General features: G+C 41.8%; 6 protein-coding genes across 8 annotated transcripts; 3 read left to right on the top strand and 3 right to left on the bottom strand.

Moving 5' to 3' along the window:
- The first annotated feature begins 14,030 nt into the window (after positions 1-14,030).
- Positions 14,031-47,592, top strand: tbl1x (transducin beta like 1 X-linked). The gene is made up of 15 exons (XM_061692215.1): positions 14,031-14,351; positions 36,278-36,383; positions 38,727-38,872; positions 38,967-39,186; positions 39,995-40,127; positions 40,696-40,837; positions 40,931-40,994; positions 41,110-41,207; positions 41,862-41,922; positions 42,016-42,137; positions 42,235-42,309; positions 42,410-42,537; positions 42,879-43,044; positions 43,150-43,251; positions 45,923-47,592. Exons 2-15 carry the CDS (start codon positions 36,326-36,328, stop codon positions 45,947-45,949), a joined length of 1,542 nt encoding a protein of 513 aa, XP_061548199.1. The 5' UTR covers positions 14,031-14,351; positions 36,278-36,325; the 3' UTR covers positions 45,950-47,592.
- An 877-nt stretch (positions 47,593-48,469) lies between these two features.
- On the bottom strand, positions 48,470-56,843 carry gpr143 (G protein-coupled receptor 143). Of its 2 annotated transcripts, none has more exons than XM_061691398.1 (9): positions 56,521-56,843; positions 54,923-55,032; positions 54,742-54,836; positions 53,539-53,631; positions 53,230-53,339; positions 53,021-53,129; positions 52,807-52,924; positions 52,103-52,358; positions 48,470-48,849 (listed from the first exon to the last, which is right to left on the bottom strand). In XM_061691398.1, the coding sequence occupies exons 1-9, from the start codon at positions 56,774-56,776 to the stop codon at positions 48,746-48,748; spliced, it is 1,251 nt and encodes a 416-aa protein (XP_061547382.1). In that variant the 5' UTR covers positions 56,777-56,843; the 3' UTR covers positions 48,470-48,745. The 2 variants fall into 2 exon arrangements, with proteins under 2 accessions (XP_061547382.1, XP_061547383.1); XM_061691399.1 differs by lacking the exon at positions 48,470-48,849 and adding an exon at positions 48,921-50,249.
- On the top strand, positions 56,517-70,064 carry LOC133410348 (ankyrin repeat and SOCS box protein 9-like). The gene is given in 10 exon segments (XM_061691400.1): positions 56,517-57,074; positions 59,182-59,606; positions 59,682-59,761; positions 60,699-60,806; positions 60,993-61,143; positions 61,222-61,271; positions 61,273-61,357; positions 61,821-62,012; positions 68,001-68,087; positions 68,721-70,064. Coding segments are annotated over 9 exon segments (858 nt in total). The 5' UTR covers positions 56,517-57,074; positions 59,182-59,539; the 3' UTR covers positions 68,759-70,064.
- mospd2 (motile sperm domain containing 2) lies at positions 66,428-85,454 on the bottom strand. Of its 2 annotated transcripts, XM_061691393.1 has the most exons (16): positions 85,046-85,454; positions 84,891-84,948; positions 84,148-84,303; positions 83,356-83,442; positions 83,093-83,247; positions 82,147-82,207; positions 82,030-82,068; positions 81,823-81,947; positions 79,909-80,082; positions 74,160-74,272; positions 70,193-70,286; positions 69,213-69,309; positions 68,858-68,978; positions 68,691-68,784; positions 67,657-67,698; positions 66,428-66,990 (listed from the first exon to the last, which is right to left on the bottom strand). In XM_061691393.1, the coding sequence occupies exons 1-16, from the start codon at positions 85,076-85,078 to the stop codon at positions 66,838-66,840; spliced, it is 1,602 nt and encodes a 533-aa protein (XP_061547377.1). In that variant the 5' UTR covers positions 85,079-85,454; the 3' UTR covers positions 66,428-66,837. The 2 variants fall into 2 exon arrangements, with proteins under 2 accessions (XP_061547377.1, XP_061547378.1); XM_061691394.1 differs by lacking the exon at positions 67,657-67,698.
- Positions 85,326-93,232, top strand: fancb (FA complementation group B). Its single transcript, XM_061691392.1, has 8 exons — positions 85,326-86,484; positions 86,726-86,881; positions 87,262-87,351; positions 87,461-87,589; positions 89,112-89,284; positions 90,198-90,613; positions 91,032-91,272; positions 92,204-93,232. The coding sequence occupies exons 1-8, from the start codon at positions 85,609-85,611 to the stop codon at positions 92,601-92,603; spliced, it is 2,481 nt and encodes an 826-aa protein (XP_061547376.1). The 5' UTR covers positions 85,326-85,608; the 3' UTR covers positions 92,604-93,232.
- A 4,145-nt stretch (positions 93,233-97,377) lies between these two features.
- glra2 (glycine receptor, alpha 2) lies at positions 97,378-112,891 on the bottom strand. Its single transcript, XM_061691397.1, has 9 exons — positions 112,729-112,891; positions 112,381-112,502; positions 108,520-108,587; positions 105,172-105,395; positions 103,853-103,935; positions 103,109-103,246; positions 102,825-103,039; positions 100,345-100,494; positions 97,378-99,578 (listed from the first exon to the last, which is right to left on the bottom strand). Exons 1-9 carry the CDS (start codon positions 112,806-112,808, stop codon positions 99,297-99,299), a joined length of 1,362 nt encoding a protein of 453 aa, XP_061547381.1. The 5' UTR covers positions 112,809-112,891; the 3' UTR covers positions 97,378-99,296.
- Between the last annotated feature and the right edge of the window lie 6,278 nt (positions 112,892-119,169).

Below are 119,169 nucleotides of genomic sequence, written 5' to 3'. Positions count from 1 at the left end.
ATTATAAAGCTGTAGAATAAAGTTGGACAAAGACAAAAATGTGTATGTCTGGAGAAAGAAAATCGTAATTTTATGATCAACTGTAACCTTGTGAGCACTGATGTGACCGCAGGAATATACGTCAGTTCTCTGAAGCGAAACAGCGACTGCTGCTCTCGGACAGTGATGTGTTCACGTTTTTGGTTTTTCTTTCCTGTGGGACTTTTGACTTTCACTCGTTAAAAATGACAACTTAATTCCCATCGTAGCACAACTTCCTAAGTCCACAACGGACAACAGGTGAGGCCTACTGCCATCGACTGATGACACAACACGCCAAAGGAAGAGCTCACAGTCTTCCCGTATGGCCTCAGCTTTCCCAGCATCCCAGGGAAGCCCTCTCTTCCTCCTCCTCCTGTCTCTTTATGTGTTTTCCAATGGCGCATGGAAAACTATTAAAAACCATCCCTCCTCTCGCGATTAAAATTCCTCAAGATGGACTCCCGACTCCTGGCAGCGTTTCATCGCCTACGGTACGGAGAGAGCGCGTCGGAAAAGATCGGGGGGGGGGGGGGAAATGCCGTCTAATTTATTAGAGCCCAATGGAGGGAGTGTTTATTTAGGAAGTTTACGAGACACGTTTGTCAGTTTGTCAGTCGACGGAGAAGTTTCCCCAGCAAGCTCCCTTATTCCAGTGCCGGCGTAATGAGATTTTATAGGTGGTGCGCACCCCGTCATTAGATGTCGGCATTAATCGCCGTTCCGCGCCTCGACGTGTTGGGGCCGGATAAACAGTTCGGCCCGTGGCTCGGAAAAACCAAGTGGGAAGACGCCACGCAACGCGGATGTGTAGCGGTTTTCTGAAATAACCTGTGCAACGAAATATTGGTTGCGTGATTCACAGGAAAGCAAAATCCATCCATTTCTTACAACCTCATTAGGGTCAAAGGGGAGCTGGAACCTATCCGTGGATGCTTACAACCTGGACTGGTTGCCAGCAAATCGCAAGGCACGTGTACCGTAGATAACCAATCGTTCTTTCCCACCTATGGACAATTTAGAGTTATGAACATACGCTAGCATCGGGAGAACAAGCAAACCGAGTTTGGAACCCTCAGCGATCCACAGGAAAGCAAAATCTTCAAACTTTTTCCAGCTTTGACATTGAATGTAGAATTCTGCTGAGGAATAGCATTTTTCTTCAGGTTTTCATTTGAAATCGAGTGTCGCGTTCCTAGTGGTTAACGCGTCGGCCTCACACTTCTGAGGTTTTGGGTTCGAAACCTATCTCGGGCCTCCCTATGTGGAGTTGACATGTTCTCCCTGTGCATGATTGGCTTTTCTCAGGGTGCTTTGTCTTTCTCCCACATTCTTAAAACATGTAATATTATGGTTTGGGTGCACAGTCTCAATCTGTGGTCTCCAACTTGCGGCCCGGGGCCAATTGAGGCCCACAGGACGATAATTTGCGGCCCCCTACGTGACAGTTTAATGTTTTTTTGCCGTATTTTTCTCTCTTTCTTTCTTTTTTTTTTTTTGTCAGTTATGGGCTACCATCATGACAGCTTTCGACAGTGTTTGTCAACAAGTTAACCAAAGGGAATTAGAAGCATGAGTCACTTGGTTGAAACGTAACACCAAGTGGAAGGAAATTATATGCTGTCACCCAGTTGTATTTGTGTTTCTCAAACCTGCCGCGAAGAGTAAAGCACAACCAGAAAAAAAGTGGGAGACAAGAGTGTTTTTTTTTTTGTTGAGTACAGGGCCAGCCTGATGTGTCTTCCATGCTCAGAGAAAGTTGCGGTGCTCCAGAAGTACACCATCAGACTCAACTACTCAACTAGACATGCTGAGGAGTACATGCAAAATACCAGGGAGATGAGAGGTTTACCTTGTTCATATAATGAAGAACTGTTAATATTGTGAACTGTTAAGATTGTATTAGTTGTACTGTACTTGAATACTTGAAACCTTTTTTTTTGTGGAATACTTGATGCGGCCCAGACTCACCCAGACGCTATGTCTAGCGGCCCTCCAATACGTTGACTTTGAGACCCCTGCTCTGAATTGTCCATAGGTGTGACTGTTTTTTTTTTTTCGTTTGTTTTTTTTATGCCTATATGTGTGACTGCCTTGTGCCCAATGTAGGGTGTAACCCACCGCTCAAGCAAGATCAGCTGGGTTAGGCCTCAGCTCACATGCGACCCGAATGAGGACAAAATTAATGGGTGGATAGAATATGCAAATAAAAAAATAAGGATTTCACTCACTTTTTAAAAAAAAAAAACATCCTGCTGTTGTTCTGAACATAATTGGATGTATCGCAGAAATGCCATCCTGGCACGGTTTCCCAGGTGCTCCCAGACAAACAGTGGAACCTTTTGGAGAGCGAGCGATCCCGCGCTAGTCTTAAAACGATTTAAACACGCATGTCTGTGTACCTTAAAAGCGGCATAATGGCTTAATTTGTTGCCTTATTACAGCCATGTGTGCTCGGGGGAATTTATAGCGCACGCTGAAAGAAACATGCTGTCTGTGTGCGGTCCATGTGGTTCAGACCCTCCACGGGCCGTGATGGTCCTGACCTTAGCAGGGATGAGGTTCCTTCATGTAACAAAGCAAGCAACAACAACAAAAACCACAAATACAATTAGATTGAAAACCTCTAATATCAAACAGTCCATTCTATGAAGCTTCCGTGAAAGTTCCCATAGGAACAGATGTAAAGTGAATGAATTCGTTTCGAGCGCAAACTGTCGCCAGCGTAAAGCCTTGATGAACTGCGCAGGCGATATTTTATGTAACATTTTCAACGTTCTTAACTTAGAAGTATGAGGAGAGTTTAAGCACCATATAACTAAAATACAGTAAAACTACTCACCCTTTGAAGACGCCTGACAGATCGATAGATGATGGGTAACAGATAGATAGATAAGATTTGCGATCACCCCATTTGGATCCATTTTTGGATATCGACTTTAGAAAGTTCAAGAACGACGCCTCAATCAGTCATAGTCCGGCAAACCAAATAGACGCTATTAGCGTCGATGGCCTTCATACAATAATACTGCGGCTGTACGTGAGCATGTGCGACTTGACTACACCCGCGTATCTTATCTCCCATCATGCACTTGCAGCGGGAGAACAGGCCAACACTTGCACGCGAGTTCAAAGACTTCCGCGGCGGTGATGGGCCAACGCGCTTGATAGCATCAAGATTATTACGTCTAAAGAGGCTTTTGGCTTCAAATCTTGTGAGCGATAGCGATTGTGAGGAAGACGCTCGAGGCCGATCAGCCGTCGACACTGAATTCAAAAGATCCATTTGTGACGTCAATGCATCTGCAGAGGCGGAAGATTTCAACTTACGAGCGCGCACTCCCGGCGCTTTCATCGCGGGCCAAGTCGGGAAACGTCACATGCACGTCATATTCATATGTGTTTGTGTTTACCGGTTATTCCCCCTTCTGTCAACTCATAAAATAATTACAGTGCAACCTTAGGGCTTCTCAATTTGTAATTTGGCCAAACGTTTTGAGAAGACAATATCAACTCTTCGGTCACACAAAACGTTTAATCTGTTTAGCGTATGTTCGGCCATGCCATTGCATAACCGCATACAGGTGATCCTCCAAAATCTAACACCTTTTAGCTCATGTGATTTAAAATTTGATGTAACTTCATGAAAAAAAATGCACTTCCAAATTCACATGCGTGTTTTTTTGGGGGGGGGTTTTTTTAGTACTTTTTTGGCCAAGCCACTGCAGTTGCAGTTGAACCTCAAACAAGGCTGATGTTGTACAATTTGAAGGAAAGAAACACCACTCATGTCGCACAAAACTTACAGTTTTTCAGTTGTTCACTTATATGGCACTTAAGAATGTCAAAATGATACTTCAAACATTCCCTGTGCAGTTAATTATTTCAGTTTCTATTATTTCCTCTGGGAGAAATTGCAACGAGCAACAAATCAGAGGCAGACTAGTTTCCCGCAAAAGATTAGGTTCGACCTCAGAGATTTTACTGTATAAATGGTGCGAATGTTGAAGCTATCCTTTTGAGCAGATTTGTTATTTATAAAATGGCTTCCGCTGAGAGAATCACCTCATTGAGAGAGACTTGCGAATCGAGCTCCATTCCAAACACATAACTGCTGATTTAGTCCATTCGTGTTTCTGACGCTGTGCTCTGTTATCCTTTCAGGTGAACCGTGACAGTCGGGATGTGTCCTGGAATTTTCCAAATATTGTGTCTCCTTTTCACGTCTTTAGATAGGCTCTCTGCCCGGACAGCTGCTCTTTTGTCCATTCACCATTTTTATTTTTTTTTTCTTCTGCAATTTCTGCAAAAATACAGTATTTGACTTTCACGCAAGGTTGGAAAAATACACTTGCCATGGATGAACTCCACGAGAGGCCTGTATGGATTTTCTTTCCTTCTTTTTCCATGTAGCATAACAATGCGCCGTTGTGAAACCGTGTGGTCATTAGCTGGTATTCACATATAAAGAAAAACTTCCACACTTTGGGGTTAAAGCTACTTTGCGCCTTCAGTTGACACAGTGACGGTCGACTAGCAATTCACTATCCCGCATTGATTATGGTATACATCATATATGATATGAAATACTATTGGCAGCCTGTAGGGCGAGTGGGTCACACACACATTCACACCTATGGACAATTTAGAGTCTTCAGTGAACCTAACATGCTTCTTTTAGGGATATGGGAGGACAACGCCTCGCCTGAGATTCAAACACCTCCAAATTGTGAGGCAGAACTATTCACCACTGGCACACCGTGCTGCCCACTGAGCATTCCATGCTGAGGCAGATCATGTAGAAAAATGTATTCTTCAATTACAGAAAATGATTTTTTTTTTTTTAAAGTACATTAGCCTTCAAGATGTTGGTTTCTGGCAGGATGCTTGTTCTTCCCGTACGGGTTTTCTGCTCACAGCATTCAAAACAATATGCGCGTAAGGTTCATTGGAGTGTTGTAATTGTCCAATAGGTGTGACTGTGAGTGTGAATAGTTGTTTGTCTATATGCTCCTTGCAATTGACTGGCGACCAGTCCAGTCCAAAAAAATTGAAATATTCCACACATGGTGATGGGGATGCTTAAAAAAAAAAATAGGCACAGTATAGTATTACACCACTAGATGGCACTGTGACCACAGTAAAATAACTGACACCACTTTATCTCTCTCTCTCTCTCTCTCTCTCTCTCTCTCTCTCTCTCTCTCTCTCTATAAACACGTTTTCCAGGGGATGATCCAACAGTGAAACTCAACAATAGAAATGTGTTTTTGTTGTTTTTGTTGGAGACAATGCCTATAGAAATTAGAACACATTTTAATATGGGTACACATCCGCTGCTTTTCATTTCCTGTTTTAACACTTTTTTACCCTTAATCCTTACAGCATTGCCATATTAAAAAAAAATAATAATAATCCATCCATTTTCTATAGCACAATAGGGTCACATTCACAGCTATGGACAATTCAGAGCATGGGTGTCCAACTCAAGGCCCAAGGGCCAGATGTGGCCCACCAGATCATTTTATGTGGCCCACTAAAGCAAATAAAGTGTGTCTACCTCATGTTTCTTTCTTAAATGGATTAATTCTTTAAAAACAAGATTGGCATCCATTTTTGCACAAGCATTTGTTTTCACCAAATCCAATTTTCAGATCAACTGGACAGTAGGCGTATAAAAAATATTTGCCTGCCACTTTTTCCCCCATTGCTTCTGATTTCAAATGAAATTTATTGTTAAAAATAAATCTGATCAGACACAGGGACAGTTGTGTGTATATAATATTTTGAGGTTATTTACATTTATATAGTTTTTTTTGTCATAACAGTCCTTTGAGGGAAAACCTAACTACGATGTGGACCACGATGAAAATGATTGTAACTGACCCCTGATTTAGAGTCTTCAATAAATCTAACGTGCATATTTTTGGAATGTGGGGGGAAGCCGGAGTATCCGTAGGTCACCACCTTCTGGAGTGAGTCATAATGATTCATTATTATGAGACTCATTTTGTGCATGTCGGTGACATTTTTTTTATTTTTTTAAAAATATGCAGTATATACAGCTACGTCTTCTGTGTCTGTTACAGTCGAGTCAAGGAACCGAGAGCGGCGGCCATGCAGGTTGGGTTATTGGCGTAACCTTGAGGTCAGTGTAGGGCGATTGTGTTTGAGCGACGTGTCACAATGCTGCGCTTGTTGTCTGGCTAAGTGGAGGCCCATTACACAGCACTATGGCGCCCTGACAAAGCAAAGAGGCAGAGCTCATGCCCATCCCCCTACTATCACCCCCACCCCACCCCACCCATATATACAGTGTCACCACAGGAGGACTCACAGCTAGAGATCACACAGTGTTCTTTTCTTTTCAAAAAAAAAAGAGGAGAGGGTTGGGCGATTCATGTAACATAAGCTAGTTTCTTTCCAATTGAACTTAGTGCCATTCACGGCGACACAAAGGAATGATTTGCTGTATCAAGATGTCATCGTCGGATTCAATTATTCAACGAATGCACGGTGAAAGCATGGCTGAGCTGGGAACATGTCGAGGTTATGACTCACACAATGGTCTCCGTGGAAACGCGTCTGTGATGATCGGTGTAACATGGGCCCTTGAGGAGATGAATGAGAGGTTCTGGCTGGGAATAAATCCCAAAAACAAATGTGCTGTGAATTAAAACCAGTTTTACAAATTCAAGAGAAGATCACACGGTATTTAAGCAGTTGTCATTGATGATCATTAGTGCGCTTAAAAGGAGACATTTAAGTCTGCGTAGCCTGTGTTCTTACGTTAAGCTATGCCATTGGGCTCCTGTTCTCTATTTACCTTATGTGTGCTAAAGTGACAGTAATCCCCTCTGGAAGACATGAAGCTCAGTGCCCAGTTTCATCACTTACAGGACACTCACACACACATTTTCCCGAAATTATGTATTCATGACTTGCTGGAAAAATGAACGCAGAATTATTCCATTCCGCCCAGGCTCAAATTGTTGTCATCATAACACCTTTAGTGTTACACTATATTGAAAAAAGAAAAGAAAAAAACACGCATCCACATTGAACAGTCACCCGACCGCCCTGTCTTCCGCTGTTCATATTGGGAAATGCTTGTACGCTATTTTTCACCGCCCCAGCTACGTACGAGCTACGGCTAGCTAGCAGACGTGGCTAAACACGATGCAGAGCCACGCAGGTGAAAGTTCACTTCGCGTCCAGTATCAACGCAGCATACGTCACTAATCATTGCCTCCATGGCGGCCAAATAAGTTACTCTTCTGACAAGTATTGTTATCATGAAGGGAGGACGTGGCGTAACGCTTCACAGCCACACAGGACCGGAAACTGGAAATGAATTAGTAGCCTACGTAACTACTATGTCACCCGAGAAAAGGGTGACATAGTAGTTGAAAAGCCCCTGGGAAGTTGAAAAGCACATTAATACAATACATTTTTATAACATAAAATGAACTTTATTCGTCCTATAATGGGGAAATTTGCATAGTTTTAGCAGCAATAGTGGGTATGGGAAATAAGTTGTTTTTACACTGTTAACAGAAATAGTTTTTGTTCTTAGTTCTTTGTACTCCGTGTGGGGCATTGGTCACCACTGAGGTTCCTGCACATTACTCAGTCCTTGGCCATAGACTCCATCTGGTTCCAGGAAATCTTGTTGAACGACCTCCTCCAAGTTGTCTTTGGTCTTCGTCTGCCTCTCTTTTCAGAGCCAGACGGGCTATGTTTGTTGTTGGGTTCTCGTGTGTTTGTGTGTGTCCTATCCAGCCCCACATTTGTCTCCACAGTTCTGAATGTGTTTTACAAAGTTCTGTGTTGGTAATTTTGTCAAACCATCTGTGTTAATGAATTTCGGAAGTTCTTTGGGGGATGTTTTAGTGGTGTGCCGTGTGTGGGTTGAAAATGCATATTTTTGTTTCGAAAGATGCACTCTGTGCATTTCAAATTGATTTGAACTGTATATAGTTTCGTTAAAACATTTAGTTTTGGCGTTAACGCTGAGCTAAACGTAAATAGACACTTAGGATGAAAATAGCAGCTGCCTTGTGGGGGGATGAGGTGGGGGGGGGGGGGGATTCCGACAGCGATTTAAAAGGCACTGTAAGAAGAAAACATTGTAAAGTCATTGACTGCCATTGTAGTGCAGGGGGGTGCATGGAGGCCCTCGTATGGCCAGGTCATCAACCCTTGACCTCTGTCCTCGACCCCTGGAATCTCTGACATCTGTCAGCTTTTTCCCGCCTTCTTCCACGCCACAGTCTTCCCCTCCCCCTCCGCTGTCAAAGGAATTTGATTACGGTGGGGTTAAGGGGTGGGGGGAAAATGTGACTTCCTAAAGTCGCTGAAAAAAAAAAAAAAAGCAGGCGTGGGGTGACTTTTTCAACTCCCCGGAGGGCCATACTACATTTCGTTAGCCTAATAGCAAAATTGCTGTAGTTTTTTTAGTTTTAAGTTTTTTTTGTTTTTTTTTAACTTATTATCAACTAAAAAATACCAATGTACAAGTAATTGCTAATAACATTTTGTTTTCTGAATATGTTTAAATGTTGGGTTAGGTTAACTTATTATGATGGGTAGATGGGATCGGCTGGACGATATGTGGTCCATGTGCCACACACACACACACGCACACACACACACACACACACACACACACACACACGCACACACACACACACAGTGGAGTATATGAAGTGTTTGAAAATGCTTTTAGTTTTGTCTTTCGCAGTCTGTTGTCTGCTCTCTTGAGTAGAAGCTGCTGTAGTAGTAGAAGTCTGGCCCTGGTCGTCATGGTAACAAAAACCGTACTCGCCATTGGCCCAGCAGTATATAAGGTGACGGCGTATACAGTTGCTCACTTGCATGAGATAGGGCCGGACCCTTCAAACAAAATATGTATTAAATATTTGACCACGCAGCAAATGTGCTAACAGAAATAGCACACAGCTGGAAGCAGAATGCCACATCACATGGTAGCAACATCATGTGCTTCCATTTAATCCCTCCGCAGCAGCACACACGCCCACTGGAACCCACTAGCCATTTCAATAGGTACGCTTGCACACTTTAATCAGAACCAATACACAAAACTACTGGCTTTCTATAATTGTGTTCATGGAGGTATTCATTTCACATACAAATATGGGTTATTATTATTAGTGCGCAAGCAGAGTGCTGCACAAGGCCTCTTGAAATGGCTTTGTCACTTTGTCGTTGTTATTCTTAGGTTTTCCCATTCTCAGGTTTTCCACAGGCCTGCAAATTTTGGCGAACATTTGCAGTACGTCTGATAGGCTTTGGTAGCACTCTGTGGAATTTTGTTTTTCAAGTTCCCTGAAGTTCGGGTTTCATGAATAACATGAAACCCGATAGGCATGTCTATCAGGAGTAGACACGTGAAAAAGCCTCAATAATTCATGCCTAAAAAGACACAGGAAGTCTACCATTTTGGTTTGAAGCAGCCATTATCGGCTCAATTTGGCATTTTCTGCGTGTCCTTCAAAAATTCAACTTGTTCTCGACATGGGCGACTGACACGCCGATTTCCTTACAGCAGAGGTTCTTAACCTTCTTAGAGGTACTGAGTTTCATACGTGCATTACCAGAACCCTTTTTAATTGGAAAACTAAAATATGGTTTAATTCAAATTCACAACGGTTATATATTTTTTTTATTGCACAAAATACACCAAGCATCAGTTAAAAACAAAATCGCTGTGCTCAAAGAAGAGAAACAACAAAACACAGAGGGGAAAAAAACCCTACAATTTTACTTTAAACTATGATCCCAAAACAGTTTACTATCATCTTATAGTAATTTTACAACACCACCCTTAAAAATAAAAGGCTTTTCAGATTACTTGATTCTGGAAAAACTCCCGCTCACAACCCATGCTAAACTTAGCTCCTCCCCGTCTCACAAAGAAGTTGTCTCTCAGTCGAGCTGTATTTTTATAACTTTCAGGCCTCTGGCGCCATTTTGTGGCATCTTGGAGCTTTAAAGAAAGCAATCAGCGAATACCTGAGGATAGGTTCTACAGGGGGAAAAAAAAATGTGAAAAGGTGAATTCACAAATAGCAAACTGTGAATTGGCGAGGGTTCACTTTACAGTAAATACTGTACAGCATATGTATGATTAACACTTTTAGGCCATAAATATTAAACCTATGAAATGAAAAACAGTGAATATGGCCAATGTGTCCTTATGCTGCTGCGCAAACTACAGTAGTTCATTGTGCGATGTTCGTAACATTAAAAAAAAACCTATGTCGACTGTTGTAAACTAAGAACCCCCTATTTTCTATTGAGTCCTATTAAGGAGCACCTTTAGCGTGCCTATTGACGGGATGGGCAAGGGCCAGTTTGTTTGAATTTAGAACGGGACTACTCGCCTCAAATGCTCGCTTGGACCATGTGAGGCCCGCCAGCCGTACGTTCCCCACCCATGAACAAAACAATGCACATGAGCTAGCTTCAAAATAGCTGGTTATGTATGTAAGAGGTGCGCTTTTTGCCACAAACCTTTGTTTCCTTTGCTATATTGTAAAATGATCTGGCTATTCCCCCCCCCCCCCCCCCCCGCATTCGGCTTGGCTTTGTGCGGAAAACGAGCGTGCGCGCGCTATGACATAACAGTGCGCCACAGAAACCATGTCTAGCCGCTGGAGATTGGCGCAATTGGGGGGGGGGGGGGTTGCTGCTGTACATTGTGTACACAAAGCTCACTCGCCAATGAATGCCGTACACACACGCACACACACACACACACACAACCACTGAATCTCTAACAGGCCCGCTCTCATTTCACTAGAAATAGAGGCAACTCAATCAAATATGTCAATGGACGCAATGAGGAACAGATCTCCCCACGCTGGATTCCCCCCCACGCCTGGCCCTAATAGCTCCATAACTGTCTAGCACCGCCCTTCCCCCACCCGTACATATCACCATTGCTCCTCAGTGCTGTCTAGAGAGGTCATGTGACCTTCATCAGCTTCCCCTCCGTGGGGGAGGGGAGCCACATTGAACCTGTTCTTTGTTAGGAGGTCAGCCCAGACTGTGGCAGGAAGTGCTCCGACCGTAAGCCACCTAATAGAAGCGCACGCCACATGTTTCTCGGGTGGGGGAGGTGCGTCTCAAGTGGATTCAAGCGCAAAATGTGTGGATTTAGAGCAGTCATGCACGCCAGTTAAGTAATAAAAGTTTGATCCTTTCGAAAAGAGAGTGTCAAAACAAGATGGTGATGATGATGTAAGACGAGGTAGCGGTGGTTGAGTAAATGTCAAGCAAACGCTTCATTTACTTCTGGAAAATTGCCATTTTCCAGAGGTCGTCGCACAGCAGAATGTGAACATTTAAGTAATAATAATAATACAATTGTTGCCATCGTACTGAGTGCACCACTGTGTTAAAATGATGTCTGCTATAGTTTATGTAAGTGCTGAGCAAGAAATTAAAGTAACTTTTACTCATCGATTTGTACCGCCATTTAGGAAAACTGCATTTGGTTTGACAAAATGTAATTGGAATTAAAAAAATGTGTGTCATTTCCAATGAGGGACTTAATAAATACATCTATCAATATAATTACATTTTATTTAATTGCATGAATAAATCATATATTTGTAATTATTATTACTTTAAATATTTTTGTGTATTTTTTTTAATTTAGTTGTTTCCATGTTAAGCAAATAATTCCTTTCTCTGAATTAAAAAATGTAATTATTTTCAATCAAATCAAAATAAATAAATCAAATGATTAAATTTGTTTGTAATTTGTTTTCCCTTGGGGATTAATAAACGTTGAATCAAATGTAGCTGTATAGGAATAATATTGCTCAAAATGAGAGTAATTACATTTTAGATTTATTTTCATTTCTAAAAAATGCAGTCATGTTTATCAATATTCCTATTTTTCCCATGCAAAAGCTTGAATTTCCTCTAGGGCGAATTAATAAATAGTATTTGTTTCATTTATATGGATTCAAATGTAGATGTATTTCATCAATTTACAAAAAACAAATAAAAAGATGCTGTTAAAAAATTTAAAATCCCTTTAAAAAAATATTTTTTCAAGTTGAGGCGTGAGTCATTATTTAGCAACTGTCTGTCAGCCAGTGGTGATTTCAGCATTCATTTACAGTACACAGACGGGACCTCATAAATTAAACTTCCATGGCTGAATTTTTTTTATACAGCTGTTGTATTAGATCTTATCAATGTACCCGATGAAGTGGCTGTTGACTTAATTCTTTTCTAGTCCATTGCTGGTGGCCACCAAGTGTTTACTTGTCAAACTAATCCCTCTATTTATTTAGTGAATATTTTTGCACCCCCCTGAATGGAAAAGTGCTAGCTCTTCAGCAGACATCAGTGAACATGTATGCCAGAAGCAGGAGGTCACAAAGTACTGAGAGTTGGTCTTTTCATGTATAAACAAAGAAAAAAAGTGGCATTTCCGTTCCAAGCGTGTGTGACACAAAAAGGCTCTTTGGTGAATGCCAGGCTCTGTCGTTGCGAGTCTTAGCTCTTGTTGTCGCCATGGTTGCCATCTCATATTTTGTATTGTGCTGTTGGTGCCAGAACTGCCTGTGGCTCAGTGCAAACAATAACTAAGAGTGGTAACGTGTTCCACCCACTCAAGTTGACACAATATTTTTCATTCTTTTTGTCATATGACAAACATTCCAGACTAAAATGACAATTCCAATAGGAATAAGAGGCCAAAGTTGATCTCTGCCTTTTGAAGATAAAGGAATTGGCGTCCTACACAGCACACTGCCAGGCCCCTTACAGTATGGAGACTCGGCGAGAAACACCTTTAATGCCAAAGTAATACAATGAACCCCGGAATCAGGAAAAACAATGTTTTTTGAATTTAATGAACCGCTGGATGTGATTTATCTGCAAAATTTACAAAACACAGTGCGAATGACACCATGAATATAAGCGGAGTGTACCGGATTGGATTGTACTCTCAGGCCATTGTGAAGTGAAATATCCAACGTCGCACACAACGTAGGAGACAGAAATTGAGAAATGGTGGTTAACATATCACATCACATCATCATTTTGATGGTCATTTTCGGGGACATCTTGTCATGTTGCGCCTGTAATATTTGCTTTTCTGGCAAAAAATAGAAATAGTCTAAACCACGGCTCGTAACTGGGGAAAAAAAAAAAAAACACTTGTAGGGGAAATACAGTGTATACATAAAATATCATCGGTATGTAGTTCAACAGCATCATGTGAGGGGAAACCGCACTGGGGCATGATGGGAATTTGTTTTTAAATAAATCGCTCGATACGGTTGTGGTTGCGCCCCTATTGTGGTCATTACGGTAGGCAAAGGAATGTGTCACACTTGTGTGGAGCCGTAATGATGTCAACTTGTTATTTACTTTCCAAATCTGAATGACTGGGCAAGGCGAAAGGAGAATTCATCAAGCGCCGCCTTGACCGGGCAGGCGAAAAAGAGGAGCCGCGCGCGTTGGGGGTGGGGGAGGGGAGGGGCCGGGGGACTTCGCCTCGAGGCCTGCTGCTAACATGCTCCTTCTGTATAGCCCGTCACACTGTAGCATTGACACTCCCGAGACGATATCAACGGCGACATTTGACGCTTCAGTCTATTTTAACGAGCGCCTTTTGTGGTGAAGTAAGTAGTGGCATTTGAAGCATAAGGGGCTTGTTTAATTAAAAAAAAACACACACACACAAAACGACCAAATACAACCCGTTGTGAGACATACGAGGTCTAAAATGGCAGACAGGCTTAATGAGGAGCCTATTCGCTTCGGTTATGTAGCGTTCAATATTCAGGTTTAAGGTCAGTGAGAAGCAACGTCCCGTCCCATCCCCCACCCCTCTCTCTCTCTCTCTCTCTCTCTCTCTTTCTCTCTCTCTCTCTCTCTCTCTCTGTGCTGTCTTCGAATGTCTCTCTACCCCTGGCGTTAAGCGGCTGCTTGCCGCTGTCGCTTCGCGTGCCCCCCACCCCCCCCTCTCTGGTTCTCAGTGAACGGCGAACTCCTCCGTAGTAGCCCGCAGTGGCGACACGCTAACTCGGCTTTTATTATTATTCTTTTTTTCTTTACTCCCCTCCCCCCTTCCCCCACCACCACCTGGGTCGTAGCCGATTTGCCCCCACCCCACCCCCCACCCCGGAAAAAAAAAATACACCAGCGGTCGGAATTTGAAATATGACGCTGAGTAAAATGGGAGGAAAGTCGTTGCTAGCTTGTTGAAGTTGGAGAATCTCCTTGTGGAAGAGGAAGAGGCGGCGGCGGTGGACACCACGAGTTCACTCTCGTAATTTCGAAAGGTACGCTTTCAAGTTGCCTTTTTTTTAAAAAATTGTTAATTTTGTTGTTGTTTTTTAAAAAAAAGTGGAAAACCGCTGGTTCACCTTTATTGTGGTTGTGAGGAAGAAACGAGTGCTTAAGCGCTGAACGTGTGTGTGTGTGTGTGTGTGTGTGTGTGTGTGTGTGAGCGGGGGCTACCGGCTCATATCCCCATTGACTCCACACGTGTGTTGAAATTCCTGCCTGTCCCTTTTTTATTTTTCCACAATTCTCCCCCTTTATAAGCCCCGTTTGCCTTTCGGTTACCAACTGTTTACCCTCAGGATTGTTTACACTCCCTTCATATCTCCTCTTTAATCATTAAAAACAAGTTTCCAAAAACGCTTTTATCTCAATTTGGGCAAAAGACAACAATGCCTACTTCAGCTTATAAACTATGCTGAAACCATTCAGCTCACGTAGTGCAACTTTCTCTTATTTTTCATCACATTTGGAAATATGATAAATATTTATATTGCCATGCAGACTTGGGAAGCAGTTGAGTGGGGGAGGGGAAGGACATCCAACTGTACTATAGGTTGCTCCTCGGTTTTCAAGAAACTGTTCATGTTACTGTACATACATCTAATGTTACCCATCCCAAATGACTGGGTGTAAACACACCAGCAGTGTCAGTTCAAACAAAATAAACACAGCTATGTGGGATTCTACGTGTAAACTCTTAACCGGACCAATACGTCACATTGGAGCTAAACAAATCCTCTTATTTAACGTAAAACTGAATCTTATTGTAATCTGTATTTCATAGTTATGAGATCAAGTATGTGCAGACGCTGTTAGTACCTTCTGAGGGTCAATACTGGGCAGCCAAGCCTACTAATTCGAATATAATAAGTATGATTGGCCCTGCGACTTGTATGTATTAAGCTGTAAGTAAAAGTCACCAACAGTTGAAACACCAAAGGCCTTCTACTACAGACCCAACTCTTAAAAAACACACACACAAAAAAAAACAAGTTAAAACTATCAAATCAATTAAACAGTGGAACTGGTTTGTTTAAACTACTGACCTACTTTACCAGGTTGTTCACCAGAATCCTCACCAAAGTTGAGCATTTGCCATGAACCCTTAATTGCGGTCATTTTAAGAAACAGTTTTAGTGCCAGCCATTAAAAGAACAATAGTGTTTTATGACTGCCCTGCAACTACTCTAATGTTCCCATTCACTAACAATGTTAGTGTGTACATTGAATGTCATTAAATCCTCTCATTGAGAGGTTGATGATTTGGTCACTTTTTTTTTTTTGGCATAGTGTCTTTTACCCTGTGTAATTTCCCAAAAATCACAGGCTTCGAATTGATGTTTAGATTTTTTTTCTCACCCCCCCCCCCCCATCCTTACATTTTGTAGTCATATGAAAGTCCACTATCTCAGCTGTGAGATGACACTATCTTATTTTGATGATATGCTTCAGTCTAGAAACAAACTGAAGACCTCATGTGGTGGATTATAGCCACTCGTCATTTGGCCAAGCCATTCAAATCTGCTGGGGGACTCTGAGCCAATTCACCTAAGAGACGGCAGCGACTCCATTGGCTCATTTTAAAGGACTCCGTGTTCAAAACAGCATTGTATCCTGTGCAGAAGTAGGGCAAGGAAGTCCCCGAGAAAGCCAGCGATGACCCTCTGCTGCTGTAACGCCTATATCAAGCTGTCCAAATATTTTTGTTGCAATATTTACTTATGATAGACCATTGGGGGGAGTTGGCAATTCTCTCTCTCTAAAAGGGACATGCAGTGCACATGGGCCTCCAGCCAACTGGCAGACTCAGCGGTTACTCTAAAATAACGTCCATATAAGTACTGGTCAGTTGAGGTTATAATTATTATTTATTTACGCTTATTTTAGATGTAGTGTGGTTGTTTTTATAGCCTGGGACCTTTCTGTTACCTGGAGTAGATACTGTGTCGATGAAATGTAAATAAAAAGTTGCAGGAGGAAGCGATTGAGGTTGGTGGAAGAGATTGATTCCAGGCTTCGCGATGGCAAATCCAGAGGTTGGAAACTGACTTGTTCCTCAATCACTGCAACTTTAGAAAAAGGAATATTGACATTTCTTTAACAGGTTTTAGTTAGTAATCGTGTAGATATTGTGCTGTTTTGGTGGAAATTTCCAATGTCCAAATATGGTCAATTTCATATTTTTACACAAACCGACACTAGTGCCCAGTCCCCACATAGTCTATTTTGAAAATTTAAATCCTACCACAATATATATATATATTTTTTTACATCATTTGATATATATCGCTATATAGTACAAATCACTAATCTTAAATGGTCGGTGTTACTCTTAACCTTTTATTTAGACGTTTTTTTCAATTTTTTTTTTTTTTTTTTTTTTCAATGGCAAAAATTGGACATAAGGCAGCATTGGCTCAGGTGGTAAGAGTGGTCTTCTCCCGACACAAAAGTTGTGGGTTCAATCCCCGGCCACTGTGACCATGTCCAAGATACTGAATCGCCAGTTCCTCCTGATGCTGCGTCATCAGTAAGGAAATGAGGAGACAGTGTCAAAGCGATTTGAGCACCTTGAAAGTAGCAAATCCCTATACAAGTTGAAACCCATTTAACATGGCATGGAACATTATACAACCATGTAAGGAAAATAAAACGCATAATCTTATTATGCAAAAGCATTTAAGTTTTCCAATTCCAATTTATCCCCAGGGAGTTGGTAATGAGGGTCCATTAGTTTAATCATCCACTTGAATCCCCTACTGTATTTGCTTTGGTAGCATGTCTTTTGCGATACAATTTTGTTGTTGTTTTCAGATGGGGGCTGCACGCTACTGTTTCTTGTCAGACTTCACAAAACCAAAAGAACTCCGCACTACCAAACTTTTCGGGCCTTTCTTGTCAACGATGTCATCTGTTGAGGATGTGGACATCCAGCCTTGGGCTGTCTCGCGTCCTTTCTTCCGAGAGGAACATAATTTTTTTTCTCTCTTCCCTTCCAGCTCTCTCCCACGGCTGCAGCAGTAGGCTACAAAAATTAGCGGCTGTTGCGTGCCGCTACTAAATGTGCTGTGTGCCGACCTCACTTGGCATGGTTGTACTGACGCAACATGATGGGTTCGGCAGGGAAACTCATTATTTATTATTGGCCATTCGTATTGTCCGTTGTTCGTCAACACCGTCAAAACGGACGGACCATCGTAGCCGCTAAACAGTGAGACTGAGACAGCACGCCACTTCAGTGGTGGCCCCTCCAAGGTTAATGCAGAGACGCACATGCTGGCCATGGTTTTTGCTTGCGTCATTACAACATCCTGTTTAGCCCACAAAAGTCTTTCAGCCAAAAATGCACTTTTAGGCCATTTTCGGTTGCAAATTTTGGTGTATCACTCTCTACAATTGTTAATCATATAATTTGATTACAACAAAAGTTTGAAGCAAAATCTCTGCCTCAAAGCTTTACAGGGATAATTTTTCCACATGGTCTAATATTACTACAGTCGCATGTACCACTCCATGTAGAATACATTGTTGCAAAGCCAAGAGGAAAGAGTCCATAAAAGACAATGTCCAAAGTTTGGGATCATTTCACACTTAACAAGAAAGATGAAGTGCAATGTCTACCCCAACAGTCCGTTTACAATCGGCAGCAAGGTAACATATCGTTGTTAGCAAATTTGATATAGCCTACTCTCGCTAGTTAGAATGTATAGTAATACCCCTGCAAGTGGTGAAGGATAGACAGTCACCAGTGCGCTTTAAATCACTTTATTGAATAAACGGTAAGAAAACAAACATGTAATAAGTACATAATTACACAATCTGCTATGGCTACAACTTACACCGAGTCACTCAAAACACACAGCCAGCCAACTCTACACTCTCATTCACTGACGCCCACGTCACCCTCCTTTCAAATCCATACACACTCAAAGTCACAGATACCTCAGTAGACCGTGAGGATGGCGACCCCAAATAGACAAAAATATGACCTGCACCTCACATGCACATTATTCTTTAAAAATGCAAAATATTTTTTTATGCAATTACTTGGTTAATCAAAAGGATATTTGGTAGAATACTCATTTCTAAAAGTATTCGATAGCTGCAGCCAATTTCCGCCATTATTTTATCTGTGACGTACTATTGCATTGTAAGACGGACAAATTACACTCATGCGCTTGACATTTTATTTTCACAGACCACTACTTTAAACCTTTACATGGCAACAGTCACACCACCATTGTCAAAAAACCTTCACTTTGCAACACATTATGAAATGTTTGTATTTTTATTCTCCAAAAACCCTATTGTCATGTAAAAGAACAGCCAAACAGCCAACTGTGTTTATTTGTTTTCAGTTCAGTCGGAGCAGTGGAATGATACAAGGAAGAAATTCGCAAGATATGGAACGTTTGTGGGTTAGGAATGAATTGAGTAATCTGAAGTGTACAGTATCTAGGGCAAAGGCATGGTGTGTTTTTTTCCCCAACATGTAATCAACAGGATCTCGTAGTGTATTCTGAGTCTTGTAGAAAGCCACTGGATATATTTCTGGGACCTGCATTTATAACCAAATCTATATGTAATGCTGGTATTTAGAACTTGGGAATTGCACTGTGTCCAAAAGTCCGACAGCATACATTCATAGTGTTATGTTTACATTGTAACAGCAAGCCAGAATTTCAGACTCTTTTTTTTTTTTTTTTATTGTTTGTGTGAAAGAAATTCACATATCCAATCTTTGCTTGTGGCTTTGCAATCATGGGAGACAAATATGGAATACACTTCTCAAACTGCTTGTGAAAAGACTGCTCTCTCCCCTAACATCATCAAAATACAAAACCAGGCAATTTATGTAAAGTGTGTGTGTGTGTGTGTGTGTTTTAAAAAGCCAAGGCTCATTGAAGCTGTTCTTTGTATCTGCACCTCACACAGTGAAGAAATTTTATGTTATATCACTGGCATAACAGCTGCGTGATGATGACTGAACACAAGTCCCAGAGAGAACTGGCCCAAGGGCAGGGCCCGTGAAGGACTCCACGACAGATAGCTGACTCATGATTACTAAAACAATCACTTAAATATGTATTAGCAAAGTAAGAATTGAACCAGTTATGAGCTGAAACAGAGATGCCAAGACAGTTATCCAAGCTATTAAGTAAATTGGCATGGTTGATGGCTTGAGAGGCAGCAGTTAAATGGAGTGGTAGAATGCAGGGGAGTTGCTGCTAATGGAGAGAAGGCTTGGATGCAAGATGAGAAAATATTTGAGTATTGTGGCAAACATTACGTGGCGTTATGATTAGGTAACAGCATAGTACATATACTGTCAAGCAATGGGTTTTCTGTCATTATGTGTTGTGTTATGCGAATAATGAAGAATGCATGGTTTTTGAAAATCGGAAGGATCTATTTTGATGTCCCGAAAGCAGGAAAGAATTTCAGAAATCATGAGGGTTGCTATATCTGGAGTTGATTATTTTATCATAGTATTTAGTAATTTGTTGTCGTTAAGAACTCGAGAGTTCTATAATGTAATGAAAGTCGAGTCAAAATCGATTAATTGAAGATATTGATATTTTTTTCAGCACAGTACATTGACCCCCAACTTTTTTTGCGCCACAGACCGGTTTCACGTAAATACATACATCGACAGACAAATGATGAAAAATACTATTATGCGGAATATCCACACATCCATCCATTCTCTCAACTGCTTATCCTCACTAGGGTCGCGAGCGTGTTGGAGGCTATCCCAGCTGACTTTGGGTGGGAGGCTTTAACTGTTTGCCAGATAGTCGCAGGGCACATATAGACGAACAACCATTCATATTTACACTCGCGCTACACAATATATCTTTTGAGCATTGTCATCACAATGTACAGTACATGTGCGCAATAGTCATATCGCAAGGTCTTGCGCAATGTTGGTGGATTGATATGCAGTCAATCAACTGTAATACTAATAAGTAACCAGCAGAGGGACCTGATTGGACATGCTAATAAGATTAGCGCTGATTTTAAAGTTATTTATAACGCATCAAATAACACATACTGAGCACCCCAGGGTGTTAGATACTTAGGTTTTGTGTGCTAACTATTCATTAGGACACGGGAAACAATTACACGCCTGCATTTACTGTATCTCTCTTCGGAATGTGACGAACGAATGCGTGTCACAACAGATTATGCTTGGGAGCAGTCATGGCATTATTGAAGGGACAAACCTAAAGTGTGCCCGTTTTGCTTAAATTAATGCACTCAAATATAACTGCTTACTATGTGCGCTAGCTCACAAGCTAACTGGCTAGCAAGCTAACGAGGCATCGAGCACGCCAGTACGGCGTCGGCTCATCCGTCTGACTTGGTTTTGTGTTGCGGGTGCATCCACATAACAGTGACACATTAGGGAAAGTTAACTGTTTAATAGACACAGCGACAGTCAGCTTGTGGCTATGTGAGCCGAGCTACAGACACATGCTTGATTGACAGCTGAAGGGGAGCATTTAGCGGACACGCCCACACTGGCCTGCAGCTCGAGGGTGGGGTTTATTTTGAAGTGGCGATGATCAATGTGTTCTGCAATTCATATTAGTTTTCACTACTACTTTTTTAATATCCGGCAATTAACATATGTCCCTTATGTAACCCAGATACAGCCGGCACAACCGACGTTTTGTAAACATATGAATGCAGCATTTCGGTCACATGGGCCAGTCAGCCAATCATCAGTGTATTTCTTGTGATGTGGTCACATGGGTTACTCGGCCAATCAGGTGCTTAAATACTATAACAAGGAAATAGAGACAGTGCTGCAGTAGCCCGGCTAAGAGACGTGTTTAAGTATAGCCCACCAAAAACTAAATTTTGAGCACAAGGGCTCATTATTTTATACATAGATAAGACCACGACAATATCGAGGCACTTTTAATAGTGTGATATTGTGAATCCTGTGACATCTCGAGTTACGACACATCGTGATATGGATAAAGTTCCCATTATCACATAGCTGTTGACCGCACATTATTGGATTTAACATTTTAGCAATGAAGGTGGAGCTTTAATTTGCACCGCTGTCCTCTTTCCTCACTGCCAGTCGAGTGGTCCCGCTGGGGTGAATATTTTAAGACTAGCAGCAAAAAGTAATATCTGACGCTAGCAAGGCTAATCGCCATTTTAATCAACAACCATGTTATTTTAATTCTCATGGATGCAGATGTATGTAGACTGTCACCGTCTAATGCAATACATTTCGATGCTCCACAGAGCGTTGTAGTTAGCGGTGGCTACAGATGTGCAAGTTGCAAGTCTTCTGTTAATTCACCGATTGGAAGCAGAAATTCCAGAAAAACACGTGATTAGCAGTTAGTTGCCAAGAAACGCTATACGTCGATGCAAAGTCGTAGAGTTAACTCTTCTAACAGCCGACTAATCTGTCCAATTCCGAGTAAAAAGAACTGCCGCTATGACAGCCCGTCTGAGCAGCATTAACCTGCTCAATACAACACTGGCATGGAAACAGGAAAAAAAAGAAAAAGAAAAATCTTCCGGACGAAGATTTTTTCGGATTTTTTTTTTTTTTTTAAATCATCTTATTGTGCAGTTATCATTCTTTGGCTGTCTTGTGGTTCACATACGTAGCTGATTTGATGCATTTAGTAGCGTGGATTGTTGCTCAACGACCCAAGCAACATCGCCTTGTAGTTGCCTGGCAAAAACAATCCAGGGTGTCGTCAGCCGCAATTGGCTTCAGTGCTTATCGAACAGGATAAAGATTGAAAAGGGATGGTCTCAGTTATCAGTTTAAAAATGTGAAACTTGAACTCTTCTGTCTTATTAAAAAAAGTAGAATACTTGAATAATATAATTACTTTACGTGTCTGTTGCAACTGCATAATGTTCATTTTCTGTGTTTGTTTCCTCATAAAATCCCAAATGAGATGTCATTTTGCAAGCCATTTCATTCGTGCATGTGCACCGTATAACTGAGGCAAGAGCACAGATAATTTTAAGCAGATGACTATGAAACCTCTGCATGGGATTTGACACTTGTCAGATCTTGGGTGATCATTACTTGTGCGATATTTGTCACCTGCTGCTCCAGAGGCACTGGAGACAGAGTGTAGCGTTAAAGGTGACATGGAGGATTAATGTTCGCTGATTCCATCTTGGACTGAATTACAGATTGGCCTTTATCATATGCGATAGCACTTTGATAATCTCTTCGTATGAATTGTAACATAAACACATTTTTCAGCAATGTACTTTTGTCACATTCTGTGATTCCCATCTCACAAACTCCCTTTACACTAACTACGAATGTTCCTGGTTGATGGAGATGAGATAGCGCATTACGCTGCTGTTATGTTGGTTACAATGCTGGATCAATGTCTGCCCAGAATAGAATGGGACAGAGCAGTTCATTCACAACCCAGGCAGAGCTCTCAAAGGTCTTTTATGGAATGTTATGGTAATTAACACAGTGGACAACATTATGTAGTCATTGGTAATTTCTGTGTTACAATGGCAGATAATGCATTATTACATCAAAGTCTCTTAGGCTTTTCATCTCCTTGTTTCCTATCATCAAAATTGTTGCCTTTTTTTTTTTTAAAACCCAAAGAATTTATAGACATCAATGTTCCTTTTTGTCCTTGACTGTCCGGAAGCTTAAGACAAGCTCACATCCAAAACACACACATCCAATGATTAATTGAATTCAAATGAATAGACTGAGCATGAGGCTATCTTGGGGTGGGGGGGAACCCTGTCCTTTTCAAATGAAACCATAGTTCATAAGAAATGAAGGTGTATCGGTGTATTTTTTTTGGTACTTTTAGAAGGTTGACAATCATTTTTAGAACAGTTACTTCTGGTCTCTTTTAAAAAACATTTTTTTTTTACAGAATGTACAGTGGCCCTGAAGTGCAAAACACAACAGCAAATAACTAAACACAATGGCAAGTTAAAAAACAAGACAGCAAATAACTAATCACAACAACAAATAACTAAACACAACAGCAAATCAAAAAACAACAAATAACTAATCACAATGACATAACTAAACACAATAGAACACAACTAAAGTAAACACAACTCTTCCTGTAGGTTCGTCTTAGCAGTGATGAGTCTTATCCCCGACCAGTACCTTCCTTTTCCGGTAACTTAATGTTGTTTTGTTTTTTCATTTGTTGTTGTTTTTTCATTTGCTGTTGTGTTTAGTTATTTATTGTTGTGTTTAGCTACAGTATTTGCTGTTGTGATCAATATTTCACTGCTCGTACGGTGAAGGTGTAACCTGAATTTATATGCAAGTCTGAAAGCACCATGATCCATTACTAACTTTTAGCTAATGCAGTATTAAATTCATAATAATTAAAGTAAATATTTGTATGAATAACACTTGTAAGCCATAAACCATTCTAATGGAAAACCAGTATTGTAACTACGAGGCAAACTGAACGTGACTTCTTGTACTGCGTATGACTGTTGCTGATTGTTACACTGTATTTTTAATATTTTGCTCCTCCTCTACTCGGTGCTGTGTCACAACATCGTCAAAAATTTTGCCGATTGTTACTTTGGGCCAGCATCTTCGGCTAATGAGCGTTCTGTTTTGAGCTGACGTGTCAATAATAATAGGTGTCTTTGTGTATGTAATGAAATAAGTAATACAATTTCTTTTTTTTTTTTTTTGGCAGTACTGAGAAAATTATGTTCAGAATCAGAAATCTACGTTGTACTGTACTATTGTACTGTAGTCTCAATGGCTGTCTATATCTGAAGTGGATCATTACAGAATTCTTTCTTTTATAAAATAACAAAGTCACACAAAATATTAGCAGGTTAAGAACACTCATAGAGGTCAGTATAATGAAGCGATATCTTCCTTGATATACACTACAGAGCATTTATTACCACAAAGCTGGTAATCATTAGTGACACTCGGTAGACAAGGCAGATTAGTCTTTGTCAGGATAAAAAAAAATCTGATAAAGCTTACCTACATGTGTAACAAGATTTCAGATGCTACAGAGGTTAAGTTTTAGCATAATGGTGGGATAAGTACAAAGAAGGAAAAGCACATGTTCCAAAGTATACCACAACCGCCGTCAAACAGTATATAAATGCGGTGTTGTGCGATAAGTATGTCGAGCTGCCAATCGGCGGACTTGCTTGTCTTTTATTAATGATGTGATGACCGATAGAAGTAGTGATAGAAATTCTTAAGTGTACTGGGCTTGCTATATGCTCCAGTTAGGCCAAAGGAGGGAATTTGTATGGTGCTTCACTTAACAAGTGAATAATGTCCAGGCAAAGCAGCCCAAGACCTCAAGAAACAATATGGATGGCCTCAACTCAACCCAGTAAAGCCTTCTTTTTTTTAAAACTATAGACAAAAGCCCACTTTTAACTGCAGTGCAGTTTGCAAAGTGCCTTTTTTTCTTTTCTTAGAAATAAAAGATGCCAAAACAACACATCCGTACTGCTGTTTGGCACACATTTTGCTGGAGTACGAACTGTGCTAAATGTGTTATAGACAGAGCAGCAGTCCAATGATTAGTTGATGGAGAATAACCTCTGTGCTACAACAGAAATGGAATAGGAAGAAAACAAGTAACAAAGCTTGCCTTCTTCGTGTTATAAATAGCCACATGCCAAGAGGAAATAACCAAAATGTTGGATGTCTTCCATTGTTGCCCTTTGTTTACTGTGTCTCTGTTGAATTTGCTGGCGAGTTCCACTGTGGTGAGCTGCTGTGATGTCACATTATATCCTTCCATCCATCCATCAATTTTCTGAGCCGCTTCTCCTCACTAGGGTCGCGGGCGTGCAGGAGCCTATCCCAGCGATCATCGGGCAGGAAGCGGGGTACACCCTGAACTGGTTGCCAGCCAATCGTCACATTTTTTATTTGTTTATTTATTTAACCTGTCCCGTGCATTTTTTGGCGAGTTCCACTGTGTTGAGCTGCTGTGATGTCACACTATTTATGCGTCCTACCCACCCCGCTGTGGAAATGCAAGCCATCGTTCTAAACTGCAATGGCTCGCTGAACTATAGCAATAAATGAAATCATGGCTAAAGAAGTCCCATAAATGGACAAATTATTTCCAAAAGTATACAGTGGTACCTCCAATTAGAAGTTTTTCGAGATACGAGCCATCAGTCAGCCAATTTAAGAAAACAAACAAAAAAACTCGCTGAGTTGAGTTACAAGTGCTGCATGGTGGCAGCGAACAACACAAAAGCAGCAGATAGTAAGCAATTCTTCTAAAAAGAGGCCAAGCACTTGTTTCAGTCGGCTTATTGCCACTCCCAGTTGAAGTTTATTATAAAACTAAACACAAAATAAACAATTACGTCTTTTGTATTGAACCAAACCACATAACTTTTTGCTTTGCGTAAGTCCATTAGCTTAATGCTAACATGCAATGCAAAACATCATAGAGGGGCTATTGAAACTAGCATCAGTGTTACTGTCGTTATAACAATTTAAGTGCTGAATATTTGAACACAAATGGTGCAGCAACACATGTAGACAGACAATATAACATTTCTTATAGGTATACTTTATCCGTTGCGAAAAACGACTCTCTGCTCCTTCTTACTGACCTTAGAAGAGACCGCTGTCTTTGTTAATTTATTTTTTAAGTGCAATACTGTAGTTTTTGCCGATTAAAAACGTTCTACTATTTTGTTTTGCTGTTTGTGGAGGGTTGAACCGATTATTTGCATTTCTATTAATTTCCGTAGGGGAAGATGATTTGAGATGAATGTTTTTAGTTATCAACTCTTTTACTTTGTTTTTGCATGGTTGTTCTTTTAAAAGTCTTCTGAAACTGAGGACTTTGTCTCAAAATGTCTTTGATTTGAAACTGTGTGCTATTTTTCTTAAGCCCTCTTGACTTTGAAACGTCTACTCTCTGGTTTTGTAAAACTGTGCCAATACAGATATGACAGTATTCCTGTCTGTAGCTCGTAATAAATAGGCTATATTACAGTGGTAAACTGTAGTGAGTGTGGGCGAAATTAAATACTCAATCCAAGGAACAACTAAAGGTTTTACAAATGCTTTCATATTTTGAAAATGCTTTACAAGTCACAGGTGTGTATATGAAAGTATATATCTGTTCAAATGCCAGGTTTTTGTGATGAGAAAAAAATGAGACCAAGATAAATCATTTCAAAACCACCATTATACTGAGACCTATAACGTGTACAACTCAATTAGAAAATAGATCTTTAAGAGAGGGGAAGTAAAAATAACTGAAGTGTTTACACAAGTGTAACACCCTCTTAAAACTGTTGATGTTGCGGTGTTCAGAAAGAATTAATTACATTAAAACTCATGTTAACTGTGAGTCTGCACACATCATCATTTAATTTAATTCATTTAAAATGCCCCTGATGAATCCCCAATAAAGTTCAGATGTTATAATGGGATTTTCCTGGCATTTTTGTAGTCACATCTAACAGTATAAGGCATTGTTCAGCAGAAAACCTCCTCAGCATCATTGTTCAAAAATATCAGACAGGAGAAGGGTACAAAAGTATTTCCGCGAAATAACAGACACTGTGGATCACAGTGAAGGCAGTCATCAAGTGGACAAAATATGGCACAGGAGTGACATTACCAAGAACCCGACTTTTCTCCAAAATTGATGAACAGACAAGAGAAAACTGGGCAGGGAGGCTAAAAATAGGCCAACAGCAACAGCGGAGCTGCAGGAATTTCTGGGAAGTACTGACTGTTTAATACATGTGACAACAGTCTCCCGTCTTCTTCATACAGTAGCGTGACAAAGTATTGGGCCCCTTGTCTAATTATATTTTTGCATAGTTTCCCCACGTTTAAGATCATCAAACAAATGCAAATATCAGACAAATATAACCCAATTTAACTTAAAATGCATTTTTTAAATGATTTCATTTATAAAGGAAAAAAAACATATTCATAGTTACTTAGTGCAAATGCAACACTTACTCGTGGTGGTGGCAGCGTCATCCTTGGGAGCTGTTTTTCTTCAGATGGAACTGGGGCCTTAGACAATCTGAAGGAAATTATGAACAATTCCGAATACCAGTTAGTATTACCGCAAATCCTTTAGACTTCTGCTAAAATGCACGAAAACAAGACTACTAGAACAGCTGAACTTTATTTGGGGTTAATAAAAGGGGCTTTCAATTTAACAGGTTTTGAAAGTGATTGGTTAATTCTGGAAATACTCACATCCACAGTTGTAAGACTGTGTGTACTTGTGCAACCACTTTATCTAAGTTCTTTTATTTCCGCTCTCAATAAAAGATTGAATCATTTTCCGGTTGAGTTGTACAGGTTGTAGGTCACATTAATAGTGGGAAAATATTTTAAATTATTTGTCTTAGTCTCATTTTTATATTACAAAAGCATAGCATTTGAACAGGGCTGTGTAGGTTTTTTTTATCCACTGTAGATATGTAATTGATCCCTCAGGAAATTCTGTTGACATGAGCATAAATTTGGATAATCCTCATAGCAACAGCCACCATTCCCCTATCATCAGACTGATCTGTAGTGAATATTATTGAACCGAAAATAAGCACAAACAGGGTTTACTTGACGTGTTTGGGAGCCTGGAAATCAGATCACAATCAGTTTTTGCACGTGAGTATGGTAGTTTCTCTACAAAGTGGCATTGCCACTAAAAGGGAGATCATGTAGGTGTAGTAATAGCATTGCACTGTACAAAGTCGAGGAACGGCATGGCTCGGAATGAAGGTGAGTATTTCGGTTTGACCCCAAAGTCGGATGGAAGGGAAGTGCGAGGAGTGTGGGGGCTGCTTCGGGTGGCATGAGCAGCTGTTGACAGAGAAGCGAGATCTACTGGTTGCCATAGCAACATTTGTATTGCCCACAGTGCGTGGCGCCGTGTTTACAGCTTATTTGTGCAGTCCTTGTGATGCCGAAAAAATAATAATTGCCCGGCCCAAGCTTTTGTGTTGACGACTTACCACCTCAAGGACAGTGTTTCTTTATTTTTTGCTTTGCATTTGGGAACATACATGTACTAACGAAAGACGTGGCTGAAATTATTTTCTCATAGTTAAACCGTTCTTGAGATAGACCCATTTATAACATTTCCTTTTGAAAAAGTGATAGTTTCACATCCTGTCAGGAGTGAGGTAGCTCTTTGTATCATCACTGTCACTGTACTCTCACTTCTCTACATACGATTTTCTGTATCGCAGATGCATGCTTGTTCTTTGACACAGCACACAACATAAAGAACCTGTCACACTGTCTCACGGGAGCCTCGATTTTACGCTGTATATGTCCTCTATCATCTTGTACGTTTATAAATGCATAAGGGATTGGTACCATGTTAAACAAGCGTCTGGTTTGTATTAAGAAGAGCCATTAAGGCTGACGATTTTGTGTTGTATGTACATATGCTGCACTGAGGCACTGTCTGTGTCCCGCAATCTCCTCAACACACACCACACACACAATATATTCATTGCCACCCACCCCCACACTGTCATATACACATGCAGGCATCATGATCGTGCTCCCAACAGCATCCATATCAGGCTATTTGACTAATAGATAGGATGAGGTTGAAAACGGGGGACGGTTTCTGGACAGCTCCTACAATAAATTGTTTTGTCTTCGTTTTGTACGGTGGTACCTTGAAGGTCAAACGTCTTAAAGCGTAGAAACTTTGGAATTTGACCACAATTTTCTGGAAAAGTATGTGTTACAAGTAGTACAAATTTTTGACATCAAACTATTATCTTGCGTGAAGCCAACGCAATTTACTCCACTTAATTTCAGCCAGAATCAAAGGATTAAGTGCATGTTTTGAATATTCCTCTTTCAATATGTGTCTCTTTTTCTCTGAAAAAAAAGGACAGTGGTAAGACAAGAAGAAGAATTTTAGAAGAAATCCACTGGAAGTTGTCTTGAAGTAAGCTGACTCATTTCAGGCAGAAAGACTCCGGCGGTGTCAAAGTAATTAAAGATTTTCTTTCAATGCCATGCCAGTCAGAGATGGTTGTCGGTATCCATGTGGATGATCGAGCAAAAGTGTTGGTTCTGTTAAGCACTGTTACCTGTTTCTGGTTGTTGTTTTCTACTTCCTATTTTTTTTCCATTTCCCATTGGACTTTGAATTTGATATTCTGTCGAGTCCCATTTGTTTGAATTTATAAAGGAAAAGGAGCGCTGAGGTTTGTAGACTACAATGTTGGCTTCTCACACAAGCCGTGGATTGGTAAACTGCCATATGCTTGCTGCTTGTGATAAAAAGGTAGCTTGTTATATGTAGGTTTATTTTAACCTTGTATGTTATATTCGTGGTTGATTTCATTGCATACTTGTCTGACAATAAAAGTTAAAAAATGAGATGCATAAGCACCTTATACATCTTTGTTATCCCCCCTCATTTGTCATTAAAATTAATTTGTATAGTGTTTGACCTTTTTGAGTACCTCTGTACCTCAGTTATATTAGCCAGATAATAAATCAGAACACTGACGACTTGCTGCCGATTAGTCCTTTGGGGCCATTTGTTCAATGTCAAAACATTCTAATGCATTATTCCCCAACCACCACCCCCACCCCCTTTTGAGTCCATGTCTGACATAATGGAAATGAGTCCTTATAAGATGGATTTATCTATAATAAGCAACAGAGGTTTGGGTCTGAAATATCACAGGTTTGTTGTCAAAAGAAAATAGCCGTGTTGACGTGAGTCAGATTGAAGGCAATTTAAAGGCAGGCACTCTGCAATACTGCTGTTGAAATGAGCCGACCATAATGGCTCCTTGCTTGATAGCACTGCACCATACAAAAGTTGTCTAGCGCTGTGCTGGTATGTTTTTGTTGTTGTTTGTTTTGTTTTTTTGTGTTAGTGTTCTTTCATTGAGGTCAGCGTTTCCCACAGAATTCGATTCGCCCCGTGGTGACCCCGTAGGCTGTTTTTGTGTGACTAACCATGCTATATCCTCATTTATATGCATATTATTCATCAGAGCAAGCTATCTCATGTTCAAATCTGCCCTATTATCGCTTATTAGCAGGCATGTTTCTGACCAGTCCTATAAGCGAATCACATGATCTTGTGCTTTGATAATCGGGCGCGAGATACTTGGCACGTTTAAAGTAATCTATGTGGTCATTTGGAACACAAACTCCAAGGGGGTGAGAAGAATTAATAGTATTAAAATGATACCTAGCTTTGTCTTTGAACAGTTTAAGGCTCTTGAAGTTGGGTTTCTGCAGTAATTGTAGCGCAATTCCAGTAGGCAAAGTGGGAGTTTGCCAAGATGCTCCCATGTGAATCGAGGCTTCCATGATGAATCCTTTCAGCGATCCTTGTTGTTTGTCACCATCCCCCATTTATTGAGCAGGGAGTACACACTAGATAGTAGATACGCCCATACGCAACAATAGCATATGCGGTTATTTATCGAAAGAGAAAGTGCTTATGTAAGCCTTGTTTTACTGAGAATCTATCGAATAATGGGGTCTTGGATTACCATAGCCAGGGTGACAAGCAGCTCGTTGGAGCTTCTCGTGGTATCGGTGTTACCGCCATGACCCATTTCATTGTGAACCCGCTGAAAGTAGCTGTAGGTTGGGGGCAGCGGGTCGCACGGGTGGGTGGCCTCTTTGTGCCAGGGAGAGATCTGTAGTCTGTAGCTTTGAAACTGATCATCAGCAGGTAATTTCATTATCCGTCGTGGCTTAAAGGAATGTTAACCGCTGGGTAATTTGCTGACCTACATTGCTGGCGCTGAGTGACTGAGAGAGACAGGCACACGCCGGATCAGGAAACGCACCACAGAAATTGGCAATGCGAGCTGTGGCTGAAACCATTTTTTTGTTTTGTTTTTTTCTAATTCACGACTCTGAAATAGTGCAGTGTTTTTACTCCTGTCTTTGGATATAAATCGAGAGGTCTTGAGTGTTATCAGTTCCCACCTGTGTTTTCCTCCTGTATGTGTTTGCGCGTGTGTGTGTGTGTGTGTGTGGTACACACACACACACACACACACACGCGCACACTATGAAGTGCACGAATTGCTGTTGTGATTACCTGTTTTTAGGATCATTATTTATCACCCTGCCCCCATTCCACCATTTCTCTCTCTCTCTGTGTGTGTGTGTGTGTGTGTGTGTCTCTCTCTTCTGCTTCCCCTCCCCCACACACCCTGGCCAAGCCCCCCCCCCCCCCCCCCCCCCCCCTCCCCCGCGCTTCAAGACTGCAGCCCAACCAGAAGCTTCAAAGGCGGGTTTTACTCAGCAGAGCAGTTCAAGAGAAAATGGCTGCTGTGTGCAGGTCTTGTTTGCACATCTGTCAGGAGGTGACTGTTCAGGAGAAAATGGGGTCCCTGGTATGCTGGGTTTCAGCGGCATTCTTTTCACAGACCTGCATGTGCTGGAGATGGCTGCTTTTTGTTTTGTACATTCATTCAAATCAACATCCTGTTTCTTAAAATATTGGCATATATTATACAGTGTTTTTTTTATTTTTAAATGACACTCAGTGCTCTTTTGTTACATTTGTAAAGTTCTATACAAACCCTTATTTTGACATGAGAATATATGGATTGAATGAATGCTTGCCTCCATGTACTGTACAGCAATAGGTAAATTGGGCCCTACAGCTACTTAGTAGCCTATTGTCTATTTTTAGACCGCCATTAATGCAGCACAGTCGAGGCTCAGTGACTTGAGTGTAAAAGATGTCTTTGCATGCAACTCCATTGCCCTAAATGTTAGTGTTGCACCATTTCTTTACGCCTCACCTTTCCACACATAATACATATAAAGGCAAAGGGGAAGTGAAGGATGGGAAGTTACAGTTACTCTTAATATACAAAGGGCTCATCCACAATTTTGTGGTGGGCAGTTCCATCTGTTTATTTTGTGTTGCATATACAGGATAGCTTGACATTTACACTATCAATTGTACATATGTATTGACTATCAGGTGAATTATTGGATCATAAATACTAGGCATGAGCATTTGACAAAATTTCTATAATCTACTATGGGGGTGTTGTATTAAGGAGAATCTACTGCAGATGTCTTAGCCTTGACTTCGTTTTGTTGTTCTTTAGACAGCAGTGCCTCTGCTGGTTGCAGCCAAATAGTGCCACGACATTACTAGTCAACAATCAATTCCACACATCAATGTGCCCATCTCTAATAAACACTTGATTGGAGGTCGACCTATTACAAAATATACATAGCAGTGCTGGGGTTTTTGCCTCAGCAAGAAAGCTGTCAGTCAGACAATTATCACCACTGTTTGGTTGAAAAATTGCTTTTGACGTAATGGTCCTCCCCTCCCTTATAATTACATTAGTGAAGTAATTAACAGTGTGACATAATTTACGAGATTAAGAGCATCTGTCCATTGTTGTTGAACAGGTTGTCTTTAAGAGGTCCCTGTGTTGTTTGGGTATATGCTTGAACTCTGGCTCAAGCTAGTTAGTCTGTTTGTACATTAAAGTAGGGCTGGACGATTATATGATGGCGATTAGTGATCGCGCAAAATTTCTGTCCGATCATGGCGATCAGCTGTGTGCATGATTACTCTTATTAAACATGGTGGGAATGTACATGACAACAGCCAATCAGAGTTGACCTTTTCCTGCTCCACTTTCATTTGCAAGTTGTAGAAGGAAGCATAATGAATAAATGCGCATACGATACACGGAGCCGAGGTTACGAAAAATATGTTGGTAATGGCTTGGAGTTATCGTCTGAAGACGATGCTATTGTTAAGTTACTCAACGTTGGTCTCAAAAACAGCGTGTAGCAAATTAAGGTAGTGATTTTATGAAAAGCATATAAATAAACGCGAGCAGTCAGCACAGTCTGTCACTCACTGCTACCAACACACATAGCATTAGCAGTTTAGCCACTACTAGCGGTGCAAACTGCAGCGACCGGAGCAAAGCAGCAAACAATTGTGTCATCGTCATTATTCAGGTGGTTTGCAATGTGACAAAACTAGCTAATCTGTAGTGTTATTCAAGATGATGCACATTTGAAAGCAGCAATAATGTTGACAGTGTAGCTGGAAAATGATCATGTTTACAATCAACTGTGTCTTCAGTATGCCCGAGGGGGCATTTTGTTTCTTTTGTATCTTGTATACCTCCAATAATACTCAGGACTATGAACTGTTATGTGATATTTTTCTGCGTTCGTTGGAGTGTTGAGTGAAAATTGTTCTTGTAATTTTCCATATTTATATTATTTAACGGTCGACTCGTTGGACGATTGGTGAGCACATCTGCCTCACAGTTCTAGGGACCCGAGTTCAAATCCGGCCTTGCCTGTGTGGAGTTTGCATGTTCTCCCCGTGCCTTACTCCAGTTTCCTCCCACATTCCAAAAACATGCATGGTAGGTAAATTGAAGACTAAATTGCCCATAGGTGTGAATGCGAGTGTGAATGGTTGTTTATATGTGCCCTGCGATTGGCTGGCGACTAGTTCCAGGTGTACCCCGCCTCTCGCCCAGCTGGGATAGGATAAGGGAGGAGGATAAGCAGTACAGAAAATGGATTGATGGATTTTATTTATTTGCTTAGAATGCTAAGATAATGTTGGGTTTACTTTTTTAAATATGGACCATGAGTATTGTGAGCAAAAGACATTAATAACATGTCGAAATACTCTGTAGCTTCATTTGTTTTCAGTACAGATACTTTAAAACTGGCATTTAAAAAAAACATTTAAAAACAGTATAAAGCAAATCGTGATAATCGAGATCGGACAATATGACAATATATATCGTGATAATTTTTTTGCAGTCCTATATTAACGTATTAAAAGTATCCTCCAGAAGTCACATTGTCTTCACTTGCACGCGGACAAAAGTTGGCCAAAAGATGGATGTATGCATGGATGTTTTTTTACATAGTGCCATCAACATGAAACTCTTTCAGTCATTTTTGCTGGTCCTTCTAAAAGGGGCTAGTTTTTTTTTCTCCTTACATCGTTTTCTTCTGTACATGTAGGTTTTTATTAGGGTGTCGTGGTGGAAAGGTACCTGAAGTGCTTTGCAAAGCAAGCTAGAGAGCTACGGTAATGCATTTGCTTTCCGTGCTCACGACAACTGATGGTGTTTGGTGTGCGACAGATATTAGCGTTCCCATGACAACAAGGTTACCCCCTTAAAGGTGTATGTGAGTGAGGAGTCACTTGTATCAAGATAGCATTTGTAGGCGGTGGCTGTTTCACGAACAGTGGTTTGTGTATTTTTTTATTCTTTAACACAAATGAGGTGATGGTTGACTTGTCTACAAGTCACATTTTGTACACATCTGCTAAACTTTACTCTTAGCCCATTTTAAAAATGGCAACAAGAGAGACACACAAAGGACAGTAAAGGTGGTTGATGATAGTTTTATAAGCTGCTATCGCTTGAAAGAATTAACTCTAAAACTGGTGAAAACAGATCTGTATCTCTCTCTTTTTCCCCATAGACTGTTTCCGTTCAAATTCATATGTGATTAGACCTGACAAGCAGAGAGCATTTCATAGTCCACTCATCACTTCAGTGTGGATAAACCTTCAAGCATTTTGTCAGATATGGAGGCCCAGGTAGTAATGTAACGGATCATAGTCAGTCTGATTGATGCTGATGCCCTTCCTCCATCTCTAAGCGGGGCTTGAACCCCTCCAGGCTTCCTGGGAATTAAGTGTGCAGTATGGTTTGTTGTTGCTGCTGTTGTGACTGGGCTTTTGCGAGGCGAGCCCCTCAAGTGTAAGCTAATGGAATCTGTGGTCAAATCAGGACACAGGAGCTAAGGGTTATAAGTGTTGTTGTTTCGATGCAGAGAGAATGGCATAGACATTTTGCCTTTTGAATTAATTTGTCGAAGCAAATGATGAGTCTTTGTGAAGTGAAAGGTGTAGTAATAACGTCTTGCAAATGCTGTTAGTCTCGTCTGCTTTTCTTCATTTGTAATTTGCTGGACATTTTTAATCAGGTGCTTCCTTTTAATAGCTCAGTCTACCTCACTGGGAGACAGGGGAACAAAATGCATTGTGCCTGCTTGAATTAAGAATGTTAGTTTAATTACAGAACCGCTACTGTGGTACATTAAGGTGAACTCCCAGAACAAAGATTATACCAAGGTGAAAGAGTGCGTAATTCCTTTTGTGGAACTTATTCACCCCCTCTGGCTGTGAGCTCTTTGTTAATTGGGACAACACTGTTGTCTGTATTTTGCTCCATCGCTCTTGTTGCTATGTTACCAAAGGGGAATTGGAGCGACCGCAGGCAGTGTTAGCGATTCAAGTTGGACAACCATACATGCCTCATACCTGATGCAACATTGATTCCTCTTTGTGAATCCTCTTTAGACCCTTTGATTTCTCTATTTTGAAGCAGAAAAATAAGCCAGTGTTCCTGACTCATTCTAGGTGCTGTTGACTTTGTCCAACCCCCCACACCCCCTAACACACATACATTTTTTATTTATTTATTTGTATTTTTTTTTTACACTTATCCGTTTGCGGGCTTATAACACTAAGTCCACAGCCACTTGCCTAGCATTGGTATCAGAGAGTTAAAAATCCTGCAGAATTTGTGTGGGTGGCTTTATATGAATATTTTACTTATTCCTTCTATCTTGTGTAAGTCTTATTTAGCGCCTTATCATGAATTTTTCTCCATCAGTCGGTGGTGTGCCATGTGACGAGGGGCACCCCTTGGTTTTGTGTGGAAAACCTAACGTTTATTCTAGCATTGGTTAAGAAAATATGAATCGTGTCTGCATATGGTCATCTGGCAGACTGTTGTTGACATTCTTGGTATTCGTGTGGAAAAGATAGAGATGTGTTGTTGCAATGATGTGAGTCCCGAGATGTAATACTCATCCTGCTTCTATTTCGTATGTCTCTCTCTTCAGGAGTGAGCTGAGCCTTCCAACAGACTTCCACTGTTTCTTTGGGCTAAAATGAGTATTACCAGTGACGAAGTGAACTTCTTGGTCTACAGATACCTCCAAGAATCAGGTTGGTCTCGCAAAGCTGGGATAGATTGATACACTTAAGCAAGTCTGTTTCCAACCGAGCAGAGAAAAAAATTATTGTGGCCACGGAGTTACATGGAAATGGCTTTCAAAATGGTAGTTTTGAACACACCACCATTATTGTGCCCTATTGTGTCCTGCGTGTTAAGTGTCCTGTTTAGACATGCTGAGCATAAACAACAATGGCACTACTACACCGCTACTGTGCCCTGTGGAGTCGTATTACTTAGATATGAGAAATTCTACACGTACGCATGTGCCTATAAAGAGGTATTCAAAAGACAGTTTCAGATAAGACCTGTGAGAACAAGCAGTTGATGCACATGCGTATAGTGTTTATTTCCAAAGTGACATCGCCAACTACTGGCCCGGCATGAAGATTACAGCCTTTTCAGTTGCAATCAATGGCAACACTGCTTTCTATAACTTTTCAAAAATGCAACAAAATGTGGTTGTCATGTAAATGTACAGTGACAAAAGACACAAAAACGTAAACCCCAACAAATCTGTTAGGAAACCTCAAGTGTCCTTTCAGAGTAAATATTTTCTGTACTATAGTACTGCAATGATTAATCAAATAACCTGATTACAATAATCGCAAAATCTCTGCCAAGAAGCTTCACACGGATAATTTTTCCATACAGACTCATGTTACTGCAGTCACACGTATAGAAAAAAAGTTGGCGTGATGGCAGCAAGACAGGCGAAGAGAGTCCGTTAAAGATAGAGAATGTCCAAAGTTTTGAATCATTTCACATTCAAGAAAGAAGAGTAAGTGCAATGTGTACCACATTATGATGATGACAGCTAATTCAATATAGCCTACCATCCCTAGTTAGAACGTATTGCAACGCCGCCACAAGTGGTCACGTAGAGAAGAATAGTCACAGATGTCACTTGATTGAACAAAGTGTAAGAAAACAACACATAATAAGCACATTAATACATTAGCTACCTATGGCCATAACTCACGCAGTGTCGCTCAACAAGCAGACTGTTGACAGACAGCCAACTCTACACTCTTATTCGCTGACGCCAATGTTACTCAACAGGTCAGGCCCCGCCTTTTAAAGCCATATGCACGCAGTCACGGATAATATAGTTCAAATGTGAGTGAGGATGGCTACACCAAGTGGACAAAAATATTACCTGCACATTCACATGCATGTTATTGTTTTTAATAATGCAAATAAAATTTACATCTGATTACTTGATTAATCAACGGGGTAATCGGTAGAATACTTGATTCTAAAAATATTCGATGGCTGCAGCCCAACATACTTTGCCACAAAATAATGTGCAAATGCGGCGAATTCATTGCAAATGGGAATTGTTAATACGCACAGATAAAAATATTATTTTCATGCGAGGTTGCATTGTTACAAAAATGAGTACACCAATATAATTCCATGTTGCAAACTTTACCCCAATATACTGTAGCTTCAGGCTATATGACGTGTGTTGGGTTACATAATGACTTTGGAGTGGATTTTATTGAATCGTCCTTTTGAAATATAGTCTATAGTATAATCAGTATATGATTCGATCCTTCGTAGAATGTAGGCATATTATTTGTTTTTAAATATCAATTTACAGTTCAGTCCTAGATAGAATCTGGGCAAATGATTGAAATCTACGGTGTTGTGTTGTATTATGATCTTTTTCCACAGATTTTGTGGGTAAGGTTGGTTTAGTTTGGCACATCAGTCCAATGTGGCTGACATTTGCAGTAAAAAAGGTGTGTCTTTAAACTGTTGACTAGGTTATGTGGAGAGCGCATTGGGCTGATCTGCAGCTGTCACAACCAGAGGAGTGGTAAAGCACCGCATAAAGTACAATTTCCAATAAACTTTAGAATAAAATCCTCCGTTAGTCTGTTATGTAAACAGTTTTATAAAGAAAGCACAGAACTGGATCTATATAAAATGAGCGACCGTAAAATCAGTGAGGACGTGAGCGTGTCACTGAGATTTAGTTAGTTGAGTGGGTAGTCCTCAGAGGTTGGCCTCTTTTCAGCAGGACATCACTGCAGTGCACTTTGGCACCGCTCCAAATAAAGTCCATCTTGGGTGTGACTTGTTGTGGGAGGCGCCTTTTATAACATTCATTCCACATGACACAAATCTGTGCGTTTTGGTGGAGCCAAACACAATTGTGGGCAAAAAACCTTTGTAGCCTTAATTATGGAAGCCCAAAAGAGGTCTATTAGATGCTCTAAATAGGTCTAGAGATATTTTCACCCTCAATGACTCGCAGATGTCATACATGTTATGTAATTGGGGCTGAGGAAGGAATGGGACTGACAAATATATGATTTTGTTTTCAGGTTTCTCCCACTCAGCATTCACCTTTGGCATCGAGAGCCACATCAGCCAGTCCAACATCAATGGAACACTAGTGCCCCCTGCAGCCCTTATCTCCATCCTGCAGAAGGGGCTCCAGTATGTGGAGGCAGAGATAAGCATCAATGAGGTGAGATGATATTTGCTGTAGCTTCCATCTGTATGATTACAGCAGATTTATGCAATGAAGCGCACTCATAATGTATTGGATATGTCCCCGACAGGACGGAACGGTCTTCGACGGCCGGCCGATCGAGTCGCTGTCGCTCATTGACGCCGTGATGCCCGACGTGGTGCAGACGCGGCAGCAGGCGTTCCGTGACAAGCTGGCCCAGCAGCAGGCTGCCTGCACCATGGCGGCATCCACCTCTGGCAACCAGTCCAACGCGCCAAAGAATGGTGACGCCACTGTCAACGGGGAGGAGAATGGCACACACAACATGAGTACGTTAAAGGCACTGGAAAGGGATCCAGAATCTGTTTGAAATAGAATAGCCATGTCTGTATTTAAATTAAACTCATAAAAGATATCTTGACTTACAGAGAGGAGCGCACCACCGTTTGTGTTGCATGTGGACGGATAATGTTGTGTCTTAAATTATTGGCAAGCGGCATGCAGTCATGCTATTTATGTAACTGACGCAAGCTATCAGCCATCGTGCTTACACAATAGAAATACGAGCCTTATCAGGTGTACCGTCCAAACTGAACCGCCTGGTGGATAAATGGCTTTACTGGCCTTTTGATTGTGCTCTCGTCCTTATTTTGATGCACAACACACAAACCCTCCATTCAACTGTGGACTGAGACAATAGGAGATGGAGGTTACTAATCTATGTTTTTGGATGGATGCAGCGTTATCTACCGGCTCACCAGTTCCTCTACTTCAGATGAACAAGAGTGGCGAATAATACGATCCTCACAGAATGTGCTGTAGTTGGCGCTTTGCAGCTTGATGTGTTAGTGAAACCTGAGATGTGTGGAGCAGGTGGATTGCAAGGGGGAGAGAGAGAATGTTTGTGTCAACATGGAATAGGGGGATTTAATTTCAAGGTGTCAGCAGCATAGGAAGTTTTGATGTTAGTGAGGCTTTACTGTCTTTGTGTAAAAGCTGTTAGTTTCAAGACTAAAATGACAATAAAGTGACAATACCGTGTTGACATAAAATGGAAACATAAAAGCATGGACACTCTCCTGTAAAAACACCCTATTTTCACATATTTCACGAGTTGATGCGTGCCGTTGCTCTCAGATAACCATTGCGAGTCGATGGAGATGGATGTCGACGTGGAGATACCCGCCAGCAAAGCCACAGTCCTGCGAGGTCACGAGTCGGAAGTGTTCATCTGTGCCTGGAACCCCGTCAGTGATCTGCTGGCCTCAGGGTAAGCTGTAAAGCCCATGTGTGACAGTGCGTGTGTGTGAAAGGGTGTGTGCGTGTGATGAAGCTGACTTGAATAGAAAAAAGCAGATGAGTAACGCCTCCTTGCATGCAGGCTCTGGCTCTGTTTCCTAACACGTATTCATTGCTCAGACTGTTTACACCAACAGTGTGTGTGGTGTGGAACTTACAGTCCGTGGGGCGCGAGAACATGTGATCCAAGCAATTTTGGAAAAAACGACACAATACAACCTCAGAGGAGCTGTTGTATAAAACTTGAATACTTTTAAACCACAACTACGCACACCATACACAGGGTTCCAACACGCTAACCTAAATTTGTATGCAAACGCTAATGCATTATTATTATTACACTAAATGTTTGTATGAAAAACACTTCCAGGCCATAAATATAAAATAATCAAATGAAAATGGGTAAGTATGGTGGTGACTGAGTGTATTCTCACACCGCTACACAAACTAGTTAAATACATTTTGGAGGGCGGAAATGCCCCTTGAAGGAAATGGCTGGCGTACACGATGAACCCTAACAGTCTTTGTATTCCGTTCAGTTCGGGGGACTCCACCGCCAGAATCTGGAATCTCAACGAGAACAACAACTCCAACTCCACCCAGCTGGTGCTGCGCCACTGTATCCGAGAAGGTGGGCAGGACGTCCCCAGCAACAAAGACGTAACCTCACTAGACTGGAATGTAGGTTCCAGCTCCTCTGCGGACACGTTTTTCTTACTCCTCTTCTTTCGAAACAGACTTTTGTATTAACCACTGCGTCTTTCCACCCGACAGAGCGACGGAACGCTCCTGGCGACAGGCTCGTATGACGGCTTCGCCAGGATATGGACGAAGGACGGTATGTTCTCCCGTTTGTGCAGTACTGCTGCACCATTAACCCTGGTATTAATTTGGCGCTGTTGTTATTGGGAATGTTGTCTCTGAAATAACACAACATTGCTCTCAACCATTAGGAAATCTGGCGAGCACCTTGGGACAGCACAAGGGGCCAATATTTGCACTCAAGTGGAACAAGAAGGGGAACTCCATTCTCAGTGCTGGCGTAGATAAGGTATTTTATGACGCCGTTTGTCTGTCAGTAGTTGTGAAATGTTAACTTTTAATTTTTATTTTATTTTTATTTTGAGATGCATAAAACTCACTTCTTTTTTCAGACCGAGAATGAGTACAGTCACTTATATTTGAGTACTCGCCATTACCAAGTACCGAAACTCAATAATACAATTACATCTTGTAATTGTGATGAAAATGTATTTTATTTTAATAATATATTGTTCAGAAACATAACACACGAACATTTCCTGAAAATAACACTTTTTAGAGTAACAACTTATTACTGACAACTCGCGGGGCTGCCCCTTGAGCGAAGTTCATCATCCGTTTTGCAAAGCATAAAATTTGGACTTGGCTAAACGCATGTGGCATCTGGGTTTACCTCAAACTATATCCACATGGTTTACATGGCTCCTACTGCACTTGTCCGGAATATATATGTCATCCCGGTCAAGTGGTATAGGTGTCGTAGTATCGGAGCATTTTTTCAAGCACGAGTACAGTACAGACCTACAGTACTGGCACTGCTGCATCCTGATTTTTTTCCCCCCATACTCTATCATGCAAATTATGCTTGTGAAATATCAACTTGGGGTATTTACACAGTGATTTGTGTTGCATTGTTTTGATCTGCTAAACTTGATTTTCCCAGACGACAATCATTTGGGACGCGCACACAGGAGAAGCCAAACAGCAGTTCCCCTTCCACTCAGGTAAAGTGTGTTCAATCATGTATGCGGGACAATACAAAAAGACCTCGGAAAACACTTTTTAAGGAGCATGTTGTTCATCCCATTGTCCCACAGCTCCGGCTCTGGACGTCGACTGGCAGAACAACACCACCTTTGCCTCGTGCAGCACGGACATGTGCATCCACGTGTGTCGCCTCGGCAGCGACAGGCCACTCAAGACCTTCCAGGGTCACACGGTAAGACGATTCGTTCCATAGAACTCCTCATATAACATCCTAGGGGAGCCATGATCATGAATGCTGTGGGTTTTCTTTTTTTTGTTTTTTGTGGTAGAACGAAGTTAACGCCATTAAGTGGGATCCATCGGGAATGCTGCTCGCCTCCTGTTCAGATGACATGACCTTAAAGGTGAAAGTGGCGCTCGGCCTCGGGATTTCAAGACAAACGGCACACCAGAGGGGGGAAGGGCACTTTGTACTCATGTCCCCTTCCTTTGTCTCTGTTCTAGATCTGGAGTATGAAACAGGAATCATGTGTGCACGACCTCCAAGCTCACAGTAAAGAGATCTACACTATCAAGTGGAGTCCGACCGGGCCCGGCACCGGCAACCCCAACTCCAACATCATGCTCGCCAGGTGGGGAAGAGCTCGCGCTCGGTTCGTACTCACAGCAGACCGTGGCAGTGCGAGTAACTGTCAGTGACACGCGGTGGTGCACCCTGACCCACATGTGCGTGTCGCATACGTTCTACTTCACACACCAAAGGGATGTAATGACAAGATTATGATTCTCGCAGGAAATAAAACTGTCATTGTCAGCACCACTCTGATGCAACTTCCTCATCTTAAGTAAACCAGCAGCGGTGTTAAATGCACCATTTAGTTTATAGTCTCTTTCAGTTTTGCTCTGCCTGGGATAAGAAAAAAGGCAGTTGTGGTATAATCCTTCTTCTGCGCTTCCTCCCTCACGCCCGCAGCGCGTCATTTGACTCGACAGTGCGGCTGTGGGACGTCGAGCGGGGGGTCTGCATCCACACGCTGACCAAGCACCAAGAGCCCGTCTACAGCGTGGCCTTCAGCCCCGACGGCAAGCACCTCGCCAGCGGCTCCTTTGACAAGTGTGTGCACATTTGGAACACCACGGTAAGTCTCGGCCACGGCCGTATCTCTTCATGAGTGACCAAAAAGCACAATACTCTTCATTTTTTTCATATTCTTTTTGTTTTCTCCCTCGGTATGTTCTTTCAGTCTGGCGCCTTGGTGCACAGCTACAGAGGTACTGGTGGGATCTTTGAAGTGTGCTGGAATAGCACTGGCGACAAAGTTGGTGCCAGTGCGTCAGATGGCTCAGTAAGTGCCCACACATTCTAAATTTCTACTATACTTGTTGGGAAGTGATACAGTTAGGCCTATCACCATAAAAAAAAAATTAAGACTCAATATTTCCCCGAAACTGTCACGATAGACGGTATTATCGTCGTATTTGTTTTATGCCTCTGAAATCATGAAAAATAAATCCCGCCATCAAGCTGCAAGTCTGCGTTTGGTCCGCTGAAGACGAGCCCCTCACCTAAAAATCAAATACGTTGACGTTTGCTGTAGTCAACGGGGCTTATGCCACACACGTCCGGTTTGAAGGACTGATCTCGCCTCACCGCTTCCTGTCCGTTGACCTCTTTCCTGAATGACTGCATTATTTTACAATTCACTCAAGGCAGACCAAAAATTGCGCCGAATGAGTTAATTTGTATGATCAAAGCATATTCATCCACGTCAAGACCTGTTTTGAAGACGGACTGATCGTCTAATGTGTAGCTAGCATAGCTATTAATGTTAGCTCACTAGAGCCCACTCATTCTTTGGTCAACACTACAAGAGATGACACAATCATTGACATTTTACTAACGTCTTTAAGCAAAGCAAACTACATCATCACATTATCTTGTTTTTTCCCTCCTTTTGTGGGGATTTCAAGTAGCGAGCCGTTGTTTTTTATCTGTGAGGGCGGCCACTTGATTAGGGACAGCGAGCAAGACGGCAGCCGGCCGGGCTTGTCGTCGCCGTGCTTTTAAAAGCTTGTATCTCGTATTTAAAAGAGGAGTTTGCACTTTGTTTGTAAAAGGCTAACAATAGAATACTGAGGAATGTAAAATAAAACGAAGACTGATCATATAGGCAAAGCCAGCAACCGCACAAGATTCATTGTTTTGTTTAACTCACCCTGAGAGCGTAGCAATTGCATGTGCCCATCCTGTGTAACATTGTGTTAAAACTTGAGCCGCTACATACACCCGGAAAAGCACGGAGATGCAGAGTTGAAAGGAGTCATGTCATGGTCAGGGTTTCATTCAAAGTAGGGTTTCAAAACAGGGTTCAGGTTTCAAATTCGGGTTTGAGTTTCAAAGTAGTGTTTCAAAACAGGGGAGCACAAAAGTCGTCTTGTCATCCGGGTTTGCTCTTTATCTACATGAGGTACTAAACCTAGATATAATCTTTTGGAAATATATATTGCACATCATGGCATATAATCAGAATGATACACATTTACTCAAATTATATATTTACCGTCGAAACTCTAAAGTTGAACGTTGAGCACGAGTTACGGAACGCTGGTATGACCTTTTTCTAATTTTGATAACAATCACGGGTGATAATGGAAAATAACCAAATAATAACTAATCTGTTACCATTTTAACCCTTAAACTGCACTGGCAATGTTTCAAATAACATTGAAACATTCATACAAGTGTAACCAAATTACCGGGTAACCACTGCCAGTAGTATAACGAAAATCAATAAAAACGTTAATTGAATGATGAGTGACAAAGGCATAATGCCCCGCTCTCATCTCACTTTGTAAGTCTTAGTCGTCACAAAAGTGTTAAAAAAACAAAAACAAAAGAGAGTGGAAACAATCCAACACTGACTCAAATCTGATCTTGTTTTTTTGAGTGCGTCGTCATCCATGACGGTGCGCAAGAACAAAAAAAAAAGCACAAAATTAATTGTTAGATTTCTTTGGGGGAGGGGGGCAACGCGCATGACGACTGCTGAAGTGTTTGATTGTAGAGGCGTGTCCCAATACTTTTGTCACACTGTGTGACAAAAATGCCGTATGTCGGCGGTTCCGACATACGGCATTCCGAGGTTCTGAACATTTCGCGGTACACAACTTCTATGATATGTTTAGATTATTTACTGCCGTCCTTAGTGTTTTTCATTACTTACTGCTTCACTGATGGTTTCAGATTTATGGTGTTTTTCACGAAAACAATATTTACTACAATTATGACATTACTGCTGGACGTTCGTGATAGACTACGGCGTGTTCCGACGTGTACATTTGTCAAATTTGGGTTTACGTCATCACCGAAAGAACATAAATCCATCGTAAACCGAAGACTGCCCCGTAATTCATTGTGTGCTATTGAACAGCAAAAGCAACCCACATTCTCTTGCCTTGCCAATACCATTTGATGTCATCGACATTACTGTTGTTGATCAGTATAACTGCATAATTGTACTTTTGTTTATGTCTGTAAAAAATGTATAATTGTTTTTACGCATGCATGTAATTTATGGGGCAACCTATCTTTCCAGTCTTTGAAAAACTCACCTATTCACCGGTTTGATGCTTTGGCCAAACAAACAGTGTTGCTTTGGCACCGTCTGGTGGCATCTTGTTGTCAAGGACGTATGTTGAAGTTCACTTTGAGGAGTTTTACTTAGACATTAGTGCTTTGCCACCATCTGGTGGCATCTATAGGCAATCACAAACCTTTTGGGGCATCAATTACTTGAGTATTTTCGCTATTTGAGGCATTTTACTGAAACTTACTTTTTAGGTTGGCGATAGACAACGGTGCTTTTCTGATTCGCGTACACACTGGGGTTACGTCAAGGCCGTCGGAACAGATGGACCCCCCCCCAATGCTTAGTTAATTTAAGCTTGCATGTAAAACATGTTAAGTTGATGGGGAAACTTTCTTAACACAAGTCAACAATCCTTTCCCCGCTGCAGGTATGCGTTCTCGACCTGCGGAAATAGCGGCGTTGGACGGCGAGTCGTTGGAATGTGCAGCAGACTGCCTTCTTTAGATCTCAGCAAATGCTCTCGTTGCTTCTGGAGGAGGGGCTTGGCGGGTAGACGGAGTTAAATTGAAAGAACAAAACTCAGAGGAGCAACAACAACAACAAAGAAAGAGACACGGAAGGAGTGAACCACCACCTGCGGGGGAGTCGGCGCACCTTAAAGCTGACAGACTTGGCGCATGTTGGAGACAAGTCCCGTTTGCGCCCGAGCGGAGGCCAGCGAAGACAACATTGGAGCTACTCCCGACTCCTTGTGTTTTACGAGGTATCTCATGAGGAAGCGCCGCCATTGCTCCCCACTCCTCCCGCTGTGGTGGGCCGCTGCGGTCCAGCTGCTTGGCAGGAAGGATGACTTAACTGAGACGCAGGCCAATAGGCGGCCATCCACAGAAAGAAGGCTTGTAGAAATCCTCCCGGCAACTCGGCGGAGACACAATGAGGGTCACCAACCATAGCGAAGCCTCGCTTTTAAAGGAGGACGGCTCGTTTGAAGACCCTCCCCATCCCCCGCGGCCCTTACAACCCTCGCTCCACAGATGGACTCGTTGCAAGTGCGGAAAGATGGAGCGTGCTGTTCCTGAATACCAGTCCACCGAAAAAAGAACCTCCCAAACCGGCCCAATTCGCTCACCAACTGCAAACGTGGACAAAAAAAAATGCGTGTAAAAGTGTGGTTTACAAAGAGAATTTTTGCCCTTTTTTTTTTTGGATGTACATGTAAAGAATGTAAAGATATGTAAATTAGATTAATACACAGACTTATATACTGTGTATATATGTTTATATACAGTACACCTTATTGACGTCACGTTAGGGGCTCACTTAATGGCTAGAGCTGTCTTTGCTGATGGGCCACAACGAGGACGCTTTTTAATTCAAAACAACTTTTTTCCAGTCAAGGCACAAACGGCGAAATTTACGGAATCATCATCTTCGGTCACTGTGTTGCGTCTTCGTATTGTGTGTTGATTGGGCTAAACAAGCCACACCCACTAAATCAGAACGCACGGCTAAGGCGGGTTAACATTACCACATTTTTCTTTTTTGGACACTTTTTTTTTTTTCTGCGCTCATTCTACTGAGACATCCAAAACTGAATCCAATCAGCAATGTTTTTTTTTTTTTTTTTTTTGAGTGGTCTGAGCAGCAAATGAAACATTTTCAACTTGTCCCACCCCACCCTTTTGTTCCACTTCTTTTCCCTTTCCGTCAACTTGCGCACAAACAATGTTAAGCGCAAATTTTTGTTTTCTCATGGTAGCTTCGACAATTTTTATTTTTAAAAAAAAATTTTTTTTGCTGGACGTAAAGGGCAGACATTTCCCCCCCCCCCCCCCCCCCTTTCATCTCTTTTTGGGTCAGGTATCACAATAGGATTTCAACGGGTGGTCCATTGTTTTTCTGACTTTTTCAGAGCCATTATTGTCTGTGTCAGACTGAGAAATTGGGCTGTGGGTTTGGTGGCCGATGTGGATGAAACGCTGTGACAGCTACTATTATTATTATGTCTCTGGAGCACCCTGGTCCAGGGTGTGGTCACCTGTTTCAAGACAAAACATTCAAGTCGTTCAGTGTCTGAAATAAATCACTCTATTTTGATATCAGAACACCTGTGCACTTAATTGTGTCATTTCTTTGTTTTTTCATCTATTTTCCAATGGAAGGTTAATGTGTCCAATGAGGGGATGTCATGCTAAAGGCAACCTACACACACTTGGGTCACAAAAAAACCCAAAAACTTTTATTTGTCTTGCAAAGCTCCAGATATATATTTATTGTCTTCCATAACTACTTAAAACCCCTGTAAAGTGAATTTGAATGTGTTACAAAATACATTATACATGCTTCTGGATAATTGCGGAAAACGTGCGTAGACTGAAAACTATGTCGTACTGAATTGTAGAGATAACAGTTTTTAACCTTTTTAGTTTTCCAATTTTCTTTGTGTGGCTACAACTGTGCCTTGTGACGCACTTTGGTGGCTGGCATTAATCGCCCCTCCTGCGATTAAAAAAAACCTGAGTGCCTTCGTTTTTATCATTATTTGGCACAATTGTGACATGTAATTAGCTGGCTAGCTCACTATGCTTACTCCCCGAAAATACATCTTCCCTTCGGATACTCCGCTGGCGCAAGTTTATTTCTTGTGATTGAACTACTCTTGTGAATTTTTTTCTTGGAACGTGACTAATGTAAAAAAATGTAAGATTTTATTCTTGTTTTTGTTCTTGTAAAAGTACTTTATACTCACCAACTTTATTCACATAAAACATTTCTTTCATTTTTGTAGTATAGAATTTATTCAGTTTAATTTATTTGAAATATATTTTATCCATTTATATATTTATGACTTTGCAACATTGTATTCTCGTAACAAATCTAATATTAGTTATAATATATTTTTCTCACATTACAACATGTCCTGGCTCAAGACACCGCAATCACCAACCACTACAAATGTAATAAATAGGTTTGATATTTAATAAGAATAAAAGTGCAAAAAGACAAGATTGTCAGAAGGGATTACAGTCATGTCACTAAAAAAAAAAAAAAAAAAAAAACTAAGCGGAAGACGCCAACTCTTAGGTGTGAGTCACCAAGGAGAACGTTTGTCATGTTCTCAAGGTTTCTGTTAGTGGCCGCACAAGAGAATTAAAAAAACAAGTCGTACCACAGATACTAAAGAAATGTATTCTCTTTTTTTCTTTTCTTCTTTTACCAGCAACAGTAGTTTAGAGCGACGTAATGTTGGCTACTGCCTCCCTGACGTCCCCAAGGATTCCTCATCAGCGTCTATATCGCCATAGTCTGGTGGCTCGCTGGATATGTGGATTTCAACTGTGCTAGATTCTGAACCTAGCGAGACAAAACAGGGAAGGGGAGGGGGCACTGTATTACTCAATTGTTTTAAATGGATTCCTCTATTGTAAATGCATCCTGGGAAATGCCTTGAGTAAAAGAAAAATACTGGGGCGGGAAATAGGGTGAGGTCAAGACATTTTCTTTGAATGCATCATAAATGCATCTGGCTCCAAAAATGTCAAAATATTTCCCATCTGTGCTAAGAATATTGAAGAAAAACTGAAGTAGAAACTGAAATGCACACAAATGTTATATAAAATAGTGAAAATGGTCAAACTCATCCCACTCGTGAAGTCATGACAATAAAACAGACAACGTGAGACATTCGTCATAATGAAGTGTCAACAAGCGTTTTAAAATGTGTATGATAAGCCTTTATTTCTGGCACGTCATACAGAAGAATTAGAAATGAAAACATCAAAAAGTGCGGGCAATTGGAAATGACAGACATTAGTGAAGAAGACAGTGGAACATGTCAGTAAAAGAAGTACGAGGGAAAGCTTTGCCAGTGGTGAGTTGACTACACTACAGTTACATACTGTATAAACACGTTAAGAAACAACAGTAAGCAATGCAAAGTACAGCATTCAAGTCCAATAACAATTCCGTTAGAAATTGCATATGAATGCATTGAGATGCTCTCAACGGAACAAATAAAGAAAGGGAATCAAGACCATAATAATGTTTAATACGGCATAACTTAGCGCAGAAATCCCCAAATACTGTTGAAATGCGTCCACTAGTGGCTGCACGGGGGTGAAATTACAGCAGTCAGTTTTTGGCAATGTCAGGGCATCGTCTTATTTAACTGACCCAATGCGGTTGCACAATTGACATTTTTCTAAAGCGGCTAGGGCACAAATAGACCAACAGTCATTCACACTTGCATTCACTCCTACGGACAATTTAGAGTCTTCAATGAGCCTAACAGGCATGTTTTTGAAATGTGGGAGGGAGCCGGCGCAAACTCCCGCAAACACAGGGAGAGCATATAAACTCCACACAAGATGGCCGCAGCTGCGATTCGAATCGCGAACGTTTCGACTGTGAGGCTGATGTGCGAAGCGCTGCTCCGAGAAGCTGCCTTCCATCATTTCTCATGGGGGGAAAAAAAAATTGCTTGGAAATAGAAACAAATCAATCAAATGTATGAATTGAACACGTGCCAGTGTTATCGGTGGTGTGATGAAGTTAGGCCTGTTTAATTGCTTCAACATGTTTTCCTCCGGAACAAAAGGACATCACGTTGGCGGTCCTAGTGACGACTTTAACAACAAGGCAAACAAGTGACCTCAAGATGAATGGGGGGTGATCTGGAGAAGATTCCACAGTGTCAGACTTAACATCCACTTTGCATGCGGTTCACAGGCTTGTGACATTCTTGGATGCTTTCGCTGGACCGGAACGGAATGGAAACATCTGGGTTTTATTATTAATAATGATCATGAGCTACGGGGATAACCATCACATGTCTCTGCCAAACAGGAAATGAGAAGCTTGGGACAAAGATCCAAAGTGTGATGCAACAGCAATTTTTTTTTTTTTTTTTTTTTTTTATATAATCACACATTTTCTTTTCTTTGCTACCTATGAGGTGTGTCCGAAAAGTTCCAGGCCTGGTGTCACAAAAGGTATATTTTAAATCCAAACTAGTTTACCATTTCAAAGTAATCCCTAAAAAGTCCAACAGACTTTAGATCGGGGGTCACCAACATGGCGCCCGTTGTTGAGTTCCTCAGAATGTTGTAGAAGTGATCATTTGAAAATATAAACACTTTGTGAGGAACTGGATGTCATTTATTATTAAGAATAACATTTAAATAAAGGTCATTTTGAACAAATGTGTTATTTCGGAAGTGTGCATCAATCTGGTAGCGTTTTGCATGAATCCGAACCCAACAAGTAGCTCTGAGTTTCAAAACGCTTGGTGACCCCTGATGTAGATGGAACAGGCGTGTTGTCGTGGTGATCGTCTGGCCTACACTGAAGGGGAAAACTTGTAGTTTGGGTTAGAAATATATCTTTTGTGACATTAGTCCTGGAACGTTTCGGACACACCTTGTATTTTCGCAGCATTACGCAAAAAAGCACATTTGCGATTTTCGGGAAACTGGCGCATCGGCATGTGCCGAAGAAGAGCCGATCACTAGATTGTCCTGTTTTTTGCTGTTGAGTCACAATGGAACGGTTGCACGCCTTCCGGAATCAAAAAAGGTGCAGGCTGGTCATCTTACATCATCCTCCATGAACAGGGATGTACGGTATTCTGCCAACCGGAATACTTAATATAATAAAAATAATATTATAACATGATTTTGTTTTGCGGTTTGAGTCATGCCAAGCCACCCCCTCCTCCCCTGCCTTGCAATAAATAAAAAAAAAAAAACTGTTCAGTTAGTAAAATAGCATGCCAACTCACAGAAAAACAAGAACTCTCCATACATTTTCCATTTTTGTATTAGATTCTCTCTCTCTCTCTCTTTTTGTTTTGTTTTTGTTTCAGTCACAAAAGAATGGCTCTCCCTGCCCCAAATCTTAAAAAAAAAAAAAAAAAAAAAAAAAAAGTTAAATCCTGTTGTCTTTCATCATCCATCATGAACTGGGAAGTAAACTGCTAACAAAAAAAAAATGGATGGACAAAAAACCAAAAACATTACACTGTTTGAATCACAATGGAACTGGTTCCCCAGCCCCAGAAAACACAAATGGTAGACTCGTGCCTGTTTAATGCTAGCGTCCTACGTTATCCTCCATGAACCACAAAGTAACACAAAAAACAGATGCACAAACAGAAATACATAAACTGCTAACTAATCAAAACATGGAAACACACACACACAAAGCAAACGCACAGCCCTCCACCCTTTTGTTCCCTACTTTTGTTAAGAGTTGCAGTTGAGAAGGAAGGGTTCTCCTTGTGCCAAAATCAAAAAAGGTTCAGTCGTGTAATCTTACATCATCCATCATGAACCAGGAAGGAGGCTGCTAACCAGGAAGGACCAACAAACAGTGCAGTTCACCCTTGTCCAATCATGAGGGGCATTACTAATGGTGAATGAGAAGTTAATTGAGCCGTGGATAAACAATTGTGCAAAAAAAAAAAAAGAAATGTATCACATTGTGCAGCGTTCTGGATAAATAAAATATCACATTTTAGGATCTTCAAATAAAATAAGCAGTCCATTCGCACGTCATCACCAGCCTTCATACATCGGCGAGCTACTGGCAGCGCCGCGAGGCCAATTACCTTCTGAGAGGACGCTGATGGCGTCGGACTGCGGCTGCCCGTGGCCGTTCAGGTTTTTCTTGGCCTCCTGCACGTGACTCTGGTAGAGCAGGGCCGTGCCCACCATGGAGTCGTGCCCCCCCGCGTCGGCCACCGACGTGGAGGCCGACTCCCAGGCCGGCTCGCCCCCCCCCCTCGGGCTCAGGTCCAAGTCGAAGCCCGTCCAGCCGTGGAAGGCCAGCGTGTTGAGGAAGGCCTGCATGGGGTTCAAGATCCCCTGAGAAACAAGCAACATGCCACACTGTGAGGACCCTCAACTTCCATCGATCAATATGCAGTATATTTCCTCAAATAGTCCTCTATTTGAATAAATAAACACCGCACCTCAAATAGACGCTTTAGGTCATCGTGTTACATCGTACCATTGGTAAGTTGATATAGTTCAATTGTAAATATATATCACATCTTTTCATACAGTGGCCCCCCCATTCTTCATAGGTGCCATGCCCCAACTGAGCCAATAAACGCAACGCCTCCAATAAATGTCCGCTCCCACCCTCGGGTGGTGCCACTGCGTGGTTGTAATGACCTTTAATATTACCGATGATATGATTTAAAAATAAATAAATGACTAAAAAACATTTGGAGAAAAAAAATTAACACCACACCCCAAATTAAATGTCCTTGGCCACTATATGAGGAACGAGCAGATTTGAAAAGGTTACCATGATGAACCATGTGATGAGGGCAGCGTTTTTGAAATTCCTGAGGCTGCTGTCGTCGATGTTGCCCTGCGTCTCCAGGTAGAAGAGGAGGCCCTCGTTGATGATGTTGGGGATCCAGCTGGAGCGTCACGGCAACGTGAATACCACACGAATACTGTATGTACAATATCATCGCCATCACAACACGCCGCAGTGAAGACGACCAAAAACCTACCAAATAAAGAACACCAGCATAATTTTAAAGAAGCGTATTTTTATGGCGCTGGCCAGCCGACGCTCGTTTTCTGTGTAGATCCCTTGACGCCCTTTTAGCAACGATGTCACTGAATGAAGAAGAAGAAAAACATGGCTTTTTTCAAATAAAATAGACATTTTTACGGCACGTTTGGGTCAGATATTTCTGATTCGTTCCTAGACGCTGACCTGCGGAAGTGGTCCAATTGAAGAAGATGGGGTTGGCCACGAGGACCAGCAGCATGGGCGCGTACGTGGTGACGTAGTGAGGGATGGCGTGCTGGAAGCCTTGCTCACAGCTGAACAAAACACGGCATACACGCACACACAAACGGGTTGAACATCACAGGACAATGTAAGGGAAAAGATTAAGGCCACGTGACATAGAGCTGGAGAACAAAAAAAAAAAAAAAAAAAAAAAAAGGCATTTCTCCCAACTGTTACCGCAATCCAATTGTCGTAAATGTCACGGAAAGACGAAGAAGCAAAGAGTCTTACTTGGAGATGGAGGGGTAGTAGAGCATGGCCACGCCTTCGATACACAGCAGCAAAGCCAGACCCCATGTGATCATGTGGTAGAGGATAATGGTGCTGAGGGAGAAAGGGAACAAGTCATGAGACTGCGCTCACGTCCGCAACACATGCTGCGGCTCTTTGTCCTCCGGCCACGTTTGATAATAAATCTCCTCTTAACTAATTCAAGTATGACTGCCTATTACGTACTAAACAAGGAATTACTTTCAGTCAATGGAGCTTCCAGTCATTTTTGAAATTCTGGATTTAAAGTTCAAAGCAATCAGGGAGATCAGCAGTAGAGGATGTGGCAACTGTACTGCAACTGAAAAAAAGAAAATGCGATACTGAAGGAATATCGGTGGTGTCGTGCGGAAACCTTACATTGCCGAAACCAATATGTCATGTTTGTTGAGCCGTTAACATTGCATTGTCGAAGAGAGTAGTCCATTTTCAAAACTTTGTCTTGGTCAATAATTTGTAAAAAAAAAAAATACAAATAAAAAATAACATCCACGTGGAGACTGACCAATTATATGGATTTGTGGGGAAACAGGAAGTTGGCCAAATTTGGACATAGCAGGTTTCGGCCCGACGCCAGCGGTATGCAAAAATGTCGGGAAAAGCCTTCGTAGAACATCTGAAATGTATTTGGTGTTAATCGGAGGCACTTTAAATGGCTGGCAGGTGGTAACTCCTATTTAACATGAGTTTGAATGTGATTGATTGTATCTGAACAACGCCAATTCCCGAGTCATAAGCGGGTGTGCACACTTGTGCAACCACATTATTTGAGCCTAATGAAGCGAGTCGGAACGAATATGTTAACAACTTTTGGGCCTTGGTGGAGGTCTGCGCTCTAGAAGGATTATCTGCTGCTTGTCTTGTTTGACTCTTACCCAACTCCAACTATTCGAACGTCAAAATGCTCTGCTCACATGGGACAAGTTTGTTTTTACACATTCCAACATTTGAGTTGGAAAAATCGAGACTTTTTCCACGCACGAACATCAAAGGACAAGAAACGCAACGAAGCGGAAATGATGCCACGGCCTGGCCTCGAAGCACGGTACTGAATTTGCACAGTTTATAATTAACTCCATTTTTTCTCATCCTTATCCTGCTTGGGACATATATGCATTTTTATTCCTATTTATTTGGGCATTTGTTATTTACTTTGTACTTCACCTGATTCCCGCAGACGTCTTGACCACCAGGAAGACATCCACGGCGTAACAAAAGGTCCACCAGAACGAAGCGCTGTAGAACAACTGGATCCACATCTGCAAACGCCCACAGCGACGTGTCATCGAGCGTCTTCAAGCATCCGTGATTTTGTTTGCTGCCCCCTGTCGGCAGGACGACTTACTGCGCTGCCGAGGCAGAAGACGTCCGGCCAAGTGTCGGTGCTGTTGGCCTCGGAGATCTGTTCCACCGTGTTTGGGAGGCCCACCCACAAAGACGACCTCAAAATGATGCCTGGGAGAGGTAACACAAAGGTACTGTAACTCATTTGCCTGCAATAGATTATGAAGTATAGGACCGAGACGATCCTCTATGATGAGGGAACACTTTGACATCCATAAAATCCAAAATATTGGGGGAATCGTTCTGTTATTTTCAGAGATTGCAGTGGCCATGCGTAGAGATGTGCTCATACAATTTGCTGACGAGTGATTTAATTTTTGCGACGTTAAGCTACAGAGAGCATATATGCACAGGAAAACGCTTAACATCTATGAAATCCAAAATATTGGAGTGATCGTTCTGATATTTTCAGAGGTTGAAGTGGCCATAAGTAGGAATGTCCACATAAGATTTGGTGACAATTGGTTAAGGTTTTGTGACATTAAGCGACGTTAAGCCATAGTGAGCATATATGGAGAGGGAAACGCTTAATGCCTATAAAATCCAAAATATCGGGGTGATCGTTCTGATATTTTCAGAGATTGACGTGGCCATAGGTAGAAATGTCCACATACATTTTGGTGACAATTGATTGCAGTTATGTGACATTAAGCTACTTTAAGCTTTATTTTTCTAATAGTGACCTTATAGGTGAGTCGCTAAAAGGTCTCCAATGACATCGAACATGTATAGCTGAAGTTTACGGGTACCCTCTAAAAGTCTCAAATTCCCCCAAATAAATGGATGGATGTTTACGACAAATGTTTGTGCCGTGTATTATAACTCAATCATTAATGAAGTGCAGTGTTTGATTTTCCCATATTTAAACTTAGTGTAAATGGTCAAACTGTGCATAATGCCGAAGTGGTTTACAGTAAAATGAAATGTATTTATTAGGGAATAAAACCTGTCCCGTTTTTGAGGGACACTTTAGCCTACTACACTACTGTATTTTAATGTTGGTTATGACGGTGGCACTCGGAGAGTGAAGCATTTTTTTTCTCGGTGGTACTTGGTGTCAAAGGTTTGAGAAGCACTGTTGTGCATCATTCTGCGTCGTACTGATGCTGTTTCTGTATTTTGGCTGTCAGTTAATTACAGCCAAAATATTAGAAAACAAAAAAAAAAAAAAATACAATCACAATAATAAACATTAAATTACATTAATGTGTTTTTTTTTTTTTTTTTTTTTACCTCATTAGATTGTGCAAGTGCACCTACTGTTGTACATAAACATTTAAATCCATCAGGGAAAAAAAGGTGTAATCAAGTGAAATTTTGAAAGTCCAGGTTTTGAATGACATTTCTTGCACTGTTTTCTTTGTACTTTTCTTTGTTATAAATGTTTATAATCATGTTTTTTTTGTTTTTTTTTTTCAATCTATGAAATGCGCTATATCAATAAACTTACTTTGCTTTGCTGCTAAAAGCAGTTGCAAAGTAAAAGAAAGGTCGGTTTAAATTTGAAAAAAAAATTAAATAAAACCAAACCAAACCAAAACATTTGCGTCACGCATCCAGCAGCAAGCAGCAGGAACGCCCCTCCGCTCAATGTTTTACCTGCACATCCCAAAATGTCGCAGACGCTGATGATGAAGAGGATCCGCGCCGAGGACACCGGTCTGGGCAGCGGGTACTGGCCCAGCCTCCGGTAGCCTTTCCTCTTGGGCAGGATCTGCAGCACCGTGAGCAGCACGCTCACGGCCGCGCTGGCCGCCGTCACGACTCCGAACGGGAGCGGCTGGAAGGCGACCACCAGCTCGGTGGCCGCGTCCCGGTTGGAGCAGCAGAACGTCTCCAGCCGCGGCGACGCCATGTCGGAGTGCGCGGCGAAACGAGGGGGAGGAAAAGAAAGGGAGTCCGCTGAGCTCAATTCTCTGACGGATCACATGGTGGATACAACATGTGCTTTCATTTAATCCCCCCCCCCCCCCCCCAACCCCCCCGAAGCTCGCAGGGTGGCTAAGGAGAGGTGCAGCGAGGACACTACATTAGGTACACCTGCCCAATTGCACGCATGTCATTTTTCTTTCCGAACCAGCAGCAAATCAATTCATTTGGATTCGAATCATTATCCTCATAGGATTGATGAATGTGCAATACAAATTATTAAGGTGAGTTCTAAATGTAGTTTATTCCCATCAAAATGTATCTACACGACCACAGGTGTCAAACTCAAGGCCCGGGGGTGGGGGGCAGAATTGTTATATATAATAACATTGAGATATTGCAAGCATCATTTTGTTACCACGTTTTGCAGACTTGGACAATAGTTGAACAAACTGCAGTTCATTGTTACGTCTCTGAGCGAATTAGTGTAAATTCAATCTCACAGGGTTTTCCGTCGCAATGCATTTATATCCTGTTTTCATTCAGCCTCATGAATTGAATGGATTAATAATAGATGTCTATAGATTTACAAGATTTGTATTCCATTATCAATATTTGTACAGCATTTAATTTGTTGGTCTTCAAGGAAAGCAATTTGGCGACCACTGCCAGTGCTGCTGTGGGTGTGTGCGTGTGTGTCATAATCTGAATCGGAATCAGAATCAGAATCAAAATCAGAATCCTCTTTCTTGCCTAGTATATCAAAAACAGACAGGCAGCCATTTGAAGCGCCCCCCCCCCCCACACTGGAATTGTCACATGACAAGTTTGAGAGTACATTAACAGTCAAGTGGGCGATCTGTGCTGGTCATTAGTGTCAGTTACATGTGACCTCTTGATAAGAACGACGGTCGACTCCACCACATTCTGTGTTTGGGGTAGCTGATCGGGCCTGCGTGACTACACGACGAATGTCAGGCTGTGGCGCACTTCATTTTATATGCTCGACTCGTTCCGAACACTTTTGACCCTCTCTCTCTCTCTCCCTCTCTCTCTCTCGGAAGATTTACTGTATTAGGATTAAGAGTCTATCTGGTTGAATATTTGCCTCACCCAAAAAAGCAGCAAGCATACTGGGGAGGTGCAGTCTTGGATTCAGATATGACCCAGCACACCTCGCACAAACAAACAAACAAACAAACAAACAGACAGACAAAAATAACTTTAGATATCAAAGTAAGATTGCTTTTAGGAGTAGGCAAAGCATCAAACCTATTCATTATTAAGTACCTTTACTTCAGCTTGCTTGGGTGAATGTTAACGCATTCATACTTTCACTAATATGGCAATATAATCTTACAAGCTAATAAGTCAATATATATATATATTTTTAGAAATCCCCGATGATGGTGGTTCCCAGGCGCCATCCCAGGCCCCCCATTTTATTTGTATTTGTTTTTGTTAATTCTTGTCAAACTAGTACTTTTATATTATTATATTTCTTCTTGCAAAAAAAATAACAAAAATAAAATTTATATAGTTTTAGTTTTTGTAATATTATTGAAACATTTCTTGCACTATTTGGGCATTATTCTTGTAAAATAATGACTCTCATGTACCATTACAACTTAATTTTCATGAAATATTTGCCTTTTTTTTTTCTCAAAACAGTACTTAATCTTTGTAAAATTGTATTTTTTCCTTTTAATATCAGTTATTCCTGTAAAATTTCAATGTAAAAATAACGTAAAATATGTAAAATGTGGATTTTTTGTCTGTATAGCACTTTATTCTCATTAAATGCAATTTTTCTCATCACAACATTATGACTTTGGGTTGTCTTAAATCTTAAGTGTCCTAAAATTGTGACTTTACGCTTGTAAATTTGTGTCTTTTCTCATAATATTATAAGTAATACAAGTGACATTTGTCTTGTATTATTTGAACTTTTTTTTTTAATCAAAACTTGTGTCGTGTAGTATAATTGTTGCAAAAGAATGGCATTAGTTTTGTTGTCTTTACTCTCATAATATTTTGAGCTGTCTTTTTTTTATTCCTTTTTTATTGTCATATTAAAACTTTTTCGTTGAGTAATTATCACGTCATCATTTTATTGTGATTCTTTGACTTTATTCTTTGACTTTATATGGTATTATTAGTATTATTAGTATTATAATTAGTATGAATTAGTATTAAATAATATAATATAAAATAATAATAATTTAATAATTAGTATTATAATTAGTATATCATTAGTATTTTTTTTTTTCCTCATCAGTGTGGCCGTAATACGCCTTCCTCAAAAATAATGAGCCATGAGTCATCTAACAATGTGAGTGTTTTTAAAAAGATCTTTTATTTTTTGGGTAATTCTTTCCATGTGTTTTAAAGGGGAAAAAGAAGACCATGAATATTACAGTTGGGTCTACAAGACACCTCCCAACTTCAGATCTCTGGTGTCAAGTGTCAACGCAAAAATTCCGACCTGCCCGACAGGCCTTCCCTTTCTTGTTTGGGGCACCTCCATTGGCTGAGACACACCCGCGCCACTGAAGCCGCCAGCTTCCTGGAGGGCGAATAGCTGCTCGGAACAGGAAATTACATCACAGGGCTTGAGGAGCAGCATTTTGCACGCCGAGAACAGAGAAACCCAAAACGAGGAGCAGATGTTTTTCAGACGCGTTTCAAAAAGAAGGGCAAAGCGGAGCGTAGAAAAGCAGTTTTGGTCCGAGGCGCTGCGAGAAGAAACATGTCAGGGGGATATGAAGAGAGTCAAAGTGGAGCTTCTGTTTTCTTCTCCAACCCTCTGATGAGTGGTGAGTGCCACGAAGGAGCTGCCTTGTGTTTTATAGCAAGCATGTGATGTGAACGTCCGTGCATTGTCCACACAGATGTTGAAGCAGACTGGTCTCCAATTCATGATGCTGCAGCCAACGGACGCACGCTGACACTGCAAAGGCTCATTGCTCAGGTAACTCAAAGCTCAAATACTTCACTCGCGGACTTCCTGAACTTAATAACCGTTAACAGGGTTCATCAACTCATGGTACAACTAGGGTACATGTTACATAGACAGTAAACGCATGGTTGCACATGACATGACACAGTCGGATTCCCATTCCAAATTCCAAAAGAACCAAAACCACACTGAAAAGAACATATAAAATGAGATTGTAATAGACTCGTATACTTCCATTTGAAATACCCATTTAAATAGTAATATTTTGTGTAAAATGTAAAAAAAAAAAAAATAAAAAAAAAAGTGTAATTATGTGATATAAAATAACAATTACATGAGAGTTAACGTGAATATTTCCAAATCATAACAATATTCTAAAAGATATTCGAAAGAAAGTTGCAATATTTACAGAAAAATAAAAAAATATATATTACTTTTTGAGAAAAGCACCAATTAGTATGTGAAAAAAAATTCAATAGAGATTTGTAAACTTACGATAAAAAGTGTATATTTCAAAAGAATTCATTGATTCATTCATTCACCTTCCTATCCTCACGTGGGTCGCGGGCGTGCTGGAGCCTATCCCAGCTATCTTCGGGCGAGAGGCGGGGTACACCCTGAACTGGCCGGCAGCCAATCGCAGGAGAATAGTCATATTGTGAAAAAAACTATATATTTTTTTTCAAAAGAAAGTTGTAGTTTTGAACAATATTTTGAAAAAAAAAATAGAACAAAGTTGTAACATTTCAGAATCAGAATTTTAAAACATTGATATATGAGGAAAAAGTTTTAATTTAATGAGCCTAAGTAGTAATGTTATGAGAAAATTGAAGTAGTCTGTTTTTTTAGTTGTATTACTCATATGGAGTTTGTCCAAACGACTGTAGTGTAGCGAATGTTTGCAGCGAGTGATGCCCTTAAAAGGTAACCTCGTGTTGTTGTTGACCAGGGTGCGTGCGTGAACCTGAGCACGTTGGACCGGGTCTCCCCCCTCCACGGCGCATGCGTACGAGGCCACGCAGCCTGCATCAAGCTCCTCCTGCAACATGGCGCTAATGTCTGTATGATGTCATATTCTCTGCTTTTTACAAAAAGTACACGCTATTGAGTTTTGTGCTGATTCACCACACACACTTTTGCGTGCAGACAACCATTAACAGGCCCAATTTCCGACAGTGAGCAAACACCCTTTTAGCTATTAAAGAAAAGTCCTAGTCTGAGAGAACATATTTTGTGTGAAAAGGTAAACAGTTCGACGTCAGATGGAAAAACGGCACTGTCGGAGGCGTGTGGCCGGGGTCACGTGACCTGCGTGTCGCTGCTCCTTCAGCATGGAGCGAGCCCTCTGGGGAGCAACCCGTCCAGTTCCCCAATGCACGTTGCCGCAGCCAAAGGTAAGACCTTCCCACGCATGTGTGGGCGAGGGTGCTACAAGTGGTACGTAGTGTCAGACTTTGACGATTTTCACACAGGTTACCCAGAGTGCATTGAGTCTCTCGTGCAGCACGGCGCCGACGTGGAATCAGAATTTAGATCAAGTGGGCACACCGCTCCATATCGCCTGCTCCAATCAGCAGCTGACTGCTGTGAAGAAACTGCTTCAACTCGGTAAACATCCTGATTGCCTCATGCGCTTAACTACGGCTGACAATGTATCAGACCATTAGCTCTGAATTACATTAAATTGTCTCAGCAACGATCTTAAATAAGTCCATTTATTTATGTATTTTAACACCTAGAAATAAAGGGGACTGAGGATAGAGCTGTGGGGAACACACAAATAAATGGAAAATATTGAAAAACAATTCGAGCAATTTTTAAAATTTGATTGACACTATAATGCTCCGAAGATTAAGTCATAATATTGAAAGACAAACGTCGTACTGTAATCTAACAAAGTCCTAATAGTGCGAGAAAAAAAAAAACTTTAAAGAAAAAAGGCAGTTTTTCCCCAAATGAAGTTATTTTATGACCAAAGTTTTATTTTAATATAATAATAACATAAAACTAATAAAAAAATATTACTTTGCGACAGTGTCCACCTCCCTGAGCCGTCTGTCTCATCTTGCAGGCGCGAGCTCAAACATCGTCGCGTCCGGTGAGTCTCCCCTGCACGTCGCCGCTCGTGCGTCCTGTCCAGAGACGGTGTCGCTTCTGTTAGAGCACGGGGGCGACGCCTCCCTGCGGAACCCGGAGGGCAAACGCCCCGTGGACCTGGCGGCCCCCGACGGTCCCGTGGAGAAGCTGCTCAGGCAAAGCGGAGGTATTCCTTTCCAAATTCCTCAGTGGGAGTAAGCCAAACTTATACTCGCTATTGGCCACCCTCAGGAGTCGCCTCGCTGATGCAGCTGTGCCGCCTCCACATCAGGACCGCTTTAGGCAAACACAGGCTGCGCTACATCCCTCGCCTTCATCTGCCCACACTACTCAAAAACTATCTTCTATGGAAAGCCTGAGAATTTATTTCATATCCTGGATACCCCGCCCGACACGTTACTACTAGTAAGGCAAAACTACACAAGTTGACAAGTAGTACTACTGATGAAACACTAGACATTTAACTTCTATCATTTTATATTGTTAACTGGTAGAATTGAGCGTCACTAATAGTACGAGTAGTGCACAGTTGTCATCTAGTGCAGTTTTGGCTTACAAGAAATATATATTGTAGTTGTCCTACTACAAAACTAGTGATGGGCATTTTAGTGCTACTTGTAGGGTCCAGGTGCCTACTAGTGCGTGGCACATGCCTACGAGTTGGGCCTAGTAAGTTGCGTTACCACTGCAGCACAGTAGTTTACTAGTATGGTTTAATTGTGTACTCGTAGGCCAAAATGAGTACAACTAATGCAAAAGCTATTACTAGTAAGACATATTTTTATACTAGTGTGCTGAATTGCCTTACTAGTAAGGACAAAGAGCGCACTAGTACCTGGATACATCAAGAACATCAAGGGTAAAATGCTCAAACTGCTTTCAATTATCTTCCCCTGCTGCAGTTCTTCTTTTTGCCAACAGAGGGAGCGCTCGCATAATACTTGAGGGCAAACTTGACTTTGACAGGACGTCCAACTGCAATTCAAAGTCACGTGATGGTCAGCGTCGACCCTCATCTGCAGCATGTTGTATTCATGAGCTGGCACACTTTTTTTTTTTTTTGCTTTCATCTCCTCTTGTTGGTGCCCCAAATAGATTTTTTTTTTTTTTCTTTCTGCCTGCCTCACCAGGCTAGTGTGAGACTTTCACGCTGAATTTACATATTTTAGACAGCAAAGTTTAAGCCCGAAGTGCTGTACTTTAATTCAAAAGATGGATTTGATGGTCAAACGTTGATATAAAATGTCTAAAACTACACTGGCCGCTTGAATGATTTTTATTTTATTTGGTCTCGAACCCCTCGGACCCACCGAAAAAATAAACTGTTTGCAATATTGTGGTATTATTGTTTTAGAATTAAAATGCTTCTTAGTTATATTTACAATGAGAATGAAGTCATAATAGCAGCATGCCATGTCTGAGTTGAGAGGTTCTGGGTACGAATCTGGTTACCCGACCAGTCCAGGGTAAACCTTGCCTCTTGCCCAAACGTCAGCTGGGATAGGCCCTAACCCTAATGAGGATAAACACTCGAAAAAAATGGATGGAACGGAGTCATAATATTGTCAGAAAGTCAGAATTTCAACAGAAAATATTTGTGTTTTGTCACAAATTACAAGAGAAATAATAAATACTACGAGAACACGTTTGAGAAATTAACAATTCTCATTATGGTATAGTGGAGCTGTAAACCACCGCAAACTGCAACCATAAATATATTGTTATCGTGAAATCTGCTAATATAAATTGTTTAATTCTGCAATTTTCTGTGTGTTCTGCAAGATAACTCCTGAGCAGGTAGTTTTTCAGCAACCCTTCCATTCGACAACATAGACACAACAGGGGATCTGGGATGGTGCCTTGGGGTATGCCAAAGCTAATAGCTTTACCAAAAAGTTCCAAAAAAAAAAGAATTGACCATTTTTTAAAATTGAATACAAACAGAGCATTATCTTTGTCAGTTCGATTGTGTACTAACAAAGTGGTACGCTAGAATATTACCTATACTGTATTTACGACACTACTTTAAATGAGAACATTTCACCAACTCCATCCAGAGCACCCTTATACTTGAATGTAGCACTCAATTCATTTTCTATTGATCCCTTCTTCCAATTTGGCTGAAGGAGTTCATGCTCAAACGCTGCAGCCGGAGGTCACGTTAACATTGGGGCAGCTTTTGATTGGATGTAAAAATCAATATAACTGAGGGGCTTCTCGCTCCTAATGCTGCCAGCGGAGACATACCGCGTGGAATTAATGACAGCGGAGCAATGATGGGGCCATGAACGTGTGTAGGTTAAGTCACATGACCGTAAACAAGCTTCAAGGATGTGACATCACTGATGTTGTGTGTGTGTGTGTGTGTGTGTGTGCTGAGTGAGCTGCTCTGTCTATATATAAAACTGTGCTATCGCGGACAAATATTGACTGGCATTGAATGCATCAGATATACAGATGTAACATAAGAGACATTTTTTTTTGATATTCAGATCATATTTAGGAATATTGGTAATTTTATGAGAAAAATGTTTTATATTCAGATCATAAGGAAGATTGGTAATTTTATGAGAACAATTTGTAATTTTGCGAGATTCATAGTGAGAAAGATTGTTTGATGAAAAAAACAGGAAAAAATGAGATTTGTAATTTTATGAGAATGTATTTATTTCATGGGATATTTTAAGAGTTTGTAATATATTGGAAGAGTTGTAATCCTAAGAAAGAATTGTAATTTTTATGGAGGAGCCATTTTATGAGAAAGATGTTTTTTATGAAAATTATTATTTTATTTTAAAATATCAAATTATTTCAACTTTATTAAAAATATAGTTTTTGATATTCCTGATTTTGATTTTATGGGAAATATTTTCCATTTCATAAGAAATTTACAACTTACAAAAAAAAAAAATATGACGAAATCAGAAAAATTGTGTTTGATTTCATGAGGTGACAGGGCGTTGCTAGGTTTCGACGACTGGGGTGGCTTAGCCGCCCAAAATCTTTTGTTGATCGGGGTTGGGGTGCTAAGGAGTTGTTGGTCCATGTGAAAAACTTCCATACGTGAAGGTTATTCTATTGTTTATTGCCGGTGTACTTGCTCATATAGTCAATGTTACTTTTTCGGGGAGGAAACCCAAATTTATAAAGCCCCCCTAAAAGTTAAAATAAAAATAGGCCTAGCGACTCCACTGTGAGGTGACATTGCATGTCCCTAGAGCCAGCTTCTGCAGCCGGGGAGCAGTTTGCAGCTGGGACACGGTTTGGATGAAAACCTCCAAAATATGAGACCATTGGTACTCATCAGAAAAGACTGGGGCCTTGCTCACGAGTGAGGGTGAAGAATGGAATGGGAGATAACAGCGTCTGCAGTGATGCGGACTCTTATCGGTCTGCGGTGGTGAAGGAACTATCGCCCAAAGGCGAAGCTCTCGATTTACCGATCAATCTATGTTCCTACCATGACCTATGGGCAAAGTAACTTCCTCAGACATTTGCACCCTATTGGTCTGAAGCGTACCTTTAAAGCAAAATAAACATTTCAGGTTTTACATCCGAAATAGTTGCGAACAATCTGAAGAGTTCCAACTCAAAAAAGTAGGTTAGACCAGGCAGTCTCGGAGGCCCCCGCGAACAAGCTTGTCGTAATCAACCTTAGCATTAACGCGCTCATTATTGGCGGGTTTGGACAGCACGTTGATAAGCAAACTGGGATGGTTGCTCGTCGCATGGCGTCCTGATTGCTTGGTGCCGGATATCATTGCGGATAAGGCGAATTGTCAATAAGCTGCAAGGGGACCACGCACCCGCGTCCTTGCGCTCGCCGCTAATTGCTTGTGTATTTTTAGTAGGCCCACGCTGGCTAATTAAAAGCCATGCAGCACCCCGGCGTCAGCGCGGAGCGCGTCGGCTCCGCCGTGTCTTCATTTAGATACATGCGGGTGAATAGCGGTGTGCTCTTTGAAGTGAAAACTAAATAAATGCAGTGGTGGGAAGTAACCAAGTACTAACACTTACGTGACTGTACTTAAGCAGACTTTTTAAAAGTATTTGTAGTTGAGTTTGCTGCCGTGCCAAATGTGCGGTTGCACAGCGCTTTTTGTTCGGGGGCTGGCGACCGACCACTGCTCTTAGAAATGAGCTCACTCTTTCCTGTCACTGTGGATCAATATTAATGTTTTACGCCTCATCGTACCTCTGCGATATTTGTTCAGCTATAAAAGGTATTGCTTGTTGCCAAGTGTTGACGTGAGGAGCTTTAAATTTAGTCAGGCCACAGACCTGTTTAATTCAAAAGCAGTGCTTTGCCGCCATCTCGTCGCATTCATAAGCAACTATAAACCCTTTTAATGTGATCTTGGGGACTTGGAGAGGGAAAAACGAGCAGCGGCGACATGGAGGAACGTGAATCAGCAGCATTGATAACCGTGGCGCCAGCGGTTTCTGAGAAGATAACCCCCACCCATCGCCTTATTCAACAAAATTGCTTGATGTTTTTGGCACTACTGATTCATGATTGTTGTTGTCTTGGCGCAGACTAAAAACAACCAGCTTTAGTACTATTTTACGTGCATTTGTTCCCCCCCCCACATTGTGCCAAGCTATCAAAATAGGTACTTTATATAATTGACAGTAAAAACTAATTTTTACTTTTTAATTTCAGGGTTATTTTTACATTGACTTTAGGAGTAGAATCAATACTTCTACTTTCACCAGTGTGAGTAATTTTGCTAACCTGGCAAAAAAAAATAAAAATATTTTCACATCTGCTAGAGTATCATGTAAAATATTGTACAATATGATCACAAAAATATATATTTCCTACATATTTTTTGCAATAAATATATTTTTTTCCCAGCTTAAAAAACTGCTTCAAGGTTGTTAAAAAGTGTCTTTGTTCGTTGTCGAGGGGCAGCACAAAACCTGCCCCTCGATTTGGCGCCAAAAGGACTTTCAAGGGCGGCGGATCGGTCTCCGTAGACGTGCGGTGGTCAAGAGAGTTGCTGGGCCGTCGTCAGCAGGCGGATGCAGTACAGGTTGAGCATCAGCAGAACCAGGACCAAGCAGACCAGAACCTTCTGGACCCACACGCACGTGTTCACGCTCTGCTCTAGCCGGGAGTTGGAAGCCATCAATCGCATGAGCTGGTGGGACAGGAAAAACACACTTGTCGGATTTAGGAAAACCTGGACAAGATGCTCCGGGAAGAAGGAGAAGACAGAGGTCATACAAAATATCAGCATCAAAAAGATTGGCTAGTACAGTTATAACTGATGCCCATTATAACACACATAATTATAATGCATTGAGGGGGGAAAAAGGTTTTTTTTCTCCTAAACCCCAAATATTCTTCAACAAGTGGAGATAAACCACCAATAAGCATTTTCGGGGTCTGACCTAAAGCTCCCTAAATGTATAATATAAAGAGATGTACCGTCTGTTAGTAGAACTTGCAAGGATTTAGCTTAGTGTAAAGACTAGAAAGGCAGTGGACTGGACTGACAGTTTTTCACCTGGATTCCAAGAAGCAAAAAGACCAAATTGTGCAAAGACGTGTCCCGCATGTAGGTCAATGATAAGTTGAGTTTGAGTTTATCAGGTCTTCCACTGTGTCCTCATATTTATCTGTAAAATCAATTAGGGAGATGTTTATGACATTTGGAGGGAGTCAGTCACACTGTCTCGCCCGTCCACACGTTAAGCTCAAGGCTAATGGAAAGGGGGGGGGGATTTACGAAAGTCTGGAAAATGTAACTTGCTGCTTCTCCCCAGGAGAGAGGGAGAAAGCCTTCATTCAATCAAATACTTACGAAGCTGTCATCAGGTGCCCGGTAGCCTTTCTGTGCAACATGCTATGAAAATACAAATAGTTACGTTTAGGAGTCTTTAAACTTTTGACTGCAATGCCTGTCAAACCTTTTTTCAGGGCGAAGAGGTTGACAAAAACATTGCACATCATCACACGGAACGCACACGCACTCCCCAGTCACAACATTAGGTACACCTCCACAATTTGATGATGTTCGGCCGACAACAGATTCATCACAAATTGCGCCTTTAATATGATAAAAATGCTAAATTCTGATTGACAGTGTCAGTGATCGTATTTCTTAACTTCACAGGTGTATTTTTGTATTCTTTGTGATAACCACAGAAAAGGTCATGGAACTTGTTGTGACGTGGGAAAGTGGTGCACACATCTTTCTTGGCTTTCCATCCTTTCTTTCACACGCCGTCAAAGGTAAAGATGAGTGCAAAGGTTTTACTATTTACAGTGGTTCATTTATTTTTACACTTGTATGACAAGAATGTCACTTTGACTACAAAGAATTTTAGAAGGCCACAGTTTGACCCTGGAATGGACTGATTCAATTTTCAGACAAAATTTGAATGGTCTGACTTAAATCCGATACGGTTTTCATTTACTTTTTTAGTTACTTATTCATATCATTTCATTTAAATCTTGTTCTTACCATTCTTAGTTTACAAATGTATATTATATTTAATTAGCTTTTTGTAATCTTTTATGTATATTATAGTGATGCCTTGAGATGGGACTAATTTGTTCAGTGACCACGCGCGTAACTAAAAACATCGCAAATCATCTTTCCCCATTGAACTCAATGTGAATGCCATTAATCTGTTCCAGCCTCCCACAGCAAAACAAATTTTAATTTTACAATAATGTAGTTTATAATAAAATATACATCATTAGAATTCGAGTATTGTCATTGGATTAATTCACTGTGACTATATTTAGCCACATCAAAATAGTATGCATTGGATCTTTTTAGGTGGTACTGGTGTACCTATATCATACATGTATATACATTGTTGTAATTACCGCTGTGTTTATGTCCTTGCTGCTTCCTAGATCGCCAGCCTCCCTCAGAGGGTTGCCCGCTGGTTTAACGCTCTCTAGAACATGGCAGCGCAACCTGCGGAGAGAAAGACCCCTCGAATAAGACCAGCGGGAAGTTCATGGAACCAACAGTAAAATACTGCAAGTACCTGTGCTCCAGGATTTTGGGCTTTGGTACTTCTTTCCAGTACTGCGCAAGTTCTTGAGATCCTACGTTGTCCATCTCAGCCGCCATCACCAGGAAGCGATCCTGGGGGGACGCCTGAGATCCTGGGTGAAAATGAAACATACCTTTAACAGCATGTCGGTCTTAAAAGGGGGCCCTCTGTGGGCCAGTCAAACAAAACAACACAAGGGTTTGTTGAAGATGTCTGGCATCATGGGAGTTGTCCTCACGTAAGCACAAGTCATCCTCACGGAACACAAATGTAAGCCGCTTTAGAAGGGCAACCGATGAGCTCATCTGGAAATATTCAGTCAGCTCCAGTAAAGTTGGAACGGTACCTCCATGCAGGGACACCACAATATCGATGGAGGCGCCGGGTTCACAGGTGCTGCTGCTCGGCTTCACTCTGTACTTCTCGGGTGCTGTGGTCCGCACCTGTAGAGGAACATCAGTGAAAACGAGAACTATTTTGTGACCAGTGAATGAAATGAAAGCAGATTACAGCATTCCGACACTATCTCAGATCATCATAGTACCCCGTTTGCGCTATATCGCACATTTTATTTGTTCAACAAACATTGTACTAATCCTTCTGGTGTGTGTAACTAGGCCACCAGGGGGGCAGTATAATACATACATACGTATAATACACGTTTGACGGGGGTACATGAAGACTAAGCTGCACTAACAGGCGTTTTTCGCAGAGCAGAACTAAATATGCCTGTCAATATTGCTATATTCTGTCTTGTGTGTGTTGCTGCACTGTGTGCGTTCAAGCTTTAGTTGTTTAAAGGTTTTCAAGTACCATGATGTTGATGCCAGTTTTGTTAGCCAGTCCATGACATTTCACGTTGTGTTAGAATTAAACTAGCAGACATTGGTCAAACAAAGTTATGTAGTTTTGTAAATACAAAATCTGTAATTCTCTTTGTTTTATGTTTATAGTTTTACAGTATACTTCAAATGTGAGTGGCAATAAGCTACTTGAAGCAAGCACACGAGGACTGTATTTTCCAAGAGACTAGGGGGAGGGCAGAATAGAAACTTTTTTTGTTTTTATGTAGTGCTTGGTGTAAAAAAAAGGGAAGCATCGTTCTACACATTTTGTGTTCAAATACATTTACAATGTCTTTAAAAAGTGTGTTTTAATATGATTGAATGTTTAATGCCTGTGGGAGGAGTAAAATTGTATTGATAAAAAAAAAAGTGTTTTCTATGATTTCCCTACATTGCGAGTGGGTCTTGAACCTATCCTCCGTGATAAACGTTTATTGTAATCCGTTTTAGCATGTATAATTTGCAAGTGGTACACGCTCACCTTAAAGGCCAATGGGTTTTTCGTCACATTGCTCAGAATAATGAGGCTTTTCTTCTCTGTTTCCCCACAACCAAAACTGAGTTCTTCTGCAGGGCTACAAGCGGTGAAAAAAACTTTGCGTCATACACAAACATTGGAAAGCCTGTAGACTGTTTGGACTCATTTCAAGAGTTTATTCAAAGTCGTGTTGACATATGACAAAGTAGAGGTCATTTCAGCACCACTATATTATGCCAGCACTATCCTATTATTACCACCATTCTCTCGTCTAATTGTAGTACCGCAACAAACAACACAGATAGCGCGCGCATTCAGTCTCATGAACTGCAATATTCACAATATGAAAAAGGTCATACAGCAGGTACAGTCAGCAATAATAATTCAATTAAATGGATATATAATAGAAAAAAATCTTCGTGAGCCTGAAGGATGAACTTTTTCACAATCATGGATGATGTCATGCTGGATGTAAACATATCACGCGAGACCTCAAGTCAGTGACCGACATAGGATTAACTTTTAACGTTTTACTTTTTCATTGGCATTTTTTGCAAGACTCGCAGGTCGTATGTATATTGCACGAGACCTATGCAAGCATCAAAAGATTAGCCGTTTCTTTGACACTTATCCCAGAGGAAGAGGAAGGACTGGTCCTGAAGTGAAAATGGTATTTTGGAACCGCCGGAGCCAAATGTTACTATGGCAAGAAGGTCGTGCAATTGATAATTCAACCAAAACATTTCGGGTAGTAATATGCCTCATGAAGGTCAGTTTAAAGGATTAAGACCGGGAATATATATTGCTTTTTCTTTGTCTTTTTTGAGACACTGATTCAGAAAGATGGACCTCCTCCATGCATAGTGGTCATTTTTGGTATTTGCAATATGTGCTGCTGCAGTTTCTACGTGAAATTGTTTTCTACTGGCATAATGACATGTAAATCATCGGTGTTTGTATGTAATTTGCACCCCCTTGTGGAGACATCAGGGGTCTTCATGGATTCAACCACTAAATGTTGACTGAGAGGTTACTGATGTCAAGGAAGTATGCCATCTCCATTGCCCAAATATCTCTAGATTTAGGAGAGGAGCTACGGTTGACCCGTTGTTGGTAGAAAGTGACTTGAGAGTGTCATGGCCGCATGCGTATGTTGCTTTGTCAAGTGGTTGATTAAAATTGTAAGCTAACTAGTCAAGGAAAACAATGTTATACTTTGAAAATCGACATTTGCAAGTTGCAATGTTCTTTACTTTTTTTCGGTTTAGATGAATTGATATTACATCACAGTAATAGTAAATGAGTATTCTTTGAAAAATAGCGGTGGTGGGCACCATGGGGTGGGGCAACGGGGCTCTCGCACAGGGCCCCATTCAAGCTAGGACTGCAACTGCTCATGCATGATAATGAATATTAGATTCCTCACGACACTTCAGTTCAGAAAACACGAGAGGATGCGCGGGTTTTGCTTTTTCTTTAGCTTTTCTGTGAGTTATTCCAAAAGGAAGTGCAGACTCATTGAGTTAAGGTGGAAGAGAAGCATAGGCTGTTATGTGATGTAAGCCGATTATTCTATTATTCTTGTCATTTTTACATGTTCCAGTGGTTAGGCTCTTTGCACACTTTCTTGACAATTTAGAATTCTAAAAAGTGAGCTATGCAACCTTCAAATCACCATCATACTCTGCCTTTTGAAGTTAATGTTTTTTTTTTTTTAAAACATCTTCCTTACGGCAGCGGAGTGACAGTCGAGAATGTTGCTTGTACAGTTTACAGGAGCTTGTGGTTGCGCTTACAGGTTTCACTGCATTTTCACGATTGTGGTTGTACTATGCAATGGTGTAGAACTGCACTGTGTATATATTGCCAGTCTCAAATATCCTGTAATGCTGCACAAGCTCATTCGAAGAACGTGAACAACAGCTCACTCTGCAGCCCTACTTCAGGCTGTAGACGCCCTTAAAAGGATTACACACTATTATCCGATGGAAACAGGAAAGACCTCGTTTGGGAAAATCTGTGACAAAACACCCGCGTTGTCATTATCTTATAAACACACAAGCAATGCTATAAAACACTTACTGTGCAGGGCAGAAAAAAATAAAATAAAACATTCTCAGCCTCTTGTCAATGCAGCTTTGGTGCATCTTATGGATAGAAGAACTGCTGTGTATTTTCTCCTTTTTATGTCCCTGTGTTATTTGCCCACAGTACTCAAAGTGAATCTAAGAGTTGAGCGACGGTTGGGTGAAACAGGCGATCAAAGCACCCGTGCCCTCCTCTCTCCAGGGAAGCCCCCGGCCTTGAATTAAAAAGTAAACCGGCTCAGGAACATCGTAGCATTTAAGGCTCATTGCGATGTGTTTACTGGCCTGATTTTGTAGCCTTGAGCTGTCACAGTCCTCACATCAAAGCGGCTACGCTCTGGGAAACAGACCTTGACGGCATGCTCTGACAAATATATGCTCATTTAAAATATATGTTCTATAGACCAAAAAAAAGTATTTGGACACCTGGCCATTTACACCTACAAGAAGTAGAAATGGAGGAAAATAAAGGGTTGAAAGGGGACTGTGGGGAGTTATTCTGGACTTTTTTTTTTTTAAACCGTTTCCTCTAAAGTTGTAAGCATGTCCATCTCTTGGTAAAATGAATAATGAAGATTTAGAGTCCATATAGTGTAAAAAAGGGTGTGTGTTAATCTCTTAAAGATTAACCTTGCTCAAGTTCCTCTTTCAACAAATATGCTCCAATTATCTGGCAATGTCATAAATCTTCCTCGTAGGTACACACCTTTAACTTCAAACTGCTCACATTCATTCCCTGCACTGTGAAGCTTCCAACATCCAAGCCAAGCAGCAAGAGGCAGAACATGTTGCAAATCTGACCGAGTGCTTCACAGAGGGAATCGATGACCGACCGCTGCCTCTCGTTGCTTTCTGTTAATAATTAACCGAGGCGAATCCCTTCTACTCAATGAACCATTGATTTGTGGCGCCCTTAATTCCCACCCCCACATACAGCTGGATCAATTGAGCTATTAAGCTACAAACACGTCAATAATGGCTCAGTGACAATATGGGGGGGGAAAAAAATATTTAAGTCAATACGTGCAACCCTTTCTTAATGTTGCATGTAGCTTCTCTTGAATGATATTTTTTAAGGTGTCTCACTTTGAGTGGCAGGAAATGAAGGCGCTTGTCACCAAGTTGGGGGGGGGGGGGGCACTGGGTTTTGATGATATGCTGGGAAGAGACTTCTTAGAATGTTTTTACTGCAATGTCAAACTGCTGCTGGTGTCATTTTATTGAATTATTTCCGAGACTTTTGTATTATGAAGTACAAAAAAACCCAAAAACAAACAAAAAAAACAAGCTCCGTCGACAAATGCGAAGATTACAGGAGAAGATAACAGGAAGTACTGTTTATTTTCTCAACCAAGCACCTCCTGCGTTGAGCGTAATTGTGGCTTTCTATTTCATACGTCACACCAGACCACATCGAATTCTCTGATTGGAAGATGCAGTGTCACTATGTGAAAGTTCACAGTTGCAACAATAGCCTGATTCATTGGGTTAAGTATAAAAGCCACAGTTAAGATATTTTTTTTATGGCTCAGATGCAACAACAAACATACAAGTCATCTGTCACTTGCAATTTTTTTCTTCCAATCCCGAATTCTTTTAGGGTCAGTGTGGAAATAATATGGAATGGTCCGCGCTGACCGCAGCAGCACAGATGCCACTTGCGGACAGCGTCTATTGTGGTCAAGGTGTCCACCGCAACACATGGTATTAATGTTATCAGTCGTAATCTCCCAGTGTTTATTTGTTGGCGTGTACGACATACCTGGCAACTAGTTAGGGCACGGCATCGATTCGCGCAGACGCCACTATTTGTGGAAAAACACTTGAGGATGCACACAATGCTAGGGGAGAAATCTATTACTTTAACTGATGGCAGTGCATACCTGATGTCCAACAGGGTGCCTTTAAATGTGGTCATGGGCCTCCTGGCTCCTTTGATTCGGCTCTCTCCCTTATCGCTGTCTTCTGTCCTCAAATTGTCTTCCAGGAAATTCACCTGCAAAGACAATGGATGCTGAATTACACAAGATACGCAGAGCACAAAGAACCTCGGAGCATATTTCCAACCGCTAACCTCCATATGTGGTGACCTATCAGATAATGAAGGTTAATAATTGTCAATGTAATATGTCAGTACTCTTTCTTGGAAGCCCCCCTTGGAACTCTTGAAACCCCCCCCCCACTGACCCTTGTGCTCATTTAAAGGAAGCGGAGATCACCAAAAAGCATATCCATGGAAGAATACAGAACTAAAATAAAACGCAGATTTCTGACTCGGAATAGAGGAACCTAAATGCAAAAAGTGTATTAGCCGCACACACTTTGACGTAAATCGTCCCGAGACACACCGCAAGATCATGACAGGATGTTCATTTTGAAGATGTTAGCATAAAAGGACGGAAAGGGAGGTGAGGTTGGTTGGTCGGGGGTGGGGGGGCATAGTGTGTTTGTGTTCACGTGGTTGGGATGGGGAAGCAAAGGTAAGAGGACTATGCATGCGATGGGAAAGTGAGTGACTCACAGGGGAAGTGAGTGTGATTCGAGCAACATGCCAGCTTGACATTACTGTTTACGCAAGAATGAAGACATTGAGATGATCAGCTGATAACAACTCAGTTTATTCATCGTCATCATTTGAAAGCAACGCAATTTATATAGCGCATTACGCACACAAGGTAACTCGATGTGCTTTGCATGATTAAAAGCATTTAAAAAACAAAGACAAAAAAAAAATCAGCTTATAAACATTTAAAACCAAGAAAAAAAAAAAATAAAAGTACACAGAGGCTTCATGACAGCTACTTTAAGAGCTTTAGGAAACTCGCCTGACTGAAGTGAGCAATTGATTATTTGCTGAAAATCAGCGAGCACAGACTTCGCAATAGCTTTGAAAAGTCAGATGGGATTGAGTCAAGATAGCTCGTTGATGCTTTCAGCTGCTGAACCGTTTTCTCTCCAGTTTCTTTTGTCAACTATCAAATTCTGACATGGTCAGAGATTTTCCTGGGCGGCTTCAGATGTAGTATCATTTTATCATTTCGCTGATTTGTGCTGCTATTTAACTTGATGGATTGTATTTGTTTTCACTAAAATAACAAGCAAATTCATTGCATTTATCTGATTCGGGGGGGTTTGTGAGCTAGTCAACCACGGCAAACAGAGTGCGAGCATTGTTCAAGTTCTTACTGATGATTCCAGAAAAGTGCTCATAGTCAATTTGGAGTTTAGTATTCCTCCACTTACATTCTGCTTTCGTACACTTTGATTTAGAGGTGTTTCAACATCCTTAGAGATGGCCAGGTCTAAGATGTGACCTTGAGTATGGGTTGGACTCTTAATGTTGAGAGAGGTCAAATGTGTCGAGTATAGCAGAGAGTTCTTTAGATTTTTTCCCCATGTTATTGTCAACATGAATGTTAAAGTCTCCCGTTATGACAAAATAGTTGTACTCAGTACAAAACTGACAGCAGTTCTGAAAAATCCTCCATAATTTTTCTATCAATTATTAAAACAATAACCTTTGGGTCACCTTTAACTAAAAACAGATATTCAAAAGAGCTAAAATCACCCAGTATAATTTCTTTACACTGAAATAATGACTTAAAAATAACAGAAATACCACCGCCTTTTGTCCTTATTCAACACTTGTTCATAACATTAAAATTTTCTGGTGCTGCCTCATTTAAAATGGTATTACAGCTACTTACTTTCTACAAAAAGTCATTAATCAACATTGATTTGTTACCCAGTGACCTGATATTGAAAAGAGCTAGTCTCGCAGAGATAACTGGTGACCATGGTTTGATAGATTCACGTTTTATCCTCACTAAGTTTGTAGTTCTACTTTTTTTGTGGCATATTTCTTTGACCAACTTCCTGTCCCTTGTAATTACAGAGATGAAAAATGCCTGATCCCCCATAGGGGTCTGACTTATTCTGGAAAAGACCCCGCAGATATCACTCAGATTCACAGATAAGATTCTTCATGGGTGGAGGAGGGGCCCTTCGCATTATAGTGCAAACTTGACACATAGGAAGTAAAGAGTAGATACAACGGTAACACGTGCCTGTGTTACTAATTGAGACTTAACAGATTGAAATGAAAATACATTGGTATTAGAATGATCTAAGGCACTTGTCCTACTATATTTGTAAAACCCATACAAACATTGATAATAGATAATAAAAAAAATAAAATCAAGATCATACAAACAAGTAAAAATGGAGAGGATGATTTCCAACGTTGATTGCTTGAAATGCTTGAATTAACTCATTTAAGTACTTTTATCGGACATTTGAGGGTGAAAATATTATGAAATGTTTGATTGGAGTGATGGTTGGTAGTGACATGAGTGCCTTTTGGCGACTGTACAAAAAAATAAAACAACAGGCAAACGCTCCTGCAGCCTTCATCGCTTCATGAAAGAAGTCAGAAATGTTATCGGTTCGTTGAAATGTTGAAAGGTTGAAATGTAGTAGGTGAAAAAGAAATGTCGCATCCAAGACAGAGTCAAAGGGGCTCACAGTGATGCCGCTCATATGAGCACACCTGCCTTGGCAGCCTGCAGAAATCTTCCGGAGTGTGAACGCCGTGTGTGGGTGCAATGATCCTATGCTGCATCACCACCTTCAGCCCTTGTTTCAAAACAAAGAGAGAGGCAGTTAGCTACCAAGTCATCAAGTACCGTGCCGTCGGGATCCCACACGATCATGTCTTGAAAAAGAACGGACGGTAGGCGAGAGCTCCATCAGACAGGTTGGTATAGGAGAGCATCTGACAGCCCCAGCAAGTGCTTTGTCCTCAACTTCGACTTTCCGCATTTCCGCAGACAAAGAGTATCGTCAAACTTCCTCTGTGCAACAATGAAATATTTGAATGGGAAGGGGAAAAAAAGCATTCCTGGTCTTGCCAGTATGGTACAATGTGACACTATTTACATAGCTGACACCTACATGCTTCAATTTGATTGGGGTTTACCTGATCTGAACCATTCAATGGCGAACTGAACTGAACCATATCACTGGGTGGAAACAAGGAATCAGTTCTTTGGTACGAGATCACTTTTAAATTGGGTGTCGATCTCATCTTGGAATCAAATGCATATAAACAGACTTTAATGTTATCATACAAACATTAATCTGGTCTTGATCTTGACCTGGTTTTAACCTGCCTTGGCGTTGACTCTGTGTCAAGCAAGTTTTGGTCTTGACTTGGTCTGATCTCATCGAAGTCTTGGTCTTGACTTTGTCTTAACTCCTCAAAAGCGTTGGTCTTGACTGTCTCAACGCCTCAGAGTATTAAGTTTGACTTGGTCTCAACTTCTCAAAGTCTTGGTTTCAACTCTGTTTTGTGCCCTCAAAACCTTGGTCTTGACTTGGTCTCAGCCCCTCAAAGTCTTGGCATTAACTCTGACTCAATGCTTCAAAGTGTTAGCCTTAACTCAGTCTGAATTCCTAAAAACCTTGGTTGTGACTTGTTCTCAGCCCCTCAAAGTGTTGGTCTTAAGTCTGTTTCAGGACCTCAAAGTGTTGGCTTTAACTCGGTGTCGGCCGTTCTCAATTTCTCTCAACTCAAGCCCTCAAGACATAGGTCTTGACTTGGTCTCAACACCTTGAAGTCTTGTTCTTGACTTGTTCTCAGTCGGTCAAAATATTAGTCTTACCTCCATCTCAATGCACCTCAGTCTTGGTCGTGACTTGGTCTCAGCTCCTTTCACAACAACTTTTAAGAATGGGGATAGCTTATTGAATTGAAATGTACAACTTGGTGGAAATAGGGCTGTACACACTATTATCAAACAAATGTAATCTACCTCCTCATACGGTTGGTAGGTTCAAGTGCAGGCAGTCTTTTGGGATGTGCTGATCACGCCACCCAAATATTTCTGGCCCAAGCCAGAATGCAAACTTCACATTCATTTTTCACATAAATGAGGCTAATAACTAATGATTTGCACATTTCTTTGGTTATCTTAATCTGTTGTGCATGATCAATGTGGTGTTACTCTACAATGCTTTCTCTTGTGTATCTGGGATTCAAAGGTTGTGGGCCTGGCTGTTTTCAGTGGCTACAGTTTCAGTTTACCACAAGTGATGTTGGCGGCCAACAGAAATAGTTGGCATGCTCGTAGGCTCGTACAAATGTGGGTCAAGCCCAAGTTGACGCCCAACTTTCTGCCGGGCATGGATTTCATGCAGGCTTATTTTGCGCACAGCGAGCTGCAAAAGAAACCATCCATTTTCCGTACCGCTTATCCTCATTAGGGTCGCAGGGGTGCTGGAGCCTATCCCAGCTGACTCTGGTCGAGTCTCGGACAGATATAAACAAACAACCATTCGCACTCACATTCACACCTATGGGCAAGTTAAGAGTCTTCAATTAACCTACCTTGCATGTTTTTGGAATGTGCGAGGAAACCGGAGTACCTGCAAACTCCACACAGGCGAGGCCGGATATGTTGTAAATAGTTTATTTGCATATATAAAAAGAGCAGCACATAAAACCAATTTATAACTATTAATAGTAGTATTCGTAGTAGTTGCCAGGTGAGTCACACCCGTGGGAGATGTGTGAGACGTATGAGTGTCGCCAACTTTTTCGACACCTACAACCAAAAGCGTTGCAGGCCGTGTCAAATATATATTTTTTATATATTCCATGGGGAATTTAAAAAAATGGACAGCGGTTCCACAAATGGTACCCGGGCCATAGTTTGGACACCCCTGATGCAACCGTAATCAAGCTTAAGTCAGCAGGTTTAGTGGACATATAGTATTACAGACTCAAATGGCTCATACGAGGATGGATGGGAGATGGCGAGAGAGGCGTTCACATCCATGCAATCAAAGACGTTCGAAGTCACCTTCATGAGTGCAAACTTCCAAATCTAAACATTACTATGCCTCTCAACTCAAGTCAGCTCCACAGAGAGGGTCTGATTACACGCCGCTGTAATCCTTGACTCAACTTTGAATATGTGAGAGAACAAAGACAGCCCTGCACCTTTGGAATCATTAACTGTGAGAAGAAGCGTTATCATTTGATGCGCATACTATAACGCATTTCCTCAAATCGTGACCGTCTCGCTCATAGACACCGTTGGCAATATTAGTCAGTCAATTCACTTGAGATTTAATGAACACTTCCCTAATCCCTTTTACCAATAGGAACAAAAACAAACAGCAGTTACTAAAATGTCAGTTGATAGATGCTACTGGCTACACTGACATTTCAGAAGTTAGCTGCTGAGCCCATCTGAACCTTGTCGCAGTACCTACCAAGGCATCTAGTCTTGCAAATGAGTTAGTGTGGAGACTTATTGCATGTTCGAAATTTTAAATTTTACGCTATCTAAACTCATTCACCGCCATTGACGTCTATAGAAGTCAAAACTCCATTGAAATTTGGAAGGGCTGGGCAGTGAATGATGATCTGTGCTTAAGTATATTGCCCTTTCTCACCATTTCTAAATATTCATTTTTACTTAGTTTTTAACTCCAGTTTCACTTGACATAAATGGCAATATACTAGTAAAATTTCTGATTATTATTACCAATGAAAGGCCTGTCTCATCTGCAGTTGAATAACTTGATTAAGCAGCTGCTATTTGTGGAAATGGGAGAGAGGGGTACCTTTTTGGGCTTGACGGCAACCTCGGAGTTAATGCTGGACTCGAGACCGTCTTTGCTCTCCAGCTCGCTCTCTTTGCTCTCAATCTCATCCTCACTGACGATTGGTCCATTGTCGCTGATGGGCGTCTGGAAGTCGTCGTCAGGGAGAGGTGGGTAGCTGTACTTGAACAGATCCTGGAATGTCCCCAGAGAGCTCATATCAATGCACGAGGTCGTTTTGAAGACACATGGTCACATGGAGTATTTAATGATGACTCGTAAATATATTCACCGAAGATCTGCCTTGAAAGACGACAATGGTCAGTTTTGATTGACACATCTCTCTGGTTAATTGAACAATATGTTGATTATTGGGGACATCAACTGAAATGCCGTAACTCTTCATGTAACATGACTCTGGTAGTATGAATATTAAATTAACTAGTGTAGCTGACCCTGAATGAAGACGAAGATATGAGTATCAATGCTACAGCTTTGCTTTTAATAGTTACAAAGCCTGTCCATGAGTTTAAAGATGAGTATTGGGGTGGGGGTCCGGGGTTGGTGCTGCGGGGTCTGGGTGGGATGGCCCTCTTTGTCGGTGGTTGTCCGGCCTAATGGGCACGACCTGCAGGCGCCATGGCTCTTAATCACCCACTTAGCGCACACACACACACACACCATATATTTTTCTCACTAAACACATCTGAGCACATACACATATCAAAGGGTCCCTGGGGGACTGGTATGGGATCGGGAGGGTGTGGGTGTGGGATCGGGTTTCAGCACGTCTGTGCTGTTTCCCTGGTCCGTGCGCCCTGCCCACACCCCTGGATTTTAAATGCAACACACAAACTCCCCATGTTTTAATGCACCACATACACCTATCTCTGGGGGGCGGCGGGTGGTTGGCTTGGGGGGGGGGGGACATTGGATCCCTGTGGCTCCCGCTGTGTCGCCGGTTGCCGGGGCGCCTTGGTGGGGCTGGCGGACGGGACACGTGCCACACCGAGGGACCCAGGGCAGTCCGGGCTGCTCTCGGGTGGACCCCTGGGCCTGATCCCACCCCTCGATTGATTGGGTGTGGTCCTCAGCCGCCACGGTGCAGTCACAGCAATTACAGGACACTTCTGTCAGTCTTTGTGCATGTAAAACGGTATCAATTCACTTGCATGTATCCGCAGACACACACCCCTGGGACTCTTTCACTGGGTGTGAGGTCACGCACTTCCTGCGACAAATAACTCATGAATATGCAAATCGCTTGTGTATCCCCTCACTAATACTCTCGTCCCGTAGACTTTTATAATTTACATAATTAATGCCACCACACTTCAGTTGTACAGCCGGGTTCACGGCCCTTGTCCTGCATGCTTCTTCTCCTGTCCTTGTCCTGTTCTATCTTGTCCTGTGCTTCCCTCACAGGGTGTAGCACTACAGCCCAATGCAACACTCATATTTAATGTTTCATTGTTGTAGATAATGTAATGATTTCCTTCTCTCATCCTGTTTACAATTAGTGCTTTGTCTTTGTTTCTCTGTCCCTTCTAGTAAACTTTGTTCTGTTCGACTGATCGAGGCTGATTCTCAATAAACCTTGATTATAATACCACAGCGGAAGCTTAAAAACTCCACTGTGACACGGTATAACTGTTCCGGCATAAAAAGGGATACAGGTTTTACCTGACAGCCGAACAGGACAAAAAATAAAACAATTAAAAAGTATTGACAGCTAATTTAAAAAAAGAAACATTAACATAAAAATTCCAGTTGACAATTTTATAATGAAAACAGATGCGAATACTCAGCTTTGTAAGATTTTAGTGACATAATGTGATCCTAATTTGGCAGAAGGTGTCTTCTAAGATAAAACATCCTCTATCATTCGGAAATATTGTGGATTAAGTCCCCAATATCGGGTGAACTTCAACGTACCGTTCCACCCATGTGAGGCGGTAAGTACTCCGGGTCAATAAACGACTGGAGTTCAGATCTGGATGCAAATTTGAGCTTGCTGATGGCCTCTGGACCCAACCACGTTTTCACGATCTTCCACGCAGCTACATGAGGCGGGGAGAGAGAAGGACACGTACATTTTAGGATGGCATTGTCGAAAACAGAATGTCACAGACTCGCGCTCACCGTTCATGATCCAAGGCATCTCCACAATAATCATCTTGGCTGAAACACACACAATAATTCAATTTAGTTCAATAAAGTGATAAATGCCAAAGTGTGTTTGACCAAAGGTTTACTTACAGAGCAACTTTGGATAATATACTTTGAAGCAATTTACAACATACTTCACAAAGTCCATGTCCTGCAATCAAATGAGACTTTAATCAGAATTGTATTTCTGTTAGGCATTATAAAAGCTTTGTTAAAGTCCCAATGTTTATGAGAAATGTCATTATTCTCTGTTGCTTTTAGGTTTGTGTAAGAATTTTGTCAGTATTTCTGTACATTGTGGCCTCCACTTAAATTGAGGCCATACTTTCAAATAAATGCCTGGTACTCTCTGCAGTTGGGTAAATAAACACTGCACTACTTGGGGAATTTTGTCATTTTGGGGAGACATTTTTGTGGAAAGACTTTCAGATTTTTCCTCATCTTCTGAAATTGCAAAGACCAAACACACTTTATCGATTAATTAATTAAGAATATAATTGGCAGCTGCGAGCCCGAAGAAGCCTGTGATGGATGTTCAGCGTAGCGTTTCACGTAGACTGCAATCATCATTCCAACAGATTTATCAATAGAAGCAAGCCCCGCTCCCTGACTGGGCTCCGTAATTGGCAGGAGTCCTCATTGCTATGCAGGGGAGCCGCTCCTCGGCCTTAACGAGATCATACTGAACAGCGACGACGCTCCGGCTCCCGTTGAAGCGCTGCTTTCCGATCTGATTTTCTAAACTCCTCATTTCGTTTGCGTGCTATAAAGCCGTTTCTTCGTTTTGGTTTTCTATGCATCTTGCTGGTTTAGGTCTGTAACCCGATCGCTGCGCGAGGGAGCTCACGTGTGACACGGCGCGTCCATGGATTAGAAAGACCCCTTGAATTAAAGGTTATTTTAATCTCTAAAGCGTAAAACCACTGAAGAGCGTCAGTCCCTGCAAGTACAGAGCAGGCAATAGGACGATGACTTTACAGCCTTATAACACGTTTTCCACAATCTGAATAAAACATATTTGACAAAGACAACTTACTATATTGGTGAGGCCAGACTCTGACATGTCAAACACGACTGTTAAGGGCATCCCAGGTTCTTTTTTAACATTTCGCTCCAGCCAGAAAGCCACATATTTCCTCTTGTCAATGACTGCTTTTGCATCCTTTACATGTAGTTTTACCTTAAACCAGACTGGAGAAAAATTAGTACATTACTGTCAGTTTATTCACATCTAATCAAATCATCTTTTTGTTATTCCAGCAAAAGAGTGAAAGGAAACGGCTCGAGCGTCAAACATACAGAGCTTGTTGCCCTCTTTGTCGTATCCATGGAGAAAGACCGCCCCTGTCTCAAACATCCATCTGGGAATGGAGCTCTCCGAGAGATCTGAGGGGGGAAAACAAGCTTGTTAAACCATTGTTCCACAAATGCGGATTGCGTAAGGAAAGTTCAACACATTGCCTCAACCGCTTGAATCCACTGGTCATCATCCTCTGATGTTTTTTAAGGAGTTGCGTAATCTCAAGCTGAAGAGAAGAACTGAAACTAGTCTGACAAGTTGCCTTTATTGTGATCACAAAAGAACCAGTGTTTGATTTCATGAGAAAATAAAAACCGTTTATGGATGACAAAAGGAGGAATGGTATCCAACCTCTGTGACATTGATCTCTAATCACATTCCCTTAACACGACTGACTCGCAAATTGCATTTGCTGGCTGTATTAGAAGACTTCCCCAGAGCGAAGAAAACCCTGAGGATACTTAAACAGCAGGTATTGTTGTCAGAGGCCTATTCATGATGTTTAACGCACAATGGCACTCTTGTGTGTACGGGCTCAGCCCCGAGAAGCGGCGCGGATCTGACAACCATCGAGCAAGGCGACGTAAACAGCTCCATTGACAGGCAGAGCTGAACTTGAGCACTTGTTGATACCAGCTGCTGCGCTGACGAATGAAGCGCAAACCACTGTGACGTGACGTTTACGCTCTAATTAAATCCCTGATCGTGTGTTATGTGCTACGTTAATGCAGGTTCTGGAAGTCAGCCTCTGACCGTGCATGTAGAAAGACAGTGATTATGTGACCCCTCACCGTTAATGCCGTACTCTTTCCTCCATTGGAAGCTCTCGTCAATCATTTTCAAGGCGTCGTCCACCACGTAGAGTCGCCACATCAGGTAGCCCTCCACCATGGAGTTGTCTTTCTGCAGTCTGTCCACATCTCTTAGGTCATATTTGTCTGATGAATCTGACATTAAAATCCACATTTTTTTTTCACTACACAACCTGTTAGTGAGCTGGCAGATGATGCACAAACGTTAAGTAATTATGAACAAAATGCTTCATGAATTCCTGCATTTGTTCATCTATGCCAGGAACGTATTTGTGAAAGGCAAAATGCTCTTCCACTGGAAGGCAGAAGGTGCATAATTAACTTGTGTAGTCTTTTTTTATATATCAAAGCAGCCTTTTGAGTTTTTAAAGTCCCCCAAGAGGCCCATATTAAATGCATTATATGCATTATATATTAATTAATTTGAGGCTTTTTTTTTTTTGTCCCGTTCCTCTGAGGTTTTGGGTTCAGAATTGACCCACTTGTTTTCCAGGCATGAAAGTGGAAGTAACATAGTAAGAGCGTGTGGTCACCATTAGCTGGTTATCTGTTTGAAGCTTATCTGGACCTTGCGTTAACTCATGATGCTGTCATGGTCACAAAGTAGGCACTTAAGTAGGGATATTTCACATACAATAGTTGGTTTGTGTATGTAAGCAAGTGTAACATCGTGCAAAAAGTGTGAGGGGAAATGACAGCCTGAATCATCATGTCAACCTTACCTCGGAGGAATTCGTTTTTGAATCTCTCTCTCGTCTGCTCAATTTTCTCCTCGATGCCCTGCCACAGGAGAGTTTATTGAAGTTGAGACACGCGTTTAAAAGCAAAAACAACATCGCAATGTGCGCTCCATCTTCCCATTTCCAATTTCAAATACCTGCTCTCCTTGGTGTTGTTCAAGTTCAGCCATGTTCAACTGTCACCGGCGCGTTCCCTTCCCTTGTCTCGGTTAGTTCCCCGTTAGCTCGCTCGCTCGCTCGCTTCCTAGCTTCAGTTTGGGTGAATCACAGGAAAGTGGGGAAACTGACGCCCTGTCGAAGCCATTTTGGCTCGGGCTCGTTGGCCACTCCTCTTCGCTTTGTTGTTCTTTTGTGACGGGGTAAAGGGAAGAAAGGGGCGCGCCGTCGTGTTCCAGATAGCGCGCACACATACGCACAATAAAGGCGTGAAAGCAATCACTTTTACACGGCCGGTACGTTCTGGCTTCGTCACTGTGGCTAACCCTGTTAGCTTGTGTCCGTTGACTCACGGCACCACTGTCGGCAGAGCCAACTCCCACAATGCACTTCGAGGTGACACTTCCGGGTCGGCGCGCGTTTTCGAGTGACGCGCGGCCGACAGAAAGCCACTTGAACTCCTGTAAGTGTCAACACGCGGATTGATGTATAAGTGCAACGGTAATTACATCGCAGAAGCGTCTCGTTGTCATTTAAATGCATCATGAAGGGCGTCACGTCGACTTCGACCCAACTCTCCTTCTGCGGTAAGGTAATCACATTTAATCACACCTTGAGTGAAAATAAGACGAGCGAGCTGACCTTCCGTGGCTTTTCCTTCCAACCGGAGCAAGAGGTGTTCGTGAAGGCATCACAAGGCGCGGCTGTCATCAGCCACAAAAGCGCAGCACGCGTGGATGCCTTCATCACGTCGAAAAGCGTCGTGGGTGTTCACAGGAGGACGAGCACGCCGTGTGTCCTTGTGGCAAAAAACAACAAGAAGGCGGACTTGTTTGTGTATAAACTTTTCGCTCTGAGTGTCTGCAACCAGCTGGAGCCTTGCATTGAGTTCTCACTCCCACATGGCCTGAGTGGGGACGTTTGCATCCTGCAAGGGCCCACAGTGCTGTGGACGCATGCTGATGCTGTGTTTCATGCATCAAGTGATTCAGGAGGGGTCAAGCGGGTGCCCCTCCAGCTGTCCCACTGTCTTATCGGCGAGCTCCCCCTCCATAAGCGACAAGGGTTCATACTGGGACAACAGGAGCGCTCCACCAAACAGACTGTGGCCTATTTGCTCGGGACCGGTCGCACCGTTGACGGCTCAGTGGTTTTACCTCACCCTTACATTCGCATCACGAAGTGCATCTCTGTGCTGTCGGCCAGCCTGGCGGGCGACGCGCTGCGGTGCACTGCGGTTGCGGCCACTGCCAGTCGTCAACTGCTTTATTTGGAGAACGGCGCCGTGGAGCACGCGTGCCTTCTGCCGTTCGAGAGTCCTGAAAGTATACAGGCGGTCGACGCTGGAAGAAATGGAGTCATCTTTGTCATAGCTTTCGATCAAGGCCACGTGTGCGCAGTGTGGAAGGATGCATTTCAAGTATGTATGACCAACATGCAGCAGGCACCCTCAAGATATTGTTGCATGCACTGAAAACTAAGCCCCAGTTCACCTGCGACCCTAAAGGGGGGAAAAAAAGGAGTGATGGCTCGGTTATCACATATTGTACTGAGCTGACTTGTTCGTCTTGTTCAGAGTGATCCGTCCATTGCGACACGGTTTTCAGTTTCTCACAACTCTCGGCACTAAACACACAGTTTGTGCGAATTGTCTCTTTCAGGTAGCCGCCCAGTGGTCAAATGTGAGCTCGGTGCACGTGGACGACTATCTTGGATGCGGCACGGAGCAGATATTGTTGGTTTTTAAGGGTGACGACGCATCGGGACAGCCGCCGGAACATTTCATCATCACCGACCTCTGCGGGATCTCTTATTCTGTAATGAAAACTTTTACTCCATCAGTGCTGTATATAGCTTTTTTTTCACATTTTTTTAACAGGTCTTAGGTGACTTAAGGAAATGTCTTTGACATGCTTTCATCAAAATACCCCAGTGATCAACAACAACAACAAAAAACACGTAACACAGAAACACCCTGTTTTACGTCTTTCTGAAACTACAAGGCTGTTCCTAACTGTGTCGTTCATTGTGAGTTTTGTTTTCAAAGCCTGCTAGCTGACCACTTTCTGTGGAAGTCTTTCAGATGAAAGTCAATGTGAGATGAATAAGGAGAGCTCAATTAGAACATTATAAGCAAACACTGAAAAAAAGTCAGTTAACCTAGTGTCTCAATAAATGCAAAATGTTGCCATTTTAGCGTGGCGAGCACAGTGGCGCAACGGCGAAGACGTCCCCTCCACCAGAGAGCCAACTCCTCACAATTCAAGCTTTGGAATCCAGACTGCAGGTGACCGATTAAAAACACGGCTAAAGTTACATCACCGCATCACACTTTCCTGATGCTGACCCATGCCTTTTGACTTCCTCCGTCACGTGCCCGTCACGCGTCTCTCAAGAGTGGACTGAGCGCGCTGCGAGAGCTTCAGGGGGAAGTGAGAGTGAAGGACAGAGTCGTGCAGCAGTCGGTGCGAGCGCTCACCGATGTGGTGCGCCATCGAGAGCCAAATCTCGCGCAGCCTGAGCAGGTACTACGCACGTGTGCATATAAGGAATTAACATCCTTTTATTTATTAAAGCAGTGCATTGGAAAATCCAGAGTCGAACACAACACAACAATTCCTGGCTAAAACACATTGAAACCTTTGAAGTAACATTTTAGTATTCTTAACTATCAAACAAGTGTCAAGTAAAACGACTCACATTTACTGGCGAGGGAGTAGGATGGTGACTTATTGTGAGTAATGAAATACGGTAAATTATTACAAAATCTATATAATGCAGCCCTATGGGGGGCACAAGCCAGTGCAAACTGTAGGCCGGTCCCCAAGCCCGGATAAATGCAGAGGGTTGCGTCAGGAAGGGCATCCGGCTTAAAACTTTGCCAAACAAATACGAGCGTTCATCCAAAGAATTCCATACCGGAGCGGTCGTGGCCCGGGTTAACAACGTCCGCCACCGGCGGCGTCACCCTGCAGGGTGCTGGTGGAAATTCAGCTACTGTGGGTCAAAGTCGAAGAAGAGGTGGAAAGCGGGTTCCTCGGCAGAAAGAGAAGAGGAAAGCACAGAGCCGAGAACTGAATGTGTGGACTTTGAATGTTGGGACTATGACAGGAAAATCTCGGGAGTTGGTTGACATGATGATTCGGAGAAAGGTTGATATAGTGTGTGTCCAGGAGACCAGGTGGAAAGGAAGTAAGGCTCGACGTTTAGGGGTGGGGTTTAAATTATTTTACCATGGTGTAGATGGGAAGAGAAATGGAGTCGGGGTTATTTTAAAAGAAGAGTTGGCTAAGAATGTCTTGGTGGTGAAAAGAGTGAGATCGAGTGATGAGGCTGAAACTTGAAATTGAGGGTGTTATGTATAATGTGATTAGTGGCTATGCCCCACAGGTAGGATGTGACCTAGAGGTGAAAGAGAAATTCTGGAAAGAGCCAGACAAAGTAGTTCTGAGCATCCCAGACAGAGAGAGAGTCGTGATTGGTGCAGATTGTAATGGACATGTTGGTGAAGGAAATAGGGGTGATGAAGAAGTGATGGGTAAGTACGGCATCCAGGAAAGGAACTTGGAGGGACAGATGGTGGGAGACTTTGCAAAAAAGATGAAAATGGCTGTAGTGAACACTTTTTTCCAGAAGAGGCAGGAACATAGGGTGACGTACAAGAGTGGAGGTAGAAGCACGCAGGTGGATTACATCTTGTGCAGACGATGTAATCTGAAGGAGGTTACCGACGGTAAAGTAGTGGTAGGGGAGAGTGTGGTTTGACAGCATAGGATGGTGGTGTGTAAAATGACTCTGGTGGTGGGCAGGCACAAAGCCGTTAGATCCGCTCTGACACTTGTCACTCATTGATAAGTGGTGACAGCCAGTGTTTGTGATGATGCCACAAAGTCTTGTCTACAGCAACACTGCAGCAAATGATGTTTCTTGTTTAAACGCAGTGGCCCCCGCTTGTGTCCCTTTCTTGTCTTTTGTTGACATCCAAACCCCAAACGGCGATCGGGCTGTCGCACGCTTGTCGTTAGTCGTTACCGTCGTTCTTTCCAGGAAGGACTCGTCGCTCTTTGGGAGAGTGATGACCAGTCAAAGGACGAGGCCGCCGATGACGAGACCCGAGTCGTGCCAGCGGTGCCCCGCGGACCTCACGTTGACAAGCTGTGGCATCGCGTCGTCGACGGACGAATGGTCGTGGGAGTGATACTTGCTGCCGACAGCTCAGTGTAATTCAATTTCATTGTCAGACACTCAATTTAACAATATATTGATTTATTGTGATTGCAGTTTTCTTTACTGTGTAATATTACGTTGTTTGTAATATTATTTTTTTGCACCCGAGTCACTTGATTTTGAGTATCTACAACTACAGAGTCCCGATCGGATACGTCGGCAATGCAATAAGAAGAAAAAAGAGCACGTGCAAATTTTTCAAATTTTTCTTAATTTAGTTTATTTGAACAAAAGCATCCAAATGTTATATCTTTTTACATGGCTGTAAATACTCAAGTTGACACAAAACGTTGGAAAGATATCCCTCAAAAGTCCAACAAATCTCGAGTGAGTGTATAAAGCAGTTGTTCTCAAACTTATAGAAACAAACAAAACAAAACAAAAAAAGGGTTTTGAATTTATTAATCGTCACAGAACAAATTGCATTTGGAGTTTTTGCTCTATTTTTAGAAATAACAGTATCAGTGAAAACGTCAACATCATTCTCTTGGTAAGGATGAAATTACAGGGATAGCTGAAGATCTTGTATTGGAAGTCATTAGCATGAGCAGTTTAACCTGTAATACTCGGAAGTGGTCAAATAAACACATCTATTATTAGCAAACAGGATGTAGTGGGCGAAGTATAATTTGTACTTGTCGATTGCCCCTAGTCTAATGTGAATTTCGGCCCAATGCAGGTGTCATGGCATGGCTTTTATTTATTTCTCTCTCTCTCTCTAATAACCTGACATTCTCCTTTTGTGGGAGCGATCTGATATCTCCCACCACCTGCTGCAGCACATGTAGAGAAAAACTATTGCCTCAGGAGTCGCCGAAATTTCTGATGTATTCTCACCATCTGGAATATTGTTGTTAATCACCTACTTGTATTTCCACACGCAACTCTGTGCTATTTTTGTTCCAGACCAGCGGTCAGTACGAGCTTATCCGTCCTGACAGAGGCGGGCCGCGGCTCCGCGCCCGCAGTCATCCAAACCCAAAGCCGAGTGTCGTGGCTCCCCGCGCTCGCCCCCTCACCCTCCGCCTCCTCGGCCGCCACCTTCCCTGAGCCGGCAGCCAAAAGAAGCAAGCGGCACGACGCAGGGGGCCCGAATGATCTCAACGCGGCCAGACTCGCCGTGACTGCCGTGACCGGGCTGGCACCTCTGCTGAACTCTGGCTATGTCAAATGCAATGTCATGCTCCATTACAGCCCGAGAACGGACGGCTCGGTTCTCGCCCGTGCCCCGGCACCGACGGTCTTGCATTGCGGTCAGGTTACTGTAGACATCCACGCAGACTTCAAAACCCAACCTTTGAGCAACCCTGAGCTTAAAACAGGTAAATTGCAATGTCACCTAATTTTTACACTGCGTTCCAAATTAGTATGCAAATTGTATTTTCCTCACATTTTCCTGAATAGTTGATAACAAATGACATTCGGCATAATTTTCAAGTCGTCAGAATATAATTCAAATGATTGTCATAACAGTATTTGTTTGAAGAATGAAAGACTTAAAATGCACTGTTCCAAATTATTGGGCACAACAGTTTGAAGACATTTGACATGTTTTAAAGAAGTGAAAATAGTCATTCATTGAATTTGCAGCGTATTTACTGAAATCAAGTCAACTTTTTAGAGGTCATTTTCTCACCTTCAGGGACCATAAAGCGACCAACAAGCTCTCTTCCCAGCATGTTTTTGTAAGTACCAATACATTCATGTTTGTTGACCATTTTTATTCTCTTGGTTACCCAGACGAGGCTCAGGAGGACTTGCTGTGTCTGTTGGCGGTGCTGGATCACTGGGTCTTCCGCATAGACTCTCCCGATCACAGCTTGGGCGATATTGACGGCTGGCTGCAGAGGAGAGTGGGCTGTAAGAGGGTCGAAGTGAGCCCTCAGCATCAACTATTCGCTTCTCAAGGACTCTCTTCTCTCTCGCTGCTGCGCTGGCGTCGCAACAGTCCTTTCCGGGGGGAACTGGAGGTCCACTCGAGGTGAGAAGGATGCATTTGTAGTGCCAAAAGCAAAACACTCTGGCAAACAAGACGTTTGTATTAATCGAGGAAAGGCGTGACTTTGGAAGAACACTTTATGTTGTAAAACAAATTGGAAAAAAAGTGAATAAATAGCTACTATTGAAAGCAGATGTCTGGAATCTACAGGATCTTTTCGAATATCTGTTTGGTACAGCTGTCAGTGTCTTCTTTATGTATGTTTTTGCTATTCACAGTCCACTGTAATTATGATGCACAAACTGTTTAGTTCGTTACATTCCATTCACGTTATTACTGTATATTTTTGCATGTACTATAGAGTAGGGGTGTCAAACTCATTTTTGTCACAGGCCACATCGTAGTTATGACTTCCCTTGAAGGGCCGCTACGATAAAATAGCATACAGTATTTACAACAAATTGATAAGCAGTTTTGAAATCAGAAGCCTATAAAAACAAGTTTTTCAACTGTTTACATTTTTTGTCAAAGGCGGATTGGTAACAAAAAATGCTTGCAACCTCTCGATGTTATTTCACCAAAACAAAATTAACAATTTTGATTTGCTTTCGCGGGCTGCAATAAAATGTCACGGGCTGGATCTGGCCCCTGGGGCACCAGTTTGACATATAATTTTTTGCATGCTATTTTTCTTCTTTAAAAAAAAAAAAAAAGTCGTTACAAACATTTTCGTTCGGTCGTACTTCCATTTATGCCAATGAGGGAAGATGATTTGTATGTCAAGGCACCATTGTATTTTGCAAAAACAAAGCTATGACTTCACAAGTAGCGAATCAGGAAACACTGTAGTCACATAGTCACTGTTACGTGTAGAGCATTATTGTTGTATTTTTCAATGTCTTGTATTGTTTTCGAAGTCTGTTGGGCCACATCAAATAAAAATTCATTTGAGGGCTTCATTGCTTTTTCGCAGCCACTTGCAGATGCTCAAGCTTCTGGACACCCTGCTAGGTCACCTCCCAGCGTCCTGCTCCATCCAGCCCATCTGTGGCATAAGAGGAGAGGGGTCATCTGAAAATCTCGCTTTGGCTTTGGAGAAGGAAGTGGCATCACTACGGGGGTTTGTGTCAATGCAGCAGCGTGGGCAGCAGGAACGCGACGAGAGAGCGACTGGGCCCGAGGAGATCCCTGAGCCGGGCACACCCGAGGGGCTCCGCAGGTGTCGACTGGTTTGGGAACAGGACGTGGAGAGGAGTTTGCGGGATTTAAACCGACAGGTGGACGTGAGCAGGTACCGCGAGTTCATCCAAAAGCTGTCTGTCGCCCAGCTTGATGCAGATTTAGCTGCTCTCATGGAAACGCAGATGAAATAACGTTATTAACTGCTGACGGTGTGCGTTGAACAAAGTCACATTTGGCTTTGAAGAGCAAACTGATGCCGACATGGTTACATTCCGTGCTCGCGTCCTGTCTCCACTTGAGCGCATTTCTACGTGATCGCCTGCCATCGCTTCAATCTGCTGCGCTGTGCTCATCTTAATCCTCCGAACTTTGTGTCCTCGCACTCTTTGTTGATGCTTTCTAGTTTCACCCCGAAGTGAGAAATGTCAGGGGAGGGAAGGGGCATCGCACAAGGGAAAGCTTTTACTCGTTCTTCCACCTCACGGTTGACTTGTTTTCTTCCTGGGACATGATGTAGTTGCTCATACGATGCTGTTGAGAAAAGGCCAGAAGTGCAGAAGATGTCTTCCATATTGACCTGACCAGCATGTGTAGCAGAAAAATGGCCAGAGGTGACCAATACAAATCTATTTATTTTATTTACCCGAGCCTCATGTCGCATTATTTTTTCCCCCACATTACATAAAAATCTGATGATTTTATCAGGTACCGCTTGTGCAAATTAATGAGATCAATGCAAGAGATGTATCAATAGAGTCAATATTTTTGCCCTGTTCATGCTGAATTATTTAACAAATTCATTATAAAAATGATACACAATTTTGAGGTTTAATTTTATTTATTTTTTTTTTTAATGTTACGAAGCTGGAATGTTATGTGACAGAATAACAAAAAATAGCAAATACAAAATGCTAAAAAGAAACCATCTATTAATACAACATCTTACACATTTGCCATTTCCTTAAGTAAACTAGGATGAGAATAATCATCAATTGGTTACTAAATTAAATAAGAATTTTTGGATTGTGTATAGAGTTAATTCATGGCATCCAGAAGAATTCAAGGCAAACTAGAGTGCTCTACTTGGCTGCAACCGGTAGAGACACTGTTCCATTTTCAACTACTCGGTAACCTGAAGAAGTAGAACCTGATGTGACTTGTGCATAGAAACAAGAGTTCACAATAACCAAAATTCTTCTGTTCCATTGTAAATAGTCAAATTAAAATTGATTCATTAATTGATAGGTTATGTTCCCCTTAGTCAATAACATTTCGACAGATCAAAATCCCTTAAAATGATTGGCAGGCAACCAGTTCAGTTTGTAATGTGCGTTTTGCTTAAATAGGCTCCACCTCCCCATAACCCTGAACAAAAACAGGAAATTGATGAATGGATGCCCATCGCTCGAATGAATAATTTTCTACAAGCTCGATAAATTAGAAACTGCTCCCGTTGTGATGCAGTGCAGTTCTGTAACGCTGCAAACCACGACTGAAACTCAAACTCGACAATAATGATCCTTGTATCTTTACAAGCAAACAAATACAGTATGTGCATCGGAGCACATCATTATTGAAAATTAATAATGGGTCAAAGCATGACCTCCTGTTCCCAGACTTGATGTACTAATAATAGCAGCGGAAGATCCCTACATGCACAGCAAATAAAGAGTAACTCCTAACATGTTCGTATTCATGCCGTGTGATTAGTAGGTCACAAGAACGGGAGGCCATTAATTGTAGTGGACATTGTACATATACACTACTTGAGTCAACACTTATTTACTTAACTACATAGTACCATGTGTTTACTTTAGCCGCTATTTGACATTTTGATTTATTTATTTTTTTGTACAAACGCCTGTTTTTATCAGGGCGGAACTAGAGATGCTTGCTGTCTGTCGATTGGTCCAAAAAAAAAAGAAGTGTTATTTCCATGTCAAGGTGGGAATAGAATATACAGTATATAATGCAGGAGCACAAGAAGAAGCAAACATCTACGAGGATAATGGTCACAATGGAGCTAATCCTGGTCATGACTCTGTTAACTGGTAAGGACAATGGCGACAATTGCACAAATTAAGGAGCATTCAAGTCAGTGCTGTTGATGTAATTCATGTGCAGAGTTTAGAGAGTTTGCCTGGGAAATATAAGATGCCATTGAATAACATATTATATCAGAATCATTTGGAAAGGACAAATTAGAAGTTTTCAGAAGTTAAAAGAATTGAATAACCATGTGATTGGAATTTCAAAAGTTAATTCAGTGGTTCAATTATAAAGATGAAGCACACATAAGTATGCAGATTCATTAAATAATTTGCAAATTCAATTCATACCAAGTTTTTGTATATATATGATTATTTCTGATGAAATATTCTAATGTCTTGAGATGGGGAATTTGACGGTTTCTTCTACGTAAGCTGTCAACATTGAAAAATTAATGGAATGTTTCATTTTGTGTCTGGACTCTTAAAAGAATTAAATTTTTTGGAATAGAACTACTGCAAGGCAGCTGTATCTCGCCAGTGTAGTAAATACAATAAAAATATATTTCATATTGTATCCATTGATGTAGGCTCCACGCTGAACTAACACTCAAAAGCCAAATATGCCTAACCTTTTGTGAGTAGACTAAATTTAGTGCAATTGAGAAGAAGAAGAAGAAAAAAAAAAAGAGATGTCCAATAAATGCAACAAAGCTGTGTGTATTTATTGATGTGCAGTGTGCACCCCAGTATTGGCATTAAGATGCTACACATGTTCAACCAACACCGTGAAAGAAGCCTGCAACGTTACAACGTGCTCACTTGGGGCGGACTCCTGTTTTTCAATGCACGCCAGCGGTAAGGAAACCACTTTTCGTTAACAAATTGAGCTGCTCAAAGAAAGGACGAAGTTGCTGACTTTTTGTTGTCGTCGTTTGTTTCCACGATGTCCCACAGGTGAGGTGTTAAAAGGCTGCATGAACATGTCATGTAGCCCTCAAGCATGTTGTGTGGGCAACTTGTGCAATGGGGCCTCGCCTGCTGCTCCCCATCTCCTCATCCTCGCGATGACCTCAGCTTTAAGTGTGTGTTTGGGCCTTGTGGCATGATGGTTTGGCAGAAAATGTCTGAAGTGAGAAGTGTTCAGGAAAGAAATACAATCGAGCGATATATTGTTTTATTCCTATGTGTATTTACAGAGCAAAAACAGGATGTATGACACAAACAATAAAGAAGCAGAAATAAAAGAGAGCGGAACTTACTGTTTTCAAGCCTCTGTGTTCCCTTTTCAAACAAAACACCTGTGTCAAGTAACATCCGTTACAGTTGCTCTGCTACATGGAATTAGACCATATGACTCACTTATTATTATTATTATTTTTTTATTTTATTTCCCCATGTACTGAATACAGGCAGGGAACGTAGATTTATATTGTTTAAAGCATCTGGCACTTTAATTTTTGTATCCCACTTTAACATTTTATAAAATTCTGTAAAAGAAATACATTTCAAGAATTGAAAATTTGAATCTATTTTAACTCTACATTCGCCCCCATAAATATATCGCACAAATTTTCTTTGCAGAAAGATTTAGTTGTCAGTGGCAGGAAGTAACAAACTACCAATGCTTATTTACCAAACTTAAGTAGATTTTTCACACACCTCTTATTTATATTATATAGATTTAAGTTTGAGCAAGATTACAAAATTAAATGTAACTACAGGAATATCGTTTGAAGCTGCATCGTGAGTTAAAAATAGGCACAATTTATATATTCAAGTTGATTACAGTACATTACAGCGTTGAAATGACTTTTGGTGAACAGATTGATGGATGTTTTAGTGTGACTTCACTCATTGGCCTGACAATTCCTCAGAATGTCTTCTCATTTTTCAAGTCGACCAACTCGCTGGCACAAGGACGGATGACGTCATCATATTTGCATATCACTGTACCGTTTCAAACTTATTGGAATAAAAACTCATTTAGTAGTTGTTGCAATTACTGCAATTTTCATGTTAAGCCATAATACTCTTCTGTTTAAATAATATATGAGCGCTCTAAACAATTTGCTCTTCCTCACTCCTTGCTTGGCCTTCCTGATTGGGTGCCGTTGCCATGGCAACTCTCATTTCTCGCCACTCCGTGCTCACAAAGTCCTCCCTACACCGCAATAAATGAGCGCAAGTTGTTTCAATCCTGAACGCAATTAGAAACTGCAACTCATTTTTCTTTCATGCGCTGTCATACGGCCTAATGACCCCCCCCCCCACCCCCCGTCCTTTACACATTTCAAACAATATTAATGGGCTGTTATGTAAGGTTGGAATTGATGGGATTTCTGCATGAGGATTAGTGTTATTGATTAGTGTACAATCCCTGCGATTTGGGCTGGATGACTCATGCAGCCTTGCATATTTATCTACTAAAGTAGCTCGTATTTTCTCATAACGCATGAATGCATAAGCTAGTGTAATGATAGGAAGTTAATCTGCCTCTAAATAATTGTACTCACCGGCCTCATTACAGTTATACGTGCTGTATAATCATGGCTTTTGGCCGAGCACATACTGTAATAACATTATATTTATGAACCTTTCACGTCAAATTGGCCCTCTGCTGTTTGTGCAACCATACACAAGGTTTTACCATTCGTTTGGTACTCGAGCCAGCACAATGTGACGATCCATTATCATGCATTGGAGGAAACCCAGTGTCAGATAATATCCACACTACCTCAGGCCACGCAGCCATCCATGGCTCGTGTCATCACCTCAGCGAGATGAGACTTTTTATCTGACCTGTAATCGGGCCAGAGCAGCATTTGTGTGTTATTTTCTCATAGAGAGAGAGAGAGCGAGAGAAAACGATCTAATATGATAGAAAAGCAATATAAAGTGTAGCCTTTTTCATAAATGTATATGGCTGAAGTAATTCTATGAGGCGAGAGAAAAGGAAGCAAAATACGGTGCAGTCATGTTTATTGATGTTCAGGCTGATAAATAAAACGTTTTCAATAGCATTCAAAAAAAAAAAAAAAAAAAAAGAGTTCCTCAGGTCGATTAGAAGTTCTATAGAACGAGCGTTAGGCAGTTTCAGCGTCGTCCTTCCGCCCACTGCCGCCGCTGTCTTCAGTACAGTACTGTATGTCTCCATCCAACAGCCGTTGCAAGAGAAGCATACAGAAAGGTCATTTATTTTTCTATTAACGCAAGCCTTCCTTCAGTTATAGTTCAGTAGACTTAAGGCTACAAAAAAGATTGTTATTTACTTGGACTATGACACATTCAAACTCACTCAAAATGTTCAATGTCTTTGAAACTGTAAAATGGTTTGTCAGGGTTTCCTAAATGTTTTCGGTTCAAGATTTAAAACAGAAACTTGGTTCCTCCCTGGGAGCCGAACTTACAAAAATAATCTGTACATCGTCGCCACAACGTTAACACGGACACATGAATCAAAAAGAAATTGTGTGCCTGCTTGGTGATCAGTGAATAAGTATTTTACTCTCACTGTCAAGGGCACTATCTAAAAAATATAAAATAAAATTTGTGAAAACCCTAGTTTATACAGGATGTTCCAAAAGTCACCGTCCACTTCCTTTTTTTCTCATTTTTTTTAGGTATAATGTGGACAACTTGAGGCCAACAGCATTTGACAGCTTAGACGCCGCAGTTTTTGTAAGCATATCCTTCCCTTTCCCTTGGCTCACCAGTTGACCAAATCGTTACTTGGCAAGAAGTTTTTCCATCCCCGACTGCAGTTCGCCGCTAGTTTGAGAAGCTTTGTGGCCGTCAAACTGCTCCGATACGTAGCACAATGGATGCTATCTATGGCAAGTTTCTCAAAACTATTTGCTCTCGACAAACCATGCAGCGGAAGCCTTGCCACTATCACCACAGATGAAAACAGCAAACTCCTAGAGCAGGTGTTCGTGCGGAGTCGAGGAAAGTCTATCCAGAAGGTTGCGCTGGAGCGAACTGGACTGAAGCAGTTCAGTCGGTGACAGAAAAACCTTTTTGCCAGGCAGCAATTTTGAAACGCAGCAAAGTAGCAGTAAAGTTCAGTGACGTTCAGAAGTCTGCCACTTTTGGTAGGGTTCAGTGGTGCGGTAGATCCAACTTTGCAGGGTGCTGATTGGTCAATAGGGAATCGTTGCATCTCGAAGAAATCCTGGATTCTCTCCATCCTTCTCCTTTGTGTACTCTGTTGTGTTTCTCGTCTTTCTGAATCGTGTCGTGATGTCAACACTATTTACGTCGTCAACGCTTACATCCTAATGCGTAGCCACAAGACGAATCAGGGTAGACCAGATCTTACCATGATGAACTGAACTGTACTCCTCGGTAGGGGAAGTGTCTCCAAACATTTTTTATCCGGTTAGACCCCTTTGAGTCAGGAGATCCTTGTAATTTTCGAGATGCACATCACCAATATTAGATGATTTCATGTGTTTTTGCTTCTTCTATATATATTACATTGTTATCGCTTTATATTCTCTTTAAAAGAAGTGTCTTGATAGTGTACAATATAAAACAAACTCCTTTGATAAGAACCCATGGAAAACTGGAGAAGACCCAGAGGCTCCAACTAATGTAAGCTACCATAGGATTATAAGTAGTATCTTTTTTTTCTCCTTCTTTTTTCTTTTCATAGTCGTTCGTACAGTCCTCAAGGCAAAAACGGGTTAGAAAAGATTTGGTCCACCATAACCAGAATGCTACTAAACCTTGCGTATTATCCCCCAAATTCCTCAATCAGTATTTGCAGCCGTGCAACTTGAACATCCCTGTAGGATTCCCGAACATTGGACATTATCCCTGAAAGAACATCACTTGGCATTTCTCCTCATCTTATCTCAGTCTGAGAACCGATCAGAATGATGCTGCGAGTCATTACTTTTTGTCGATGTCCTCGTGTCTGATGATCTTGTAGGTGATCCAGTAGAAGACGTTGAAGATGAGGAAGGCCAGAGGGAAGGCAGCCCGAGAGATCGTGTCTATCCTCTTGGCTTGGTCCACAAACTTCTTCTTCATGCTGTCGGTGTCTTTGGGGAGCGACGGCTGAGGATTCGGGGCCGGAGCGGCGTTCTTAACAGCTGAGCCGTCCTTAGTTGGCAGACACTGGTTCATATTGTAGCCAGCGAAATTAAAGCGCCCGTCACGCGCGTCTTCATCCTGGAAAAACACATGTGGACACATTAGTGCTCAGATGGCTTCATCTACGAAGAGGGAGGTTAGGACAAGCAGGGATGTGCAGTTGACTACATTTAACTACGACTATGTGGAGAACTGACAAGTTATTATTGTTTTTTAAATATTTTTAACAGAATGGGAGCATTTCTTAATGTTCTGAACTCCTGTTTCCATGCCGTCGCCATAGTTAGCTATGAACTGAATGCTTCCCAGAAGAGTTGTGTTATGCCTGATGTCATGTTGTCCTTCTCCTTTTTTTAGACAGCAAACTACTTGGGACTTAACCAAGTAGCGCACTCCATTTTGCCTCAATTGCTACAGGATACGATTCTGCAATCCATTCCGCTCAACGGAACAAATTTTAACGGATTTTACATATCATGAGGTCACTTTAATCAACATCGTTCTGACATATTTGCAGCTTCTTTATATGTACCTACATGCTAATGACCGCGCAAACTAACTTAAGATGGCCAAAAGGCTCATTTAAAGTTGTCTAAAATAGTTTGAGCATAATTTCATTAAATGATAAGAAAACACTGGTACAAATTTCCAGACAAAATTTCATCAGTTCTTCTCCAGGCATCATAGGCTTAAGTCCCCAAGTCCCAACAGTCTCCAACTATACATAATAGAAATCCAAATGTTGTTGTTGAGCTATTTCACTGTTGGCAACGCTTTTCTTATCTTCATACCCCCAACGTGCCTCACGAACTTCATATGAACAGCGAGGTTGAGAAAAGTCTACCTTGTGATTCTTCCTTTGTCTTCGCCTCAAGCGGAGGAACTCTTTCTGTTGCCTGGAGACGAAATTAACCCCGGCGTACTCCAGCAATGCCGCAAATACAAATAGCAGACACACCGCCATCCAGATATCAATGGCTTTCACATAGGAGACCTGCGGGCGGCAGGAAACATTTTTGTATTAGATCTTCTCCAGTCAGACAGCGGATCAATTGCACTTTGAGTGCGCTTCGGCATAAAAATAATTTCTATCCTTTTCCCCAATAAAGATGATGGTCTTTACATTTTCCTGCTTATGTACACTTAACAAGAGATGTGGCTCAGTGGAATTGATCTTTATATGATAATAAACGGGCGCTGGGGAGATAATAACCATCTTAACTACAAACAATCATCGGATATTGATACAAATCTTGTCATCATTGGCGAGGAAGATGAAAGCTGTTTGTCAACGTGACCTCGCTTCTTCCTTGACTGGATTAGCATGTGGAACACAACAACTCGGGTTTATGAGGCCTCTCGAGCTCTGCCGAGTGATTGTTTTCACGAGTGGCGGCTCTCAAAGGCCTCATTTGAAATATTCCGCACGTGTCTTTTATGTTAGAGACCGTGACGTGTTTTATGGGCTGTCTCTGCACATACAAACGAAGACTAATCAGCAACACCTCAAGAATCCTCAATATGTCCGCCCGCCTCGTGCATTTACTGTCAGCTACACCAAACACTTAGAAGTGAGATAGATAAGCATCAAAATACCGTCTTTAAAAGCCTGACTTCAGTCGAGTTCTAGAACACTGTGATCTCGCAGCACTGTGCGCCAGACACTTAACTTGAAAAAGTACAAAGTGAAGAGTGTGTTCAGAGGCAGTTGATAGAAACTGCACAGGTAACTGCGAGTGCACGGGCAATTAAGGTGACTTTCTACATTAGAGTCCCTTTCCTAAATAACTTCCGTTGTGCATTTGGGATGTTTTCATGCTTAACTCATGCTGGCTAGGACTGAAGATAACCGCAATGCCAGCCTCAAAGCCTCATTAAGGCAAATCCACTTTACCGGGGGTGTATTTAGTATTTCTGGCTCTTGCTTATGCTTTTTACGCATATTCCGTGTCACAGTAAAAAAGGAAAAAAAAAACTTTGGTAGTTTTTATAAAAACTGTTTTCTTCTCACCTTCTCCTCTTCTATCCAACGGGACAACTCGCATCATGTACCTCAGGACGTGCCAACAAGCCTGCGCATGTGCGGTAAAAGGATGGACTAGTCCATTGCGTGAGAAGCGAGGCGCCGAACTTGAAACAATCATGATAGAGTAAGCTTTTTGATGGCTTTTAAAGCATGTGAATTAAGACTCTAGTAACAATAATAAATGCTTTAAATTGAAGTTAACTTTATCAATCTTTTTAATTATTTTCATTTTTTATTTGTGATACTTTTGGAGGCCCCGAGAAATCTTTTCTTTGTGTAGCTGAAGTGCATTTTGGGTATCATTGCTTTTTCTCTGGGGGTTCAAAAAGATGTTTATAGAGCAAATGCTAAATGCAAAAAATAAAATCACACTTGGGGAGGGGGGGGGGGGGGGGGTAGAAATGATGTCAATAAGTAATTATTATAACAGTCACCGATTCTATTTATATGGATTAGGATATAATGTAATTTGTCTGCGTAGATTCCCAGTAATCTAGGCCATATTAATCCACAAAAAATACATAAAAAATTGAATTGAAGGCAACTGGACTTCCTATTCTATCTGACTGCGTTTCGTCCTCATTTTAACTTTCTTCCAACTTGGTGAGGAAGTGGAGCATGAGCCTTTGGAGAACTCGTTACATCCTGGAAAAGATCCCAATCAGATCTTGAGAAAGCAGTTTTTCCTCTTGGTTAAGACCGACAACATGTTTGGAAGCTCCATTGGGAGGCATCACACATTCAGTGGAAAAAGGTGGTAATCTTCAAGCATTCTTTTCACTCTGCACACCTGCACACATTGCCACAACAAACAAAAGTGTGTTTTCTTTCACTTTCGAAGAAAGGAAGACTTTTGCCCCTTGTTGCCACATTTTAATTTAGGTGTTTTAAAAAAAGAAGAAGTTAGAAACGACCCAAAAAGCGAAGCATTGTGTTCAATTCGCATGATGAGTCCACAAAACATGACAAACAGAAGCGTCAGAATTTGCTGGTATTTCAAAGTGTTTAGGGAATATTTTTTTCAATAATAGAAATTAATACTACTGTTTTTTTTTTATATATATCTTTTTAATTTTTCATTTCAACCAACGGTTTCCAATTTGGGCGTTCAAAATAAAATCTAATTAAATGAATTACAATTTTCAGCAAAATCTTAACGACGAAATTTGTTCAGAGCGTACTGCTGCGTGTGATTGGATAATGTCTTTAGACATGGTGACGCAGCACGCGGCTCATTGCACAAGCTTATTCTGGTATGCTGTGTTCCAAGTACCGGCAACAGCCTTGCAACCTCTTACCTTCGGAAGAGAAGTTCTGGAACCGGAGCTTTGCGTGGTCATGGTGAGCACAGTGGTGATACCCAGTGCTACTCGGGCCGGGGCGGCATCCATGTTGATCCAAAAGGACACCCACGAGAGGATGACGATGAGGAGGGAGGGGATGTACATCTGGATCAGGTAGTAGCCCATCTGACGCTCCAGATGGAATGTGACCTCAATGCAGGTGAACTTTCCTGTTCAGAAATGATCAAACCCGGTTCTGACAGCGCATCACTCAGGCGAGCTGCGTTGCGTTCACTGACCGGTGTTGTAGTGCTTGGTACAGTAGCCCAGCTCCTTCTCCTCGCTCATGATGAACTGAGGCAGAGTCAGACCGTCGGACACCTGCACTGCGCCGTTCTCCAGCCACTCGAAGATCAGGTCGTTCATGGTGTAGCCGACTGCAGAGAACAAAAAAAGAAGCTCATTTGAATCCTTTCTGCACAATTTGGTGCAGTCACCCAGCACCTTCTCCTTCGGGATTTGCGACAAACCAGCCTCAGTATATCGAAATTCTGCCTTTACGCAAATGATAAAGCTCAGTTTTCACTGCTTTAGCAGTTTTTGTGATTTACGGTGCTGTTTGCTTTACTAGGGGACAAATATTAAATTCCCAATATTGTGTAATGATGTCTTCCATCAATCCATTTTCTATACAACTGATCCCGTTCAGGGTTGCAGGGAGCTGGAGGCTGTCCCAGCTGACTTCGGGCTCAAGGCAGACTACACCCTGGACTGGATGCCAGTCAATCACAGGGCACATATAATACAGAGACCGACAAAACATCAAACATTGAACCGATCGCAATTGGACTGCACTGGTTGTCTTAGAAGACGTTTTGCATCTCATTCGAGCAGGCTTCATCACTTCATGCAGCAAGACGAGCCTGAGTCGGTGCGGAAAAACTCAAAAGTGTCTGCCAAAGTCGACAGCCATGCTTTTTTTTTTTTTTTTTTTTTTTAAGCTATCTTTGGTGTTTATGACGTAGAACAAAGTGGATGCTTACAACTCTCCAGTTGCATTGTACACGTTTGGACATCCATGGGGAAGTTCTTCAGATCCATCGGGCAAGAGAGGATGAGAGTCAACCTGTGATGTAAATGATACACAGCACAACAAATGAATCAAATAAATGATTTTTTTTAAAAAGAGAGAGAGACATTAGAAGTGAGGTGCGGCAGTTGTCGCGCTCTTGTGTCTCCCGTGCTCGCCACTTGAGATACATCAGCAAGGATTCACTCCAGCGGCTTCCAATCACACTTTCATTACTGCTACTTATTGTCTGGGCCCCCCGCCGTCCTTCCCCGCCGCGAACAGCGACGGAGGCTAACCAGCTTTCATCTCTGGCGTCGACCCGCTCTGCCGCGACACCTGAGCGCCACTCGGCCTCCGAGCAGCCTTCGTAATAGACTGAAACACTTTCAGTTCTGTGTCGAGAAGATTGAATTTGGTTCCTGTTCGTCGTTACGTTGAAATGGAATGCAACATTTTCATTCACGTGCTGGTTTTTGCTCGACTATTTGGCCTCAATGAAAGTTCCAGATTGTGTTTCGAACTCTTAGAGTCCTCCGATCCATGAAAACCCGGCATGACGTCTCAATTTTTTTTTCTTTAATCTTTTGATCCCTAACAAACCCCATGGAGATTAACGTGCGCTCTTTCCATCAGAAGTCTTTGATTAAAAATCTACATGCAGTGAATTATGGGATGTCAAAAGGGACAATCACGATGGGATCAAATCTAATTTAAACTGTCCCTACAACCTTTTACGGAGAAGAAGAAATTAGCTATTACTCACTTTTTACAGTGAGATTCATACCTCAGCTAACTGTCAAAGTAAAACTGTACTTTTAATTTGTTTTATTGAAAAAAGGGAAAGGCACCAACCAATTGTGTAGGCTACATTACTACTACATACTAATAAAACTACAGTATTCGTGGTGACAATCAACTTCCAATTCATCTTGCATATTAAACTGCCCGGAAAACAAACAGCAAAAGCGAAACAACCACAATACAGATTTGGCAATGTAGTAACAGTTCACCTTGCCTGGTCACTCGTTGCCGGGTAGAATTGTACAACAGAACCGATTCAATCATACTTGCACAACAGATTAAAGGACATTAAGAGCCGGCAGCAGCACAAGTCAAGTTCTCGAAGTTGGCGATGTACTAGCGAAGGCGTTACTGAGCGGAGGCCGCTGTTTGAGGATATACAGGTGCACAACGTTCGCCTTACCACAGTAATGACTAGTCACGCCATCTCGTTTTGGTGTAGTCATTGCTGTTGCCCGTCGCAGCGTATTTAAATGTTTCTTTTTTCACCTGATACTGTAGAGCACGTTCCCGTTCTTGAAGATCCTCAGCAGCTTGTTGTCCGTGGTGACGTCGTGGAAGTTGGCGCCCTTCTCGTTGGCGAAGAAGAGGTCGGGCTTCCAAATGGAGTCCAGCATGGACGGGTCCAGGTCCAGAGAGGAGTCTGGGTATTTGCTGTACGCCAGCCGGGGGTCATTCCACTTCTGCCGCAGGAAGATGTTCACTCTGTAATCCTGCAGACACGACAAGCGGCTTTGCATATTTTTGTGGTGCAGCTATTGGACTTACGGGAGAGGGAACACGCTGGTGGCACAAAGTCAGTCATCTGCATTGTTTTTTAATGCAATATCTCCTCTATTTTTTTTTTTTTAGCGTTTTGGGAAATTGCATTAAAAAACATTGCTGGGAAATATCACAGGCAACAGTAGTCCCCGCGAAGGGATCATTAGTGAGGAAAATTGGACCAGAATTGACATAACTATTCGTCAGTCAGACTGATTTGACCTCGGCAAGGATATCGTTCCAAATCAATAAGCTTCTTGTTATAATAAAGATACATTAATCTTGCAATTTCAGTCGACCTGACCTGACCTCAACCTACCCTCACCATTTGGGACGTTGAAAATCAATTCAGTTCATGTTTTGCTACAGATCCAATAAGGCTTAAATGTTTCAAGCTCACTTAGTAGCGAAAGCGGCATGCGCATTTCGATCCTTGCCAATCCATACGGTTCTTTCTTTGCTGCAATTCAAAGATTAATTTAAATTCCGACACTGGACCTCTACCACAGCTCTCAAAAAAATCAATACTGTTCTTGCTTTGGTGCTGAGAAATAATGGCTGAATGTTTTGAAGATCATCTTAACCAGTTCCCTTCAGTGAAAGTAATTTAATCTGATATTTGAAATGAGCTTCCAACAACATATTATATCGTGAATGCAGCATATCCTTCATAAACAATCTAAAAAAGCTGTCATCTAAAAATCGAAATTCTTCCATTGTGTACAGGGATCGTCAATGACGACCGACATCCGCGGTTTCGAGGTTACGAACGTTGCGCGATGAACTAGCGTACGAATTTGTCATCATGGTCAGTTACCGCCATACTTACTGCCTCCATGTCTTTTTTCTTTTTTTCTTTTTCATATTTCACTATTATCTCCGTGGTAAACCGGAGACAGGGTTCTTGTTCTGACATTGAGGAAAAATATGCATGATAGATCCGTTCAAACTGGAACCAAAAGAATTCTACTTTCTGATCTGACATTTGACTTCAATTTGGGAATGATATGTTTAGAAATCATTATTTTCCTTGCTAACCTTGAGACGTTATCCTTTAGGAAAGTGATTCCTAACTATCATCAGGTATTCAGTTTCACTTAATTGGTCCGAAAACGATTCATTAACTACAAATAATGCATCTTTGTTTATCTCTTATCCATGCCACTGACGTATAAGTGACAGGCAGAACAATTAAATGCCCTTCCACTAGGTAGCGGAAGGTACAATTAACCCGTGTATGCACTTGTTGCCATTCACACAACAGAATAATAGCTTTGTGTTCAACTCAATGGGCCCAAATTTCATATTGCACGTATATTTGTGAGTAAATTGATACAAGATCATCATTATTTGACCAGATATACTTTTGGTGACATTTCCGTTTGGTGGCGTGCGGTGAGATGTTTCGAATGTAAAATATGTGCCTTGGCTGAACGGTTGGCGAACACTGTTTTAGAGTGGAGCCTGGTCCATTACTGAAAAGGAGTAAGTAGTGGCTGGCAGACATGTGAACAATTTGTCAATTTGTCTCTGTTGCCATTCAAAATCAATCTTGCTCTGACAGAAAACAATCCCGTAATGCAAAATCCTCTGAGAATTGTCACCTGTGGTATCTGTCGCTTCGCGGGAGGCTACAACAATTTGCTGAAAGAAAATTCAGAAACGACGTCTCGCATGCTAACAACAGCAATCACAAAACTGGCCACACAAAAACGAAACATCAACATGGGAAAGTCTAAAATGAATAAGGAGTGAAAATGAATCTGCATCATCCAGTCGTCTTTTGAAAATATTTGAATACGTTGCCGATTAGAAAGTGGCGTTTTGCCAATTTGCAGCAACTTTTCTCATTAAGTGCAATCATGTAGGAGCCACAATACAAAGCAAACGATGTGTTTATTAGATACGGCGCGCAGAGAGCTGCAGAGCTCGGAGCAACGGGAAGCATGCGTCTCCGCCATGACACGCTCTTATGTTGTTTGACATTTCATCAGCGTGTTGGCGCCTTTCGAGCGTTTGCGCGCGTGTCGGAATCCGTGTAATTGCCAGCCCGTGCGCAAATTAACATTCTCCATTCACCATCAAAGTGGTGATTAGCAGGCCATTATGAAGCCTTTGGTGGTGTGTTGCCGTGCGGCCTCGCAGGTTTTTGTATTTTTATCCCGTTAGCAGCGGGGATATTTTAGCATATGAGCGCTTTTTGAAGCGCCCGCCGCCACCCGCCGTTATTGGCTGGACTTATGGAGATTTACCATCTGGGATTTACTGTATGAATTATTAACTTGGAGTAATGTTAAAAAAATAAAGGGGGGGGGGAAGCAAAATGTGTCGTTTATATTCGCTGCATGATCTGCCAACAGACTCTTTAAATGAGGAGGAAAAGTACAGTGCAACCTTTAAGGTCCAACACAATTGGTAGCCTTTTTCTGATTTTGTCGCACACTCACGGGCACACTCATCATGGGAAAATGCCATAGACGGGTTAACGCATAGCAATGGCGTCGCGGTAGTTATAACCCTTTAAGCAACAGATATTTTAACACAAACGGTTGTAGACAGACAATACAAAAATACTCACAGACGTGTATTCTTTATCCTTTGTAAGAAACTATTAATATTACGGCAGTTCACTTCACTTGTTAAACTTTTTGTATGTGTGTCTGTATTATACTGCCGCCAGGTGGCTGAGGTGTGCACAGCAGAAGGGGCAGCATAATGACCATTGAATTCAAGCAAAGTATGTGGCAAAAACTCTTGAATTCTTTCCATTCTTTTTAATTATGTCATTAGTGTGTTTTTATAAAGTGCAATATTATAGAGTGCCATGTTTGTTATTAAAAACATTTATTGATTTTTTTTTTTTTTTGAGGGGGGCCGGGAGACTGGAACGGATTAATGGCATTTCCATTCATTTTAATGAGTGAAGATGATTTGAGAACGGAACGAATTACACTGATATCTCAAGGCACCACTGTATTATATTTTTTGTGACAGGATGATTAAAAAATAAATTATAGAATAAAAAATTATGAAAACGTGATGAATTCACTCAGTGTTTCCGACCCCTCAACTCACCATGGTAGTTTCAGCTATAGAACCAAAGCTGTTGATAAATATGTTGCAGGTAACGTTAACAGGTGGACCTGCAGGTTGAGGGACAGATAACACGTTCACTCACACTTGTGCACAGTAAAAGCAGCCACAACACCGGAGAACTCACCATGCTCGACTCCGTGACCGAGCCGAAGCTGTTGATAAAAATATTGCATGTAACGTTTACGGGGGGACCTGTGGAATGGAATGACAATGACACGCCTTAAACATATTGATTAGGTTAAGTGGTGACGAGGTGCAATCGTGCTGGCTTACAACCTGCCGGACACCTTATTAGGAACCCCATCTAATGCGATCCAATGAGAGCTGTATAAAAAAATAATTTATAAGGAAGAAACTGTTCAAAAGTCAATGTTCTTTTACGTCTTCAAAAGTGTTTAACCTTGCGTTTAACCTTTTCAAAATCTCCGAAAATCTAATAGATAGAACCACAAGGGGCCACTTCCAGGTCATATTTGAAAAAAAATATTTCATGTGCGCGATGACGGCAGAATGGCACATGACCAGAGAGAGCCAATCATAAGCGTCGGGTTTAGAAGGAGGAAGTGATACGAAATTAAAAAAAATAAAAATCTCAGCTTTTGTGACTGTTTTTCAAATGTAACAAAATTTGTAATCATGGACATTTCCAAATGCAACTCCAATTTAATGACACATTTTCCGCACGTTTACATCAACTTTGTTGGCCATGAGTGCGCGCACGTCACGGAGAGAAGGCAAAAGAGCACAGTAAAAAATCATTTTAAAAAAATGTAAAGGTCCCACATGGCAGCCAGCATGTAGACTGGGTCTTCCCGCCGCTGTGGCCGCTTGAGAGCGCCTCGTTGTCGCGCCATGGAAAAGCTGTGCGACGACCTGGTGGGATCTATTTCACACACAGAAAGCTTTAAGCGCATATAGATGTTGAGATGCTTGACGGAGTCGCATCTAATTTTTTTTTTTTTTTTTTTTTTTTGCGCTGTGTGGTTTCACACATTTGAGAGTGGAGACAATGGCTTTATTTTTCCCAATTTTTAAGCCTGATTTTATATGCTTGGCGAGTTTTTTAATCATTCAGATTGGGCAAGGTTGTTAACGACACTTCTCTGTTGTATCTGCAATTTACAAGACATTTATTTTCCCTTTCGAAGCACTTTAAGATAACGAAATGGATAAGGTGGTGGATGGCCACAACGTAACCCACCAGACATGTTTTTTTTTGTTTTTCTGTTCCCATAATCAAGCTTAGAGTGTGGTTGCGCAACCGAGTGGAACGTTGGTGTACTACAATAAAAACAACCCCATCACAATCAACGTCAATCAAAACAGCTCTTATATTGGATCTCATTAGATTGTGTCCTGGCGTACCTAATGTTGTGGCCAGTGAGTGTACATGCACTGATTGACATTTTTTTTAATGTGCAAAAGCGCTCATCAAATATGCAAAGACTCTGAATGTCCTCATTTCTTTCAGAACCCCCCCCCCCCCCCCCCCCCCCCAAATTGAATGCGCAGTCATTCAACATCAGTTTCCCCTCAATCTTGTCCGACCACCGAAAAGCTTTCCCTTCCGCTCTCTAATCAGCTCACTTTGCAGCACGGCTCCCAAGTCCGCTTTGCCAGCCGTGCTAGCGTTTGCCATTTCAAGTGACAGCAAACCTTCCGCCAGGCGCAAAGTGAAGTTGTCAGCCTTTGCCGCTGCCCTTTTCCCCACGCTTTCCTCATCAATATTGCATCGGACGCTGTATTAATATTTGCCTCGCTTTGTTGTCAGCTGACTAAGACTTAACGGCCCGAGCAGGAAAATAAAAAGCAGCTCACAACAATGTCAGCAAAAGAAAATCTAGGTCATCCTTCAGCAATGCAACGCGCTCGGCAACAAGGTGTGACAACCAACGGGCGGAAGTGTCTTCATATGAAAAAGTCATATGAAAAAGTTCTTACGATGCTTTTTCAAACTAGTGTTAGGTCCAAAATGTAAAAATAGTTAAAAGTTTGCAATTTTGAAGGGAAAAAAAATGTGACAAGGACTATTTTTTTCTTTTTTTTTTCGTAATAAAGTTTTAATATTTTGAGGGTGAGAATTCATAATAATAGAGCTTAATTTACGCAATGAAGTCGGAATGTTAGGGGAAAGAAAAAGCTGACTTCTTCCAACAAAGAATCGTAGTAGTAGTAGGAGAATAATGTTGTAAAGTTACCGGATAAAGTTGCTATGTTGCAAGAATAAAGTTGCAACACTACAAGAAAAGAGAAAAAAAAAAAAGTTCATAATATGATGACAGTAAAATTGTAAGTTTGCATATAGTTATATTAAATGATGAAAAATTAAATTGGGAAAGTAAGGTAATACGAGAACAAAATCAAAAAGTTATGTTACAAGGATAAAGTTGTAATTTTCCCCCTTTGAGTTCGGTCCTTCATACTGGCCGATAATGATTGAAAACAAAACATCTTCCTGTAGTCAACGTCTTGCTGCTCCACTTGACTCCAACTAGAACCCAGAGGAAGACACCCCCCCCCCCCCCCCCCCCCCAAAAAAAAAAAACAGCTGGACTCAACCCTGCCCACCAGAGCCTGCTTGCAGTGGGCTGGCTCTCTCCTCGTGTTTCCTGTGACAGATGCTGTTTATGTCTCCGCAGCATCGCAACACCGGATGCCTGCAGCCTTGCCACGGGGGCACCATCCATCACTTGGAACTGTCAGGGTGACACCCCCCCCCCCCCCCCCCGCTCCCCACTGCCCCCCTCAAGACCTCCCTACAGACGGTGGTCTTTGCACCCCTCAAATTTGTTTGTAATACATTTGAGCATGTGATGATGGGATGGTTGAAAAACAAAAACAAAGCAAAAAACATGCAGCGTTGGGGTGAGAGGTTATAGCCGCATTTAAGGTTACCTGTATTTGAATTTAGAAACACAATAATACTGAGTTTTGATTGACATGCCACTGTTACACTATTATGGTTGGATCTGAACCCTCTCATGTAACCAAATAAAGCGCAAGGGCGATTCTACATTTCAAAGGTTTTGGGGTGCAGAGCTCCCACACCTTTGTATGTTGTTTAAAAGTGTTTATTTATTTTTTTCATCTCTTAAATTTGAAGGTTACTGGGATTGATTTCAGCACCTCGCAAAATTGCGGTCGACAAGATCTTGAGGGGAGCAGCGACGAAGAGGATTATCAACTTCTCATGACTAATTCATCTTCGTTAAGGCTAAGGGTTAGTTCAAGAGACCGTAGTTCTAGTACACTCACCTGTTATGACTTTTTATTCACAAAGCATAGTACTTAACATTTAAGTGTAACTTCATAGAAAAAAAAAAATTTGACTTGTCTGTTTCTGAAGAAAATTATTTTCTTGGGGGTTTCTGGTTTTGCGATGAAATGACATCCAAGATGTGTTTTTATTTTGTATTTTTGTATTTTTACAAATTTGCCTCTTAGTTGCCTAATATACAAATATTCACGTATAATATCCCTAAATAAAAATTATTAGCTTTAACCTGACGCCTAGAATGAAAAATGACTAATTTTACTCAATTCATGAAAGAAAACGTAGATGCCTGCTTTTACATTTAAATTCTTATTGTTACACTAGAGGTGTTTCTAATATTTTGGTTTCCTTATTTGTCATAGACACAAAGTATAGTTACCTCAACACTGCAAAGTGTCACGTGTCAATCAAAACTGAGTATCCTTGTAAACCCAAATTATGTATCAAATTGTTATTATTAGACTGTGCAGGTGTACCTAAAGAAGTGGCCAGTGAGCGTCCACAAAAATCTTTTTTTAGGGGTGTGTAAATAAACATATGAAGGGACTCCAAAGAGGAATGCAAACCTTTAAAATTGGGTCGTATTCGCGCGTCGTAGCCTGACGTTCGACCCATGAGCGAGTCCAGAAAGTCGGACGGGGACATGTTGGACGAGGACCGGGGGTCGTGCTCCTTGGCGTCCACGAGCCTGGAAAACACGCACCGGGTGAGCAGTCGAAACGAGGCGGCGGTGTCAGCTGGGTGGGACCGTTAACGGTGCGTTAACGCGCACGACGCACGATGCGATTTGGATTTGGAAATGTGCGCGCCGCATTATACCACGCTCGGTGCTGTCGTTGAAGTTAAACTATTGTCAAATGTAGGGTATAAAAATAAAAGGCTACAAATGCGTACACATTCGCACGCTTGCCTACCTGAAGTTGAAGAGTAAAGCTCCCCAAATCATGACCGAGGAGCGCCGCATTCCGGGTGCTGTCTTCTTCACTTCTTCCATCTTTCAGCGCTCACCCAAAAGGCGTCCTCCTCCCGCATGGCCGAGATCTCGCGTGGCGCATTCCAAAGCATACTTTAGTGGCGTGAAACTCTTTTGGGAAAAGAAAAAAAAAAAAGATGGGCAAAGACGATCGCGAAGAAGAGGAGGAGGATTAAGGAGGGGCTAAAAACTAAACCAAAACAACAACAAAAACATTTAACTCCCTCGAAGAAGAAGGAGGAGACAGGTTGGAGGCGCACTCAGAGTGGAGGAATGGGTGAAGAACGCCTCTCTCTCCTCTGGAGGGCTTTATTTATTTATTTTTTTGGGCTCCTTTTTGCGCGCACGCGCACAAGTGACAGACGTGCGTTGGGTTCCAATATAACACGCACGCGCAAGGTACAGTATTCTGTCAAATGTGTTATGTAACATTGAATAATACATCCTGATGCTTTGACTGTTGTGCACATTTGGAGACGTACTTTGGTGGATTTTGACAATGCAATCTATATTAATTACCTTTGTGTGTGCATGTGTGTGTGTGTGTGCGTGTGCGTGTTACACACCCATACCCTCTCCACAGTCCACACATATAGTGTAAACAAAAGGGTGCAGCAGCAGTCAGCGAGAGGCTGGATGGAGAGTATTTGGTGCCCCGGTTACCCTGGAAACAGATTCGCAGGCATATGATTGGAGACGCCGCAAAGGTCGGCCTCTCCGAGCGAGACGAGATGAGATGTGAATGACAGACAGGGAGGAGGCGATCCTCCACGAGCGAGAGGTGTCTGGTGTCAACCACCCCGGGATTAACATTTCCCATCGAGATCGATTAGAATTCTAATCATCGGTTGCCAGAGTGGCAAAATAAAACGTTTATTAGCTGCGCGGGACGTGTTTGAAGTAACGTTTTGACGTTCTTGACCATTATCCAAGTGTAAAAAGGAGTTAACTGTTGTTAAAGACAACCTGATAAGAGGATGCACATCACCTTTTACACGACATGATTTATATGAACGGCGGGGAAATATCTGTATTGCATATGAGAGGATTTCAGTTGTAAGTGTGAGTAATGTCCCTACGACCGAACCCGACTTGGACTACTGCATTGCAAAAAAAAAAATATATATATATATATATTTTTTTAAATGACAGTTGGCGACTCACACCTGCACATTGAGCAATTTGATCCCGTATCACCTTTTGAGGCTCAATTTGGGTGTAACAAATACAATGGAGAGGCTCATTCAATTGAATGTACTTGGCGGTGGACAAACAACGCTGGCGTGGATTTTGGCGACAATGACTGCAAGCCTCGCTATGTCATCCTCAGCCACATGTGAAATTATAATTATAGTTAAGTATTGTTGTAAAACACAATGTATGTATACTGCGTATACTGTATTTGACCGACTGGTTAGAGCGTCAGCCTCACAGTTCTGAGGACCAGGGTTCAATCCCCCGGTCCCGCCTGTGTGGAGTTTGCATGTTCTCCCTGTTTCCTCCCACATCCCAAAAACATGCATTCATTGGAGACTCTAAATTGCCCGTAGGTGGGACTGTGAGTGCGAATGGTTGTTTGTTTGTATGTGCCCTGCGATTGGCTGGCAACCAGTTCAGGGTGTACCCCGCCTCCTGCCCGATGACAGCTGGGATAGGCTCCAGCACGCTTGCGACCCTAGTGAGGAGAAGCGGCTCAGAAAAGGGGGGGGGGGGGTGGGGGGGATGGGGGTCTCGCTAGCTCAAAACATGGAAATGTATTTTTGGCGTGCGTGAAAGCTTACTGTATGTGCATTTCGATTGGCTGTCATCCGCGATGTTGCATAAATACAGAAGATGAACAAAGATGCAGTATTTCAAGTCATTAAATAATAATTTAATAGCAGTCACAGCAGTTCATACCATTAAGTGAAATTGGCAGGATTAATGCTTTGATGCTCGCTAAACCGAAGTCTGAAGAGGTATACCGACAATTTATGGCATTTTTTTTTTTCCTCCCCAAAAAACTATAAGACATTTGTGAGTTTTCACTGTCCATAATAGATGCTGCGACTCGGGCCTGCCAGTGTGGAAGTGGGCTGTGAAGTGACTCATTTGTGAATGTGCTGTGGAAGGATATAGAGCTAAAAAGTCTCGCAGTCAGTGCCAACGTGCTGACTCTCACGTGCGGAATGTGTGTGTGGTCGGGGGGCTTCACACTGTGACACGCTCGGGGCCATATTGGCGTGTTGCTCGGTTACTGACCGGCTTCCTGATCCTCATGGCCTTTACGAGCCCGCGGAAAAACCTTCCTCTTTTAACGCTGAGGTCACCAGTGTCACATTGCATCGCATGGTGGCGGATACGCGGCATGCTTACCGTATATGTTTTATTTGTGTGTGGGCTCATATATTTTTGTGTGTCATCAGAAGCCTAAAGCGCGTTTAACTCTTTGAACAGCGAACGCCTGCTGTGGAATAGTCAAAGCTGCATGTACCAATTCTGTGAGAAAGTCCTCTGTGAAAAGTATTGTTTTGATTGCCACTTTTCAGTTTTTTGTGTTTTTTGTTTTGTTTTTTTGTTTTTTTTACAGGAACGGTGGATCGAAACGACCTAATTTCTATGAAATTTGTGATGGAGTGGTAATTCTATCTAAGTGACCGACTGACTGCCTGGCTGACTAATGACCACACAGCAAGCAAGTAAACTGACTGACCTACCGATCAACTAATGACAAGTTAAAAAACAAACAAATGGTTTGACCGACCGCCCAACCACCCAAATGACTGAACAACTAACAACCAGATCACAAACTAATAAATGGACTCGCCGACAACTTACTAACAAACTAAGAAGTGGGACAACTGCCGGTCGATGTCCTGTAGACGAGCTGACCAGCTAACTAACCAACAACCAGAGGATAAACAATCTAACAAGTGGGTTGACTGACTGACCATGTGACTAACAACCAGATAACCAATGAACAAGTGGGCTGAGTGGGCAACGAATTGACTGAGTGGCCAGCTAACAAACAGCCAGATGACAAACTAACAAGTGGATTGACTGACTCACCAACCACCTGCAGACTTCCTGTAGACGAGCTGACCAACTAACTAACTAACTAAAACCCAGATGGAATTGGAACAAATGAATTGACTGAATGAGCAACATTTACAGCATACAGAGAGAAAACAAACTAACTGACCTACCGATAAACAAACGAGTGGACCGAACTAGTGACCGACTAATTTACGAATGAAGTGACTAACTCATGACCAGGCGACAAACAATACAGTAGATTGACTTATTTACTGGCTGACTTGACCGGCAGTGATCAAAACAATAGATGAACAACGCAGGAACGTGCTGCCTACCTGTAACCGGTATGTCCTTTTTCTAGATGCCAAAAGAACTACTTTTGACCTCAAGCTTTTGCGCGTTACACGTGTACGTCTCAACATTTGCTTTGAAAGGGAATTGAAGCCAACTTGGCTCGCATAATGTGTCCTGACGCGACTGATCTGTGACAAAAATAACCGCCGTGTCTTTTCCACTTTTCACATTGTCTCCATTGTCTCCCTAATGACGCCCAAGCAGAGCTTCTGGTCTCATTTTAATGGCACCGATGGCCATTAGTTTAATAGGGGGGAAACTTTGGGCCAGGTGGGTCATGCAATTAAAGGAGGAAAAGTCAAATCCGCGCATCATTAAGAGGAGAAGTAATGTCTCTGTCTGGGAAAGGAGAGCCTAAAAGAGAGAAGTGTCATTTATCCACACAGTCATAAAAATGATAGCCTCTTAACAGGCATAGCAGTTTTAAAGCTGCCCACGCGTACGCACAAAATTTGTTTTGATATTCTGTGGGGCATTAAGGGTGTATTGTAGTCTTAGAGGGACGTTCCGCTCAATTGATAACTTGACAATCATCCCTCAAAATAATTTGCACCATTCGACAAATATGTCACAGTCTTGCTTTGGTGCACACGGATGGCATTTGGGAAGATTTAAGTCGCTGACGAGTCCATGTTGCCTGGCTTGGACGCTATTATTGATCTCTTTCGCTTGTTGTCGAGCTCACCTGGAAGCTAACGTGCATCCGATGCACCTGACGATCCGGTGCAGTGGACCTGAGACAACGGAATATCCATTGCTCCGTCGATTCCTTATGTCTTTATTCCGCTCTCTCCACGCTAATTCCACTCACGGGGGCTGATCTCGGGCCTTGCACGGATGCAGCAGAATAACTGGGAACTCTTTCGATTGGCTGCCAACGCACCCGCTAAAAGAATGCCGAGGCTTCAATGAGTGGATTCTTGAAGAGAAGGGAGGACCCCCCCCTAATTATCTTGTGCCACAACACAATTATCATAATCTCTCCGTCGTCGCAAAAAGCGAGCTCTTCTGCGGCCTGTATGTGTCGGCACGTGCTCTCGACATTGAGCGCATCGATTTGGAGTGAAGCACGTTCTAAATGCTCGCCGACGTGCTTCTCCTCGGGCCCTGCTCCTCCCCAGCTGCAAGATCTCACCCCAACTCGCTTGTCAATCACAGTCCTTATGTCTCTGGGGTACTGACTGCCACGCTGAACTGGTTCCAGTCTACAACCCTCAACATACACGTGGAAATGTTCGGTAACTACAGAATATCGTCAAATACCGATCATTTCTTTAAGTAATAAACGTGGAGTTTCACCAGGATAGTTCGAACAGTTGGATTGGACCGGGCCAGCCTGGAGAGGAACAAGTCAGAAAGACGCTAAATAATCCAAAATCGAGTCTAGTTCATTTATATCCATTAATTTCACAAGCCCTGCTCTGTATTGCATATAAAATACATATAAGAAAGAAAAACCCTGCTGTAATGATGGGTCATTTTGACATCCAGTTGCGAATTGAGGTGTGACTTCCCCTGTGTTTCCCCTGCGATGGCCAACGTTTTAAAGCAATATTTGCTCTGGCTTGCTGTTGACCTATTCCCGGCGTGTGCGCTCGTCTCAGACAGGCGACGTCTTTGGTATTCCACGGCCGTCAGAATGATGCAAGACGGACGGATCGTGTTCCTTGGCGAGTTTACATCAGCTCGTCCTTTGAGAGGTGCTTACAGGAAGTCTGCGAAGCCACCATTTACACGGAGGAACAGCTTATTCCCTGATTCTCTTTTCCCCTTTACATATGTATGGGGAAATTAATCTCTCCCACACACTGATGCATGTGTTGAATATGAATGCGAGACAATGTGACAATGTGTTTGGATAGCCGTTTTGCGAGGGCGTGCCGTTTCTCAGGGGCCGCCGCATCCTCCCATCGCGAGACGAGGGAGAAGGGAGATATGGTGTGCTTGCACAAACATGGCTTCCCAAAAGTGATTAGCACGCAGTCTGTCTAATAGTGAAGCGCACGTGAAGAGGACGGCCTGTCACGCTCACATGAAACATAGAAGGCAGACTATTCTGGTCCTATGGTGAGGTGCTTTTAAAGTTAGCTACCACCTACTGACATGAGTAGAGGATGAGTAATCAGAGAGATTGATGACATGATTGTTTGAAGCTAAACTCGCAGAAAATGTTGTTTTCCTTATGGCTGGTGTCTTTGGACAAAAGTTAAATACATCTGTAAATAATTTATGCAAACATGAAATGGTACATGTAAACATGAACGAAGCCTAAAATCCATCTGTTGTCATCTTCGGTGGCTCTGCGGTGAGTGCGGTGTGTTTAACAACAAAAACAAAAGACATTGTAGACATTTTATGTTGCTGCGGGCTGCTTTGAAACAATCCCCTTCCCCATTCGAGGAGGAAGTGCTTTTACCTGATTTGCCGAATGTGGAAACAGGATGCGCATTTACCGGATTTAATTGACAGTGGACAGTCGAGGGTGGCGTGAGTTCTGTGCATTCAGCTGACATTTTATGGGGAATTGAATGTGATGTGTTCACAAATTGGACTTTGACAGAGAGCAGAACCGTTTTGACTTGAAACTGAATTTTGTTATGCGTTGCAAACATGCAACTCATTTAGTTGTAAATAGTTTCTTTGTGGCTTTGCATGTCTAGAATATCTCTTTATAAAACCAGTTGATTTATTATTAGTTGTAGCAGTGGTTGTTCTCGCTCGAATGTGACTCACTTGACTGTGACCTGTTTTTTAAAAAAAAAAATTTTTATCTTTTAAAGCATTATGGGACAATTTAAAAAAGCTTATTTTTAGTATTCAGTACCAGTCAAAAGTTTGGATACTGTTTCCCATTTAATAGCATTAGAAAGGGTGTCCAAACTTTGACCAACGGTCAGTGATTTGCAAATGGCACACGGGCCGCACTTTGGACACACCCGCCATAGTACAATCAAGCAGAATGAAACAAAATGTTTTAAAAAGACGATATATTATTTATATTTCAATCCTGCTC

This window comes from Phycodurus eques, chromosome 12, assembly GCF_024500275.1.
Source record: "Phycodurus eques isolate BA_2022a chromosome 12, UOR_Pequ_1.1, whole genome shotgun sequence".
Taxonomy (NCBI): Eukaryota; Metazoa; Chordata; class Actinopteri; order Syngnathiformes; family Syngnathidae; genus Phycodurus; species Phycodurus eques.
The sequence above is the reverse complement of the archived record's forward strand: the minus strand, read 5'-3'. Positions and strand labels throughout refer to the sequence as shown.

Coding starts and splice junctions, on each gene's coding strand:
- tbl1x (XM_061692215.1), top strand. CDS start 36,326: ATGAGTATTACCAGTGACGAAGTGAACTTCTTGGTCTACAGATACCTC. Junction 38,873..38,966: donor CAGAGATAAGCATCAATGAG/GTGAGATGATAT, acceptor TGTCCCCGACAG/GACGGAACGGTCTTCGACGG. Junction 41,923..42,015: donor GCAGTTCCCCTTCCACTCAG/GTAAAGTGTGTT, acceptor ATTGTCCCACAG/CTCCGGCTCTGGACGTCGAC.
- gpr143 (XM_061691398.1), bottom strand. CDS start 56,776: ATGGCGTCGCCGCGGCTGGAGACGTTCTGCTGCTCCAACCGGGACGCG. Junction 55,033..56,520: donor CGACATTTTGGGATGTGCAG/GTAAAACATTGA, acceptor TACCTCTCCCAG/GCATCATTTTGAGGTCGTCT. Junction 53,340..53,538: donor TACTACCCCTCCATCTCCAA/GTAAGACTCTTT, acceptor TGTTTTGTTCAG/CTGTGAGCAAGGCTTCCAGC.
- mospd2 (XM_061691393.1), bottom strand. CDS start 85,078: ATGGCTGAACTTGAACAACACCAAGGAGAGCAG. Junction 84,949..85,045: donor AACAACACCAAGGAGAGCAG/GTATTTGAAATT, acceptor CTCCTGTGGCAG/GGCATCGAGGAGAAAATTGA. Junction 83,443..84,147: donor GAAAGAGTACGGCATTAACG/GTGAGGGGTCAC, acceptor TTCCCCCCTCAG/ATCTCTCGGAGAGCTCCATT.
- fancb (XM_061691392.1), top strand. CDS start 85,609: ATGAAGGGCGTCACGTCGACTTCGACCCAACTCTCCTTCTGCGGTAAG. Junction 86,485..86,725: donor TGTGGAAGGATGCATTTCAA/GTATGTATGACC, acceptor TGTCTCTTTCAG/GTAGCCGCCCAGTGGTCAAA. Junction 89,285..90,197: donor CTTGCTGCCGACAGCTCAGT/GTAATTCAATTT, acceptor TTTTTGTTCCAG/ACCAGCGGTCAGTACGAGCT.
- glra2 (XM_061691397.1), bottom strand. CDS start 112,808: ATGGAAGAAGTGAAGAAGACAGCACCCGGAATGCGGCGCTCCTCGGTC. Junction 103,040..103,108: donor TACCAAGCACTACAACACCG/GTCAGTGAACGC, acceptor ATTTCTGAACAG/GAAAGTTCACCTGCATTGAG. Junction 100,495..102,824: donor CCAGAACTTCTCTTCCGAAG/GTAAGAGGTTGC, acceptor TGCCGCCCGCAG/GTCTCCTATGTGAAAGCCAT.